At 39.7% G+C, this 144179-nt stretch overlaps 1 protein-coding gene across 6 annotated transcripts; it reads right to left on the bottom strand.

Moving 5' to 3' along the window:
* Positions 1–41722: 41722 nt before the first annotated feature.
* On the bottom strand, positions 41723–118873 carry HECTD2 (HECT domain E3 ubiquitin protein ligase 2). Of its 6 annotated transcripts, XM_036829141.1 has the most exons (21): positions 118687–118873; positions 105402–105531; positions 80954–81092; positions 79746–79848; positions 79237–79326; positions 76281–76345; positions 74223–74268; positions 72371–72480; positions 70802–70950; positions 70096–70219; positions 67613–67709; positions 64428–64535; positions 63479–63611; positions 62504–62592; positions 58939–59097; positions 55630–55704; positions 54837–54924; positions 54643–54749; positions 46222–46337; positions 45510–45653; positions 41723–44183 (listed from the first exon to the last, which is right to left on the bottom strand). In XM_036829141.1, exons 1-21 carry the CDS (start codon positions 118822–118824, stop codon positions 44063–44065), a joined length of 2331 nt encoding a protein of 776 aa, XP_036685036.1. In that variant the 5' UTR covers positions 118825–118873; the 3' UTR covers positions 41723–44062. The 6 variants fall into 6 exon arrangements, 3 of the variants coding, with proteins under 3 accessions (XP_036685036.1, XP_036685038.1, XP_036685039.1); XR_005016866.1 differs by lacking the exons at positions 41723–44183; positions 45510–45653; positions 46222–46337; ... (1 more) ...; positions 54837–54924; positions 62504–62592 and having other exon boundaries at positions 58939–59031; XR_005016865.1 differs by lacking the exons at positions 41723–44183; positions 45510–45653; positions 46222–46337; ... (1 more) ...; positions 54837–54924; positions 55630–55704 and having other exon boundaries at positions 58946–59031; positions 61331–62592.
* Between the last annotated feature and the right edge of the window lie 25306 nt (positions 118874–144179).

Here is a 144179-nt window from a genome sequence, read left to right on the forward strand (position 1 = left end):
AAATTGTATAAGATTTTTTTTTTAAAGTTAAGAGTAAATCCAAAGAGTTCTCATCAAAAGGAAAAAACTTTTTTTCTTCTTTTATTTTGTGTCTATATGAGATGATGGATATTCACTAAACTTATTGTGATAATCATTTCATGATGTACGTAAGTCAAATCACGATGCTGCACACCTTAAACTTACACAGTGCTGTATGTCAATTATCTCTCAATAAACCTGAAAGAAAAAAAAGCACACAGTATAACAATGTAATCCCACACATTGTGTTAGTTGTTAAGCCTAGTTGCACATATTCTGGCTCTCTTTCCAGGCCCGTGGTGAGCTTTTACTTCTCCATTTCTTTTCATAGGCATGGCCGTGTACCGTATTTTGGCCAAATAAATGTGAATGGAAGCGTTTAAAATCAGTGTATGACTCTCCTTATTCCCTTCTCTGTGGTGCAGTCTTCGTAGAAGTCCAGGCTGAGATGGAGCCTCTGTTCACCAGGGTCCTGGGGCTGCTATGAGTCGTATGCCTCTGTCAACCTACGGCCAAGGTGGTGTGAACAAGAAATAGATCTTTGTTTGTTTAAGCCATTAATATGTCGGAGTTTCGTTACCACAGCAAAACCTAGCCTATTGTAACTGATAGAGACACTTATCAAAAATAAACCAATAGGGCTTCCCTGGTGGTGCAGTGGTTGAGAATCTGCCTGCCAATGCACGGGACACGGGTTCGAGCCCTGGTCTGGGAAGATCCCACATGCCGCGTAGCAACTAGGCCCGTGAGCCACAATTACTGAGCCTGCGCGTCTGGAGCCTGTGCTCCGCCAACAAGAGAGGCCGCGATAATGAGAGGTCCGCGTACTGCGATGAAGAGTGGCCCCCACTTGCCGCAACTGGAGAAAGCCCTCGCACAGAAACGAAGACCCAACACAGCCATAAATAAATAAATAAATAAATCAAAAATAAACCAATAATCTGTTAAGTGAAACATTGCTGATTTCCTCATAACTTTGCTGTTAATCCAGCAGTTCATCTCCAACTTTGGAGGTCTAGTACCAAATAGCCATGTGATTGGAGAATTCATATTAGAATGATTTAGAACTGTACAAGAAAATTATACTAAACGGACAATGATTATAGATTAGCTGATGAAAGCTTATGAATCACCTTATGTTCATTAAAATAGATCATAAAGACAGCACAGCAAATGACAGAATCATGATATTTGATATTTAATGATATCAAATACCAAAATCAATGATATGTAATACATGTTAATTTAGCATCAGTGGGGTCTGAACCATTAATTTCCATTTATCATCCCTCATGCAAGAGGACCTTTTCAGGATCACTCTTCTTAACATGCTAAGAGATTTTTTCTTGAGTCTGGTCCTCTATTTCAGGCTCCATGCCTTTCTGATTTAATGATAAGAATTGGTTGACATCCATCTCCCTTAATCCTGCCATGGTACCAGAGAGCTAAAATAAATTGGATTTTTGTAACTGAAATTATTTTGTGCACCCGTATTTGATTTCCCTCTCAAGCTCTCTTGTTGGTATAAACTCTTAAGTTCTGCTCATGCTGGTGTTACACCAGCTTTTATGTGGCTTTCAAGTAACTTGGTGCCAATTTTGGTTTCAAGTTCACATAACTGTATGGCTCCAAATAACCAACTCATCCTTTAAGTCTTACTTCCTAATTCCTGAAAGAGAGAGTCTGACTGGAGCAACTGGAGTCAGGGGTTTACACTTGGTGCAGTTACTTGGAGTTGGGAGAGGATTATGTGGTACATGGGGTTGCATTTTCCTCTGTGAGGAAGATGGAATTCTAAAGAGAAGGGTGAAGAACATTAAGGGCTCTTTAGCACAGAGAAACTTGTATACTTAGCAGGAAATGCTTGTGGTTACCAAAAAAAATTTCAAATTACATATTAGAGAATTCCATGTGAGGGATTGGAAGAGGTTATTGTTTCATTTCTCACTTGTTTATTTTGTTGATTGCTAGCATTCACTAGTGGGAAGCAGCAATGGGTACCAAAAATATAAGAAACATTTACTGAAAAACTTAAATTTACGTACAGGTTTATCCACCAATTTGGTTTTTGTACAAATTAGGGAGAGCTTAAAAAAGTTTTTTTTTTTTTTATTTTAGTGGCCTGGCCTGACATTTTAGGTTGGCTTGTAGAATATCATAGAAGCACTGAGTTAGATAATAAAAGTCCCAAGTGGTCATGAGGGTAGGGATAAAGCGGGGGTTCTGATCCTTTTCTGTCCTTTAGAATCACTGGGGGAACTTAAAAGAATGTAATACCCTCACACACCCAGCAGGATGACCACACAGTAAAATTGATGATACCAAGTATGGGTGAAGAAGTGGAACAACTCATACAATTTAGGGAGGGGGTATATATTGATAAATCACTTTAGGCAACTGTCTCACAGTAACTAAGCTGGACATAGGCATATCCAATGATCCAGCAATTCCATTCTTAAGTATATACTCAAAAGAAATGTACATTCGTGTTCAGCAAAAGATATGTGCTAGAATGTACATTATTTATAATAGCCCCAAACTGGAAACTACCCAAATGTCCATCAGCAGTAGACTGGATCACCAACTGAAGTATATTCACAAAATGCAATACTATATTGCATGAGAATGAACAAACTACAACCATAGCAAGCAATGTGGATGAATCTTATAAGCATAATTCTGAGCAAAAGAAATCAGACACAAAAAAGAATATTCTGTATATTTCATTTACACAAAATACAAAAGCTGGCAAAAGTCATCTGTGTGCTGGAAATCAGGATAGCAATTATCTTTGGTTGGAGTTTTATGTGCTAGAGAGCTTCTGTTTCTTGGTCTGGGGGTCTGGGTTCATGGGTGTTTGTGAAAATTCATTAACACATACATTTATAATTGATTCACTTTTCTTTATATATGTTATACTTTGATAAAAATCTTTAAAAAATTAGTGATTCCTGGACCTCACTCCAGACAAATTAAATCTGATTCCCTGGGGGTGGAGCCTGAGTACAGCCCTTTACAAAGCCCTCCAGACGATCGTCATGCACAGTCGGTGGTGAGATCTACTGTTTAGTGGGATGAGCCCTGGCCTGGGAACTGGGAAAGCTGAATTTAGCTTCTGGTCTTTGGCAAATCATTCTCATGCTCTGGGCCTTGGTTACCAAGTAGGTTAGTAGGTGACTGTATGGTCCCTTTCAGCCTGTTAATCCTAAGGCATTAGCGTAGCTCTGTAGCAGATGAGTTGACATAACAGGTTCTGAGGGGGATACGATGAGAAAACAGATTTGGTGGGAGGCGTGAGCCAGGATTGTGCTCCAGCTGTTCACTGGCTTAGCACAATAGTGTCCAAGGGCAGTGACGTCAGAATGAGGCTGTGCTGAGGACATGGGAACCTACCTTCATCTCTCCCCCAATTTTATCTGGAGGTGGAACTACGAGGACACTGAATTTACTTTTTTCAGTTTGACCTCATCATCCCTTTGGAATAGGCAATGAATAATTCAGGAAATTAAGTTACAAAAAATATCAACACTTGATGGAATCCTTATAGATGGTCTGATTTGGTAGTTTGCAACCTTTTAAAAATAAGATCTACCCCACTTTTTTTTTTCAAATAAATGTATGCAGAATCCAAATGTACACCCAAATAACAAAAGTGAATGGATTCCTAAGGAGTTAAGATGTTCATTTTTTAGTGAAAAACATTTCTTCAGAAACTCGTAGCACACAGAGCAACTTACATGGTTTTATGATTGTCCATGTTATAATTGGGCAAGTAAGGTCCAATGAGGAGAAATGACTTGTCCTAAGTCACACATTCACTGGTGACACAGCCAGAGCAAATCCTAGTCTCCTGACTCAGGGTTTTTACTCATTCAACAAAGCAACTGCTGAGCATCTACATGTCCCAACTCCTGTGCCAGGCTCTGGAGAGTTGATGCTGAGCAAGCCACAGTGAGTATGGGGTTATGGGTCCTTCATCTGGGCCTTGTCATTTGGGGTCTGGGCTGGTGTCTGTCACCTTCATCTCTGGTTATTCCATGGGCAGAGCCTGGCTCTCCTGTCACCCTTGTGATGGCATCTATGGCACTTGGCACTGTGGGACTCTGAAGAGGCACTCCTCTCTGAGGATGCTTTGGAGGTGGTTCAAAATGAGCTTGGCTGAGGAGGTGTTAGCAGTGGGAGCCATGCCACTTAAGTTTGCCCATCACTGATGGGTGTTATGCAGCCTGGGAACCAATGCCAAGAAATGGCAGAGCCTTGGAACACTGGCATCAATGAACCCTTGTGGACGTGCTCATATGGACATTAGCAAGCGGCCTGAGAGGGGGCACACAGGAGACTTGTGACCCATTACTCTAGTTGGGCCAGTGATCTCAGCCAAGGACAGGGACCCCCTCTTCTATTCTAGGGGTGGCTGTGGTCCAGGAACCTGTGTTAAAAGCCAAGATTCACAAGAAAGAGGGGACTTAGCCTTAGGGTCTATTTCACCAGACCACATCTCCTATCCTAGCAGTTTCTAAACTGTATGTTACACAGTCCTAGATATTCCTAGGAGACCCCTCAGGACCAACATAGTGGGTGGGGGGGAAGCACAACGGAAGGTCTTGTATTCAAGGCTCAGTGGATCTTGCTGCTGGTTCCCTCCAACTGCTCATCTTTCTCTAGTCTAAATATTGAGGTTCTGTGTAAGCTTTTATTCTAATAAAGATTTCCGTGACTGAAAATGTTTGACAACCACTGCCCTACCCAGTACCTTTCCTGATGACCAGTGAGAATCAGTTCTTCTTCTTCTTATATCTTCATGGAATGCAATCTCACAACCTTTCCAGCTAATTTGTGTTAGGAGAGTCTGACTTATATAAAAATTACATTGCTTGTGTGGTAGTTTAGGTCTGCTCTAAGTATCTCTATAACCTTTGCAGTGGAAGATGGGGACAAGCTGAGGCCAGGGCGGGCCCCGGATGTAGACAGAGTGTGTCTTCCGTGGCCCCAGGCTGCTTCCATGCTCCTTCCTGCTGGCCTCACACTGCTTCCCCCCACCCCCGACACCGGGGTCCCACCTGACGCAGCCTGTGTTGGGTGACCGTTCCCTCAGGCTCCTCCCTCTTCTCCCACATTGCATCGTACCAGCCACCTGCCTCACTGCTGCCGGATGTTGCTGGGGGACATCTTTGCTCATTCCTGGAAAACAACTGTAATCACATCTCAACCTCTTTTTTTTCCAGTTAGTTGTTCTAGCTCGTCTGTTCTTAGTAGAAGAAAGTCTGATATCCTCCTTTGAAGCTTATCTCCTTCAAAATTAGCCCCAAATCACAGGTGACTATCACTACTGTTTCCAAATCAGGGCAGAGAGAGGCCTGGAGCGCTCTGTCATGCCGTTAGAATCACCGATTCGGCTGTGGATTCCGTCCTCGCTGTCTGATGGTGCCCACAGCTCTGATCGTAGCAGGACAGTGCTCTGGACTCAAGGCCACAGTACTCAGCTCTCTCATGTGCTCAGTGGATGCTTCCAAAGCATAATACGGGTCCGGAAGGCTGGGGCCCGAGGGAGCCTGTGTCCTGTGTCTTCATGTGCCACCCCAACTGCTTTAACTTTGTGTTAAACTCAGGACCCCAGCCCAGGGCCCCCTTTACCTTGTGGCAAGTTCCTTCTGGGGCCACCAGTGCCCTTCCCTGCTAGCTGGGCCATAGTCAGGACTATCTACTTCTACCCTTCCGCTCTGGCAACAGGGGTGTTGTTGTGGTCCCTTTCCTCCCAGAAGGGTTCATTTGGGAATGGCCTCGCATCCTTTCCTGGCCCCAGTGCACCAGGGCTCTACAGACAAAGGGGCGGGGAGGAGCAGCCTTGGCTAGAGCACAGGAAAAACTCCCTCTTCCTCCCTTTCTCTGGACAAGGGCTCACTCAAGTGATTTTCACAAAGTCCGCTCCGAGGTGACTTGCCGGCTCCACGTCTGGATGCAGAAGAGACAGGCATTGCACAAGCCCATCTAGCCAGGCACCGCCTTACAAATCTGCGTTCACTCCGGCAGTGGCTGGGCTAGCGTGACTCACGGGCCACTCCCTGTGGCGTTCCTGTCCTAGTCAGACAATTTGCTGTTTCTTAAACATACTCAGAACTTTCCTGTTTTCAGGGCTGTGCTCTACCTCCTTCATTTTTTCTCTTCCAGAAATGCCCTCTATTCAATTTCCACCCATACCTGCTGCCCATCCTTCAGAGGCCTGCTCAGAAATCCCGCTTGCACCCAGCCTTTCATGGATACCTAAACTGAAGGTCACAAAACAACCAATTCTCCCTCTTCTTTGAGTGTCCAACATCCTCTGCTTTTCCCTTTCTCACTGCACTTTGCTCTTTGGTCTGAATCCTGGCTCACCCTTCTTGCCTGTGTGGCCTTAGGAAATGTACTTAACCTTCCTGGCTCTGGTCTATAAAATGAGGATGGTAAATGATTCTTCCCTCATGGAGTGATTGTGAAGCTTAAGTGGGATCAACCTGGCACATAGAAAGTTAGCTATTCATTCAATAAATATTCTTGTGAGCCTACTATGTGTCAGACCCTGAGGATGCCATGGTGAACAGACCAAGTCCCTGCCTTCATGGAGCTCACATTGTGGGGAAGAAACACAAGAAACAAATAAAAACAATAATAGCTGTCATGTATTAAGCAGTTTCTATGTGCTCTAATATTTTCGTTAATTATTCCCTTTGGTCCTCACAAAAACCCTCTGTGCTATGTATAATTATTATCTGCTGACAGACAGGAAATGAAGGTCAAGGAGTTAGCGATTTGTCCCAAATTACACACCTAGAAGCCAGACAACAAGACTTCAAACCTGCACTTAAGTATTAGGAAGAAAATAAAGCCAGCAAAATAAAATAGAACGAGGAAGGGGACTGAGGGTGTGTGTGCGGAGGGGACAAAGGAGATCAGGGAAGGACTCTGAGAGAGTGACTTTGAGCTGGGGGAGGTCAGGATAGGCAGAGGGCAGGGCAAACACAGAGACTCTTGGGTGGAGCTGAGCTGGGCTTGTGCGGACCAGCAAGGCTGGTCTACTCAGACCTAGTGACTGAGGGGAGGAGGGTGCAAGGTGAGATTGAGGAGCTGCTAATATTGACTATTTTAACTGCTATTAGAATATTTTCAGCCATTATAATTACAGGTCTTGCGACTCCCATTAGCCTGTGAGGCAGGGACTGTGTGTCTTGTTCACATTTGCATGTGCCCACAGGCCCAGCTCTATGCCTTATTAAACAGTAGGCATTGAACATTGCTGTTGTTGAATTAGACTTTTAGTCTAATTGGGAAAAACATAGGCTCTACCAATAATAAGAGCCAGGTTTGCATTCTAACCTGGACACTTACTAGCATTCGTAGGCAGTTCACTCTCTTTCTCGCAATCTGTTCCTTCACTTAAATGCAGAGAGGTCACGTTTCCTTTACGGCATTTTTTCGGGATTAAGAGAGATACTGCATATAAAACAGCTGGTGCATAGTAGATATTTGATAATCGTTACTTCTTTTTTTTTTTTATAAATTTATTTATTTTATTTATTTATTTTTGGCTGCGTTGGGTCTTCATTGCTGCACACAGGCTTTCTCTAGTTGTGGCGAGCTGGGGCTACTCTTCGTTGTGGTGTGCAGGCTTCTCATTGCGGTGGTTTCTCTTGTTGCGGACCATGGGCTCTAGGTGCGCGGGCTTCAGTAGTTGTGGCACACGGGCTCAGTAGTTGTGGCACACAGGCTTAGTTGCTCCGCAGCATGTGGGATCTTCCCGGACCAGGGCTCAAACCCGTGTCCCCTGCATTGGCAGGCGGATTCCTAACCACTGTGCCACCAGGGAAGCCCCTAATCGTTACTTCTTAACCCTTCCCTTCTAATTCTCTGATCGTTTGCCCTTGAAGCCATTCACCAATCACCCCCAAGAAATTTTTCTTTTAATTCTTCAAATGCTTTGGAAAGCTGTCCTGCCCTATACCCCAGTAGATGGCCTCTTCCTATGGTCTGGGCTCCATGGAAGATTGAGGCATCACCCTGGAAAACATGTCCTGGCCAATCCTTGTTCCACATGTCCTCTGTGGGCATCACCTTGACAACGAGCTCATATTTCATGACTGTGCATTGCCTCGAAGCTCACTCAGGAAGTGGCCCACTCTCAGCTCACTGATGCTGGCCAATTGGGGATGGCAAGGGCATCTCTGAGACCCACCACTCAGGGGAGAGCTGGGCTGCAGCCGGGACCCTGCCCAAGTGTACAGTGTGATTGCCTTCTCCCTGCCAACTGGCCCTTTACGAGACTTCGTGGTCTCTCCAGTAGACAAACGATTCTTGTAGCTTGTGGTGAGTTCCTGGATGGTCACATTACCCAGGACACCATCAAACGGGAGGCTACCCCTTTCACTGTTGGTCACTCACAGCCCTTCAAGGAGCTGAGGCCTTTTGCTTGACTCACCTGTGACCTGAGGCCTAAGACTCGACTCCTTGGTCCCTCCTTCCCCTTTCAACTTCTCTCGTGGTGAATCATCTGAAGCATATGATCCACCCAGAGCTAAATTTGACTCCCCTGTGAGGAATTTCAGGATATATGTGCTATGTAGGAAGGCAATTTACAGCTATGCTCTAAAGTCAAGAGTCCAGGTGGGCCCAGCCGTGTGCAATCTACTCGCTGCCCTGTCTGCCCAGCATGTTTGCTCAGCCCAGCGCTTGATGAAGCCCCGTCCTTTCTGGCTGGACCTCCAGTCCAGCTCTTTTACAGACTTTAAGGGCTATTAGTTCTTTCTCCTGGATTCTACACTCACTTGGAAACCTGTAATATTTCTTCCACCTGGGCCCCCAAACCGGGGGAAAGTTCTATTAATATCCAGGATCTCAATCAAACAGCTATCTATCTTTTTTGTAGGCAGGTACCCACTCACTCCCAGGCCTTCCTTTTTCTTTTACTTCCCCTCCACTCAAAGAGGAATTTACATTTACAAAGCAACTCTATGCATATTAGGATTATTATTTGTCTCAACAAAAACAGGGAAGGTCCAAAATGTTTATTGAACCTGACTATTCATCAGGCCATACATTTGTGGAACTGAATTAGTTTTTTGAGGAGCTATATCCTTTTCAGAACTCCAACCCAATCCTTAGTGGGTACGCTCAGCTAAGATGCTTTCAGCCTTACCACGGCCATACTCGTGTAGGATGGTAGGAGATCCTGTTTCATGGTCCTTCCAAATGGAGTAGGTGTTGATGGGCTGGGTTAAGAAAGATGTTACAGTAACGATCACGGGAAGGCAGAAGCTGGGCTGCAATTTGATCGAAGCTGCAACCTTATCTGTCATCCACCAGATTAACTGTCGTAGAGCTAGCGGGCCTTCTGGCATTACAGCTATGGGCACAGGTCCTTGGCAACTGTCACACTGACAGTGTGACACAGTCGAGTATATTGATAAAATCCAATGGCTTGGTAGGTTCTGGAGGCAGAGGCTGTGGCCCATTTGATGTTGCATCCCTAGCGCCTGGGCCTGGTACATAGTTGGTGCTCAATATATGTTTGTTCAGTAAATGAATAAGTCAAGATATGGACTAAATATAAGCTCTATACGAATTTTAGAAGAGAGACATTATTTTAGACTTTCTCAGGACCTTGAAAGATGAGACATGATATGTCTGTGTAATAAGTTACTGGGTAGGAGCAATCTAAAAAACAGCTTGGAGTGGGAAGCTGCCAGCATGCCTCCAAGAAGATGGACACGGCTGGTCACCTTGGTTCATGGAGAGTCCTTCAAATGGCATCTCTCAGTTAAGCAAGTATAAGCAGACCCCTACTGGCCTGGGAGGAAGGTGAAATGCGGACTTGTTTTCTTTTGTGGCTTAATAGCAGCTGCTTCCCCCCTTGGTGTGCAGTGCTCTGAAGAAGGTTGGGTCAGTTGGCATCTGAGGGCCAGGAATCTTCTGGATGGGAATGGACCAGAGCACCACCTCCTTTTGCAGAGTTTGGAAGTGAGGGGAATCTGATGCGGGTGGCCTGGGGTGGCCAGGACCTTTGACTGACTGGCAGAAAATCACTCCAAGGTCTACAGTGCCTGGCTTTGTGATGTGGGCTCAACACAGGCGGCTGTGGAAAGCCACTGGTATCCAGCTCTGGGGACATGTCTCAGCAGAGAGGTGTGATTATAGGAGCTATAACCTGCGACCTGGGTTGGGACACACAAATGTTCTGAGATGGTTTAGGAGTGATCCTGCAACTGCATGAGGGGACAAGAAGCAAAGGCAGAAGTGAACAGATTAGATTTTCTAGTTGTTGTTTCATTTGTACTTAGAAAGCTCCTGGGGTTCTTAGACAAATTTTAGGAGAGTGTAAAGAGGGAACTACAGTTCTAATAGGAACATACAGGACCTCCAGGGGCTTCACTGAAAAAAGAAGTGACAGCTCCAGGCTAATGAGGTAGATTACACCAGTTACAGGTTGAGAAGCAAAGGAAGTTTGTCAGGTGGGAGGTACCGAATGAGCAAAGATGTGGAGATGGAAACAAGTCTGCTGCTGTGTGGTTTGTGGGGTGGTGAGAAGTCTTGTCCCAATAGTGGGAAGGGTTGGGTTGGCCAGTGGTCAGATATGAGCCTGTGTGGATAAATGAAATTAGATGTTGGTTGGGTTACCAGAGTGGCAGCCCAGGAATGTACACGTTATTCCCACGAGGCCATGACTTTTGGAGCACTTAGGCTCAAGAAGTCATTCTGATGGTGTCTTGAAGGATGGATGGGAGGGGCAGAAGCCGGGATGCAGGGAGGCCAGCGGAGGCTTTGGTCCAGAGGAAGGCTCTCTGATGCCTTGAGGGATTGTGTCTTCTGCATCATGGACTCCCAGCAGAGCATCTGGCACATAGGTATTCAATAAAGATTTGTTGAATTGAATACAGGAATGCTGTCACATGGAGGGAAGCCATCTCTAGGCGTCAGGCAGAGCTCCTGATTTCCGAAGTCAGGAGAGCCAGTTTCCAAGTTCTGGCACTTCATGTCAGTGGGATGTGGTGCAACTCACTTCACTTTGTTGAAATTTCAGTTCCTCAGGTCTGATGACCATTCAGCCACTCATTCACCAAGCATTTGCTGAGCATTAGTCACGTACCACTTGTGTCAAGTCTCAAAGAGGAAAGACAGGCACTGTTCCACACGCTTGCAGGCATTGGCTCATTTAATCCTGTGAGGTATCTACTTGTAGGATCCCCATTTTCTGGAAAGGGAACTGAGGCACAGAGGTTAAGTAACTTGCCCAAGTTTCCACTGTTTGTAAGCGGCAGAGCCAGGACCCAGTCTGATTGTGGGGTTGGAGGTTGAGGTTCATTGAAGGATTCATAGGGATGGGATGTTTGAACCATGCTTGAAAGCTGAGTAGGCACTTGAAAGATGGAAAGGGGCAACTAGCAGAGAGAATAGCACACGCAAAAGCACGGGAGTCTGAAAGACCATTTGGTTTGCTAGAGAGGAGACTGGTACAGAGACTAGAAAACAGTATGAACCCACACCATCATGGGCTTTGAATGCTATATGAGGGGATTTGAACTCTATCCAGGAAAGCTTTCCAGCATTTTCCAAAGTATACGAAGGAACCTAAGTTCTAAGGGACATATAGGAGTGTGTATTAGGATTCTCCAGAGAAAAAGAACCAGTAGTAAATGTGTGTGCATAAAGAGATTTATTATAAGGCATGGGAGGCTGAGAAGTCTCAAGATTTGCGGTCAGCAAGCTGGAGACACAAGAGACAGTATAATTTCCAGTCTGAGAGCCAGCAGGCTCGAGACTCAAGAAGAGATGATGTTTCAGTCTGAGTCCAAAGGAAGGAAAAGACTCATGTCTCAGCTCAGGAAGCCAGGGCTGGAGGAGCTCACTTTTTACTCTGCCTTTTCATTCTATTCAGGTCTTCAATTGACTGGATGAGCTCACCTACACTGAGGGGGTGGAGGGAGCATCTGCTTTACTCAGTCTACCAGCTCACCCAGAAACACCCTTCCAGACACACCCAGAGTAATGTTTGCCCAAATGTCTGGGCACCCTATGGCCCAGTCAAGTGACACAGAAAATGAACCATCACAGGTGTTGGGTGTAAAAGAGGGTCTGCACTTGGAGCAGATGCTGTGGGCGGTCCACCCCTTCTCCTCTGTCTCCTGACAGAGTTCCAGTTTTGTTCAGAGATGTCTTCTGGCTCCACGCAGCCACCTGCTTCAGGGAAGCTGACCCACCACCAGTCTGAGGGGCACTGATCAGATGGAAAGGCTGTTCCTTTTGCCAATGGTTGATTCAGGAGTGGACCTGTGACCTAATTCGGGCCAATGAGACCTGAATGGATGCCAGGGTCCTTGTGGGAAAGTTTCTTCTCATGAAGAAATGGTCGTTCTTCCTTCTCCGCCCTGTATCAGGCCTAAATGTGACGCCTGGGACAGCCATCTCATGATTGCCTGAGGAGGAAGCTGACACTGGGGATGCCAGGGTAGAAAAACCTGAGGAAAAGTCTCCAGAGCCCGTTCCACATCTCTAAACATCCGCTCTGGGAGGTATCAAGGTCCTTATTGTTTATCCCAGCTTTGAGTCAGCGTTTCTGTCACTTGCAGCTATGTCCTACCTGATACCATCACAAAATAAGACTAGGGATTTAAAGCGAAGGAGGTTTTCTTGATTCCAGGACTTCTCAGTGCAGCAGCATTCAGTATGCAGACGTGCATTGCAACTATCCCAGAGTAGCACTTCCCAAACATGTGTGACCAGGCAAAGCTTTGCAGGGAAGAATCCCACGAGGCTGATGTTCATGGAAACGCTGCTATAGGCAGTGGGGAGACTTGTGAGACGTGAAAGCCGGGAGATGATAACTCAGTAAACCCCACTCTTTCCTTCTCCAGCTATGTCTCTGGTGACCGTGAAATTTAAGGAAACTCAGAAGTAGCTCCCCAGAAAAAAGTTACCAGCCCTGACTTGCTCTACTGATTTCCTCATCTCCCTCCAGTTCTCAATCTCTGTGGGGCTTGTATAATTTGGTACATTCATCTCTGAGCATTGAACAAAGTTTCCCTTCTTTTTTTAGTCACTTGCCAACAACTGTGAATGAAGTTAAAGTTGGTTATATATATCTATCTATATCTATATCTATGTATGTATATATATATATATATATATATATGCACACATTGTACTCAACCAGTCTTTTTCTGGAGTGAATTATTTAAAGTAACCAACTGAATGAATTCCTGCTCCGCGGGTCTCTAAAATTCAGTTTCACTCAGGCTCTGACCACATTTTTCATTTCTCTGGTTTTCTACTTTTTTAGTTCAACAGCCCCAGGGAAATGGCTTGAGGCCACAAAGGACAGTGTTAGAATGTTTTCTCTGCAGTTAGTGACAGGGTAGACAAATGGCATAAAATCAAAGCATCTATTCCATCTCAGATGAGAAAAATTGCTTCTGTGGCTCTCCTTGATCTTTGTTAAATTCATCGTGGTTTTCAAACTGAAACCGATTTGGCCCCAAAAGGCAAAAGGAGAAAAGAATGAGGAACATCTCTGGCAGATGTCTGCACTAAATGACCGGACCCTGTAAGGATGTGGACTGTGGAACCCTGGGCAGGACAACTATCCTCAGTTTCCTTTTCCACACCATGGGGTGCTGGCCATGACCTCCCAGGGGATGGCACGACGTCCATGTGAACTAAGGGACGTAGCAAACAGCAGAGCCCCCGTGAGGATGAGGTGACGCCGTGTCCCTGCTGTTTTCTGGCCTCATGGGCTGTGATGAAGTCACTGCTGAGAACAGCCCGTCTCCAGGGTGCAAGCGGGTCTGTGGCAGGAGATGACTTATCATGAGCAGGGAGCCAGGGGAAGAAACACTTTCTCTGTCACATCTCTCCTTGTTAGAGGAAAGGCCCTGTCCCTATCCCAAAGCCCAAGACTCAAAGAGCTGCACTGGGAATCCTCTTTAATCCTTAGAGGACTGTACCCCACGTGGGGGGGGTCTCATGTTGATCCAGGGTTGCCCAACTCAGAAGAAGTCCCTTACTTCTCTGTTGATTAAGGTCAAATCAATATGGGAGCTGCTTTAAGAAGCCCAGCTAGGGCCAGGAAGGCCAGACAGGTGGACTTTTATTGTGGGGCAAGGATTGCGTGTTTCTTCTGATGAGGTAATTATCGGTTACAGGACAGGGAGGAAGTCTGATCACCAGTCAACACAGTGAAATTAAAAATTAACATGCTCCTGTTTGCTGAACTGTAATCTTTGAATTAGTCAATAGCCAGAGGCTGTGCCAGTTGCTTGATTTGAAGGTGGCCACAGATTCCGCTCACAGACCAGCCCAGGTAAACAGTTAAGGCTGAGACCAATTGAGCAAGACTGGGAGTAAATACTTCTGGGAGGGGGATCCTCACAAAGTGCTTAGGGATTTCTTGCAGGGAGCTGGCATTTGTGGTGCTGGGTATGGGGGGGCATGAGAGGACCCAGAGCCCCTGGCTTTTCTGATGGCATTTATTCCAGCTGTCCCTTTCCAAGGAAAGCCAAGGTTACAGGCAACACCTTTCCCTTTTTCTCTCCTCTTGTCTGCCCTTTTCTCACTTCCCAGCCCAATATGGCAGCCAGTCGGATGGAGGTGTGTGGGCAGGAGGCAGGGAGGGAGCTGGTCAGGGCTGGTGGGAGATTGAGGGGTAACTGTCCCCAACCTGGGGATGACTCGCTCCCACTCCCTTCTTCATTATGGGGGTGAAAATATCTGTGAAGAAGGGGGTGATGGTGGAGAATTTAGTTATAGTTTAGTATTTTAAACATATCTCGGAGCACAGTTCCTAGAACATAGTAAGTAATCAATAAATATTGGGTGAATGAAGGAAAGAATGAATGTGTGGACTAGGACCACAGAAGACTGGGAATCAGGCACAGGAAGTGTAATTTACACTCAACCATTTATATATAGTTGCCTATACCTATGTCTACCCGTCGCTATCCCTGCTCTCTTGCTCTCGCTTACTTGTTTCACTCTCTCTCTAGGTGTATAGAACAGTAGTTCTCAACTAGGGGTGATTTTTGCCTCCTTCCCCCCATATCTGGCAATGTCTGGCAATATTATTTGGTCGTCACAACTGAGGGGACGCTACTGGCATCTTCTGGGTAGAGGCCAGATACGCTGCTGATCATCCTGCAACAAAGAATTATTTGGCCCCAAATGCCAATAATGCAAGGTTGAAAAGCCCTAGTATAAAAGAATGTTTGGGGCTTCCCTGGTGGCGCAGTGGTTGAGAGTCTGCCTGCCAATGCAGGGGACACGGGTTCGAGCCCTGGTCTGGGAGGATCCCACATGCCGCGGAGCAACTGGGCCCGTGAGCCACAACTACTGAGCCTGGGCGTCTGGAGCCTGTGCTCCGCAACGAGAGACCGCGATAGTGAGAGGTCAGCGCACCACGATGAAGAGTGGCCCCCACTCGCCGCAACTAGAGAAAGCCCTCGCACAGAAACGAAGACCCAACACAGCCAAAAAAAAAAAAAAAGAATGTTTGCTGTCAAACTGTTAATAATGGTTACTGGTGGGGAAGGAGGATGGACTAGTGTTTGGGACAGCTTTCTACTTCTAAGTTTAATCATTTGTGTGTTGTTGGGACTTTGTAACAACATGAGTGCTATCACATTTGTCATCAGAATCAATTAGTAAGACATAGAAATATTTACTGTACACTTAGTATATCTCAGGAATTATCTAGACCCTGGGGATATAGAGATGAGTAAGTAGTAGCTGCTGCACTTAATGGGCCCACTGTTCAACAGGGACGATCAAACAGTACTCATTTAGCAAGGTAGGAAGTGCTCAGAGCTTGCTGAAAATGACGTCTTTTTTTTTTTGTTTTTTTTGAAAATTAAGAAGAAAAAGTACTTGCGGTTGCCAGGTGTAATTACTCTGCCGCATGGTTCTCCAAAGCATCTCGAGGGCACGTCCTGCCTGCGGAGGAGGTGGTGAGGCTTTGCCCAGGCCTGGAATCCCTCGTCTGGTTCTGGCCTCCAGCGCAGCCTCTCTGATTAGGTTCAGACTCTGCCCCGGTATCACCAAGTCCCTCCCAGTGCCTCTCAGCCCTGAGGGTGCAGGGAGCAGAGTCCCAGGGGAGTACTGATGTGAGAGGGAGCTCCCAGCACGGAGGGAGTAGCAAGATTCTCTGACCAAGCCCAGTGTTTGTGCTGGAAGGGCCTGAGGAACGTTAGTGCTAACAGCCCCTCTCCTAACCACCTCAGGGTGCCAGTGTGAGGGTTGCGCAGAGAGGGGGTGACTGTGTGTGCTCAAGCCTGCACGAGGAAGTCGCATGTCCCGGGCAGAGGACCCTGGTCTCTGCGTCTATTCCCTGTGCTTAATCCTGCAGCTGTGCCACTTCTGCCTTCACTCGGGCTTCTCCAATCTGTCCATTTTCTTAGTTCTGGCAGAATTCTCCTCCCTCGAGTCTCCAAACCCAGACCTCCGTTTCTGGGGCAGTGGGGGGTGGGAGGCCAGGGGGGGGCAGGTCTCCTGGTCATTCTCCTCGTCTCCAGTTTCCCCTGTGCACCTCAGCTGGACCCCGGCCACGCCACTGCCCAAGAGCCTGCATCAGCTGCCGATGGCTGGCGGCCCTCATCAGCCTCAAACTCTTTGCACTGTTCTGTTTTCAAGATCCCCGCCCCCTTCCCAGCCTCATCGTACTTAATGGCCGGGTTTCCTGCTTTTCTCCCACCAAAGCCGCTGGTCTCCCTGGTGAGCCCCGAAGAGATTGACTTCATCTCTGTGCTGTGCCTCGCTTTGCTGCAGTTCTTACGCCTCCTATGTTAGTCTAAAGCCCACTCTTCTCTCAAGACCTATTCACGTTCTGGAAGCCTCAGAGAGCCTCCCTGGTCACTTCAGCCCACAATGACCCCCCCATTCCCCAAATCCTACTGCACATACGGTTCAGAACACCCACAAGTCTGCTTCTCATTGTTCCTGTCTCCAGCGACATGCAGGCTCCTTTAGGGCATAAACCATGCCTTTTACTTTCTTCTCTCTCTGTCCCAACCCAAGACTGGGATCATTGATTGACTGAAATGAGAGAACGATGGCAAGAGATTAGAGGAGTCAGAGTACTTAGATAGCCCAGACTCTTCCACCAAGATCTTCTTTAGCCATGGCTGTGTTCACATGTCGGGGCATCCTAGGTGTCAAACACTGTGGCAAACAGTTGGGTGTTCAGTTGTTTGGAGCCATTTCTACTTTCTCCTCCTCACATGGACATAGCCCAGAGGGATATACAGAGACAGAAAACACCAGAGTGAAAACAGACGTGGGAGTTATTTCCCCTGCTCATTCTGTGATGAGAGAATCGACCCCTGATCTTGCTGCCGACCCAGGTTCTTTTTACCCCACGCGCAGCAAGCCAAAACCCTGAGACACAGAGGTTGGCAGCAAAAAGAGGGGTTATTCGCAAGGCAGCCAGAGGAGACGACAGGAGAAAAAAGTCTTAAATCTGCCTCCAGGAAGGCAAGGGGCTAGGGTACTTATAGGATAACGAACAAAGCAGCAGGGCTCTCTGAGGAGTGGGGAAAGCTGATTGGAAAAAGGTGTGGTAATCATTCTGCGTAGGCGTAACTAGGCTCCAGTCTTCGCGTTCAGAAGGTCACCTAGCGGACACTCGTGCATGCCCAGTTGGAGAGTCGGTGGTCCCATCCAGTCTTAACCAGCTCAGCTCCAACTAGACACAGCTGATTACAAGTTCCTGGAAAATAGCTCAGGCAAACATCTTATTGTTTAGGCTATGTGCAGCTTGGAGGACATGCAGGTCTTAAAACAACCTTGATTAGTGAAGGCAGGTAAAATGGATTTGACTAATCATTACTCGGGGTTTCAGACTGAACCAGTGCATCCAATTACAGTGACCAGGAGCTCCCTGGATCTTAAGACCATCCGTTGAATCTCCAATATTTCCGACCGTGGGGACATCCACCCTTATTCAGAGTGCAAAGCTGCCTGCGATGAGGCAATGTGCTGGTGGTCCTGTCCCTGGCATTTGGAATTTTCCCCTATACTTCCTCTCCATGATGTTGTGGCTCCTCTTTGACAGAATAAGAGGTCAAAGAGGAGGGTGGATTTGAATGAGATTATCAGTAAGGTTCCTTACAATTTAGATTTCTGTTCCAATTATGATACACATCTTTATTACCTTTGTAATGAGTCAGGAATCTCTGGTTGCAAGTGACAAAAACCCTACAGATGTTTTCTGGTGTCCATGGCATTCCATTAACTGTTGGAATGATTAATTGATGCTGTCAACGAAGTATCAATATGGCCGGTGGAGTTTTGACATTCCCCACAGCCATTCCACTCATCTTCTCCACTGACAAAGCCCCAGTGTGACCAGCCCCAGGGGATAAATCTAAGATTCTGGAAGGTATCTGTGTTGGGGGTCCCAAGACCACCCCCATTTCCCGTGATTTGCTAGGAGGACTCACAGGACTTAGTGCATAGTTGTACACACGACTAAAGTTTATTACAGGGAAAGGATACAAAGCCAAATCACAAAGGGAAAAGGTACATGGAGTAAAGTCCAGAGAAACCCAGGCACAAGCATCCAAGATCTTCTCCCAGTGGGGTCACATAGGACATGCTTAATTCATCCAGCAAGTTATGACAATACATGTGAAATGTTTTCTACCAGTGAAGCTCATTAGAGACTCAGTGCCCAGGTTTGTACAGGAGACTGGTCATATAGGCACTCTGCCTAGCAGGTACCAATATTCCAGACTCCCAGAAGGAAAGCAGGTGTTCAACATAAACCATATTATTTTCACACACAGTTTTGGCACAGTGAGGGGAGGTCTCCATGGGGAGGTCCTGAAGCAGAGAGAAAAGAAAGATTCCTCTTGTGCCACTAGGTCTTGGACAGACCGTAGCTGGTTATGGGCTTTCTCCAGAGACAAGGACTCTCAGGTGGGAATCAAGTGAAAGAAAGTAGTTACCTCTGTGTGGTCTCTGGCTTGTTACTAGGAAAGATGGTCAATTTAGTGAGGGATGCCTGGGATATGTTCTTCTAGTCAGAATTCATTTGATCCTACTGATATGGGGCCTTCTGAGGATACTGTGTGGCCCAAGATTATTGGCTAAGGTATGAGTGAGTCAGAGTAGCCACAAACCCAACTCAGATTAACTTAAGCAAAAAAGAGGACTTTATTAGCATATGTAACTGGAGGGTTGCAAGAGCTGCAAGTGGCTTCAGCTGGATCAAGGGGCTCATGAGGGTTTTCTTTCTCCATCTCCCTGTTCATCTAGTTTCTGTGATGCTTCATTCCTCCGACTGGTTCTCTCTACATGACTGTCAAGGAAGCTGCTGGTACTCCTGCCAAAAGTGGATCCAATCATGAGGAGATAATCAGACAAACCTAAATTCAGGAACATTCTACAAAGCAACTAGCCTATATTTTAAAAAAATCCAACATCATGAAAGACAAAGAAAGGCTAAGGAGCTCTTCAAAATAAATGAGACTAAGGAGTCTCACTTTCATTTATGAAAATTAAATGCAGTGCACCAACCTGGATCCTGGATTGGATCTTGGAAAAAATTGTTATAAAGAAATGTACTGTATATTAAGCAGTAGTATTGTTTCAATGTTAAATTTTTTGAATTTGATCTTTGTATTGTGATTATATAAAAGAATATCCTTGTTCTTAAGAGATAAATGCAAAGTATTTAGGGATAAAGGAGCACGACGTCTGCAACGTACTCTCAAATACAGTAATAATTACAACAATAACAACAATATAGTATCAGAATAGACTAGACTAGACTAGACTAGAATAGGATATGCAGGGAAGGGGAAGAGAGAAAGAGAATGATAAAGCAATTTTGGCAAAATGTTAATCTAGGTGAAGGACAAACTAAGTTCATTGTACTATTCTTGCTACTTTTCTGGAAGTTTGAATTTTTTGAAAATTTAAATTTAAAAATTAACAAAAAATGTTGTAATGGCAGACCTCTATCCCTCAAAGTCCATGTATCAATCTCATAGGAGAGTCTAATTGATTAGCCTGTGTCACATACTCATTTCATGAGGGTCAGACACTGTGACTGACAGCCACGCCAGGGACCTTATGAAATGGGAAGAATTCCTCAAAGAATCCAAAGGAAAGAGCGTGGGAAGGAATGCTGGATGCACAAAAATGAAAACCATCATATCCATCACAACTCTCTCTCAGTCTTCTCTCTTCTCACAGCTCCCAGCCTCCCAGATCCTCTTTTGCTGGTCTCCTGATGTCCACGTGTGCACATGGCTCCATCTTTCCAGACCATCCCTCCCGCCAAAATGGCAGATTCCTCTCAACAAAAAGGTCCACACTTAGGGCTTTTGGGGATTCCTCTCTCCTCTCATCACATCTATCTGGATCCCATTCCTCTTGGTGCTGCTTTCTCTTAGTTCGACGATAAAGGAATCTGTGTTCATGTAAACGTGTTACCAAGGATTAGCTGTGTGCTCTTACTCTCAGCTTACAGATTCACTTTAAAAAAAAAAAAAAAATTAATTAATTAATTAATTTTTATTTATGGCTGTGTTGGGTCTTCGTTTCTGTGCGAGGGCTTTCTCCAGTTGCGGCGAGCGGAGGCCACTCTTCATCGCGGTGCCTGGGCCTCTCACCATCGCGGCCTCTCTTGTTGCGGAGCACAGGCTCCAGACACGCAGGCTCAGTAGCTGTGGCTCACGGGCCCAGTTGCTCCGTGACATGTGGGATCTTCCCAGACCAGGGCTCGAGCCCGTGTCCCCTGCATTGGCAGGCAGATTCTCAACCACTGTGCCACCAGGGAAGCCCCCAGATTCACATTTTTGACTGGGCCTTACTTAATCCAGGCAAGAGGAGCTAATGGCAGGAGTTTCAAGCACAGAAGCAGTCCAGGGAGATAAGTAATTTGGGGCAGGTGGGCCTCTGGCTTCTTTTGCACCCCACTGCGTGGGTGGCTTTTTCCTTCATCTCAGGCTAGGATTTCTGACAGGGGACTGACTGCTGTCCCTTGCAGTTGGAGGAAGCCAGGGTAGCCAAAAGGAACCAGGCCAACATCACTTCATCTCCCAACAGGCAAGTTTGACAATTGATTTGTTCCCAAGCAGGAAAGCCGAATTAGCAAAGAGGTTGCTGGAACTCCATCAGTGCAGTCTTGGCATGGATATCTCTGCAATCAGCCTTCTTGAGAACAAGGTAGAATTTAGGGAACCCATCTGCTTAGGGTGAAACTAGTAAGAAGAAATGAAGAGAATTCATTCATTCATTTATCATGTATTTATTCACTCATTTATTCATTTATGAAAGGCTGAGTAGCATAGTGGTAAATGTAGCCCCACATGAACCTTCTTAAATGTTGTGCTATGTTCTGCACAACTCCAGGGGGCACTATTCACAAGGATCATATATGGCAACCCTAGGTTAGGGGCAGTTGCATTGGATTGCATCACCTGGTTTCAAAGCTGTCTATATCACCTCCAGCTGTGTGATCTTGGGTAGATTCTTCACATCTCTGTGACTTAGTGACCTCATGTAAACTAAGGATACCATCTACCTCAAGGGGTGTTGTGAGGATAAATGCGTGAATACATTTTTAGTACTCTGAACAGTTTAGACAGCCTCGTAATGATCTGTTCCTGAAGGGTTGGTAGAATTCTCTTGGAAAGTTGTCTGGATCTGGGGCTTTTCTGTGTGTGTGTTTGTTTTCCCAGACATTATGAAAGCAAATCCCAGACAGCATATTATTTCACCCATAAATATTGTATGTGCCTGTAACAGAAAAGGACTAAAGCAAAAAACAAACAACAATGACAACCCACCCGTATACAATGCCATTATCACATGAACATAGTTAATAATTCCTAAGATCCAGTTCACATTAAAATTGCTCTGATTGTCTCAATTACTTCTTTTTTCTTTTTGTATTATCCAAAATGTGTTTATTAGGATGGTTTCCCCCTCATCCTGGTGCTTTTAGGGCTGCTTCCGTCTGAGGGAACATCCTTCTGTAAGCCTTGCTTCACCTCCTGCAGGCTGGCAGGGACAGTGCGGTAGCCAACACACAGAAGTACCATCTGTGCTTGGCTACAGGCCATGGCGATTCGATAGCATCTGGGCATTTTGAATCCATGAAGTAAGGTTTGAGGCTCTGACCCAGGCACTTCTTGTGTTTCCTCCCCTCTTCTGGAGAGGGATGAAGAGGTGAAGGAGATCCTTTGAGAGGCGTGTTCTCATAGGAAGGTTTTTCCTGCAGGAAAGCTCGTACTTTTTGTAGATGGTTTTCAAATCAGAATCTGAACACAGTTCACAGATAGTATTCATTCGGTATTTTACCTGACCTGTGGTATCTGGCTACAAATGCCTCAAACCCCTTCCACACACCGTGTCCTGTGCCTTTCCCTGGACAGTACTGCTGGGCGCCTCTTGTTCCAATTTTCCGTTTTGTGAAGTCTCAGTAGACACTTTTCAAGGTTTCTTGCTTTTCTCCTTCCAGCACCCACGCAGACATGGATGGTGGCCCATTTCCCTTCATTTTCTCAAAACACTACTTGCATATAGCTCTCAGGGGATTCAGCGGGGGTGGGAGGATTGGAAACAGCAATGGTATGGGAGGAGAACTCATTCAATGATAGCAACACACAGCACAAAACCCACATCCTGGTTCTTAAATGTCCCTTTGCTACCACTGTCACCTGAGACTTCTCCCTGGTCTTTGCTTCTCTCTGGAATCCTGGCCTCTGCCCGTCTTGCTGGGTCCCCTCTCCATTGCGATTGCCGCAATGTCTCTCCATCCCTGTGCTTCCTTTGGGATTGCCCATAGTGACCTCAGCTTCTTCTCACATTATCAGGCCAGGCACCAAGTTCCCTCGGTCTAACTCCTCTGCCTCTGGACAAGCCCTAGGACTTTTTACTACAATGAAAAGGCCCATCAGAGTGTTGTGTTAAACAAAAGCCAGAGTTCTCAGCTTCCCAACTCCCGTCCCTACATCCTCTGAAGCCTCTGGCACTGTGCTAGTTCAGGCTAGTACAGTTGTTCACGTGGACCATCGCAATAGCCTTTTACGTGGCCTCTGTGACATCATTCTTGGCTCTCTCCGATGCGTACTTTATACTAAAGCTAGAGTCATCTTTCCAAGACACTAAGGTGCTCACATGGCTGCCGTGCTTAACATACGTCAGTGGTGTCTCATTGTGCTTCAGACAACATCCAAATCCTCCACGTGCTCGCAGTCTTTGCCTGAGTCCAGCCCTGCCCCCTCCCCACGCTCACCTCAGGCCACTCTTCCTCCCACTTTCTCCACCCGCTGGTTTTCCTTCAGTTCCTCAAACACCTGCAGTTGTCTCTAGTGGCCAGACCTTGGTCATGCTTTTTTCCTCTACCAGCTCTGCTCTACTCCCTTTTCATCTGGTACCTCCCACTCCTCCTTTGAGTATCTGCTTGGAGAGAACTTCCCTGGCCTTGAGTTGCACCTGCAACTTACTCTCCCTTTGTCATACTTATACCCTTAGAATTGTTTAACGCCTGCTGTCCCTCCTAGAGTGTGAATTATGTAAAGGCAGGAACTCTGACGGTCTTGCTCATTACTCCACCACCAACTCCTAACACAGTGTTAAGCACAGATACTCAACGAATAATTATAAATTCAATTGAACATCTAAGAGGATACCACTGGTGCCATGGACACTGGTGATAATGGAAAATCAACAAGGCTGCATTATGCTCATATGCAGGTGCCAAGATTCTGCCATTTCGAAAGGGAAAAAGAAAAAAAAGAAAGTGCATCCAAAGCTGCCTAGCTGGTGCTTACAGAAACATTGCTCTGCAAGTTTTCTTTCTTCACCCAGGGGAGAATACTTTTCAAGCCACGTTTCCAGAATTATACAGTTGCATGTGAAATGCCTCAGCTCCTGCTGATGAAGTGATTTCTGCAGAGAACTGGCTGACTTCCAAGAGGAAAGAAGGGCCCCTGAGATGTCTCTGAAAAAGATGAAAGAATATCCAAAATAGCAGCTTAATGTTGTGCCACATATGGGATTTTCAGAGTCACAGCTGGTTGGAAAACCATTTCCGGCTTCAAGCCATTGACTTACTGTCTCCATGACTTGAAGCTCCCAGAGCTTTTTTTATTTCCCGGTTGCCCAGAGGGTCTCTCTGCCTTTTTCTTGCCCTGGTCACTCCTTCTTGTTGAGTGTTTCCAGTTGTGTGATACTAGCATTTGTCTAAGTGTCCACATAGAATAGAAACTCCATGCAGATGGTACCATATTAGTGCTTTGTCTCTTTGATCCTGCATATAGCTATATCTTAACATGTATTGTTGAGTAAATGAGTCCTCCATCAAAAGGTTGAGTGCCAAACAAAAAAGCATGCAGAAGAGAATCACCTATCGATATAAAAGAGAACATCGATACCAATCTAAACCCTCAACTTAAACACGCTTACTCATGCCTGTGTTATGCACAGTCCAGTTCCTATTGCTGTATACCAAATTATCCCAAAACTTACTGGCTCAAAACAACAACCATTTTTACTATGCCCACAGGTTCTTTGGGTCAAGAATTTAGACAGAGCACAAAGGGGATGGCTTGTCACTACTCCACGACATCTGGGACCTCAGCTGGGAAGACTCAAAGCCTGGGGGTGACTCAACAGGGAGCTGTCGACTGAAAAAATGCACAACCTAAAAGCAGAGAATTATATTTTATTTGGTGGACATACTGAGGACTTAAGCCCAGAAGACAGCCTCTCAGATAACTATGAGGGACTGCTTTGAAGAGGTAAGGGAGGAGCCAGGATACATAGGAGTTTTTGCAACAAAACCCCAGGTAGTTGGAACATCGAAAGATTACTGTAAATTAAGGAAAAACAGATATTAATAAATTAATGAATTTATTAATTTAATAAATTTAAATCAAGTTAATAAATTTAGTGCTTTTCTATGTATGGGGAGATGCAATAGTCTGGGCTCATTGAAATCATTCCTTTGTTATGTACCTTAGCTATCTAGGGCCAGTATCCTGCTTTTCTCCATCCTGAATCCCCTGAGGGTGCATAGTCGGGGACGGCTATAGCGACTGATGACTCGACGGCCACAACATCCTTTGTTTACTGAAAGGCAGGTGACATTCTTCATTCACAGGGCTGGAATCATCTGCCGGTTCCTTCACTTACATGTCTGCTACTGGGCTGATTTGACTTCAAGACCAGGACTACTGACTGAAGCACCTACATGTGGCATCTCCATGGGGCTTGGGCTTCCTCACAGCAGGGCAGCCTCAGCGTAGTTGGACTTCTTACATGGCTATGAATTTCCAGTGAACAAGGCAGAAGCTGCATCACTTCTTATGACTCAGTCCCAGAAGTCACACAGCATTACTTTCCTGCCACTCAAGGGGAAGGGAAACTGATTCTGCCTCCTAATAGCATCTTAGCAAGCCTGCATTGTAGAAAAGAATGTGGGACAGGAGAGATTTTTGCAGCCATCTTTGAAAGATTCAATCTGGTACACTCCCCCAAGCTTTCCCTGCTGAGAGTTGGGGAACCAACTTCCAGGCATTGGGTATTGGCAGAAGGACCTGCAGCCAAGGTAATCTCATGTTCATACCAAATCTTTCTTGGGACTTTTCTTTTTTTCTTTTCAAGAAGAGGTCCCTATCTTTATCTTCTTAATCAGGATTGATTTTTGGCTTACGAAATGATTTTTTTTTTAGATGTAAATAAACAGGCGAGATGAGACCAACTGTTCTCAACTGTGTTCTTTACCACGACATTGACAAGTGTTTGTTGTGAAAAAAGGACTTAAAGTTTGGAAGAAGTTTAAAAATGATTTTACTCTTAGAAATTAATGCACATTAAAGACTGAGAAGCCCTGCCATAAAGAAACCTTTTAAATTTCAATTTGGGCACCTATTAGGTGGCCAACAAAATGTTAATTTCGGGAGACCAGAGTCTTATCCCAGGCTCTGCACTGACTGTCTCATGACCCTGGGGAAGTTGCTTCCCTTTTTTAGGCCTCAACTTATTCCATTTGTAGAATGGGAAAGTTAAATTACATGATAATGAAGGTCTGGTGGTCCCCAGGGGCAGCTATCCGTTCCCCAAGCCACCCCCAAATCAACCCACAACAGTGTGTTCCGTGCACACCAAATTGCAAGATAATCCCCTTTTCAGGTTGCTGACCCAAAGAAATGACAATTTAGAAAACCTAGAGCAGATGCCAAAGGTCCGTCTACGCTTAACCTGCTGGGGCAGACTTGCCCCATCAGCCTCGTGGAGTTGTTGTGAGATTTGAGTGATAGTGTGTAGCAAAGATGCTGCATATACTGGACAGATGTTATTCACCATTGTAAATAAGATTTATCATAACAGCTCAGGGGCGAGATCAAGGTCCGACCTGACTCGTCTTTAGAGTGACCAAACTGAGGATTGGGTGGATGATACATACCATTGATTACTTGAAGCTGAACCTGTAAACCATTCATCAGGAAGAAAGTTTCAGACAAACAGGTTAGAATTCATGGGATGGAGGTGGGGCGAACAGGCGGGGTGTCGAAACCAGTTGAGCAAACACAAGTTTCCACAAAGCCTTTGCGACTTTGGGCAGAAAGGACCCATTCTGGTGGAAGGACCCATCAGAAGCTTGTGGTTGTGGTTGCTCTCACTGTGGCCCCTGAGAGACCTTTGCTCTGTGTCATTACAGGCCATCTGGGATTTGGGTCGGGGAGTGACATGTACCAGTCAGCCTAGGCTGTATGAGCCCACAAGCTGTGACAGTAGCCAACATTTATTAAGTGCTTAATAAATGCCAGGGCCTGAGCTAATCGTCTTACGAGCTTGTTGCATTTAGTCCTCCCAACAACCCTCTGAGTTGGGTCCTGTTATCATTCCCATTTTATGGATGAGGAAACTGAAGTTTAGGAAGGCCACATCCTTTACCAGGATTCAAACGCAGGTCTTCTAATTCCACAGGCATGTCCAAATCCTGCTCTGGCCCTTGGCTTCAGAGAGTTTACACTATTTGCTCCTTGAAGGGGGAAAAAAATGCCTATTGAGCATCCACAAGGGGGGAAGCACCAAGTACACAATCTTCAATAAGTCTTCAATAGCCCTGTAAGGGGGGTGTTATCCCCACTTTATAGATGAGACTGTGCACAGAGATGTTAACATGGACAAAGAGATACAGCAAGAAGTGGAAGGTTTACACCTGATCTGCCCAACCCAGGAGTCCTTGCTCTTCATCCTTCCATGCTCCTGACCCTCCCTGAGCCATCCCGGATCTGCTCACAGAAATGATTGCTCCCTTCTTGGGATTCCACGGCTCTGTGATGATTCTCTCCCACAGCACACCCCGCCATGAGCTCTATGGGACCAGTGCATAGAGATCCCATCTCTACCAGGTGGAGAGCTCTGCCAGGGCGGGGCTGGGTCTTACTTCATCTCTGTTTTCTGTGCCCCGATGCCAAGGGAGCAGAGAAGGCGGTCCAGAGCAGGACTATATAGAAGCTTGGTTGTAGAGTCCTTGGGCAGAGTTTTGGGGGCTGAGACTAGCAGGAAGGATCCTGAGATCTTATAGGCAGGGAGTAGTAAGTTGGGACAAAGGTCCCATTAATGGAGGGCAGAGGGGTGGAGATCCTAAGTTCTTTGGGGATTAAACACCTGCACAAGGACTTAGGGAGGAGTGGGGATGTCAGCGAGGGGGTAAGAGATACAAGAGGCTCTGAGAGCTGATGCCAGCCAACAGGCCAGTCCCCAGGGCTTTATAGACACACGTTCCCCCCCTCCCCCGCATCCTTGTTGTTTGGACTGCACTTTAAAAGATGCCAGAGAGACCATTGTGTCGCCCCTGCTGTCACCCCTCTGTCCACACAGTGCTTCATCAGTGTCCTACAGTCGCTTGTTTAGAGACATCAGACACAGGGAGCAGAGACGGACTGGGGACAGGGAGACGGTGAGGGCGGCCTCCATCCCCGCCATGTGTCTCAGCTCTGGGCCAACCAGAACTGAGGAGCCAGGGTTACCAAAGCCTCTTGCATACTGTCTGGGGCAAGGAATGATGCAACCGCGGGCCTTGCTGCAAGTTGACGTGGCTGTCAGAGCTCCAAGAAATCTTGGAAAGAGGAAGAGTGGCTCAGTAAAGGCCGAGCCACCAGGGGACCAAGGGCAGAGCCCTGCCAGGGCTGTGAGGTGATGGGGCAGGTTTTCCCTCCTGCAGCTGCACCCTGAGGGGCTGGATCGGATGGGTGAGATTTTCTACTTTGGGTTTTGGAAGCCCTGAGGTTCTGCAAAGAGGCCTCGCGGGAGCTGCAAGACAGAGGCCAGGTGGCCGGAGGCCTGAGTCCCTCACCCCCACGTTACATGAAGCCGCTCCTCTCTTTGGTTTCCGTGCTTGGCTGCAAGCGTCTCTCCCTCCTCCAGCCTGTGCTGTCCAGAGCTCTGCCTTCCTCCCCCGCTTCTGCTGAAGAGCCCATGTGCACATATGCACGCACAAGGCATGAAGAAATTCCACTTGGTTCCTTACTGCACGTTCACAGTGACACATTCAAAATTCAGAATACAGAAGGGGGTGAGGAGGTAGCCTCCCCTGAGCGCTGCTCCATCCGTGCGGGGCTCTCTGCCTGCCCAAGGGAGCCGGCAGAGCAGGTTCCCCGGGCCCCCTCATCTCTGCTCAGCACCCTTCTCTCCTCCTACCCCGGACCCTGGCTCCTTCTAGGGGAGTGTAGCCCACTCCCCTAGACAGGGAAGTCTTGAAGCCTCGGGAAGGGAAGGCGATGCTGTGATGAGTCATTCGACTCCTGGGAGTGGAGGAGGGAGGGAAGACTGCCAAGGTGGTCGGGGGCCCAGCGGGGTGCGAGGGAAGCCACCTGCCCTTTCTTGCTTTCTGGCAGAGCCTGGAGAGTGAAACTGAAAATCTGATGTGCAAAGGTGGTTACTCTCCTGAGGTGATTCCCAGAGCTCTGGGGGCCTTATTTGCCGTAAGATCATCCATCTCCTTTGCGAACTTGTGTACAAAGTTCCCAATGCTGTGACTCTGTTCCCTCCTAGGTGGTCTCTGAGTTCTGACCCAGCCTAGGAGGTTTCTGGTCCTGTGGGCTCCGACCTCCCTTAAGGTCAGGCTGCCATACTGGCCACGGTAAGGAGGCAAGAAAGAGGCTTTCAACAAATCAACCCATAGTGATACAGAAAGGACTTCACCATGGTCCCCAGGCATTTGAACAGAGGAACTCAGAAGGAACAAAATGCCTCCATCGGGAGACAGAGCTCCCTGATGTCTGAGATCTGGTCTCACATCTGCCCTACACGCCCAAACCTGCTGTCCTGAGCAGGATTCTAGGTGGAAGACCTAGGGACGGGGTGCTCCCTGCTTATCGACACAGGCTTATAAGCTGTGTGTGTGTGTTGGGGGTGGCAGTGGGAGGGAGAATGGCTCCTTTTCCAGGGCCCTCTCTGTGCTCTTGGGTGGGATAGAAGGACCACCCCTCTGGCACAGAGTACAGCTGCTTGTCTTCCCCCACTGGTGAGTCCTTGAAAATCAGGATCAATGAGAAGGAAACTGTAGGCGGCTCTGGAGGAGACGCTTCAGTGGTAAAAGAATGCTGATTTGGGGTGGACGCTCCAGTTCTTATTCATCTCATCCCCACAGAACAAAGCACGTGTTTCCAGCTTTCAAGGGATGGAGCAGGGCAGTAGCTGGACCCATGTGGTGTGGGGCTGGGATCCAAGTTCCTTGGAGACAAAGCTTGGTGATTTCCTGGGGTCAGGCTTTGCTCACAGGTGGTGACACCCTGGGGGTGTCACACAGAAGCAGCTCTACCCTGCTCACCGACGTTATGTGTCCCCGGCATCCACCACTGCTTGCCCTGTCCTGGTTGGGGGAGGGGATGGTGGCCACATCACTACCAGCAAAGAGTCTGGGAAGAAAATGCCCGACAGCATTTCCAAGCTGGTTACCAGCTGGGCTACCTTTCTGTCTAGATTCCTGCCCACTTGTGAGCCCTGGGGCGATTGCCACCGTGTCCCGGGACCTCCTGTCCTGACCCTCTGGGTGGATTTCAGGCTTTTCTGTGTGTGAGTCTTCCAGCTCACTTGATGCTTGGTAGGTGATATAAACACACCCCCCCCCGACCCAGTGATTTTTGGAAGCTGCTCCCGCTTGTCTGCATTGATAGTCTCACTAGCCAGAACCATCCTGGGATCCATGAGTCATATCATATTTAGTTCAGTCGGGAAAGTGGCCTGGTTGTAAAACTCCACGTTTAAGGAGCCAAAAGCTACCCGAGAGATCGTCAAGACTGCAGTGTTAACCCAGGTGGTGCTGGATTGCAGCAGCAGCAGCCCAGCCATTTGTGACATGTGCATCTCTGGGCTGTTTGGGTGGCAAATGCTCCCAGTCACTCCCCATGGTCACCAGTGTCCCAGCCCAAGGTGAAGTGGGGCATGAGTGGAGCCATTACTGCACGTCTGGGCTCTGCCAGTCTCTGGAGCCCCACGTTGGAATCCCAGGGAGGACCATGTTCAGTGGTTGACCAGGGGCAGTCAAGTGGCAAGAACATGGCTTCAGGAGTCCCATGGACCTGGCTTGCATCCCAGCACTACCGCTTACTAGCTGGTGACCTAGCTGTGGGCCCCAGGGTACAATGGGGGGCCCTGGCTTCAGTGACCTCAGCGCCCCTCCCCTCGAGGAAGCTCTAGGATTCTGCCATCAGGAATGGGAACTGGCCTATTTTGCCCAAATGTACCGTTTTCCAAAGGAAATAAACCCTGGTTACTAATTGCCTGACCTACATGCCCTGTGATTGCAATGGCAGGGGGCAGAGCTAAGATTTCTAAGGAAGAATTGGAAAGGAGGGAATAGACAGCACTCAGAGGTGAGGCTGAGGCTCACATCAGTTGGGCAGAATCCTGAAATTCCGGTTGATGCTATTCTCCAGAAAAAGCTGTATTTTAGAAGTGCCCCTTAGTCTTTAAACACAAATAGGCACTGTTCTATTTTTTCATAGTTACAAAAAGTAAGATGAGTTTATTATATCTATCATATTATGTAATTATATTATTTATGATATGTTATGTGTATTATGTCATATTGTTATATTGATATAATATGCAGTAACTATATATTATATATGTAAACTTACGATTTTAAGTACAACACTATAATATATATAATACATATAACTATAATTAAACGTTACACACATGATGATTTAGAAAGTGAAAATCTCCTGGAGTTCTATAGCTGCCTCCTTCCTGCTGGCCCCAGCCCCCGGGGCGAACACACACAGTTAACAGTTTGGTTTATATTCTTTTTTTTTTTTTAATTATTTATTTATTTATTTATTTATTTATTTATTTATGGCTGTGTTGGGTCTTCGTTTCTGTGCGAGGGCTTTCTCTAGTTGCGGCAACTGGGGGCCACTCTTCATCGCGGTGCGCGGGCCTCTCATTATTGCGGCCTCTTGTTGCGGAGCACAGGCTCCAGACGCCCAGGCTCAGTAGTTGTGGCGCACGGGCTTAGTTGCTCCGCGGCATGTGGGATCTTCCCAGACCAGGGCTCGAACCCGTGTCCCCTGCATTGGCAGGCAGATTCTCAACCACTGCGCCACCAGGGAAGCCCTGGTTTATATTCTTCTGGGTATTTTCTATGTAAAAACAAAAATAAATCTATGACTTTTATGGAAATTGGATCACACTAAACATGCTGCTCTGGAGGCTGTTTTTCATACTTAACCACCTGTGTTGGATATCTGTCCATGTTAACACATGTTGATTTGTTTCATTCCTTTTAACAGGAAGAGGTCTTCTTAATGCATTAGGGAATCTAGAAAAAGGAGGTAACCATGAAGTATATAAAGCTTGTTTTTTGTTGTTGTTGTTGTTTTTCTTTCATTTTCAGTATTGTTTCTGCTGTATTTAGGAAATGGAGAATATCTGAAATTAGTTTTTAAATACTTCAGATATCGTTAAAAAAAAGATCACAGGAACGATAGGGATTGCTGTAGGAAATCAGTGAATAAATGGAAGACGCACTTCCCTATTCTAACCGTTCCTTATTATTTTGTTTTTGTCCATTTTGCCTTCAACTGGACTCTTTGGACAGTGGAAAACTTTCTGTGGTAGGCAGAATAGTGGCTTCCAAAGATGTCCATGTCTTAATCCCAGGAACCTGTGAATATGTTACCTCACATAACGTAGCAAGTAGGACTTTGCAGATATGATTAAATTAGGGATCTTGAGATGGGCAGATTATCCTGGATTATCTGGGTGGGCCTAATGTAATCACAGTGGCTCTCATAAGTGAAAGAGGAAGCAGGAGGGTCAGAGTGGTACACTGCTGGCTTTGAGGATGAAGAAGGAAGGGGCCATGAGCCAAGGAATGCGGGCAGTCTCTAGGAGCTTAACAAGGTAAGGAAACAAATTCTCCCCTAGAGCCTCCAGAAGGAATGCAGCCCTTTTGACACCTCCGCTTTAGCCTAGTAAGATCCATTTCACACGTCTGATCTCCAGAACTGTAAGATGATAAATATGTATTGTTTTGAGCCTCTAAGTTTGTGGAAATTTGTTACAGTAGCAATAGGAAATGAGGACACCTCCATTCATTAGTTTGTCTCTAGCATGCTGACATCTGGTCCTCCCTTGGATCCAAACACAAATGCTGTGTCTTACTTAAATCATGACGCATCTGTGGTTCCAGATGACCAGGAACTAACCAGTGTTGGCTTGTGGGAATCGTTTTAGGTTATCAAGATAAGAAAGAAAAATGACAGAGGAGAGCCCACTGGCCTCCAGAGAATGCACATGGACCTCCTGGTTTACAAGGCCACCAGAGAGGTAGGGGGACTTAGTATTCTGGCTCCATTTAATGGTTGGATCATGGAGGCTCTGTGAGGTCACTTGCCCAAGGTCACGGAGTGGGCTAGGGCCTGAGCAGGGCTGAGATGGTCTCTTCCACCTGGTTCTGTGATGGTTCCTGGGCTCCCTAAAGGGAATGCCAGCTTTGGGCACCACTGAGGGGTGGCAGGAGGAGGGGAGGGCCCACATTTGCCCATCCAACCAGGCCCAACCTCACCCATCTCAGCTGGTAGACAGCCAGGTTTCCTGCTTGGGGAGGTGCCGTGGTACCCAATCCTGGCTCCAGATGACCAGCAGCTAACCCGCAGCCTCCTCGGCTGGTCAGGACTTGTGTTGGGCTGGAATTTCCTAATGTTCTCATGTGAGGGGTCAAAGAGGAGTGCTTGCCATCTGTGACCTGCACAGAGAACTGCCCAACTTTTCCTCTGACCACAGGAACCTCAGAAGTGACAGTCAAAAGGGAAAAGTAGGTCACTTGATACAAAGTGGGGGATTTATTTCTAGGTCTCCAGATTTTTCTCTTGGACCTGAAAGTGATTGTAGGTCCTCAGTATCTCGGAGGTCAGGGCTGACAGGCTCACACATAAACAAGGGCAGTTGTGTAACCCAGAGGCCATTTTCATCTCCCCCTTTTACTTAATAAATCACTCCGAGCAGTGATGAGCGGGGCTCCAGTGGGGCTGGTCATGCTCTCGAAGATGCCCATCAGCCGTGAAAGCTGGAGACGGAAGCCGCGTTGATCGGGCACCTCCTGTCCAGGCACTTTACAGACATTATTGCTAGGGTTAGGTCCCGTGCCTGCCACCCCGCTCTCCTTAGTATCCTAGCAGGTGGGGTAAACCAGCGGCTAAATACTGCCTGTTATTATCAGGTAACTCCCAAGCACAGGCTCCTTTGGAAAGTCGGTTTGGAGAACGTGCTGAGATCTTATCTGGTTGCCAGATGCCACCACACTCGGCTCTCCCTCTTCTTAGGCAGCGGGACCACATTTCTCCGACTCGCTGGCAGTCAGGTGTGGCCATGAGAGGTAGACTGCAGGCCTCCAGAACCACGCCCCCAAGGAAGGCCTTGCTGCCCAGGGCCAGGAAGTACGGTCAGCAGAGAGTCCTGGCTGTCAGCTCCTTCGGGGTCGGCTTCAGCTGTGGAGAGCTGCCTCGCCCCATGCCAAACCCTTCCAAGGGGCTGCCTGATTGCCTGAGGCCTGACAGAAAGGCTGGCCATTTCGGCCCAAGAGAGGACAACTCTGACCAGCAGTACTGGCTCCATTGCTTTGTCAGGACTGTGTTACAGCTTGACCTCTCCCACTGCCCAATTCTGCGTCCTCTCCTTTTCCTTTCACAGGTATTGATTCCCAATAACCTTCGTGTGTCCCCAAACTTCATGTCAGCACCTGCGTCCGGAGAATCCAGCCTGCGACTGTGTGTGAGCGAGTGTTCTCCAGGGTGGCGTGAGCAGAGCGGAGGTCAGAGGAGAGGGTGGGTGAGAGACAGAGCAGACCTGGAGGGAGACCTTGAGTGGGACGAATGTCTGCTGGGCAGGATCGACGTGCTCCATGGCACACCCCTGCTTATTTGCAACTGCTGATTGTTTCTAATCTAGTGTGTGTTTCCTTTTTACCTGATTAATATTTGCTAGAAGTTTATGGATTTTATCAGCTTTTTCAAGCTCAAGTCTCCTTTTGAGTTTATGCCGCAATTATACTGTTTTTATGTTTTCTAATTGAATTATTTATTGATGCTTTTATCTTTTTCTCTTTGTTTTTCCTGGTTCCCTCTCCATTGCCCCCTTCCCTGAACGTTTATTTGTTGAATTTATTAATAAAAATATTTAGAGCTATAAATTTCCTCACGAATACCCTTTGCCTATATCCCAGGTGATCAAATATACAGTGTTGTCACTGCCATGGTTTTCTAAGTAGTCCTTATTATAGACTTAATTTCTTCCTTGACCCAGAGCAAATTGTAATTTGTACTACATTTAAAAATTCTAAGGATATCTATCACTTTTTTGGAAGACAAAAAGGGAAGCAAAAAACTCATCTAAGGTTATACAGCCATTAAGTGTCAGACTCAGGACTAGAGTTCACATTGACTGACTCCTGGTCCGAACAGGGAGAACGTGTTTTATCCATACCTAGCAGAATACTTCAAGCTTGGGAGTTTCTGGAAAGCCTCACTAGCTGAGGGAGCATATGAAATGGGAAATCGTGATGTTTAGAGTCAGAGAGACATGAGTTCAAATTCTGCCTTGGCTCCTTGACACCTGTGTGACCTTGGGCAAGCTTCTAGGTCTCTCTGAGTTTCAATTCCTTATCTATAGAATGGTGATGATAACATCAATTTTATGCTGTTGTAAAGATTAAATGAAACGTGAAATGGTGTACCTCATACACCACAGGTGATCAATAAACATCCATCTCTGCTACTTCAAGTAATATTCTATAGATGCTTGAGGTACTGGATAACTGGTTTAAAAAATTAAACAAAATGGTTTCTTTTCTTATTACAAAGTGTTCATTGCAGAGAAATTAAAAAAAAAACACATAACAAACAAAGCAAAAAGACAAAAATAAAATCATGTATAATCCCAGTGATAGCTACTATTAACAAAGTGTGATATGATCTTTCAGAACATACACACATTCATATATATTCACCCTCAGTCACACACACACCCTCAAAAGTTGGATGATACCTCAGAGTTATTCTGCAACCACCTTTTTCCCCTTACACAGTTAATGCACGATGGCACCACTGCTCACTGGTTTTGTTTCGTCTGGTGAACGAGCACCTGGTAACTGGAGGTGGGCAGGCTAAGGCTCTGTGTGTTGGGAGTGGAAAGGCTGGCCTAGACTGATGGGAACATGGTGGTAGATGGGGGTTCAGAAGGTGTTTCCCTGAGGCTGACACACTGAAGCCTGGACACCCAGGATGACAGCAGGTTTGTAAGAGTCAGGGCAAGAGGCTACAAATGAAAGATGAAACCCAGGCGGGTTTCTGGTTTGCTCCACTGATTTGATGAGAATTTCACCTGCCCAGTCAAGTCAACAAGTCAGGTAGGATTTTATCTGAGTTGACTGATCCCACTCTGTGCTAGGTGGGGACACAGGAAATGCCTCTGTTCTCAAGTTGCTGATATGCACACAATGAACCACAGCAAGTTTGAAAATACTAAGAGCCACCTGAGCAATGAAGATGGGTAGGAAGGGTGTGAAAAAGAGAGAGAGATGCCTTCCAGCTAGCTTTTTTGTTTGGGGGTTGGTGGTAGTTCAGGACAAGGTTTGGCAGGGGAGAGAAAATTCTATTCTGGGGAAGTTTGGAGTGCAGGAGACCTGAGCTGGACTGGGCTAGGGCTGAGGGAGGAGTTGGTTGGATGGCGAGGAGCAGGAAGAGCCCCTCAGAAGCCCGGGGCTGAAGAGCGACGTGACAGTGCAGGGTGTGCTCAGGTGACAGTAAAGGAGCGATCCTTTTGGAAGTCAGCACTGGGGAATATGCAGAATGAAAGTGGAGCACACGCTAGGCTTTGGAGTTGGGAGGTCAGATAAGCACTTGATACCAAGGTACGTGGTCAGAACAGAATTTTATAAAGATTAACAGTAGGGACCTTAGGATAAATGGGGAAGAGTAAGCCTATAGGCAGAGAGGCCAGTCAGCTATGAAGGATTGAGGGTCTAAACTAAGAAGGGGTCTGTAGGAACGTAGTAGAAAGAAGGGTCAAACCTGAGAAACAGCATAAAGATGAGCCTTGCAGACATGAGGTTAAAGAGAATGAAAAGTCAAAATGAGACCAATGTTTCCAAGCCAAGCGAATCAGGAGAATAAGATTGCCAGTGACAGAAATAGACACCTAAGGAAGGCATATTGAAGGCCTTATAAGCAGAGCTGGTCTATTTGCAGGTGGAAACACAGCACAAGATTATGCTCCTTGAGGAACCCTACTGAAATAATTCTATATTTTTTTTCTGTCACAATGCGTGTGTGTGTATGCATGTGTGTGCGTACATAGAAAATGTCAAGTTGGGTTGCCAAAAAAATCTAGCAGCTTAACTCAGTGGTGACTAATGCTTCTATGGTCTGTATATCAGAGTTGTAATATCTAAATGGCAGGAAAACATTGATTTGTATAATTGTCATGAAAGTCCTGGAGAAATTTTCTTGCTATGATACACATGCTTTACAAGGTAAGTATTCAGAACTACATTTGCTTCTTATGTTTGTAAAGAATAAGCAAATGATGTATGGAGCTGAAGATCAGCCTCCAGCTGAAATATAATAGGCACTAAATACACAAATGTCAAATTAACAAATAAATAAACATTGGTGCAAATAATCTACAGAGAACAATGTATTTAAAAGTTGTATGCATTGGATAGGGTAAAAAATAACCAAGGGGCAGGCCTGTATAGGCTGAGATGAAAGGGAAGAGGCCATTTACTAACATAAACTTTTATAAATTTTGGGCAACATATAGCTACAAAAATCTTAAAATATAAATGTCCAAGATTAAAGGGAAGGGAAGAAGGGAAGTCATGAGTTATAGGAAATGAGGAAGAAATGAAAAGTCAGAAGAAGTAAGCAGGATTAGGTGACTCACGGGGGTCATGAACTCTCTAATGGATTTTAATGCCCACATGAATTCAACAGACATGCCTTAAGCCTATTCAAGGTGAGGAGCCATAGCTGATCCCACTTCATAAAGCCTAGAATTTAAAAGGGTTACTATGACTATGAAAAGGGGATAGAAAAACTTTACTCATAAATCCCAACCTGTACCACTTAGGTGAGGGGGTCCAAATTTACACAAGTGGGGAAGGAACCCTAATCCAAGGAAAAAATATTGGTGTGGGAAACCCATAGGGCCTTGGTTGAGAACAACATGAAACTACTCTGTTAGGGGCACTTGCGCTATTCAGGGCACAAAAGGAAATAAAAAATGCAAAAATAGGGGGCTTCCCTGGTGGCGCAGTGGTTGAGGATCTGCCTGCCAATGCAGGGGACACGGGTTCGAGCCCTGGTCTGGGAAGATCCCACATGCTGCGGAGCACCTGGGCCTGTGAGCCACAACTACTGAGCCTGCGCACCTGGAGCCTGTGCTCTGCAACAAGAGAGGCCGCGATAGTGAGAGGCCCACGCACCGTGATGAAGAGTGGCCCCCGTTTGCCGCAGCTAGAGAAAGCCCTCACACAGAAACGAAGACCCAACACAGCCATAAATAAATAAATAAAAAAATTAAAAAATGCAAAAATAAAAAATTATAAATCACTCAAGGAACCAAATCACTATGAGAGCCAGTGGATGAACAAAATAAGAACTAGTACTTCGAGAACTGAGAAGAGTAAAACAATCTAAAAGAGAGTATCCAATAATTATGCTGAATATTATTTTTAAAAAACCATATGAAAGAAAGAACAGTATGTAGAAAGAGCAGGTGGACTTGGAAAGGAACCAAAAGAATTCCTAGAAATAAAAAATACAACCACTGAAATAAACATTGGCTAAACAACAGATTAGGCACCGAGAGGGATTTAATGGTTGAGTGAGATGGTCCAACATATGTTTAACAGGAGAGATTAGAGAGAAGAGGGAAGAGCAATATTCAAAGAGGAAATGGCTGAAGAATTTTCTAAAATGGAAAGATACAAATTCCTAGTTACAAGAACCATAACAAATCCTAAGAGGGATAAAAAAAAATACACAATATACACATTGTCTTTGATGTTTTGCAGTTTCAGGAGAAAAAAAATATCTTAAAGGTAGCCAGAGTAAAAGAGATTATCTACCAAGGAATGACAATTATACTGACAGCTAACTTCCTATCAACAATGAAACTCAAAGACAGTGGATTATACATTAAAAGTCCTAAGAGAACAATAAGTACCACAATAGAAATGCACGCTTGATGAATCTCTTTCATGAATAAAGGTGAAGTAAAGTCATTTTCAGACAAATGGAAAAAGAATCTACTACCAACAAACTGTCATTAAAACAGCTTCTAATAGATGTAATTTAGGAGGAAGAAAATTGATCCCAGAGGTGGCTGTGAAGAACAATAGAAGAGGGAATGGTGTGCAAAGAAACTATAAATACGTGGTTAAATCTAAACAAACTGTTAATACATAGAATAATATTTTATGGAGTGTATTAAAAATTCGTATTATAAAAGATAAAAGTCTGGCCACAACTAGATCTCTGCAATGCATGAGCTATAATAATAAGGTAATAGTAATAATACCAAATGCATAATGCTTATTACAGATTAGGCATGATATAAGCACTTATTTATTTATATACATTTATATGTTAAATACATCTTATATAAGTATATATATGTTTTATGTATAAGCATATATCTATATATCTAATTCATATATATGCACACATCACTTATATTTATATAAAAGATATATACATATATATACACACACATATATACTTCTGTTGTACTTAGGCTTATTTAACAATTCTGTGAGCTATGTATTATTATTTTCTTTATTTTATAGACAGGTAAACTGAGGTCAAGAGATGTTAAGTAATTTGTCCAAAATCACATAGTCATTGACAGATCTGGGATTCAAACTGAAGCAATGTAGCTCATAACCGTTAACAAAGGATCAACGTCCAGAATAAAGAAATAACGCCTGAAAATCAATGAGGAAAAGAATAGAAGTTAGGCAAAAAATATTGAACTGGCCATTCACAGAAGACATCTGAATGGCCTGTAAACATACAAAAAGGTGCAACATCATTATCAATTTTGGAAAGACAAATTAAAACACATTGGTCAGATTAGCCAAAAAAAAACATCTGCTAAAACCTGGTGTTGGGAGAACGTGGAGAATTACAACTCCTATAATGTGGAAGTTCATGCTGGAAGCACTGCTCTGGAGAGCAGCTGGACGATACCTGGTAGAGCTGAAGATACTCAGCCTGGGATCCAGCCACTCCACGCCTGGGCTGCAACCTTGGGGGACTGTGCATGCATACTTGGTATAGGCAAGGTGCTCACCACAGCCTGGGCCACACTGGAGAAAACATGGAAACGTTAGTTCTTAGGAGGACGGATCAACAAACTGTGGTATATTCATTTAACAGGATTCTATTCTGCATTAAAATGGCTGAATTAATGTATAATCAGGGATAAATCTAGAAAAGACAAGACTGAGTGTAAAAAGTTGTGTGAAGATAGGGAGAGTATGATATTTGGTATATGCAACTATAACAATACTACATAGTTGACCCTTGAATAACATGGGTTTGAACTGTGAGGGTCCACTTATACATGGATTTTTTCAGCAGTAAATACTACAGCACTACAGGACCTGCAGTTGGTTGAATCTGAGGATGGCAAATTGTGGATACAGAGGAACCACGTAAGTTATATGCAGATTTTGGATTTTTGACTGTGTGATGGTCGTGACCCCAACCCCTGCATTGTTCAAGGGTCAACTGTGTTTAGGGAAAGACACACGTATAGTACAAATGGCAGACAGTGTGGGAAGGATTCACACCAACTGCAGTTTAATGGGGAAAAGAGTGAGTATATTGGGTTTAGAGAGGAGCACAAAAAGGGGCTTCCACTCCATCTGTAATTTTTAATTTTTTAAAAACAATCTGGCAGAATGTTAACATTTGTTAGATCTGAGTGTGGGGATGTGGTGTTTTATTATGTTAATCTCTGACATTTTTCTCTATATTTGAAATGTTTCATTAAAAATAAACTGCTCGAAACTAACACAACATTGTAAAGCAATTATACTCAAAGATGCTAAAAAAAAATAAAATAAACTGCTCATTTATTTTTGAATTTTAAAATGACATCTTGTTACACATCTGAAAAACAGTATTAAAAGCCCTTGCCGACTGAGACATCTATAAGGATAAATCCTAAAGCATTGTTTCTAGAATAAGAATATTCTCCTAACACAATTTTAATGCCTCAGAAACACTTTGTGTTCTTTAATCTGTGGTCGCACCTGATGTCTGAGAGTCAAAAACCTCCAGAAGGCTTCAGAAGCAGTGGTTGTGAGATGTAATCCCATTGGCACCACGGTTCCTCTGGCGTCACATTATATGGTTTACTATATGGCAGGTACTGTGTAAGTGCTTTACACATCTTAATTCATTTATTCTTCCCTAGAACCCTATCAGCGAGACAGATAGGTTTATTATTTCCATTTTATAAATTATTTTCACTTGATAATTGAGGCATGGGCAGATTAAGTAACCTGCCCAAGGAAACACAACCATTGAACAGTAAACTCAAACCCAGGTAGTCTGGCTCCAAAGCACAGTTCTTAACCACTCACTGGACTCAAGGCTGTGTGTGGTCTGGGTGAATTGATCTCGTACCCTCCCCTGTGAAAACTCACCTTAGTCTTCCATCCAGCTACCTATCTTCTTCCATCCATCACCCATGACATTCTCTCCTACTTTCTCATAATCTCCTCTTTTCTTCCATTAACATAGAAAATGTGGGGGAAAAGGGCCAAATTAATGGTTTTGGAGGGGAATACTTCAGATCTGAAGTTGTCTATCGATGGCCAATGAAATGTCATACTTAGTTCATTTCTAGGTGGCCTTGATGGTGGTATAACGTTCATTTGGTGGAATATCTGTGTGATCATCCAGCCATTGGCTATACATTGTTTTGTACTGAAAAATAATGCTAGAAGTTAGTTATATTTGGTGTCAACAACACATATCTTTTGAAGGTGTATGTATTAGCAATTTTCCTAAGCACCAGTTTAAGAGACAGTGTAACAAAGAGAGTAGTTTACATTTATATTTAAACTTGTGGTTTTAATTCATTGCCTAATGTTCAAAAAATGAACTGAAGCCTGGCTGATTATATAACTTTAATATTTGAAAAAAATTTATCCAGAAATTAACAACGTAATACAATACACATTTGTACAAAAAAGAGGGACTGTTAAAACTTCTAATCATACAGACAAAAATATGATTAATTAAGGAAAGATTAAGAAAGGACAGGACATTTTGTAAATACTGATAAATACTGTGCAACGCTTTAATTTACTGGGGCAGATACAAAAATCAAGAATTCATTAACAGATTATATATAAAAAAAAGCAACTACATGAATTTTCTAGCTGTTTAAATTAACGAAATGTAACAGTAGTGGTTCTTTTAAAAAATGAGGTATTAATTACACTGTAAACCAAAACCAGAGCATAAATAAATAAAGGCAATGTGCAATTTAGTGATAAATGATTATAAATTTCAACAACAGACAACAAAAATTTTCCAGTTATTTATGGACTCTGTCATTTAAAAATTTGGCTTGCTTGTGTACTTCTTATTTAAAAATGACATAGCTATTGATATACAAGCACATCATTAAACATGCAGACCAAACCAACACAATTTTTCCGTCTCTACCAAATAAAAACTTTGTTTACATCTTATTTAAAACACTTAAATCTGGTTTCTTACACATGATTCTTTTGTGCTTATTAGTTAGTAGTAACCTATGTTAAACATCTTACTTTCTAGTTCAAGCAGTGTAAGGGAGAAGCAGTTTTATTTGCATATGGATTAAAAACAGAGCAAACAAAACAAAACCAACATGGCTTTAAATCTCTTAGGTGTTCCAAAAATTGTATGAAGAAAAATCCTTTAAATAGTATGTCCAAGTGGAAAAGCGGAGTCACTTCTGTCTCAAGAGAATAGTAAACTAACTAACTCCTTTTCCTCTAAGATTCACAAGTTGACTTCAGAAATGCAGAACAAGCTGATTAGTTCCTCCACCCTAAAAGAATTCTGCTGGTGGGGTGTAGGAAGCAGAGTAATAAGATAGTAGTGTAACTCAGAAAAAATTTTGGGAAAGTATTATTTGCATGTGAACCATGTGCTGGTACAAAGTGCTGGCTTCATTATTATTGCAAATATATATTCAGAGTTTTCTGAAGGAAAGCTATCAAAGTATAATAGAGAATTCTTGATTTGGAAATATCTATAATGTGCTAATAAAACTGCTTCATTTGCTGTAAATTAAAAAGAAAACCATTTACTGTCTGACTTAAAAAATGCAGTTTCTTTTTACATGCTACTTTATTAAGAAACTCCAAAAAGGGTATTTTTGAATTTGCTATATTCAGAATCCAGTGGAAAACAAACATTTCAGCCAAAATGTTGAACTTTATTTTTACACCAAGCTACGTCATTTTGACACAAATGTTATTATTGTATTCACTTTTGTCAAATATCTTACCCTACTTTTTCCCAAAAATTAGTGTTTCAGTACAACTGGTGATCAAAAAATATTAGAAATAAGTCTTGTACATCAATCAAAGTATATATAAAAACAGTTCTCTTTTTTTTGTGCTTGTAATTGACTTAATTTATCAGTGACTAGTCAGTTCTATTTCCTTTCTATATAATATTCTGACCCTTAAGAAGAAATGATTATACAAATATTACAGAGTACTCAAAGTAACTAGCTTACTGAGCATATGCATGCAGACTAACAATATGTAAAAGAATATAACCTTGAATCCAATTAGTCTGAAAATAGTTACACTCTTGTACAATCATCTTTATTGATTTGTAAAAGCTGTATACACATCTAAAACCCTGAATTTACTTTGTAAAAATAAATCTTTAGCAATAAATGGCACTATCAAAATCCCATTATTCTCAGGCTATTATGTAGTTATTTACATGCTTTTCAGCGACGGTTGAAAAGAATCTTAGAGGACCAAAGCCAATATATCAAAAAACCCTGTAAATTGCATTTGCAATTATACTGTTGTTTAACCGCTATATGAAAATATGGCTACATGCCTTACATTAATGATAATGTAGCTATCTGTGTTGCTACTGTGTGCTAGCAGCACACAAGCTGCCACTGGTCTCCACTCTGTCATCTGTGCATTCTTTACTGCACGATGCTTTCCCCGTGGAACACCTGTGACAAACTACTTATGGAGAATGATAAAGTGCTATAAAAAAGAGGGACTGGACCCACACCTGTCTCTGCCATCTGGTCTTTTTCTCACTCAAGCAGTGTTGGGTTTTTAGAAAACCATGCCTCTACTGAACATACTTCATATTTGATTTTAAAAAAATCGGTATTTTAAAGTTGGTGAGCTTTGTCAAGGTGTTTTGAGACAGAAACATGAAAAGGTTAAAGGCACGATAAGAGGGGAGTGAATGCTACATATAAAATATATTTCAAGTCTTCTAGGTTACTCAAGTCCAAAACCTTCTGAATTTGAAATTCCAATAATCAATTTCTGTTTCAGGTCCTTTTTGCTCTTGTAGGGGGGAAGGCAAAGCTGATTGAAGCAGGTGTGGGCCACAGGCAACCTAGAGAAAAAAATTTTTTTTAAAGATACCAAGTCCTAAAACAAACACAGAATGACTGGTAAGCAACTTCCAAAGTACCTGGATACACACATTCAAATCTATTCTACTACAATGCGATGACTCATCCACTCCTTTACTGAACAAATATTTTGGAGTACCTGCTATGTATTAGGCACCATTCTAGACACTGGGGCTGGGTTTACCAACAAGACAATGTCCCTGCTCTCACAAAACTTATATTCTAGAGGCATTATTTTTGGAGTCAGACAAATCTGAATTTGAATACCATCTCCTGCACTTTCTGGCTGTGAGACCTTGTTCAAGCGGCTTCATGTCTCCAAATCTCAGTTGCCTCAACACCATCATAAGGCAAACTATTTGAATGGGTGGGAAGATGAAAAGAGCTATCTACGTAAAACACCCAGCAGAATAGTAGATAATATAACTGTTACTACTTTTTTAGTCTTGACTGTCAAAAAATAAAAAAAAGAACATTTCTGGGACACTTGATACCCATGCTTCTCCTGTTGCTGCCCTCAAGGTACAAGCAACATTCATCCTCTGAATCTTTTTGTTCAGCTCTCCCAACCCTCTACCCGATGACACAGTTATCTTTATTCAAAATTCCTACAGATTTCTTAGACCCTTTCCCTCAGTCTTTAGGAACTCCATCAGCATCAGTGGTGGCAGTGAGAAAGGAAAGGACAGATTTCAGTTCTAATTTATCAAAGGAAGAACTGACAAAGCTCAGGGAATATATGGGGCAGGAGAAAAAAATGATTATAATCAAAGTAGTGTCTACTCAAATTAGCTTTAGAAATTACAAGGAGATTGGGAAAAGAAGTAAGTAGATTAGCATTAACCCATCAACACTATAGAAAATAATTTAAAGTCATCATCGGCATCACTTTCATATGCAAAGAGCACTAGGTAAAGAAAAAAAGACTAGCACTAGAGGTATTCCAGTACAAGAACTAATTATAATAGCCAAAAAACTCACCTTAGTACTTTAAATAAAAAACACCTTTAAGTAAAAATGAAGGTTAGACTATCTACTATGAAAAGCAAGCTAGATTCTGGAAGCAACTACAAAGCAGTTGGCTTAGCAAAGTAAAAAGCTGATGCACAGGAATTATTATCAGTTTGTATTGGTAGTTCTCAAAATTCATACAGAACCTTAAGCCATAGTCTCTCTTATTTCAAAGCCATGTTTACTCCCAAGATTTTTCTATGAAAACAACTTCAGAATCAAAGAATCCTCTAATTCCAAACATATTATTATTAGCAAAACCTACAGATTAAAAAAATTACAATTTGGAAATTTACCAGTTAGTAGAAGTTTCATTCTTTGAGATTTTAAAGTTCAAATCAGCCATTCCTCCTACAGGTACTCTGTCACTTCCTGTGGTAAAATGTAGCAACTTCTTTTGAAGATCAAGAGGAAATCCAAGCACGACATCCCAAAAGTATCTAGAGAACACCAAAGGATATTTATATAAAATGTCTTGACAAAAGTCCTGCAGATCAGAATAAAGTAATATAAAGTAAGCTCTAGAGAAACAACTTCCCTTAAAGGTACATAATACCCTTAATGTGAAATTGAGGAATGACAGGCTTCTAATATAAATTAGATTTTTGACTAACATCATTATAAAAATAGTCCAACAGTAGAGAGTACAAAAGCCATTTTTCTCCTATATAATTTTCCTTAGTTTTCAACACAGTGCTATTAAAAGGCTATTTATAAAGCGTGGCATCCCCGCAATTCTAGAACCAAAGTAATTTTTTAAAAAAATGTCACATCTCTATACTTTTGTAGAAACTTACTTATATTACTTTCTCCTAAGGGGACTGATAAGTGATTTCATATTTAATATTCTCACATTATTTTCAAGAGATAAAATAAAGCAGTGTGGGCTGTACAGTATTTCAGCTGACTTAACTTGATTCAAAGATTGTAAGTTATGCAAATAAACGAACCACATTCTCTTTCATTCCCTCTTCAGCACCCTCACTCTCAGAAGTAAAAAAAGCTCACCGTATAGTCAAGTCGGTTTTCGCATAGCCCTCATACTGAGTACTTCTCTGCAGGGCGTGCATATCCAGTTCAGGACTTCCACAGACCAGAATTTCAACCTCTTCTGGACGAAGCAGCTGCCAATAATTATTTATCAAAAATGATAAGAAAAAGTGATGATTAAAAAAAGTGAAATTGTAACTATTTTCACTGAATCAAATAACAAAAATCATGACGTTCTTATAGTAAATCAAACCATTTTTGTTAAAGAAAAATCTCCATTTATATTTTTCCTACTAAGGTAAGGTAGTTTTGCTTCTGAAAGTTTATAAATCTTGTCAAACTGTTAGGTTCCCCCTTTTGCAAATAATAGCAATTAGCAGTTTGCCAGAAAAACAAGCAGATGACTAAGCATAAATCCAAACTACAACTCTTCCCTGAAACCCAGCCTGAAACTCTTTCAGCTATCAATACTCCAGCATCTATTGACATGCCTGGTTCCAACATCCATAAAGCCTCCTGTGTACACTGTAGAGTTTCAGTAGTAGGTTAGTCTGTCTTGTGTTGTTCACTTGTTTTTTACACTTACATAGGTTGTCTCCCACCTAAAGAGATTACAATTTAAAAACAGAGACCTGCTATGCTATTTATTTATTTTCCCTCCCTCCACCCCCATAACTACAGGGCGTCACAGACAAAACTCAATTAGAAATCAACAGGTGCTCCATTTTCAAAGGTACTTTCAATAAACATGTGACAAAGATCACTCTAAAACAAGCTCTCTCCTGTGCAAAATAATTCACATTGAAGACCTTGCTCCCAACCCCCCTTATAAAACTGCATGGAGGTACAAATGGCTTGATGGAGTGTGCCCAGGGGAGCAGTGGTGAAGAGAAAACTACGCTTTTATCTTATGACATTTCCGACATAGTGTTCTCAACAGCAACTGACCCATACTCACACGGCTAAGAAAAAGTCAAACCAACTGGAGTCCACCATGACTCTGTTGACAAACTACATCCTGCAGGTAAAAGGCAACTCAAGAGTTGCTGGGGGGACCCCTGAAGAGGCAGGAAGCAGTTATAAACCTGTTCCTTAAACAGTAAGAAGTTGTGGCTTTTGCCCTGGAGCTTATTGTTGACTATTTTCTGTGCTTTGCCCCACAGTATTAAAGACCTGCAGCCCTTGGGCTCTCTTCATCCACTCTGCTTGGGGAAATTTTTTAAAGCCTTAAAAGACATAGTATAAGACATAGTGTAAGGTGGAGTGGGGTGGGGAGGGAATGGAGTTGACTGGTCTTTTTTCCCTTTAGAAAATTAAGGCTGAAATGAGAGAACTATTTTTATTTCTAGCTCTGCCTTTAAAAACTAGAAAACTGACTAGGAACCCTGCTGTGAAGTGCCTGGTGCGAGTCTTCCCCACGTGGCACCCTGTGAGCAAGTGAAACAAGACTAAGCACAAAGGAAAAGAAAAGAAGAAAAGAGTCTTCACAGGCTGGTAGCCAAAGAGGAAGCCAGAGAGTTTCCAAGTACATGTTGCTGCTGGCTTTGAAATGGAGGGGAGCATGTGAGAGAATCGGAGAGAGCTGGGAGTCACCCCATCCAAGTCTTCAAGGAAATGGGAACTTTAGTCCACAACCACAAGGGACTGAATTCTGCCATCAATCTACATGAGCTTGGAGGTTTGTATCCAGGCTGTGAGGGAAGAGGACAATACAAGTTGATGATCGATGATTTGTCTATAGACTTCAAGCCATATCTGTGGAACTCTTTTTAACCATGCGGCTGACAGGGTCTTGGTGCTCCGGCCGGGTTATCAGGCCTGAGTCTCTGAGGTGGGAGAGCCGAGTTCAGGACACTGGTCCACCAGAGACCTCCCAGCTCCACGTAATATCAAATGGCAAAAGCTCTCCCAGAGATCTCCATCTCAACGCTAAGACCCAGCTCCACTCAACGACCAGCAAGCTACAGTGCTGGACACCCTATGCCAAACAACTAGCAAGACAGGAACACAGCCCCATCCATTAGCAGAGAGGCTGCCTAAAATCATAATAAAGTCACAGACACCCCAAAACACACCACCGGACGTGGCCCTGCCCACCAGAAAGACAAGATCCAGCCTCACCCACCAGAACACAGGCACCAGTTCCCTCCACCAGGAAGCCTACACAACCCACTGAACCAACCTCAGCCACTGGGGGCAGACACCAAAAACAATGGGAACTATGAACGTGCAGCCTGTGAAAAGGAGATGCCAAACACAGGAAGTTAAGCAAAATGAGAAGACAGAGAAATACACAGCAGATGAAGGAGAAAGGTAAAAACCCACCAGAAGAGGGTTTAAATGAAGAGAAAAGAGGCAGTCTACCTGAAAAAGAATTCAGAGTAATGACAGTAAAGATGATCCAAAATCTTGGAAACAGAATGGAGAAAATACAAGAAATGTTTAACAAGGACCTAGAAGAACTAAAGAGCAAACAAACAACGATGAACAACACAATAAATGAAATTACAAATTCTCTAGAAGGAAGCAACAGGAGAATAACTGAGGCAGAAGAATGGATAAGTGACCTGGAAGATAAAATAGTGGAAATAACTACTGCAGAGCAGAATAAAGAAAAAAGAATGAAAAGAATTGAGGACAGTCTCAGAGACCTCTGGGACAACATTAAACGCACCAACATTTGAATTATAGGGGCCCCAGAAGAAGAAGGGAAAAAGAAAGGGTCTGAGAGACTATTTGAAGAGATTATAGCTGAAAACTTCCCTAACATGGGAAAGGAAATAGTCAATCAAATCCAGGAAGTGTAAAAAGTCCCATATAGGATAAATCCAAGGAGAAACATGCCAAGACACATATTAATCAAACTAACAAAAATTAAATACAAAGAAAAAATATTAAAAGCAGCAAGGGAAAAGCAACAAATAACATACAAGGGAATCCCCATAAGGTTAACAGCTGATCTTTCAGCAGAAACTCTGCAAGCCAGAAGGGAGTGGCAGGATATATTTAAAGTGATGAAAGGGAAAATCCTACAACCAAGATTACTCTATCCAGCAAGGATGTCATTCAGATTCGACAGAGAAATTAAAACCTTTACAGACAAGCAAAAGCTAAGAGAATTCAGCACCACCAAACCAGCTTTGCAACAAATGCTAAAGGAACTTCTCTAGGCAGGAAACACAAGAGAAGGAAAAGACCTACAATAACAAACCCAAGACAATTAAGAAAATGGGAATAGGAACATACATATCGATAATTACCTTAAATGTAAATGGATTAAATGCTCCAACCAAAAGACATAGACTGGCTGAATGGATACAAAAACAAGACCCGTATATATGCTGTCTACAAGAGACCTACTCCACACCTAGGGACACATACAGACTGAAAGTGAGGGGATGGAAAAAGATATTCCATGCAAATGGAAATCAAATGAAAGCTGGAGTAGAAATTCTCATATCAGACAAAATAGACATTAAAATAAAGACTATTACAAGAGACAAAGAAGGACACTACCTAATGATCAAGGGATGAATCCAAGAAGATATAACATTTGTAAATATTTATGCACCCAACATAGGAGCACCTCAATACATAAGGCAAATGTTAACAGCCATAAAAGGGGAAATCGACAGTAACACAATAATAGTAGGGAACTTTAACACCCCACTTTCACAATGGACAGATCATCCAAAATGAAAATAAATAAGGAAACACAAGCTTTAAATGATACATTAAATAAGATGGACTTAATTGATATTTATAGGACATTCCATCCAAAAACAACAGAATATACTTTCTTCTCAAGTGCTCATGGAACATTCTCCAGGATAGATCATATCTTGGGTCACAAATCAAGCTTTGGTAAATTTAAGAAAATTGAAATCGTATCAAGTATCTTTTCCGACCACAATGCTACCTGTGTCAATTACAGGAAAAAAACTGTAAAAAATACAAACACATGGAGGCTAAACAATACACTACTAAATAACCAAGAGATCACTGAAGAAATCAAAGAGGAAATCAAAAAATACCTAGAAACAAATGACAATGAAAACACGATGACCCAAAACATATGGGATGCAGCAAAAGCAGTTCTAAGAGGGAAGTTTATAGCAATACAATCCTACGTCAAGAAACAAGAAACATCTCAAATAAACAGCCTAACCTTACACCTAAAGCAATTAGAGAAAGAAGAACAAAAAAAAAACCCAAAGTTAGCAGAAGGAAAGAAATCATAAAGGTCAGATCAGAAATAAATGAAAAAGAAATGAAGGAAATGATAGCAAATATCAATAAAACTAAAAGCTGGTTCTTTGAGAAGATAAACAAAATTGATAAACCACTAGCCAGACTCATCAAGAAAAAAAGGGAGAAGACTCAAATCAATAGAATTAGAAATGAAAAAGGAGAAGTAACAACTGACACTGCAGAAATAAAAGGATCGTGAGAGATTACTACAAGCAACTATATGCCAATACAATGGACAACCTGGAAGAAATGGACAAATTCTGAGAAAAGCACAACCTTCTGAGACTGAACCAGGAAGAAATAGAAAATATAAACAGACCAATCACAAGCACTGAAATTGAAACTGTGATTAAAAATCTTCCAACAAACAAAAGCCCAGGACCAGATGGCTTCACAGGTGAATTCTATCAAACATTTAGAGAAGAGCTAACACCTATCCCTCTCAAACTCTTCCAAGATACGGCAGAGGAAGGAACACTCCCAAACTCATACTACAACGCCACCATCACCCTGATACCAAAACCAGACAAAGATGTCACAAAAAAAGAAAACTACAGGCCAGTATCACTGATGAACATAGATGCAAAAATCCTCAACAAAATACTAGCAAACAGAATCCAACAGCACATTGATAGGATCATACACCATGATCAAGTGGGGTTTATTCCAGGAATACAAGGATTCTTCAATATGTGCAAATCAATCAATGTGATAAACCGTATTAACAAATTGAAGGACAAAAACCATATGATCATCTCAATAGATGCGGAAAAAGCTTTCAACAAAATTCAACACCTCTGTTTTTTTTTTTTTTGCATTGCAAAATACTTCATGCATTGATTTATTTGAACAGCTTTATGGAGATATAATGCACATACTTTAGAAGGTATCCATTAAGTGTACATTTTAATGGTTTCAGTATATTTGCAGATACACACAACTATCACCACAATTTGTGACGATTTTTGTTACTTCAAAAAGAAACTCCTCTGCCCTTTAGCTATCACTGCTAATCTTCTTATCCTCCTCCTCCAGTCCCCCAGCCTAGAAAACCACTACCTCTACTTTCTATTTCCATATTCTGCTCTTTCATATTAAAAGAATTATACATGGCCTTTTGAAGGACTTCATTCACTCAGCATAATTTCTTCAAGAGACAACTATGCATGAATATTTCCTTTGTTTTATGTCAGAATAATATTCTACTGATTGGATAAAACATGTTGTTTATTTATTCACCTGCTAATGGACATTTGGATGTTTCTCCCTTTTGCTTACTATGAATCACATTACTATAAAATTCATATATAAGTTTTGATCAAACATGTGTTTTCATTTTCTTGAGCATGTACCTAGGTGGGATTGATGGGTCATATGATAATTCTAGGTCTAATATTTGAGGATCTCCCAGACCTTTATCCAGAGCAGCTTTGCCATTTTATCTTCATTCCACCCCATATGAGAGTTCAAATTTCTCCGTGTATCCTCGATAAAACATATTGCCTCACTTTTTGATTTTAGCCATCCTAATTGTTGTCAAGTGGAATCTCACTGTGGTTTTGATTTGCATCTCCTTGATGACTAATGATATCCAGAATCTTTTCATATGCCCTTGAACATTTGTGTATTTTACTTGGAAAAATGTGTATTCAGATCCTTTGTCATATTTAAATCGACATCTCTTTATGATAAAAACCCTCCAGAAAGTAGGCATAGAGGGAACTTACCTCAACATACTAAAGGCCATATATGACAAACCCAAGCCAACATCGTTCTCAATGGTGAAAAACTGAAACCATTTCCACTAAGATCAGGAACAAGACAAGGTTGCCCACTCTCACCACTATTATTCAACATAGTTTTGGAAGTTTTAGCCACAGCAATCAGGGAAGAAAAAGAAATAAAAGGAATCCAAATTGGAAAAGAAGATGTAAAACTGTCACTGTTTGCAGATGACATGATACTATACACAGAGAATCCTAAAGATGCTACCAGAAAACTACTAGAGCTAATCAATGAATTTGGTAAAGTAGCAGGATACAAAATTAATGCACAGAAGTCTCTTGCATTCCTATATACTAATGATGAAAAATCTGCAAGAGAAATTAAGGAAACACTCCCATTTACCATTGCAACAAAAAGAATAAAATACCTAGGAATAAACCTACCTAAGGAGACAAAGGACCTGTATGCAGAAAACTATAAGACACTGATGAAAGAAATTAAAGATGATACAAACAGATGGAGAGATATACCTTGTTCTTGGATTGGAAGAATCAACATTGTGAAAATGACTATACTACCCAAAGCAATCTACAGATTCAGTGCAAGCCCTATCAAACTACCAATGGCATTTTTTCACAGAATTAGAACAAAAAATTTCACAGTTTGTATGGAAACACAAAAGACCCCAAATAGCCAAAGTAATCTTGAGAAAGAAAAACGGAGCTGGAGGAATCAGGCTCCCTGACTTCAGACTATACTACAAAGCTACAGTAATCAAGACAGTATGGCACTGGCACAAAAACAGAAACATAGATCAATGGAACAGGATAGAAAGACCAGAGATACACCCACGCACATATGGTCACCTTATCTTTGATAAAGGAGGCAAGAATATACCATGGAGAAAAGACAGCCTCTTCAATAAGTGGTGCTGGGAAAACTGGACAGCTACTTGTAAAAGGATGAAATTAGAACACTCCCTAACACCATACACAAAAATAAACTCAAAATGGATTAAAGACCTAAATGTAAGGCCAGACACTATAAAACTCTTAGAGGAAAACAGACAGAACATTCTATGACATAAATCACAGCAAGATCCTTTTTGAGCCACCTCCTCCAGAAATGGAAATAAGAACACAAATAAACAAATGGGACCTAATGAAACTTAAAAGCTTTTGCACAGCAAAGGAAACCATAAACAAGATGAAAAGACAACCCTCAGAATGGGAGAAAATATTTGCAAATGAAGCAACTGACGAAGGATTAATCTCCAAAATATACAAGCAGGCCATGCAGCTCAATATCAAAAAAACAAACAACCCAGTCCAAAAATGGGCAGGAGACCTAAATAGACATTTCTCCCAAGAAGATATACAGATTGCCAACAAACACATGAAAGGATGCTCAACATCACTAATCATTAGAGAAATGCAAATCAAAACTACAGTGAAGTATCACCTCACACCAGTCAAAATGGCCAACATCAAAAAATCTACAAACAATAAATGCTGGAGAGGGTGTGGAGAAAATGGAACCCTCTTGCACTGTTGGTGGGAATGTAAATTGATATAGCCATTATGGAGAACAGTATGGAGGTTCCTTAAAAAACTAAAAATAGAACTACCATATGACCCAGCAATCCCACTACTGGGCATATACCCTGAGAAAACCATAATTCAAAAAGAGTCATTTACCACAACGTTCATTGCAGCGTTCTATTTACAATAGTCAGGACATGGAAGCAACCTAAGTGTCCATCAACAGATGAATGGATAAAGAAGATGTGGCACATATATACAATGGAATATTACTCAGTCATAAAACGAAACGAAATTGAGTTATTTGTAGTGAGGTGGATGGGCCTAGAGACTGTCATACAGAGTGAAGTAAGTCAGAAAGAGAAAAACAAATATCGTATGCTAACACATATATATGGATTCTAAAAAAAGAAAAAAAAATGGTTCTCAAGAACCTAGAGGCAGGGCAGGAATAAAGACGCAGACGTAGAGAATGGACTTGAGGACGTGGGGAGGGGGAAGGGTAAACTGGGACAAAGTGAGAGAGCGGCGTGGACATATATACACTACCAAACGTAAAACAGATAGCTAGTGGGAAGCAGCCGCATAGCACAGGGAGATCAGCTTGGTGCTTTGTGACCACCTAGAGGGGTGGGATAGGGAGGGTGGGAGGGAGACGCAAGAGGGAGGAGATATGGGGATATATGTATATGTGTAGCTGATTCACTTTGTTATAAAGCAAAAACTAACACACCTTTGTAAAGCAATTATACTCCAATAAAGATGTTAAAAAAAATCTTTATTATTTTCCTCAAGAAAAAAAAAAACTAGAAAGCTTTTTTTTTTAAATTTTAAAAGCCTGTCTACTAAAATATTTAAGGAATTATTTGTCAATATCATAGTATTACAAAACCTAACTGAAAGCATGAAGTTTTAAACTCACCATTAGGGCATTTGAAGCACACACACTATGAAATCCATAATAAAATGCAGCAAACTGCTTATAGATGGATTTGTTGAGAAGAAAGTCAATATAAAGCTGTACATATTCTGGAAAACAATTTTATATCTGTTAAATAGTAAAAGTAAATGGCAAACACTAATGCGCTTTAATTAAGAAATCGTGTTTTAACTTACCTTTCCTATTTTGATTGGTAACTGGAATTTTATCACCACCTGGCTTTAAATTATAGGACTTAATTATGCCGAATTCTTCTTGAAACACCTGATGGGAGATTCCAACACAGCATATTTATTGGTATGGCTGATATGTTAACAGACTTCAGTGAACAGGTTTGTAAAATTTAAAAAGAAAACATTTTCCCCCCTCTTCTAAATATACAAACTACAGAATGGCTAGGCTTTTGTGATATTTGTATTAAGAATAGACTCGTGAAAGCATTTCAGGGTAAAAGAGTAGGGCCTTAACCCTCTTGAATACACTTAAATACTTTACTGATGTTAACAAAATTTGCACGGCCATTTAGGGAAGCACTCAGGTCTTTGGAGTCATGTGGATTACTATAACTTCCACCTCCTGATTATTGTCAGGGGAGTGGAAATGAGAGAGTTTTGGTCTGATCGATTAGCTTCTGCTTCTAACTTCTTGCATTGAAGCGACAGAAGAGGCTTGTTTTTAGAAGCTGAAAAGCTCTGAGAAAGTAACTGAGTCAAGGGCATAGGCCAGGTGCGTGGCAGAGTACGCTCGCTCACCCTTGCTGACGTTCTTTAAGCACTTTCCTTGACTGCTCACCTATATGTGTCTGCTTCTCTATCTCTACTTTATCAGGTTAAGATCCTTTAAGATAGGGGGTGGTATGTACTGATCAGTCCTTGTTCATCTTTTCTAATGATGGGTGTATGGTAACAAAGGGTATTTTTCACATATGAAATACCTGGTTAACAGAAAGCTATTTGCCCTTAAGGATACCTGAAATGTTGAATAGAAATCTTCTTCAACATTGCCTTCATATGACAGGAGTTCACTTAATCCATGGGCCAACTCCTATAATGAGAAATCTGTTATCTGTGTTTTAAAATCAAATAGTACTACCCAAAATAGTTAAGCAGATCTACTACAGTTCAGTTACATGTGAGACAGAGTAGATAAACTCAGACTTTGAAATAATGATATCTGATATATTTTTTTCCAGGGCACAAAATGCTGGTTAATGATTTCTACCATGTAAAAGGCTTGGAAAAATTTATTGGAAAAGGTCACATAAAGGAAAATACCCAGTTATACCCACAGAGGCATAATTCTGGGGTCTATTCTTATTCAGTGAGCTAAGAGTACAGTTTCCATCATAATTCACTGCTATCTGTAACATCACTGTTTATGAATTTGCAGTATTTCTCACTTTCAGTTTATATTCTTAAAAAACTCTGTTAATGTTTTAGGATTCAGCTTTTAAACATAAAAATACACAGTTCATACATGTTAAGTGGTTTTTACATTTCAGTTACGGTGCCTTCCTCTCCCAAGAACAACTTGAGAACACTGGAGGAAATATTTTCCTACATTGTAACTCATGATTTCCCTGAACAGAGATTGAAAAATAGAAAAACTAAGCCAGTATTTTTTAAAATTTCAGGTTTTAGGAAAAAAAGGTTTTTAATTTATTTTAAATATTAGTAGAAAAGATAAGGAACAGCATGGTTAGAATGATCTTACACACTTTACATATTAAAATTTCCATTCCATTAAAATAAGAAATTTTAAAACAAATCTAGGCTGGCATAGGTTCCGATATGATTTTCATCATTTGTTTCAATTATTAATAAAATTATGGATGCTGAAAATTATAATTGGGAGATTTGCAGTTTTTTAAACAATTCAAAGGACTAGTAGATGAATCTAATGGAAAGTATTTACCATCTTTCAAAGATTAAATTTTTAATGATAAAATACAAAGTCAATTAGGTAGTAAAGTTATATACTCAGATCTGCTTTATTCAGGACTGTAGTGCCTTTTATTCCCAGCCTTTGTATTTTCAAAACCCAATTTCTGTTGATTTGTTGTTGTTTATCTGTACTTAGACTCTTAACTGTAATATGTTATCTCTAAAATATTAATTACCCATATAGTTCAACATCTTTATAATTTTGTAAATGTAAAATTAAGAGTGTGTGAAGATACAGACTACTGGTTTTACACACTGTTTGAATACCCTGGTATTATTTAATAGAGCATATTTGAGAGTGACTTAAGCAAAAAGAAAAGAGCTATTGCAGTTCCTGATTCAAGGTTACACTTAGCCTCTCCTCCATTCTCAACTAAAATCCTCAAGGGTAATTTTCACAAGGCTGTGTGGGGAAGATTTGTTGCTGCTGCTGGACAGTTCTGATGCTTTGAGTCATGGATCCATCTCTATAGAGCCAATGGAGTTTTCATTAACATGGTCATCGAAAAGCACTGGCCTATTAACACTATATTTATTGAAGGCTCCATCATTGAATATTTTGCTTACTTTCTGTATTTTTTGTCCTTATTCACAGATACTGTGTTTAAATTAAGAAATGTATCACTATAGGTTTCCCTTTGCTTTCCTGTTTACTCTTCTTAAAACACATAGTGTACAAATACAAATGGTAAACAAAGTACTGAATAAAAAAGCACTTAAAACTTTTTTATAGACATATTTTACCGTATATGAAATGGGAATTAGGTGTTAATTTTTAATAGATGCCATTAATAAATCAATAATCCATTTTTAAATTTTTAAAAAAATTCCCCACATTCCACTATCCTAACACGGCAGTTTTCTTGCTTCCTTTCAATCTTTATTCATGCCTGCATAGAGACTCAGTTTTTTCTACAGTTGATCTCATAGTATATGCACAATCTTGATTCACTATTAAAGAGGCAATATAAGAATATGAAATTAACTCAGCATCACCTTCAGCTCCATAATATAAAACAACGTATTGGTATAGTCATTCATAAAATATCCATTATTATTAATTTAAAAAACCTGGATCTAAATGAGTCAAATTCAAATAGCTTTAATTATAAAATCAGAAAATTTATTGGTAAAAACCAATAATAAAATTAGGAAATTTATTGGTAAAAGATCTGACAAAAACTGCATATATGGGACTAAAAAATCACAGAAATCTAAATGAGAAGGTAGCTCAGCCATTAGTATATATATATTATATCCTAACTAGTACATATATCAGTTTATAGATATAACAGTAACTCCCATTGTTACACAAATAAGGAAATTAATTGAATCGTCCAGGGCTCATAGGTAGTGTGTGGCCAAAATACAAGACTATAAAGGGTAAATCTTTCAGTTTCTTAAGTAGAGTCTGCTCTATACATTTCATAATATTTTCCAACTACTGAGTCTTATAAAAATATAGATTTAGGCTCTTAATCTGAAAGAATCCAAACCAACTTCCAAAAATGTGTCTGATATCACATGAAGAATGGTTTTCTAATTAGTCACAAGTTCTGGAGAGGTTTCTCAACTTTGATAGGAAGGTTCCAACCCTACACCAAACTCATTTGACCATTCAAACACAGAGATATTTAAACAGGTCCTTAATCCACATCCAGGTACTTACTAAGAATATTATGGGGAATTCTCTGCTGACCAATGGCTATCAAAACCCAGCTGTAAAAAGCATTATTACTGTAGGGGATTTTCAGGATGATGTGTATACTATCCATTCTTCGACTAAATTTTAACACTGGATTAAACTTGATGATTGGAAATCTAATTTCTGAATTGAGGAATGTTATCAGAGACAGGCCTGTGAAATTCATTAATTTCATTCAGGGATGGTGTTGCAGATGTTGTTAACGATATTGCATAGTGACACGTTAATAAGAATCCACAGGAGCAATCAAGTACTAAGTACTTTATTATCTCACGTAATCTTCCCAGTATGGAAGTTTTACTATCCCATTGTTCACATAAGGAAACTAGAGCTCATAAACATAAACAACTTATCCAAATTCACAGAGCTAATACGTGGCAGAGGCTGGATTCAAATCTCTGCCCCTGACTCAAAGCCTGTTCTACTATGTTAGAGGAACTTAGAAGTGCTGCAAAGTGGGTTATGTGTCTCTATAAGGAAGGAGAAAATTAGACAAAAAAGGAGATGGGTTACAAAGGTAGAGGGAAACCATATTTAAACATTAAGAATAGCGTTAGGAGGAGAGAGACTACAGTAGAAGAGAGATGATCTAGAATTAAGGGATAAGATGCTAAACGACTTTACACTTACAGGCATAATTTGACACAGGTCATCGGTGGTAACACTGCAGATGCCTACTGGCATACTTTGGTCATTAGGAACGATGGGAGGGCTCAATAATTTCTTGTAGCAGCAGGGGGGGAAACGAATATCCAAAGTAATGCTGTTATAAACAGCTAGTCCCATAAGCTATGCATACTAAATGTTAAGCATTAACATAAAATCCATGACAACAAATGAGTTTTGAATTATGCATCAGTCTATTTCTTGCATACTTCTTTCAGATCTAACACTGACTTTCTAATTAATCCCACATACTTCCTCTTTCCTTTCATTTATTTTCCCTTTATTCTACATAATATGTTGATAATTACCAAAAATCATGTAAAAAGGAGAGGTTCGGGTGAGAGTATTTAATGATTTCCCTAGAAAAGTTTATCTAAGATCACAATAGATAGCAATTTCATACATTTCTATGAAGTATTTAACATATAAGAAAACTTTCTAAATTAAACAAAGATGTAGGTAATTTCATAAGCAGCAGCAATTTATTCAGAACTCACTGCAGAACAACACCATGGATTTTGGTGATCATTTTGGCTATTTTAAAACTAAACACAGGCTATGTAGAGAGAGCTGTATTGAGTAGGCCTATGGATACACACACACACAGACGTCTACATACACATGCACTACTGATAAGCTAACAGGACAATTAATCTGCCACAGTAATACTTGAAAGACTTATTACTTGGAGTTTACTCAAAGTGTTAAAGTTAAAAAGCTACAGATGTTATATTTATAAACTTTGCCCAATTGTATTTTGTTTATCAGTTATACAGCAGAATGTAATTTATCCATTTGCTATAAAAGGTGTTTTAGATCAAATTTCATAATATTTCAACTGTCAAATAAACATAATATCAAGTTCTTAAGGAAGTCAAATTTTATTGACTTAAAAGGAAATCTAAATATATGGGCTGGATAAATTATTGAAAACAATTTAAAAGATTAGAAGACAGCCAATATTTTAATTTGCTAAGGCAGAATGAAGGCTAATAATAAGTTAAGGAATAGATATGTGATTTTACAGATAACCATATCAACAGAGACTGAGCAATGTGTTCTAGGGTAAAGATACTGAAATGAAGTTCTAATATATGCCTGTAATTGTGATAATAGCAATAACAGTAATAAGCATGATACTACTGTAGTTACCATTTATGATCATCTACTATAGTGACAAGTTCTAAGCATTTTTCATTAAAAATTACAAAAAAAATTATAACCCTGAAGGAAGGTTTTTAACTGATGAGGAAGTAGGTTCATAGGATCTGCTTCAGGGCACTTCCATACGCAGAAGAATCATGCTGCATTTCGCACTAAATCAAGTTGCTCTGGTTGAAGCAGGGGTGGGGATGTGGGAATTCTGCTGGAGCCACTGAAGTGTCATGTGGTGCAAACAGAGCAGACTTTGAAAACCCTGCACTATATTATGTCACCCCTACCCTTAGTTCCAGTGTCCCTTTGGTAATTCTACTCCTAAAAAACTGTTAGATTATGGCTCTTCATGCAATCTTCAAAACATTTTATAATTATTTCTATAGGTTTTACTATAACACTTCTTGTAAACTCCAAGGCCTTAATATTTTAAAATAATTATATTAGAAATACAATACTGTGAGAGCTACTAGAACAATAAATCTTTGGTCCTGAAATTTAGAAACTGGAACTATGTATGGAACCAACTATATTTTCTAAATCATCATACCTGTTACTTCTCAATTTTTTGTTCTCCTCACCTTTGACAGATCTCTCAACCACTTACGTGATCACAATCCACTGTCATCCCACATTTTTTGTATATGTTATCATGCTGTTTAGGGCATCAATCTTACCTTCTATAGTTTTTTTGTGTGTGTGAGATAAATACACATAATAATGAGATAACAGTGGCTATAATTTAATTTTAGATTAATTGTTTAACTTGTAATATACAACATGTAAACACACTTAATATGCTCTTTTGGGTAATGATTGAATAGAAACTAATGCCTACTGCAAAAAAAAAAAAACACAAAAAGCAAATTCACAATATTACATATACCACTCTAAAAATGTGGTATAAGAGCTAATACTTTATTACAAATATTAGAAAGTCAAAATATCAGCCAAATCTAAGCCATGATAAGAACGTAAAGTAATGACAAACATATTTATCAGGAAATTCAAATAGCTCCTAGTGTGGTGAGAAGCATCAATGACTCAGGCCTTCAATGAAGTTGAAATATTCAACAAGTGACTACTGTAGATAAGAGAGTAAAAGCAGGAGTCTAATAATTGTTAAACGTTCCTTACTGTGGGCTTAGCACTTTGGACCTTTAGATACCACAACACATACAAAATTTCAGATTAAGTTTACCATCACAATGTGTGGTTTTCCTCACCACCTTTTCTTCCATCCAGCCTCTCGATTTTCATATACATTCTTCAGGATTTACTCCAACAAATGCAAGAAAGACAGACATTCAAAGCCCTCCATCAGATGGCTCTTAATTCTTCTTTTGCCAGCACCTTCCATAACTCTCGGAGCGCCCTCTGTTCCCATCAAGTGGACCTCCACATTGCTCTGTAACAGGGCCAGCACAACGCTGACTTGTTCCCAGCCTTTCTCCCAGTCTATGTCCTACTCTCTCCAGCCCTGTGTTAATCAAATATATCGGTTCCATTTTAAAATTTGGGAGGAATACACTGAATCGTTTCCTTCTCAGAACTCTTCAGCACTTAATGCCAAATGGTCATTTGACTCTGAGAACAGACTACCCTGCATTGGTGGTCATCTGTCTGTCTAGATGGTAAGCTTCTTAAAGGTAGATTTTTTTTTTTCCTTCTTTTAACCTATGTATCCCCAGTGTTTGCTTATTTATTTATTCTTCCCTCCTTTCTTCCACAATTATATTTTTTAGAATTTAAAAATGAATGCAGAAGGCATCCTGTCCAATCTCCCACCCAATGCAGGAGTGCCCTCTCCAACACACCTGATAGGGATCAGACGATGGCATAGAAATTTATATAATTTTAAAAAACACTATAAAATAATGCTGGATGCTTTGAATGTTCCCATTCCATTCAACTTTTAATTTTTTATGAATGTCCCAGGATTTGAGGCCACGTTAAGAGTTAGACTTAATTTCCATGATTTCAATTTAGAAAACTGGGTGAAATAAGCACAAAGTGAAAGAACTAACAGAAAAATAGTTCATTATGAATAGGAAAGATACTATGACTTTTAAAAAATGTCTTAAATTTCTGACAATTTAGGTTATATATGAAATAGGAAATAATATTTATTTTGAGATAAGGTTTTCAGAGAAAAGTGTGAATAATTCAGTCACTCCTTCCAATTAACTAAATCTGATGATATTACATAGCTGTGATATTACAAAATAATAAAGATTACGGAAAAATCTACTAGTAATTTGACAAGACTGTTTAATCTGAATAAAATGCTTATTAATAGTTTTCCAAAATTCAGATAAAATTCTTAAAAATCTCTAGTCTACTAGCACCTCCTAGTGGAAAGTTTAAAGGATACAATTCCAACCAATCGGAATTCAGAATAGTTATCACATTTAAAGCTGCTAAACCAATGGCAGTATGAATCCTTATGATACATAAACATGCCTGGAAAATAGAAGCATAATTTCATCAATATGATTGATTAAAAAAAATCAGAGCGGTAAACATGTACATGGCATCTCATCTATTAGAAGCCAAAACATTTCAGCAATAGTTCTGTTACAAACTACCTTTCATGTTAAAATGTATCAAATACATGTCCAAAGAATTTGCAAGAGCACTTTATTGTTCACTGGTATCTTGAACCAAGGGTAGAAACAGGGTAAAAAGACAGAAACTAATCAGTTGATTTATAAAAACTATAGTTTTATACTTTATAAGTTATGATCAAAATTAATTTTGAGGATTATCTGGAGATTTCAATTTATCTCTGTCATCTCTATTTCCCATTACCAGAGAGATGCTGTATATACATATATACCAAATTAAGAAAAATAAAGAATAAGAAAAACACTTAAAACTCTCTTTCGAAGAAAAACATTTAACGATACTAAGGATTATATAGGTGTTTTCTCTAAATAAAATCTAATTAAATTTCAAAGGTTTATTTAATGATTCTTACTTATTAAAATGGCTCATTTTTTAATGAAAGAGACTTCGAATATTAGTGAAGAGCAAACTATAGTTCTGTTTTTAAATTTCGAATGTTCTTTTTATTTCAGTGACAAATTTTCATGCATTTGGCTTAGTCAGAAAACATGTGGATGCTTCCTTGCAAATACATTTTGTGTAGGATTCCCAGTAAGATAATGAATATTATGTTCATAAATTTGGTCAATTTAAAAAATGTAACTAACAGTCTTTAAAAAATCATTCAACATTTATGGTTGACAAAAAAATCTGTAAAATCATAGGGCAGATTAAAAATAAGAGTGACTACTTGAATCTAACAATTAGGGAGAAAACACTTTCATAAAAATTAACTACTCACCATAATCTGGATGAAAAATTTGGCGAATTAGAAGAAGGAACCATTCCTTAGTCAAGCCACCCATATCCAAACCAGCTTCCCCTACAAACGTAACTTTCAACTTCTTTTTCAAGTCTGCTCTTTTCCGGGTTAACTATTTGAAGAAATTATAAAGTAGAGAAGAACAAAAGGCAGTAAAAAGGAAATTAACTTTTTAAATTTTGGAATATGTATTATCTTATTTACAATGTCACAAAACTCCATCCATCCATCCATTCATCTCCCAACACTGGTGTGGTAATGTTTGTTGTAGAGATCAAGGAACAGAATTAGAGAGGTCAGGTAGCTTGCCCAAGGTTACTGTCTCCCAGCACCATATTGTCTCCAAGATTTTAATTTAGCAGAATACAGTACAAAGTAGTTCATTTCCTTTTAACTTGCCTTCAACGCTAAACTTTAAAAAAATCACATAACTAAATCAAATATTATCTTATAATAGCCACATGAAGATCTGGCTAAAGAACTGTACATGCATGAAGCTCTACAATACATATACATACAATCAAAGTATGTTTGACCCTAAATAGACCCAAGATATCCTTGTAGATCAGACTTCTAGATGAGTAATCTGAGGTCTGGAGAAGTTAAAATGACTTGTTACACACCCAACCAGTTAACAAAGGTGGTCTAGAATCTAAGTTATATATTCAGAAACATACATTTAAGTGTTCTATATGAAATTCTTTTCTGAAAATTTAACAACAAGCCACTAATAAACATATAAAAATGAACATAAGGTTTAATTGTGAATACAGAACTGTTTTTAACTATGGTATCAAAATATAAGCAAGCACACTACTGGCATACAGAAACAAAAGATAGCTTACTAAGATTTTAGTAATAAGCCATATTATCAAATTTATTTAAAGCTGTAATCAAATAATACTATTCTGGAATAAATGATCGATACCTCATCAAGAGAATCGCTGACCAGATGTGTCCGCCTTACTTTCATATTTAGAAATAACATATTCATATCAGGTCTCTGTCTTCGAGACACTTTATCCACCAGACTTTGCTAATTAAAAAAGAAAGCAAACATTTTCATTTATACTTAAACTATAATCTCATTTAAAACATTTAAACACTTCAGTAAAAATCACTTATATTCTTCTCTTTGCCATCTCTCATAAACAATTTCATAAACTCGATTATACAAATTTTGATTTATGAAAATGCCCTACAATTATTTCATTTGGGGACAATGATAACCGAAGGGGATCCAAAATGGAGGACCTAAAATAATTCATCTTCTTTAGTAAAATAATGTTACATTACTGTTTCCGTATGTCTCATCTCTTAAATAGCAAAGTTTTCTGTTTAGTAAATACAAACAAAGCGGGAACATTGGAAACAAGGTATATACTTCTGATGATAAACTTGGCTTAAGCTTTTTTAGATGCTGGATTTACTCTAAAAGCACAATTAGTCTACTTTTAGAAAGTAATTTTCAACATATTTCAGAAACCATTAACAATGTTCATATCCTTTGTCCCAGTAATTCCACTTCTGGGAATTCTAAACACAGAAAACATTTTATACAGTGAGATGTTCATCACAGCATTATCCATAAGAGCAAAACTTTAGAAATATCTTAAGTATGTATCTCTCTAATGGAATATAATACAGCTATCAAAAAATGATGGTCATAAAAACTATGTAAATAACATGGAAAATGTTTAGGGAATATACAACTGAAAAAAAAAGCAGGGAAACAAAATTGTATACACAATATTGTTTCAACTCTGCTGCCTTTTAAAGATAATATAGGTAAAAGCTATCAAAAGAAAATTTCCTGAAATGTTAACAATAGTTATGCTTGAGTGATGGAAATATGGATGATTTAAAAAAGGAATATATAAATATCATGCTTGTATATTTAATTTATCTAAATCTTTTTCAGACTACCTCATCCTCTTTGGTAGCAAAAAAAATGAATTATTGTACAGATTAAAGATGAACATTTCAGACATTTTAAATACATGCAGCAATTTGCTTACTAGGTAAAATTTTAATACCACAAATCTATATAAGGCTACTTTCATGATTTTGTAGATTACTATAATAATACACTAATTCAGAGCCCTTCCTCATCTCTCCAATATTCAATTCTAAAGGCTTTTAGTAGTGTTTATTCCTTCTCTGTGTCCTCTCTTTTGTGTTCAAAGAGATCTATATTTCCGGGATAGTATGCTGTGTCATGGACCTGTTTTCCAACCCTTTACTATCTTCTGTTCCCAGTCTAGCTCCTGGGTAGCTGTCACACTGGAAATATCCAACACACAAATTTAAGTTAGGATGCTAATGGAAGACAAGGCTTAGCGGCTACTCCTCCCATCAGGAATTCATATTGAATAGAAAGTGTTTCAAATGAAAGAAATAACCAACAATGGTAGAATTTTAGACATAGTCTGATGAGGAAGTTATTTTTAGGCTGGGGAATCTCTTTTGCAACTTTAAAGTATACTATATAAGCTCTTGCTTGCATTAACTACTTATAAGGCTGTCCTTGTGTCAAACTAGTTACCAGTCATTAATTCCAAGTGGTATGGCAGTTTACAAGTTAAAATGCTGGGAAACACCCATAACCGATAATGCCACTTGACTCTTCAATCGCTACTCATTTGTGCCCATGCCCTGTGAAAGATAGCCTGGGACACAGTCTACAGCTGCCACTCTCCTTTTAATTGGAAGAAAAGTTAAAAGAAGATTACTTAATATTTTAAGTGTGAGTGACACAGCAGAAGACTGCTCAGAGGAACTTAGATAAACTTCTAGCTCTTTGGAATTTTTCCTTATAAATATAAAAAAATCATAGCCCAAGGTTAAAAAAAAAAAGCACTAAAAAGGCACATGAAATTGCATAAATGCAACTAACCGAAAACGTCAAAATGACTAGCTATGTAGACTAATCTTTGAGCCAATATCTACCCAAGATTAAGTAATAATTCTGGTGCTAAATATACCTGTTGAAATCTACTTTTCAGCAGGGTAATGTGGCTATGTTACTCCTTTGGTACACATAGGCAATAACATTTCTTGTAATATTCCAATACTTAGTGTAAACTGACTCTGGGATGTCACTAGTCACTCGAATCTTTTGTCCCGCTCTGTGACAGGAAAAAATACTCACCTTCTGGTGAATTACTGAAGAATAAACAATTCTTATTTTTATGGTATTTTGAAGTATTACAATTTATGCATTAGGATTCTTTTTATATTCTTGGACAAGACACAGAAATCATTTCCTTTTACTCTATGGGTCTGTCTTGGGTCTCTTTATTTTAAGAAGACTACAGCCAAACCTTCCCTCTAAGTTTTAAAGTTGCAAGTCATCATGTCACAAAAGCAGATACTCAAAATATATGAGCATTTAAATGTATAGTCTAGAGCTCTAACCTAAAAAAAAAAAGCTCAATCAATCTGATATATATTAGATAAAGTACTTAACTTTACTGTGCTGTGCTGAAACCATGGTAGGCTGTGGACAGGACAGGCCCAGAGATGAACTTCATCCTGCTCCATTAATTTGTCTAAAGCTACCCTGACTGCTACCCCAGTTTCAATGGGCCTCCATGCATTTTGGTTCCCTAAGGATCATTAAACATCTCTCACCTTCTTTGGACACATTTTCTCAGTTTTTCAAGACTATACTTTTTGTCACATTTTCTAATTTTTCAGTTGTTTCTATTTGACTTTCATAAAATCTAGAAAATGTGTCAGTGGTTTGAGCGGTTTGCTCTTAAGGACACTCCTTTCCTTGTCCTCACTGTAGTTCTTTCTCACCAGTGCTCTGCTAGTGACCCTGGAGGATGTTATCTACAAAATGATGTCCAACAAGTTCCTAGTACTTTGGATCTGTGAGAGGCATTTAATCTCCATGCTATATTTATAATATAATGAGAAGCTGATGAGGGGTATCTTTTCCCCATATCATGAACAGGTTTAAGTACTTTTTGAGGGAGTATGATATGAATTTTACTTTTAACATTTCCTGATTATGCTAGAACAATTCACAAGACATTTGACTTATTTGTTAAATTATTTACTATATATTGATTATAGTCAGCATAAATGTTTTCATAGCTGGCTTACCCTTGCGATGCTTATCATCTGTTGTTCTGAGTCTCTCTGAATAATGATTTTTTTTGCAGCTATAGAAATAACGAATGGGTACTGACAGAAGGAAAACCTGCTCAACAAGTGAAAACAGAAAAAGCAAAATGGTGTATTTTTAGCAAAATTATACTAAGGGAATCTAAGCTACCCCTTCTAACAATATTAAACATTACTTTTGTATTGTGTTTTACCATTCACAAAATGATTTTATGTGCATCATTTCTTTGAATCCCCACAGCCCTGTGAAGTATGCTCCATTATTAGATGTGCAGCGAGTGCCTTTATTCTCTAGAGGAAGCTACACCTAATGTTCTGAAATATGTGCTAACCGCTTATATTGTTTGTACAAATAATTTCAGTTTAGATAGTCACTTGTATATCATTACCTGGGAAAAATATGGGCAACAGCAGAACCAGGAGGCAGAAGTGTTGATGACGGATTTAGGACAGAAAATTCATGTGCAGAAATTAATGTAAGAATCCATTACTATATGGATATTTCTGATGCGTGAGCTTCAGAAATGAGGAAATCTAGCAATAACTATGGTAGGAAAAGTAGTAAATTTAACAGCAATAAAATAAAAGTTAGAAAAAGGTGTGTTGCTTTAGCACTATATTTAATGATGTAGTAATATGAAATGGTATGTATTTGTAAAAACACAACATAGGATCAAAAGTTATGAAAATAACTTCTTTCCTGGGTCAGAGCTCATTCTATGTTATATAAAAGAGCCACAAACCACACAGAGAAATGCACTTAGAGAGAACTAGTGTCGTAGCAATGACACTTCAGGAGTTAGACTCCCACCAGAAGTGGCTGTAATGAATCCATCAGTTACAGTTGGAATGCGCTGAGGACGGTCAAGCAGTGCATCTGTGACCACTGGTGCAATACAGGGATTATGAGGAAAAAGGAAATAGCCCTAGTGTGAACTGAAAATGAAATGGCTTTCCCCTTGGAATGAAACTGTTAAAAAGCAGTAAGAAAACTGTTCAGTATTAATGTGCAATAATTTTGAATCACTAAGTGCTAACTAGAAATTTGGAAATAAAAAGAAGTGCAATGAACTTAGTAGGATAATGTTGGTCTTATGTACTTTAAAACAGTGCGTCTCAGCCTTTCCCTAGTCACGGCACGTAGACAAACCATACTATGTGTATGACACACTGAGATAAACAGATGAGGCTGCCCATGGCCAGACATGTGACTTTCCCTGGGGCTCTGGTCCCCCTCTAGGTCCAGGCTGGCTTCCCAAGGGCTGAAGGGATCATAGAGTCAAACCTCTGTTAACTCATTTTTGGTACAACAACACTATGGCACAGTGTTTAGAGGAGTTCTGCATTGAAAGATGTCACTGAAATATGCACAATAACTCTCGGAATTGTATTGTGGTTTTGTCTACAACATTACAATTACATTAAAGTGTAAAATAAACTTTGTCAAGAAAACATCCATCAGACTGACCAAGGTCCCCAGAAACGGTATTCTTAGTTCAGGTGTGGACTGAGATACGTCCAGAAAGCTAGTCTATGTTTTAGGCCAATTCTGGTAGAAAGGGTCCCTGGGAGCTTGAACCAATTTATGAAGTAACCTGGGGTTTTAGATTACTTATATCCACATCCTATTTCTTAGTCAGTCTCCTTTAGAATAATGCATTCTGCAGGATATCTTGTGGTCTGGGAATAAAATAAGTCTGGGATAGTCTTGCTGGTTTAATCCAAAATGTAACTGTGAATATAAGGTGCAGGGCAATAAAGAATTCGGCCAAGTGTTTCCAAAATCTATTATACTACTGTAATAAATCATTTCTGGTAAAGCCATTTCTCTGTAACATCCATTCTTTTAATACTGTGTATAAAGCACAAACACTTCATCCACAGAAAAAGGGAGAAAAAGAGTGAATGTATGTGTGTACGTGCACACATGTGTGATCACTGTGATAGATCAGGCACCGGCACACTATGGCCCATACAGCCTACAACCTAGGCTTGTGAATAAAGCTTTTGGGACACAGACACACCCCTTCAATTACATATTTTCTAAGGCTGTTTTTCGTGCTATAATGGTAGACCAGAGACTGTATAGCCCAAAGAGCCAGAAATATTTATAATCCTGTACTTTGCAGAAAAAGTTTGTTGACCTCTGTTCTAGGTGACGGCACATAGAATAAGAAGATATAAGAAACGGCATACTAAGACAGAACTTTTCCCTTCTTAAAAAGATGCTACTAATCAAGCCAAAACCATATTAACATAACTATAAATTCAAGATGTAATAGAAAAAGAAAATGCTTTAAGAAATATAATGATATTTCAAGGGTGGATATCTAAACTACATTTACAAGTTTATATGCAAAGGTATGTGTATACTTAAATTTATTTACACAAACTTAAAAGCCAGTCATTATTTTGAATAGTATTTTATTTAGGTGAGTAATCAGATGAGCTTTTGATCATACCTGTGAGAATTTCCAAAGCTCTGCCAGGTGTGGTATTCTTCCATGAGATCAATATGATCCAATGTAGAATTATAGAAATCAGTGTAAGGAATAAGGGGAGGATGAACCAAATTGTTTGCAGTATCTGTAAAGATAAATTCTAACATAATGATCTTTCCTAACATGTACATGATTCATTCTAATAATAGGAAGAACATTTTAATGCCCACCAGAAAGCCTTTATCTAGAAATTCCTATTTTAAGCAATTGCAGTGCCAAACGAAAAGGTAGTTTTAAAATTGTGGTCAAAATGCAGCCAATAATTTCTTGCTTTAAAAAAAAAAACTTGAATGGTGGGCATTATAATAGTATAATAAAGGGAGTACGCAGATGGCCAGCTACGCATCCTATTTCCCCATCAGGGTGTTCTAGGGGTCGGCAGGAATGAATGGAAGTTCTTGTATTCTTAGGAATCACTACTTAGCAGGTCGTATGCAGTTGATAGCCATAAAACAGAATATTGCCCAATAAAATGCATAAAGCTTTTTCATGCTTATATATTAATTGTGAAATCCATTAGCAAAATAGAAAATAAATCACTACAACTCTTCTCCTCAAAGGAACGGTTTAAGATGTAAGAATGCCTCTACAGTATTTTGAGATCCTTATGGAAATGTCCTTATATTTAACAAAAGAAAAGTAAAGATGATTGAATAATAAAACCTACTAAGTAAAGCCAACACTTTAGATGCTGATGGGATCCACCAGGAACACTTTGATATAGGTGGAAATTCTTCAGGCTTTGCAGGAAACAGGCGTAAAGAAATAAACTGCAGCAATCTCTCTACCAATTGTTTGAACCTCTTCTGGGATAATCTGGTAAAGATTTTGAAATAATTCCAATCAAAATTCACATTTTCTACTTTGGCAATATATTTGTTAGAGATCAAAGTTCATCCTTTATACATAAAATTTTAGACTATTCCTCCAAATTCTATTTCTTAAATTGCCAAAAATTTGAAAAGATGCAAAATCTTACCTCGAATATCATTTCTTAAATAAGAAACAAACACCAAAATTACTATAAAGTTAGCATTAAACATTTCACTATTAAGGCTTTTAGTATTCAGTCAATCCTCATTCGCAGACTTTGTATTTGCAAATTCACCCATTCCCTACAATTTAATTCTAATCCCCAAATCAATAACTGTGGCGCTTTCATGGTCATTTCATGGCTGTGCAAAGAGTGGCAAAAAATGGGAGTTGCTTATGCTGAGGCTCAACAAGGCCACGTTCTGCCTTCTTGTTTTAGCTCTCATACTGCAAACAAGTGTCCTTTATGCAGTCTACTTGGGGTCATGTTTTTCAAATTCTTGTGCTTTTTGTTAGCGATTCTGCTGTTTTAAAACGGCCCCTAACTGTAGTGCTAAAGTTCTGTCTAGTGTTCCTAAGTAAAGAAGGATGTGATGTGCCTTATGGAGAAGGTACTTATGTCAGATAAAATTTGCTCAGACATGAGTTATGGTGCTGTTGGCCGTGAGTTCAATGTTAATAAAACAAAAATTTATATCAAATTGGTGTCTTTAAATAGCAATACAGATGAAGCAAGGTTATGTACTGATTGGTTGATAAAAATGTTGTGACCAAAGGCTCGCAGGAAGCTAACCCTGTATTTCACTGTTCACCAATTCAGTGTTCCCAGTAGCTTTATAGAACATAACTATTGTTAATAATAAGAATTGACCGTATTTAAAATTCATTTTGGGAACATTTAGTTTCTTTAACTTTTATTAGTCATGGGGAAAAGTAATTGTTAATGTAAGTATTGTTCTGTGGAAAAAAAGTACTGTACTTTTATAAATTGATATTGATGGCTAGTATGTTTTACAATGATTTTTTAGGTAAGGAAAATGCATTGTGTAAATAACGGTAAAATTTATTGATAGGCAATAAAAAGACACAAATTAAAATAGTAATGTATGAGCAAATCCAGTCACCATCTTTGAGATATATGAAAAATCAATGATAGGAATGTGCTGTATAAAATGCAAAAGCAGTGGACAGAAATTCAACAACAGCTGCCACAAGCAAAACGGTTACTTACATACAAAACAGATCTTTAATGTATCCTCTATGTAGTACTAAAGAATATGCTTATAATTGGCTTCTGAAGCACTGTGAATTATAAGTATCATTTCTCAAGACGTGAAAACATTTAATATATTTTCTTATAAAGTTACTAACAAACTTAAAACTTTAAGATTATAAAAGTTCTTAATATCATAGAATAATTTACTTTTTAAACCAGTGAACTAGGAAATGATGGTCAGCTTCCACTAAGGTAGCTATCTGTCGTAGCAAGTGAGCATAGATGACATATGTAGATGTGTTATTAAATTGAGGATTCTGAAAAAGATATTAAAGATAATTGCGTTAAAATTTTGTTAACATGTAAAAGGAAAGACACTATGCTTAATGAGCTAAGTGGCGAATTCAGAAAACTAAATTTGAGATTATGAAATACTAGGTGAAATCCTTGAAAACAAGAAGCTATTTGTTTAATTATTTAATTAACAGAGACTTGGATTTCCACTATGGTCCAGTGGTTTTGGAATTAAGACAGATCTGGGTCTGAGGGCTAATTCTACCACTTACTACTATATGCCCTTAGGAATGTTCCTTAAACTTTGATTCTCAACTTCCTCATCTGAAAAATGGGAATGATAATATCTATCTTGGAGGTTGTTTTGAGTATGAAAAAAAACTGTATGTAAAGCACGTAGCTCACTGCCTGGTATAAATGGTGGCAATCACTACTATCCAATTAAACAAAAACCTGGTTCTTCCTTGATTAAAAAAAAAAGAGGAGAGAGAATGCTAGAAAAATAAAAGCTGGTAATGAAACTTTTGCCATTGTGAAATGAGTTATTTGCATATTTCACAAAGAACAAGGGGAGAACCACATAATAGCTTCGGAGAACTTTTAAGCGTTAGAGTAGAGCTTGTAAACCAAGCAAAACCGCTAGTTATATGTCCAAAATCTAAAACTCCATCACAGTGTACATTTCAGAGCTCCATGGGAAAAATGAGTATTATTGAACAATAAACCAAAATTGTAAAAAAATAAAAGAGCACCATGTGTTTTTCAAAATTGACTTATGGTCAGGATGGTTCAAAATGAGGGAGTGACCCCAGATGATAAACTCATCAAGTGATAGCTCATAAGAACAAGATGTCATGAGCAGAGCTTACTGCTGACCAATACACTCACTTAAAAATTTGAGCTTCATGTTGTCACTTTCTAGCTTTTACTATTCTCCACGTATATTTCCTCTTTTTTCTAGTTTTGTCTTTCTCCTCTTACCTCTTTACTTCCCTTCCTCTCCTGACATCCCTCAACTACCTCTTATCTATTTCCCCTTTTTTTGTTTCCTCTCTCTTCCTTCTTCTACCCCTATCTTCCATATTTCCTTTTATTGGACATAATATTGAACTAAACATCCTATCTTGTTTAATATAATTTTTTCTTATCTTTAAATGGGATAATAATTTATATGAATACCTTTGGTAAATTGTAAAGAATAATACAAACATAGTATGCTAGCTATGGGAATAACGTACTTCTCAAAAAATTATAAAAACTAAAATTGCTTTTCATTTGTTTGGACCTTATTTTTTTTTTTGTACCAATGAATCTGTATCTCTCAAGAAGAAAAAGTTCATCATCTTTGCTTTAGCAAATATAAACAACCACTTTGATTTTTCCATTAGAATTCTAGTTTAAACATTTATTGAAAATACACAGAAAAGTTAGAAACCCACTAATTGGGAAATAAAAGAAAGTTTTGGAGTCCCTTAAAAAACTAGTTACAAGAAAGGAAGTTGACTGGAGGAGGAAAAGTGCTTCCATTCTGTTTGTTCCAGAATCCCACAGCAGGAAGGCAAGTTAAAATATTAATCCTGGAGATAATTTAGCCTTCCACTGTTTATTTGTTATAGCTTTAATTCTGTGGTTACAAGTAATTATAATCTAAAAAAGTATCAAAAATGTTGCTCAAAATAATACTTAGTATTTGATATCATTTCACTTACACATGCATAGATTGAGATATGAATTACACACTTCAACTATGTTTTTGCTTTCTTACCTGTAAAAGTATAAAATATGCTCTAAGATCATCTTTTGTTCGTGGACTGAAACAGAAATAATTGTAATCGATTAGAGATGAATGCTTAATCTTATAGTATCTAATAAAAAATTATCAATGTTTCTGTGAGAATTGACTTGATAAAAGCCAAAAACTAGACTTAAACCTGAAAACATAAATCATTGCCCAAAGTGTACTAGATGATCTTTACAAGATATAAAGCCATATCATCTGAAATATAAATATATAACATATGTATTACATTTTGAAATTGATATATATACACATGTATATATATAATTTTTAAATTAGTAGTAATATTTCTCTGTGGAAGAATTATCTTGACTGAATAATGATTTAAATTATTTAGGTTTAAATAAAATCTAAACTATTTCTTTCTATACTATTCTACATAATTGTCAGATTATTTTCTCAATAGGACTACTATTTTGTTTTAGAAATTATATTTGAAAACATTTTAAAAAGCTCAAAGCAATTTATAAATATTAAAATTCCTGGTGATAGGAGAGTCCGTTTTTTTTTTTTTCTTCCCATTTTATAGCTGTACCATGAAAATTTCCATTTTCCTGTTCTATGTACTAGTATTTTAGTACAGTATACAGTTCTGGGTACAGAAATTGTAGTTAAGATCACAGGCTCTTTTGCCAGACAGCCTGGGTTCTAATTCTGACTCAGGCACTTACTGTGTTAACTTGGGCAATTTACTTCTCTGTAAATTAGTTTCCTCAAGTGTGAAATGAAACTAATCATATTACCTATTTCACAGGATTGTAGTGAAGATTCAATGAGAAATACATGCAAAATCGTTTGAAAGGTGCCTAGCCCATAGTAAATAGTCAATAAACTGTAGATCTTGTTGTCGTTACTATAAATCCAAAATAAAACAAGATTTTGGGGGTAAAGACCACATGATCCTTTGATAAGTAAGCTGCATCAAATTCTTTTAATCTGTCTCCGGCACATATCTGAGGAGCAGGGGTTAGAAAGCCGTGTGAGCATGCTTGGAGGGAATTGAGGTCCCAGCAGTTTCGGACCACTGGACTTCCCCACTCTCCTAAGTGTTCATTTTACATTCCAAATTTTCCTCTTCATTTTCAATGAAGCATTATGTATTCAACCAGAAACATAAAATTCAAGGAAAATGTAAAAGTATTACTAGAATGATAAACTAGGAAAATACTGTTAAGTTAAAAATCACATGAAAAATACAGTATGTTTTCAATTGTTTTAAAAAGACGACTAGAAAAAAACTGCAAAATGTTACATTTTTACTTTTTTATACTACCTTGACTTTTCTCAATTTTTTATAAAAACCACAAGTTTCTTTGAAAATTGGAACAATGTTATTAAAATATACAGGGTACATTTAACATTATATTTAAGAACTCTAGTTTGGTATTTCCAAATTGGGCTTAATATAAACATTTAAATTATAATTTAATGGTATTATTTGGCTTTAATAGAAGCTATCATTTAAATTATAATGTTAAGTAACACCAATTTAAATCATATGTACTTTTAAAAGTGTATTTTTGTGTTCTGCATATTCACAGTTCAAAACATTATCAATTACACTGTCCATCATTCCTCACATAACAATTCAATATTTAGTTCCAGGAAAAAAATATTTCAGTAGCTAAATTTACGTTTCCTTATACTAGAAATAAGAAAAATTTTGCTCTGCTACCAGAAAGCCCAAGGCTAAATTTAACGCCTATATTATTTCATTCTAGGTGACTCATTTAACTACCCATCCTATTTTTGTAAAGCACATATATCTGTACATGACAGATCTTATATACAACTTTAAAGAATTCACAGATTCTCTGAAGCTCACCTGTGGACTGTCCTGAGAAGTCATAAGTCTCAAGTTAAAAAGCTCTGTTATAAATGGTTTATAATTTCATTCTGATCTATGTTTTTATTGTAGCAACTAAAATCTTTTCTGAGAGTAAAACACATACGTATATATTAAAGACGAATGAGCTGTGTATATTAACCATCTATACTGATTAGCCAAATATTAGTTGTACTTACCCTTTCCATTCTCGTAACAGGCTGTTAATGATTCCCTTTAATACTGTCTTCTGAATGTCTTGAGGCTGTAGGCAAAAGAAAATCATGAAATAATTAGGATTAGCTATTTAGGTGACTTTTATATGTTAATTATATTTACAGATCTGTTTCAATAGTTAAAACCAGACTTGATGACCAAGGACTACCATGTAACGGTAGTCTCAGTTTCACATCTGAGAGATTATAATGAGAATGCTCCCTGGCGCACTGTACAACCTGCACAAACATACATGGTGGCTGTTTGATGACTACCATCAGTTTTATATAACAGTGAAAACAGAAAAAGAAAAACAATTTCACTTTCTCTGGATTGACAGGATAAAATCATGAACATAAGTCTAAGAATAGCATGTTTAACAATATAAAATGACTGCATACGTTTTGGACATATTTAGTCCTACCAATACCATGTTATAATTAGCAGTTAAGCCCACAATTCATTATTAAGTACAACCAAATTATGTTCAATAAAAAAATAACACGATAAAGATTTTTTGTTATAGGATCTGAAAAAGGTACTAAATAACATTTTTTTATAGTTTAATAATTCAAATACTAAAAAAACTTAATTACTACCAAACATGTCCCATAATAATGAATGAAAACACATCTAGATGGTTCTTTTAGCTTATAAGAAGTAATGACTAAAACCTTCATTAACTAGAAGCTCCAAACAGTCATTAAAATTTCTCTGTCATATTGTTATATGAAAGGGGCAAATGTCAAGAAAACAAGCATGTATCATGGATTTATTTTTAAAAAAAACACAATCATCACTTCTAAGACATGTCTGTCAGCACTCATTCAGCCTAGTACCTTTCTTAATATACTTATTTAATACATCATTCCTTTCTCCTCCTCTGCTTGCAGTGACCCTTCACACCCAGAAGGCAAACAGCACCCCAGAGCAATGGAAGGCTGCAGGAGAAAAATCACACAAATGTGCTGACTAGACACACTGAGTTTATGTCACAAATCTCAAAAGGACACTCAACACCACTGACAGTCCTTCAACATTTCCCTAGTTCACCTACTTCCCTGCTCTCCATGACAACTATTTCAAACCTTTTTCTCATTCCTCAAACTTCCACCACCTCCTTCCCATCATCACTCTCAGCTCTGATCTTGCCACACACTTTAGAGAGAAAACAGATGCACCCAAATGAGGACAGATTCATCTTGCCACTATTATTCTAATCATTTACCTGCACTACAACTGACCAAGCCCAACCCCCTCACTTGAGTCCTATGCTCCATCCTCTCTCATCTTGTCAAGGACCTGGTTATTCAGTTTCCTTCTATCTCCCCCATATCATCCATTTCTTCCACACTACTAGGTCGTTCCCATCAGTAGAACACTACATCCTAATACCATCTGCACGGATGTGTCTCTACATTTTCATGCTTCTCCACCCTGATCTATGCCCTAAGAGGCTGACTACTAAGGACTACATCAACCAGACTCCTTTGCCTTTTTTTGCCTTCTGGTTGGATTCAGCCATAGGGAACACTGACAGAAGAGGGAAGAGAGGAAAGTTGGGGTATTTATTCCCTCAACGCCCTCCCTGCAAGGTCACCATGGGCTGGCTATGCCCCTCATCTCCTGTAAGACAGCCCTCTCTCTGACAGCTCACCTCCAGATTCACTCTACTGTGCTACTCCCGAGGGCCTCCCTTGTTCTGCTAACACTTTTGTAAACAGTCCTCTCCAGGTTGCCAGTTAGAGTGTGTCATCTGTTTCCTGCCAGGACCCTGCCTAATATATTGCTCATGTTAAAAACCTTTCATGTGGACCCATGTACTCTTTCAGCTAACCCTTCATTTCTCTGCTTCCCTTCACAGCAAAACTCTCCAAGAGCTGTCTGTATTCACTATCTCTACTTCCTCTCCTCTCATGGTCCCTTCAACCCATTCCAAGTAGGCTTTGTTTCCACGACTCCACGGAAACGGCTCTTATTAAAGTCAGTCATCAATTATTCACCTTATCAAAGACAGTGCTCAATTCTCTGTCCAAATCTTACTGAATCTCTCAGCAGCATTTGACAAGATTAATTATTACCTCCTTGAAACACCTTTTTTCTCTCTGCTGATGGCTGAGCCCTATCCATCTAATAAAATGGCAATACCATCCACGCAGTTTCCTTCTTCCCTCAAGTCCCACATCCAATCTACAGAAGTATGTTTACCTCTGTTCCATAATATACTCAGAGTCTGAATATATCTCACTAGTTCCACTGCCAAAACCCTAGGCCAAACACTGACCCTCGTTTAGGTTTCGGCAATGCCTTCCTAACTCCTTTCTCTTGCCCCACTATAGACCATCCTCCACATAACATCCAGAGAGATCTTTCTAAACTATAAATCATGTCCGTCATCCCTCTGTTCCCAGCTTAAAATCTTTCAATGACTTTTGATTATAATTACAATGAAATTCAAACTCACATGGCCATAGAGAGCCCCCGGATCAGGAGAATCAACATATCCTGGAGCTTGTTAGAAACACAAATTTTGGGGCTCTATCCTAGACCTACTGAATACTGAGAAGGCTTTTCTGTGATTCTGATACATGCTAAAATTTGAGAACCACTGATCTACAGATTCAATGTAATTCCAATACAACCAAATAATTTACCTCCTTTTGCTGAGTCAGTAAAGCATGATTTTTATCTTAGCAAGCCTTTCTAAATAAGGACTGAACGTAAAAGTATTTTCTACTGAATTTTCATTTAATTAGAAAAATATAAGAATAAAATAATCTAACGCTCTGAGAATTTCAACTACATTTACCAAAAATTATATCAGAGTTTCTCATGTAATTATGTTACAAGGTGAGTTTTACAATATTTGTGTGGCTGCTTTTAAAATACAGAAGAGTCAAACAATCATGCTATTTGCATGTGTTCATAAATAATACTTACAGTATTAAGTAAGGCATCATATACAGCATTCACAAATTTAGCATTAATCCCAGAGTCTTCGATAGTATTAAACGAGGCAGAGGCATCTTTCTGCAAATTCAATTAAAGAACCAAGTGTATATAACATTTTAAGAACTAATCTAAGTAATATCTGAACCATAACTATTCCTTCATAATTTCTAATATTCTTAGTATGATGATAAAAAAGGACTGTTCAGGCAAAATTGCTAAAAATAAAAATAAATATATAAGGGTTATTTTAATAACTTTCTTTTTTAAAACTGAAAGAATGGAGTCAAACATTAACATTAGTACAAATAAAAACAATCTTTAAGATATCACTTAAGTAATATTTATTTGTGATACATACAACTTCAGAATTAATACCTATTTATGTTTGCTTAAACAGCTGCTTAAGCCAATACTGGGTAGAAAAAGAGGTTAATTTATAGTATCTTTTTTTGGAAAATTTAAACTAAAAGTGAAAAATGTGCTTTATGTATTATTACCTTAAATGCAGCATTTAATTCTGGGAAAGAATCAAACATTGTGAGATAAAAATCATGTACTGTTTTCCAATCTCCTGATGACTTAGCTTTTTCTACATCTTCCCTAAAATAAAAACATTTATTAGCCATAACAGATAAAAATGTTATTCAGATAAAATAGCATTAATTCTTTATAGATAAATGTCACCTAACATGCAACTTGAAATAATGAAGCTGAATACAGAAATATGTTCCAGTTAATGTAAAGGTAGCTTATGAATTTATAATTCTTAATTGGATTAAGATATTAATCCAGCTTCAACTTCCCCATTTATTTGCTTTTTAAAAAGTTCATTTTTGACATGCTCCTTAAAATTATCACTCTTCCTTTCCTTCACTTCATAGCCAAATTTCTTGACAGATTTTGTTTACATTCTGTCCCTACTTTCTCATTCCCACTTAGTCCTTCAAGTGTCCATTTGGGTTTTTTTAGTAGTTTTTACTACTAACATGGTTTTTATGATTTATATGTCACATAGTAGATGAAATCTCATTTTTTAAAAAGGACACGTTCTATTGTTTTATTACCACCTTTACCACATCTTGCCTGCTTTTTTTTTTTTTAATTAATTAATTTATTTATTTTTGGCTGTGTTGGGTCTTTGTTGCTGCACGTGGGCCTTCTCTAGTTGCGGTTAGCAGGGGCTACTCTCTAGTTGTGGCAAGCGGGGGCCACTCTTCATCGCGGTGCGTGGGCCTCTCACTATCGCGGCCTCTCTTGTTGCGGGGCACAGGCTCCAGACGCACAGGCTCAGTAGTTGTGGCTCACGGGCCTAGCTGCTCCGTGGCGTGTGGGATCTTCCCAGACCAGGGCTCGAACCCGTGTCCCCTGCATTGGCAGGCAGATTCTCAACCACTGCGCCACCAGGGAAGCCCCTGGCAGGCAGATTCTTAACCACTGCGCCACCAGGGAAGTCTCTCTTGCCTGTTTTGACTCATTTTCTCTTATTTAGTGTCTTTTGCTGCAACATTATCTATCCCTTACTGGTTAATTATGTTTGTTTTCACCTTCAACTTGAGACGTCTAGTCTTTTGTGTCTTCACTCTTGGCTAATACCTTATAATGAGCCACAAGTTCAATTAATTTCTCACACAAAAATATTAAATTAGGTAAAGTGCTGACATGCAGATGACTATGTGCCTACATGTAACAGTGAGCCAAAACTTACAGAAAGTCTTTCATAGTTTTGGGCTGAACGGGAAGGATGGGTTCTGGAAGAACTGGTGTCTTCATTTCAGATGATAAAGCATCTATAGAGATGCGCTGTTTCTGTCTAACATCAAGGCAAATTGGTGGTAGGTCTCTCACTGTGAAGGATAAAAAAGCTTTTAATGTAAGTAATCATAAAATTTTTCCAAATTATAAAATGCCAGGCTAACTCAACATGAACAGAAAACAACAGATTATTTTGTATTGCATTCCCTTGGGATCATATAACAGAAAAACCCAGCACACTGAAGGGCACTTACTGGAGGGTCTGTTGCCACCTACCCAACTTCACCCACAGCAGATAAATTAGGCTGTATCTGACATTAAGTTATCTATAGATACAATACAGAGTTTTTCTTTCATCTCCTCCCTTCCCATAAATTTTCTTTCAGGGATTATTTCAGTGAGACTAGATGTTTTTAGTGTTTCTTAGCTTTTGAATACACGTGCCCCTTGAATGATGTGGAGTTTGGGCACCGATCCCCCACGTAACTTTACAGTTGGCCCTCCACATCTGTGGTTCAGCATCTGCGGATTCAACCAAACACAGATTCTGTAGTACTATACTATGTATTTATTGAAATTTATTGAAAAAATCAGCACGTAAGTGGACCCACCCAATTCAAAGCCATGTTGTTCAAGGGTCAATTGTGTATGTAAATCATTTATTTACATTCTCTGCAATTCTTTATTGGAGTTTTAGCATTTTATCATCAATTTGCATGAACATTTTAGGTATTTTTCTTTTTTTCCAAATATCCGCCAGTTCATCGCTTGCCTTTTTGTTGCATTTTATAACCTTATAATTGTAAAATAAAACAAACACAGAAAAATCTCACAAAACAAATGTATGGCTTAATGAATTACTATAAGGCAAACACCTCTGAAACCACTAACCAGTCAAGGAATAGTGCTACCAGCCCCTTCTTGTTCTGCCTATTCGAATTTTAATTTCTCTCAGTTTCTTTTTATCTCTTTCTTCATTTCTTTTTAAAATTTTAAATATTTCCTTCTTCTCATCTTCTAGTTCTCTTAAGGCATTATCTGTTACGTTTGTTTGCTTTTGTGTTCCTTCTAGTTTATTTCTAAAATTAAAAAAAAAATCTAATTATTTCCTTTATTGTCACCTCATTTTTCATTTTTGGCAATTCTGATTTATGGCATTCTTTCAAGTGTCATATCATTTTAATGAACTTTAGCTCATTTTGAAATAGTATTTTATCTATTTTTGTGGGCATGTGTTTCTGATGTGCTCCCATTGTTCAAGTGGCTGTTATTCTGCTTCTTATTCTTTTTTATTACAATATAATTTTGTAATTAAAAATTACAGAATTTGACCTTGTTTCTTTTCTGTAGCCACTTTTATTTGAAATTAATCTTCCCAAACTTTCAGAAGGAGGTGTAGCTCCCCCTTTTTTTGTTTTTATGTAGAACTCAAATACATGGTAGCTTCTTTCTGGGATTTCCAGGTCCTGTTTCCCTCCTCCACTTTTATTCAGGTGATCTCTGTCCTTAATCTTTATTCCAAGTGCTGCTCAAATCTGATTCTAATCTCAGAATGCGCCCCCCCGCCCCCTGGCCTGGAAGGGATCCCTAGTTTGGAGAATTCACAGGGGTTACCTGCTTCCTTCAGATCTCAGCATGGGCCCTCTGCATTCACCTGCTCTTGGCAAAACCCCTCCCAGTTTCAGCTTTTGTTCTCAAACTGGGCTCCTGAGCTTTCCAATGAATACCTGTTGCTTATTCTTAAGCTCTCTTGTTCTCGGGTCCATCAAACAGCCCAGATGCTTTCTTCTGCTTACACCATGGAGATCTTCTGATTTTGGTGATCTGTCCTGCTTTCTTTTGGGGCTTATGGGAACATTTTATGAGCTAATTCTGTGGTAAATGATGACCATGGTGTTTAATTCTGCTAAACAGGTGGTGTGCATGTTTCACTGGGGATTCAGGGAGATTAAAAGACAGTGCTGCTTCTGCTGCTACCTTCACAAAATCTTTTTGCCTTTTAATTTTATTTCTGAAAACAGAAAAGTATTTAAATAATACTTGTATTAGTTAATTTTATCAACCTATTCCTTTAGTATTTTTTATGATTAGTAAGCCAAGCCTTCCCTCTCTAGAGATCAGATAACCATGTATCTATTTTAATTTGTTTTCTTCATTATAGTACTTGTGAAGGATACACTTACCACATTGTCTGGCAAACAGTAAATGCTCAATAAATGTTCTCTATCATTTCTAGAATTTATTTTATTATATAAGAGGTCATACAATATAAAATATAAGTATTTTTTCCTAAATGGCCCATTTCAGAATATCGTTTATGAAAGTTATGTCATTGCACAATATTTTTTGATACTCTTATCATATATTAAGTTCTTTTATATACTGGGGTCTATTATTGGGCTATGCATATGATTCCACTGACCTGTTTATTATTGTACCAAACAATTTCAATTACTATAGTTTAATAATATCTATCAATACCTGGTAAGGCAGTAGGCTTGGTGAGAGATGGTTGGTGGCTGGGGCCAGAGTGGTGGTAGTAGAACTGATGAGAAATGGTTGGATTTGTGACATATTCTGCTTATAGAATTAATAGGATATGCTGTTGGAAGGTATACTGGCAGAAAGGTAGAAATGCCAGAATCTGTTAAAAGAAAGACGAGCCAAAGATGACTGATAATTTAGCCTGACCAACTGAGTGAACGGTGAGACCATTTACTGAAATGGAGAACACTAGAACACTAGAGAAAGTTTTTTTTTTGGCAGGGGGCAGTGGGGTTGGGGGAGGAGTCAAAAGTTTTCTTTTGGCCCCATTAAAGGTAAGATGCTCATGAGACATCCAAATGCAGATGTTGAGTAGATATGAATCTTGAGTTCAGGGGAGTTGTGAAGGTTTATAGCTCACAGTTAAAATGCTCGATTAATGAGATTCCTAAGGAGAGTGTAAATAGAGAAGAAGCCTGAGAACTGAGTTCTGGGGACTGAGCCCTGGAGCAATCCAACACTGGAAGCTAATTAATTCTCCCTCTTTTATTTCAGAGTGAAAATATTAAAGGCTTGACTTTTATTTTGAATACAGCTCTAGTCTTATCTCATAATTCATCATGCAGTATTCTCATAGCTGCTATTTTCTAAACCTGTAAGTTCAGTTTTAATTTTTTTAATGTAGAAATTAAAGAATCTATTTAAAAATTTTTTTCAGCCAGTATGCTTAAATTTCTATTATTAATTCTAGTTTTGTGCCATTGCGGTCAAGGAATATAAACTTAACAATTCTTCATATGAATAATTTATTGAAAACAACTCTGTCCATATATTATGAAATTTTGTTTTTTTTAAAAATTTATATTCTATTTGAAGGGGACAAAGTTGAGTTAACTACAGCAAACATCATAATTAATGGAGAAATATTACAAACATTCTCTTTTAAATAAGGACTGGAATAACATGGGAATAAAGGTACTATCAGCACATTTATTCAACACTGTGCTGGAGGTCCTACTGTGTATAAAGACAGAAAAGAGATTTTAAAGACTCAGGATTAGAAAGGAAGATAAAACACTGTCGTTTTCAAATGATTTGATTTTAAACACAGACAAATCCAAAAGAATCTACAATTAGAAACAATAGAGGAGTTTAGCAAGGTGGATGGATTAAAAAAAAATCAATATATAACAGTCAACTGCATTTGTAAACACCAGCAACAAACAACTAGAAAATACAATTTTTAAAAATTTGTAGAATTATTAAAAATTAAGTACTAATAAATAAATTGTAAATCTCTGTGGAGAAAATACTAAAACTTTGTTGAGAGATTGAAAAAGAGATCTAAACAAATAGAAAGCAATACCATGTTTATGGCTAGAAATGCTGACGATCATAAAGAAGACAATTTTTCTTAATTGTTCTTCAGATTCAATGCAATTCAATAAAAATCCCAGCAATATTTTGGAACTTGCTGATTTTAAAAGTCATAGAACTGATTCTAAAAGTCATATGGAAGACCAAGTGCACAAGAATAGCTAAAGCATTTCTAAAGAAACACGAGTAAGAAGTGGGGACCTTGCTCTACCAGATATCAAAAATTCTGAGCTTATAGTAACTAAGGCAGTGTTTTACTGATACAGGATTAGATAAGTTGACCAGTGGACTAGAGAACCCAGAATCATATCCATCCACACATGAAAGTTCAATATATGAAATATATGGCGGATCACTGGAAGAAAGAAAGGATTTGAAAATATGGTTAACCACATGGGGAAAAATGAAGTTGGATTCCTATCTCATACCTTAAAAACTAGGAATAGGAAAATTCTTCTGATTTGGGGACAGAGAAAAGTTTCTTTAAGAGAAACTAAAAAGTGCACCTATAAAAAAACAGACACTTTTGACTATGCTAAAATTAAAAACTTCTGAGCATCAAAGATATCTTGAATTAAAAATATAAGTTACAAGTTGGAGGGAAAATCTGAAACACATACAACAAAGGATGAGCACCAAGAATAGAGAGATATTTCCTAAAAATCATTGAGAAAAAGAGAAATAATCCAATAGAATAATGTGTAGAAGAATCAAACAGGCATTCTAGAGAAAGAAACACATATACCATACACACATCAAAAGACGTTCAGTCTCATTAGTGATTAAGAAAATGCAAATAAAGAACATGAGACACAATCTTATATCCACTCAACTGGCAAGCATTAAAAAGTATGGTAATGTTAGAGAGGATGTAGATTAATTTGATATTTCACGTATTGCTGGTAGGAGTATTAACTTCCACAAACACTTTAAAAAACTGAAAAGCAGTTTGGCATTATCTTATAAAGATAATCATTTCCAGCAATTCACTCCTAAACAAATGTCCAAGAGAAATTTTGCATAAGTACATCAGAAGACATATACAAGAATATTCACAAAAGTATTGTTTCAGGAGAAAGAAATCTGAAAATAATCCAATTATCCATTACTCAGAGAATTGAATACATTGTGGTATATTTAGACAACACAGTATTTACACAGCATTCAGTGGAAATAAACTATGACACTGTAATATGTTATATTATACTATATTATACTATTTCATATCCCTATTATTAAAATAAAGCAACCAATAGAGCTCTGCATGGACCAAGGTCAGTGTCATGAACCAGAATTGTGATTAATCAAATTCTGTACATCTGAGGATCAAAAAACTGTTTTCCCCTAAACTTCTAGAGTTACCATACTTAATTTTATAATTAAACTTTTTAATTTTGAGATAACTGTAGAATCCCATGTAGTTGTAAGAAATAATACAGAGATATCCCATGTACCCCTGACACAGACAGTCAGATATAGAACATTTCATCACCGTGTTGCCCTCATGGTGCCCTTTACAGCCACATCTACTTCCCCCTGCCTCCACCTTGCTTAATCCCTGGCAACCACTAATCTGTTCTTTCATTTCTATAATGTTGTCATTTCAAAAGTGCTATAAAAACAGAATCATATTTTGGGATTGGCTTTCTTTTACTCAGCATAATTCTCCAGAGATTCATCCAGGTTGTTGCATGTATGAACAGTTTATTCCTTTTCATTGCTGAGCAGTAATCCATGGCATGGGTGTACTACAGCTTATTTAACCATTCACCCATTGAAGGACATCTGTTTGGAGTTACTATGAATAAAGCTGCTATAAACATTCATGTATAGGTTCTTGGGTGAACTTTCATTTCTCTGAGATAAACGCCCAGGAGGGCAATTGCTGGGTTAAATGGTCATTGCATGTTTAGTTTTTTAAGAAGAGCGGGAGGAATCATGTTCCCTGACTTCAGATTATACTACAAAGTTACAGTAATAACAGTATGGTACTGGCACAAAAACAGACACATAGATCAATGGAACAGGATAGAGAGCCCAGAAATAAACCCACACACTTATGGTCAATTAATCTACAACAAAGGAGGTAAGAATATACAATGGAGAAAAGACAGTCTCTTCACTAAGTGGTGCTGGGAAAACTGGGAAAGCTAAATGTAGAAGAACGAAATTGGAACATTCTCTAACACCATATACAAAAATAAACTCAAAATGGATTAAAGACCTAAGTATAAGACTGGATACTGTAAAACTCCTAGAGGAGAACATAGGCAGAACACTCTCTGACATAAATCACAGCAATATTTCTTTGGGTCTGTCTCCTAGAGTAATGGAAATAAAAACAAAAATAAACAAATGGGACCTAAAAGCTTAAACACTTTTGCACATCAAAGGAAACCATAATATGAAAAGACAACCTATGAAATGGGAGAAAATATTTGCAAGCAATGCGACTGACAAGGGATTAATTTCCAAAATATACAAACAGCTCACACAGTTTAATATCAAAAAAACAAACAACCCAATCAAAAAATGGGCAGAAGACCTAAATAGACATTTCTCCAAAGAAGCCACACAGATGGGCAACAGACACATGAAAAGATGCTCAGTATCACTAATTACTAGAGAAATGCAAATTAAAACCACAATGAGGTATCACCTCACACCACTCAGAATGGCCATCACCAAAAAGTCAGATTTTACAATTTTTTTCCTTTTATGAATTGTGCTTTTGGTGTCAAGACTAAGAACTCTTTTCTAGCCCTAGATCCTGAAGATTGTCTCCTATTGTTTTGGTTTTTTTCCCTAAGTGTTTTATAGTTTTACATTTAAGTCAGTTATCCATTTTCAGTTAATATTTGTATAAGGTGTGAGATCTGGGTCGATATTTATACATGTCCAATTACTCCAGTACCAATTGTTGAAAAGGTTATCTTTCTTCTATTGAATTGTTTTTGCTCCTTTGTCAAATTGTAACTGGGCATATTTACATGGGTCTATTTCTGGGCTCTCTATTCTATTCCACTGATCCCTGTATTTGTCCCTCCACTAATACCTCACAGTCTTGATTACTTGTAGCTATATAGGAAATCTTGAAATCAGGTAGACTGATTTCTCCCACTTTATTCTTTTTCAAAATTGTTTTTGTTTTTCTAGTTCCTCTGCCCTTCCACATAAATTTGAGAATAATCTTGTCTATAGCTGCTAAAAAAAAAAAAAAAGAAAAGAAAAGGTTTACGGGATTTTGATACAAATTATGTTAAATTTGTATATCAATTTGGGAAGAATTGGCATCTTTACTACATCGAGTTTTCCCATCCCTGAACACAGTATGTCTCTCCACTTACTTAAGTCTTTTAAAATTTCTTTCATTAGCAATGTGTAATTCTTAGCATATAAGTCTTGTAATGCTTGCTAGATTTATACTTATTTTATTTTTTAATGTGATTATAAATGATATATATTTTAAATTTCACTGTACATGTATTTATTGTTAACATAAACACAATTGGTTTTTGTATGTTATATCCTTCAACTTACTAAACTCATCTATTAGTCCTAGGAGTTTTGTTGTTGATTTCTTGGGATTTTTTTTATGTAGATAATCATGTCATCTGCAAATAGGGACAGTTTTATTTCTTACTTTCTGATCTGGATGTCTCTTCTTTTTCTTGCCTTATTTCGCTGACTAGAACTTCCAATGCTATGTTGAATAAGGGTGGTGAGAACAGACATTTTTTTGCATTGTTCCCAATCTTAAAAGGAGAAAGCATTTAGTCTTTCACCATTAAGTAAAATGTTAGCTGTACATTTTTTATAGATGCTCTTTACCAAGTTAAGGAAGATCTCCTCTATTCCTATTTTTTGAGACTTTCTTGGTTTTTTTTTTTTTTTTTTTTTTTTTTTTTTTTTTTTTTACCATGAATAGGTGTTGAATTTTGTCAAATGCTTTTGATATAATCACGTGATTTGTATTATTAGACTGTTAATATAGTAAATTACATTGATTGATTTTCAAATATGGAAACAGTTTGCATTTCTGGAATAAACTCCACTTGATCATGGTGTATAATTGTTCTTATATATTGCTGAATTCTATTTGCAAATATTTTGTTAAAGATTGGTCTATAATTTTTTTTTTTTACTATGTTTGTTTGGTTTTGGTGTTGGAGTAACATTAGTTTCATAAAATGAAATGGGAAGTGTTCTCTCCTTATCTACTTTGGGAAGAGATTGGATAAAATTGGTGTTAATTCTTTTCTGAACATTTGGTAGATTCTCCAGTAAAACTGTCTGGACCTGGATTTCTTTTTTAAGAGTTTTAAAATTATGAATTCAATTTCTTTAAGATTTATAGGGCTATTCAAACTATATACTTCATACTGGATGAGTTGTGGTAGTTTGTATTTTTTTGAGGAATTGGTCAATTTCATGTAGGTTGTCAAATTTATGCAGAGTTGTTTGTGGCATCCCCCGCCCACCCATTTTACTGCCTGTAGGGTCTGTTGTGATATCCCATTTCATTTGTGATATTGATGAGCTATGTCTTCTTTTTGTCAATTTTATGACAGAGGTTTGTCAATTTTATTCATTTGTTAAAAAAAACCCCAGCTCTTTGTTTCACTGATTTTTCTCTTTTGTCTTTGCTACTGATTTTTTGTTCTTATCTTTATATTTCCTCCCTTCTATTTGCTTTGGGTTTATTTTGATCTTCTTTTTCTAGGTTCTTAAAGTGGGAGCTTAGATGTTGGTTTTGAAACTTTCCCTTTTACCTAATGCATGCATTGATTGCTATACATTTCCCCTTTCCAAACTGCTTTAGAAGTATTTTGATATGCTGTATTTTAATCTTCATTCAGTTCCATTCATTTTTTTAAATTTCCCTAGAGACTTCCTCTTTAACCCATGGGTTATTTAGAAGTATGTTGTTTGGTTTCCAGGTGTTTGGAGATTTTCCTTTTATTTTCTGTTATTGATTTCTAATTTGATGCAACTGTGGTCAGAGAACATATCCTGCATTATTTCAATTTTTAAAAATTATTGCGATTTGTTTTATGGTCCAGGATGTGGTGTTGGTACATGTTCTGTGGGCACTTGAAAGGCATGTGTATTCTACTGTTGTTGGGTGGAACATAAATGTCTATTAGATTTTGTTGGTTGATGATGCTGTTGAGTTCTTCTATATTCTATATCTTTGCTGATTTTTCTGTCTAGGTCTATCAAATCCACAGTTACAGTTAGAAACTTCAACACCCAATTGTGAATTTTTCTGTTTCTCCTTTCATTTCTACCAGTTTTTGCTCTACATATTTTATAACTCTATTGTTTGGTATGTACACATTTATGATTGCTATATCTTCTTGATGATCATCCTTTTTATCATTACATAATATCCCTCTCTGCCTCCAGTAATTTTCTTTGTTCTAAGTCTACTTTATCTGATATTAATATAGCCATTACTGTATACCTTTTTACATCCTTTCACTTTCAACCTGACTATATTGCTATATTTGAATTGTTTCTTGTAGACAGCATATAGTTGGGGCATGTCTTTAACCTACTCTGCCAATCTCTGTCTTTTAATTGATGTATTTAGACCATTTGCATTTAATATAATTATTGATATGTTAGGGCTTAAGTTCTACCATTTAATATTTTTGTTTTCTACTTGGTCGTTCTTATTTTTCCTGCCTCCCTGTGAGTTACTTGAACATTTTTTAGAATTCCATTTTGATTTATCTGTAGCGTTACCGAAAGGTTGCTCTAGATGTTACATTATATACACATAACTTATTTTAGTCTACGGTGTCATCATTTTACCAGTTGGAGTAAAGTGTAGAAACTGTACCTGCTTTTACACCTCTTTACACTTCTCTGTTTATAATTATCTTAAGTATTTACTTACATACATTTAGAACCATACCAGTGTTATATAATGTTTGTTTCCATTGTCAACCATAATTTAGAAAATACAAAAGGAAAAGGAAAGTCTATTGTATTACCTAGTTTTTGCTTATCATGTTATTTCTTTTTCTTGATGTTCAAGGTTCCTTCTTTTATTGTTTCTTTTCTGTTTAGGGAACCTCTTAATGCACTCTTTTAGACCATCTACTGGCAACAAATTCTGTTTGTTTTCTTCCATCTGAGAATGTCTTGATATCCTCTCCATTCCTTAAAAACACTTTCACCAGGTGTAGGATTCTGGGCTGGCAGTTCTCCCAGCCACTTCCTTCTGGCCTCCAGGGTTACTGATAAGAAATCTGCTGTTATTTGAAAGGTTTTCCCCTAGCAGTAAAGGTATCCTGTTTCTCTGGCTGCTTTTAAACATTTTGTTGCTGTTGTCTTTAGTTTTCAGAGGTCTAATTATGATATGACTTGATGAGGATTTCTTTGGGTTTAGCCTGTATGGGATTTGCTCAGCTTCTTGAACCTACAGGTTCATGTCTCTTGCCAAGTATGGGAAGCTTTCAATTATTTTTTGAGTACTTTTTCAGTCTACCGTCTTCTTCCTCTCCTTCTAAGACTCCAATGACAAGAATGTAATGTCTTTTATATATACTACCAAATGTAAAATAGATAGCTAGTGGGAAGCAGCTGCATAGCACAGGGAGATCAGCTTGGTGCTTTGTGACCACCTAGAGGGGTGGGATAGGGAGGGTGGGAGGGAGATACAAGAGGGAGGAGATATGGGGATATATGTATATGTATAGCTGATTCACTTTGTTATAAAGCAGAAACTAACACACCATTGTAAAGCAATTATACTCCAATAAAGATGTTAAAAAAAAAAAAAGAATGTAATGTCTTTTGTTATAGTCCCACAGGTCTCTGAGACGATTCTTTTTTTCTTTCCAGTCTATTTTCTCTTTATTGTTCAGACTGGGTAATTGTTCTATATTCCAGCTCTTTTATTCCTGTTTCTTCCATTCTGCTGCTGAGCCTATCCACTAAGCATTTTACTTTGGTTACTGTATTTTGTCAAGTATTAATACTTCCAAACCAATAGAATAGATTAATATTCTATAGATTCTAAATTCTACAATAATGAAACGTAATTCCATTAATTCCATTCTAATGTAATCAGAATATATTTTCTACTAAGAAAACAGAATCATCAATCATCACAGCAGTAACACAGCTATAAGGTCCTCCTTCCTTCCTTATCCACTCTCCCAATCAAGCAGCTAACTTTGGATCTATCACTGACTTCAAATTTTATTAGTGTTAAGAGTATCTTTTTTTTTAATTGAATTTTATTTTTGGCTGCATTGGGTCTTCGTTGCTGTGCGCGGGCTTTCTCTAGTTGCGGCGAGCGGGGGCTACACTTTTGTTGCGGTGCGCAGGCCTCTCATTACGGTGGCTTCTCTTGTTGCGGAGCATGGGCTCTAGGTGTGCGGGCTTCAATAGTTGTGGCATGCAGGCTCAGTAGTTGTGGCTTGTGGGCTCTAGAGCGCAGGCTCAGTAGTTGTGGCGCATGGGCTTAGTTCCTCCGTGGCATGTGGGATCTTTCCGGACCAGGGATCAAACCCGTGTCCCCTACATTGGCAGGCGGAGTCTTAACCACTGTGCCACCAGGGAAGTCCCAAGAGTATCTTTAAAATAACCTTTCACATTAGAAGATAGTACAGAGATGCCAATTTCTTATACTCAACAGCAACGGTTTTCAAATTTTACTGTTTGTCAGAATCACCTGAAGACCTTGTTGAACTAAAACAAAGACTACTAGGCCCTCTCAAAGTTTGTGATTCAGTAGGTCTGGGGTGGGGCCCAAGAATCTGCATTTCTAACATGCAAGTCTGAGGATCACACTGAGAAATGTTGTTCAGTGGTTTAAGGAGAGAACAATGATGCTGACAACATAAAACAGAAGATTAAATTTCTTTAATTTAGTTCTGTAACTGAGTTTTAAACCCTTTATTAAATATGGAAATAACTAATTTCTAGCAATTTGTACTTTAAGCACAAATTGGACAGAAGTTCAATTTATTAGTGAGTAAAATTTGGTATCTCTGAAAATTATTTGTTATGGGTTATGTTTGGCAATCATTATTAAAGGGAAAGAATGTTGCAGAAAAGAACCTCTCTCCAACACCAGTCTTTTATTATTATATTTTGAGGCTCCTCTACAGTTTCTCTTCCTCTTCACCAGGCTTACCCTTTCCTATCCCTTCCTGCACACCTCTCTCAACCTGGCTATAAACACCCACTATTAGAAACAAACAAACTCATTCATATATAAATTAACTTATTCACTCATAGAGCATATATACACATTTTTATACCCACTCATTTTTATTAATACCATACTGAGGTGGAAGAGTGAAATTTTATTTAGTAAGAGAACTGGATTTTGGCAAAGACTGAGAGTGGGGAGATTCTTACATAAGAGAAATCGCAATGCCAAAGCCGAGAGGATTATAGGGTGAGGTTAGAATTAGAGGCCTAGATGGAATTTATTTTTAGTTTGGAAGGTAACTTGGACTGAAGAGTAATGCAGAATGCTAACGTACTACGTTAATAGGACTTGAGTCAGAAAGAAAGGCAGAATCCTTTGCTCACATTAGTGAATGAAAGCCAATCTACAGGATGTGACATTCAGCTATTAAGAAAGGAAGAATAACAGCTCACAGCTGCTCTCACGTCCCCGAACATCAAGGCATTGTTTCCAGAGACAGGCTTTCAGCCTGTTCTCGCAGATGGTTATTAAAATCTAATTCAAAAGAGAAAATCAATAACCGTGGTGATGAAGGATTAATTAAATCTCAAACCGATATTATAAATAGAACAGGCAAATCTTTGTTCTATCATATGCAGCTTTCTCTGCAATACAGAATATCGTAATACGCTGAAAAAAGTCAAAATATATTTACCAGTGAACCTGTCATTTAGGTTTCATTCAGCCAATACTTGGGACTACTCTGTGCTAAACTGATAAACGGTAATCATTCTCCCTTTCTTTTAATGGAGTGTTGCCAATTTTAGTTGGTTGCTTAGAAACATTAAGTAAAACACTTAATGCCATGCAAGAAAAATAAGGGTTATGGTGGGGGCTGGTAGTGTATTTTTAAAAATGTGAAGATCATAATATAATGATATATATGGGTGTGAGATTATTAGCCAAATTTTACCAGCTCACTGTTTTCAAGAAGCTAGTGCAGGTTGACTCTGGTTGGAGACGAGTAATATGTAGCTTTCCACAGCTGCACCACCAGGATGAAGACTGACACTGTAAACTGGTCACATGATTAGGAGACTGAAGACAGTTCCTGGTCGGCCATCACAGGTAGCTAGAGCAGCATCAAAGGTAACAAGAGTCTCTATGTAGGTTAGGTGTTCAATAGGAGGAACCTGGGTCTCTCTTCCTTAACCCCCTACTGCTGGAGAGGAAACACTGATATAAAGGTTTGCTGCTGGTGACACACTGTTGCAAAATGCTATACCCTAAGTGTCATCCCAAATAATTTGTAATTAAATAAGTAATAAGTAATGGAGAAAGCACCAGCCTTGGAAGTAAGGCCCTAGGTCCTGTTGCTGGCTAGGTTACTAACTTTCATAACCGTGGACAAGTCAATGAAACTCCTTGGGCCTCAGCTGTGACATTATAAAATGAAACAGATGGCCTAAGTCTGTTGTTCCCAAGGCTCCTAAGAAGAACTTCAAGGGCCACCTCAGGGGAATGGTGCTGTGTCGATGTGTCTACTCAGGGAAGCTCAGCTTTTCTCTGCTTAATATACTGATGGTCTGAGAAAAATTGTTTTTCAAAATGTGTTTTGCTCCGAAAATAAAAGTAACAAAAATAGGTTTGAAAACCACTGGTTCAATAATTTCTAACTTCCATCTCTAAAACTTTTAAGAACAAAATGGACAGGACTTATAAACCGACCAAAAAAGGTAAAAATTCTCTATTATTCAATGTAATATAATGACCTATAATAGAAAAATGGAAGGAGCCTGGAAACTTAACATGAATATGTCATTTAAACACCTGATTTTAGTTACAACCTCCTGCCCTACAACAGGGTAAAGGAAAAAGTTCTGAAATAAGTCTCAAAAGACCTGGCTTCTCTTTCTGGATCTGCATCTTACAATTCACATAACGTGGTAGTTTTAAAATATGTCCATAAATTCTTTGATATTCCTCCCATCAAAAGATGGAGTCTAATTCTTTTCCCATTGAACCTGGGCCAGCTTCAGTGGTTCTCTGCGGATGAAAAATGTGGCAGAATGCTGTATGACTAGATTACAGAATAAAGCTGAACTTTCTATCATGTATAAAAACAAGTAGCAAAACTGAATCCTAAATTTACATGGAAGTAGGTGCTAGTAAACTATGAAATGTCAAACAAAACTCAACAAGGATCAAACAAAATCAGTATGTTGGCAAATTAACCCTTTAAATCAAAAAACTCAGGTGTAGAAGATATTTTACAACTCATAATTCCCCATTTTCTCAGTCTATAGGTGAGTAAACGAAGGGTCTCGAGGGCTAGGTTTAACGTCTAAGGTCCTAATGACAGCTACTAGTAGTAGTAAACTCAAAGACGCAGTTCTTAGTTAGTATCATAATTGACAACCTGCGAGTGCTGGGCAGGTAATAAGCGAGCTACAATTTGAAGGATCCCTCTAGCAGTTCAGTACTCTGTACTGCTTCTGACTACTTCAGTAGTGGCAAGCCGTGGAAACAGGGAGAGACCAGAGTGGATTACTCATAACAGGTGGTGTTTACATCCTTGTCTATAGGATGACTTTTCTGAACATTTGGCAAAAAATAAAATTGAAGGTGGGAGAGAGAAAGGAAGAAAGAAGGGGAAAAAAACCCCACTCTGACTCACAGGACTTTAGCCATCAGAGTCAAATAAAGTGACACATTCATTAGTGTTTGGAGATGTACTTTTTACTAAGTTCAATGGTGTGTGTGTTTGTAAAACTACAATGAAAGCATACATAAAGTGTTCTTTTATGGGTCTAGTTATAAAAATATTCAAAAGTCCTTTTTATACAAGGTTATCTCTAATAGAATAGATGCCCTATACTGGACGTATCTTAGAGAATTTATTGTAGCCTTGAGATAGGTTACAGGGTGAACTGGCCAGAAACCCAGAAAAAGTACCTCCCATATATTTCCTCATTCAGTAAATTATTTACTGAGTAAAGACTCTGTGTACCATGGACACTGGATCCTGGAGATACACAGAAATTGCATATGCACTTACTGTTGGACTCAACAATTCCACTTCTAAGAAACCCTACAGATAAACTTGCAGAGGAACAAAATGACATATGTACAGAGCCATTCATTGGGGCATTGTTTACAATAGCAAAAGACAAAAAAAACAACTAATTTATTTTAATAGGATCTTAGTAAGCCCAATACAATGGAATATAATTATAAAAAAAGAGTAAGGAAGCTCTTTATGTACTGACATAGAAAGATATCCAGGGTACATTAAGAAAAAACACAAGGTGCTGGATAATGTGTAGGTAGTTACTTTATTTTAAGATAAAGTGGAACATCAAAATGAATATTTATATTTGCTTTCATTTACATAAAGAAACACAGGAAAGAATACAGAAGACAGCAGGGAAGAGTGTGAAAGTGAGACATCTGAAACATACCTAATTTTATAGTTTTGATTTTTGAAACACAGAAGTGTGCTATCCATTCAAAAAATTAACTTTCATATAAAAAAAAATTAGACTAGGCTTTTCCCTCTCCAAAAAGAAGCTTAAGGAGTTTATAGACTAGTAAAGAGACAGATGAATCAACAAATCAATGCAGCAAGGTACTCTAAGCTCTTGACAGATATATCGCTCCCATAGGCATGGTTAAGAAAAGCTAAGTCCAAGATTACTGACTCTGACCTACAAAAGGATCTTGGAGATTTAGTCCAAAATCAATTCATTCTCCCAGGAATCCTGGAAATGGGGTCATTTGAGGCCTTGGAGATACTTTTTCTAAGATGGAAATCCTACAGCAGTTATTGTGAGTACTTTTCTCTCCCCAGATGGCAAGTCCTGTGCTGGGTTTCTTCTCACAGTTTGTTTCCCTGTCTGCCTCTAAAGCTGCTTTTGGAGAAACTGTGAAAACTCTGTGGTACTTCACCTGCGAATAGATCACAGCATCCCACCACACACAGATCCAGCACCATCTGAGCTGAAGACCACTCTGTTCTCTTGGCTCTTTCAGAGCAGCAAAGAGCATGGAACGCATTTCTCCAGAGTGTGTAAAAACTGCACAGTTCATTACGTCACCTCAGGGCTCTTCTAGAGTAAACTCATAAAACAGACTGAGCTGGGAGAGGAACAGTGCCCCGGAGCACTGTCAGAGTTAACGTCAACTCCTTCTGAATTACCAAGAGCGCAAAGATATTTTAAAAGGTTTGGAGAGGAATTATTTCCTTTCCTTTAAAGATGGTCTGTGCTGTTTAAAGATGTTTTAAATAATCTGACAGGAGCGTAACCACTGTAGAAAGGAAGGTACAAAAGAGTAAGAGAGGATGTAGTGCTTACCACCCCGCACCATTACTTACCATTTACATTGTTTTTCTGAAGATGTATCATCCCCAGCAGCTGTTATAGTAGGTAAAACTCCCACATTTCTCTGATCTTTCAAAGGACAGCCAACTCGAGAGGCATACCTAGTCATGTGATCTACAGGGAGGAAAGGCATCCCTCAGCTGTTAGGTAAACCCACGCTGGGCTTTTGCAGCTTCTCTAATACCACTTGAAGATCAGACGGGGAGACAAGCTGTTAGAGAATACCCAGCACAGGTCCCGCTAGAGGGAGGGAAATTGTAAGAAATGCCAAGAATGAGGCATCTTTGAGGAAACAATCTTATTGGCAAGAGAGGCTTCGCAAAAGATCAAGGAATTATAAACACGCTTACATTTGGAAGACTTTGTCTAACTTCCCACTCAATAAAAGACTTCTTTTGCAGCAGCCTTGACATTATGAACTCCATGCCGAATTCAAGCAGCATCCAGACAGGACAGCTAGGAGAAGTCAGCACTAGGAGTTCCAACATGGTAAAGGAAGTCTGCTAAAAGGCCTATTCCTATAGAGTGACATATATACAAATACTCCAAGTTTAGGGTCGGGCTGAGTGCAGATTCCACGATAATGGAACAGATGAGAGGGAAGCAGACAAGTGGCGGGAGCCCAAGTAGGTGGACCACATTCTGAGTCAATACGTGCACCCAGGGAGGAGACAGGCAGGGGTGGGCAACACGCTGGTGAGCTGGGCTCAGAGATCAAGACAGCAGCAGTGTAGAAAGAATGGAGTATAGCGTCAGTGGGAATCAAAAGCTAAGGAATTTGAACAAACAGCCCAAACGAAGAAGGTTGTGGCGATGCATCCTTTCCTTTTGACTCCCCGTCATTCTCCTTAGCAGACAATTCAGTGTTCATAAGGTTTCTAACCCTCTGCTGTAGGCTGAACTGTGTCAGCCAGAAAGATATGTTGAAGTCCTAAACCCCCAGGACCTGTTAATGTGACTTTATTTGGAAATAAGGTCTTTGTAGTTGTAACTGAATTAAGATGAGGTCATACTGGATTGGGATGGGCCCTAATCCAGGGACTGGCGTCCTTACAAGAAGAGAGAAATTTGGGCACAGAAAGACATACAGGAGAGAAGGCCATGTAAAGATAGAGGCAGAGATTGCAGTGAGGCATCTACAAGCCAAGGGACACCAAGGATTGCTGGCAACCAGCAGAAGCTAGGAGAGAGGCATGGAACAGATTCTCCCTCAGAAGCTTCGAAAGGAACCAACCCGGCCAACACCTGGATTTTAGACTTATAGCCTCCAGAACCAGGAGAGAACAAATTTCTATTGTTTTAAGCCACCAAGTTTGTGGTGCTTTGTTGCCGAAGCCCTAGGAAACTAACACATTCTCCAAGGAGATGACTAAACTCATGGCAAGAAAAACTTCCATTTCCTTCTCCTACTTGCTCTCTTCCCTCAAGTCCATAGTCTGAGCAAGAAGTGCCCTTCTTTCCTTGCTGGAGCCAACACCTCAACCCCTATGCTTGTCTTCATCCTGGATCCTATTCTTATACCACTTCTCTATTCTCTCTGTTCATTTTATTATTTTATGTTCCTACTGCAACTTTAACCTCTCCCTGTGTCAGATCTTTTCGCTTGACCGCGCTACGCTGCAAGATTCCACTGATCTAGTTTCTGCTTTATAACACACCATTGTAAAGCAATTATACTCCAATAAAGATGTTAAAAAAAAATTTTATCTGACTTGGCTTTAAAAAAAAAAAAAAGATTCCACTGTTCTTTCTTCCTTCCAGTTCAAGCTACTCTAAAGGCTGTCTACACTGCCCCTAGATTCTTACCAGATTAGTGGTAACACCATTTATCAGCTCACAGCTCTTTAAGTCAGAGGTCTTGGTGGGTGTGGCTGGGTTTTCTACTTGGGGGTCTCTCAAGGTGGAAGCTGGGCTGGACTCTGGGGAAGAATCCTCCTCCGAGGTCCTCAGGTTGCTGGCGGAACTCACTGTTTGCAGTTGAGACTGAGGTCCCATCTCCTCGCTGACTGTCAGCCAGGGCTGCTCTCAGCTTCCAGGGACCCTCACAGGTTGCCACGGGCTGCCCCCAGGCCCTTTGGCGGTATCCCAGCCTACTGTTTTGGGGCTGGCAGCAGGATCCCTTGTGTCCAATCCCCTTAGTGCTTCCAATGACTATGCCTTTGCCTTCTGCAACCAGTGGGAGAAAGCTCTCTGCTTGTAAAGGCCTCACGTTACAAGGTTTTGCCTACCTGGATAATCTCCCTATTTTAAGGTCAACCAATTAGTAGCCTTAATTAGATCTACCCCTTAACTTTTTACAATTGGAATTCTCCTCATCCCATCCTACTGAAACTGTTCTCAAAGTCACCAATAAACACATTAACCAACAAATCCTTGGCTCTGCCTCAGGGCTTACTCATCTTGTCCTCTCTTATCAATGGCATTATTGACTAAATCCTCTTCTTTAAACTTTCTTTTCCCTTGAATTTCCAAGTCATAGCACAACCTGGGTCTCTTAGCTCCTTCAGGGCTCATTTCCTTTTCTTTTTACCAACTCTCCTTCTTTTAAACTACCTTTGACACTCTTTTCCTTTTTCTGTCTCTGCCATTCATTAGCTACATAAATTCATGCAGGGCAAGCACTTAACAACTCTCTGTGGCTTAAGTTTCCTTACCCTTGGACTAGGAAAATAATTCCGATCTCAGGCTGCTATAGGGACTACTGGAGTCTATATGTGTACAGTGCTTGGAACTGTGCCCGACACGCAGTGGGCACTATAGGAAGTCGCTGGTGTGGCTGTTATTGTTACTGCTCTGGTGCGCCCACTCGCACAGCTCTTTCCAGTCCCGAGTTCCCTCTTGTTTCACCCTATGCGATAAATACTTGCTAAGATCCCCTGATGAACAAGGGGACTGCCCTAGGCTCTGCAGGGGTTACAAAGGTATTTATTCCCTCTTGAAACATACAGTCTAGGAGATTAAAGTACACAAATGATACTACACAAGGTTGAGAGACTAAAAGAGGTGAGAAAAAAAACCCTAAATTGTAAGAAGGGAAGAATTACATCTGGTTAGGGAGAATCAGTAAAGGTTTAGTAAAAAGGTAGCTTTGAAGAACAGACAGGATCTGACAGGTAGAGAAGAGGGGAGAGAGTGTTCCAGGCAGTGGGAAAACACTGCAAAAACTCTGTGGTAAAAAGGTGTGAGGCATCCCGGAGAACAGCTGAAATGTAAGTATGTAGGAGAAAGACGGGAGATAAAGTTGAAAAGCTGTCATATTACGAATATCCTTGCGTGTCAAGGTGAAAAATTTTTATTTAATTTTGGAAGCTAGGGAGTATGGAGATGATGTAATTAGAGTTGTGTGATTAATGTGATATGATTAATCAGGCGAGAGAAACAAGTCAATCAGGAGTTCCCTCTGTCTCTCAGAACAAGAGTTCTGTTGTCAGAAAATGTGGGATTGAATTGTGCTTCTGTCACTTAGCAGCATGACTGTGGCCAAGTCACTTACCCCGTCTGAGCCCCAATTTTCTTATGGGTGTGAGAAGCAGAATTTTAAGATGGCTGATCGATTCTCAGCCTCCTGGTGTTCCATCCCGATCACCTTGCATAACATGGCAAAAGGGGTTGTGCAGATCTAATTAAGGCTACTAACTGGTTGACCTTAAAATAGGGAGATTATCCAGGTAGGCAAAACCTTGTAACGTGAGGCCTTTACAAGCAGAGAGCTTTCTCCCACTGGTTGCAGAAGGCAAAGGCAGAGGCATTGGAAGCACTAAGGGGATTGGACACAAGGGATCCTGCTGCCAGCCCCGAAACAGTAGGCTGGGATACCGCCAAAGGGCCTGGGGGCAGCCCGTGGCAACCTGTGAGGGTCCCTGGAAGCTGAGAGCAGCCCTGGCTGACAGTCAGCGAGGAGATGGGACCTCAGTCTCAACTGCAAACAGTGAGTTCCGCCAGCAACTGAGGACCTCGGAGGAGGATTCTTCCCCAGAGTCCAGCCCAGCTTCCACCTTGAGAGACCCCCAAGTAGAAAACCCAGCCACACCCACCAAGACCTCTGACTTAAAGAGCTGTGAGCTAATAAATGGTGTTGTTTTTAAGACATTAGGTTTGTGATAATTCGTTAAGCAGCAACAGAAAACTAAACGGCAACGATTCTAATACCTATTCTATTTTATGTGATTGCTCAAAGAAAATTACATGAAAGGCTTCCCTAAATTGTAAATATTATACAAATAAAGGTTACAGTTAGTATCTAGTTAATGTCTAAAATAGAAATCATCTCTCTCAACTCCTCTCCCCCATCAAATAGGCTCATTTTATTTATTTATGGTATAATGGTATCACAATTATAAGTTTGTTTTGTTGTGGGTTGCAGGACTGTGACATACGGGCACTGGTGCCTCCTTAGAGTAAGACTGAGGTAATGAAATATGCTTGTATGTGTGTATGTAAATAAAAGAAGAAAGACCCCGAATAGCCAAAGCAATCTTGAGGGAAAAAACGGACCTGGAGGAATCAGACTCCCTGACTTCAGACTATACTACAAAGCTACAGTAATCAAGACAATATGGTACTGGCACAAAAACAGAAATGTAGATCAATGGAACAGGATAGAAAGCCCACAGATAAACCTACACACCTATGGTCGACTAATCTATGACAAAGGAGGCAAGGATATACAATGGAGAAAAGACAGTCTCTTCAATAAGTGGTGCTGGAAAACTGGACAGCTACATGTAAAAGAATGAAATTAGGATGCTCCCTAACACCGTACACAAAAATAAACTCAAAATGGATTAAAGACCTAAATGCAAGGCCAGACACTATAAAACTCTTAGAGGAAAACATAGGCAGAACATTCCATGACATAAATCACAGCAAGATCATTTTTGACCCACCTCCTAGAGTAATGGAAATGAAAACAAAAATAAACAAATGGGATCTAAAGAAACTTCAAAGCTTTTGCACAGCAAAGGAAACTATAAACAAGATGAAAAGACAACCCTCAGAATGGGAGAAAATATTTGCAAACGAATCAATGGACAAAGTATTAATCTCCAAAATATACAAACAGCTCATGCAGCTCAGTATTAAAAAAACCAACAACCCAGTCAAAAAATGGGCAGAAGACCTAAATAGACATTTCTCCAAAGAAGACATACCGATGGCCAAGAGGTACATGAAAAGATGCTCAACATCACTAATTATTAGAGAAATGCAAATCAAAACTACAATGAGGTATCACCTCACACAGGTTAGAATGGGCATCATCAGAAAATCTATGAACAACAAATGCTGGAGAGGGTGTGGAGACAAGGGAACCCTCTTGCACTGTTGGTGGGAATGTAAATTGATACAGCCATTATGGAGAACAGTATGGAGGTTCCTTAAAAACGAAAAATAGAATTACCATATGACCCAGCAATCCCACTACTGGGCATATACCCAGAGAAAACCATAATTCAAAAAGACACATGCACTCCAATGTTCACTGCAGCACTATTTACAACAGCCAGGTCATGGAAGCAACCTAAATGACCATTGACAGACGAATGGATAAAGAAGATGTGGTACATATATACAATGGAATATTACTCAGCCATTAAAAGAAATGAAACTGGGTCATTTGTAGAGACGTGGATGGACCTAGAGACTGTCATACAGAGTGAAGTAAGTCTGAAAGAGAAAAACAAATATCGTACATTAATACATAAATGTGGAATCTAGAAAAATGGTACAGATGAACTGGTTTGCAAGGCAGAAATAGAGACACAGATGTAGAGAACAAACGTATGGACACCAAGGGGGGAAAGTGGGGCAGGGGTGGGGGTGGTGGTGGTGGTGGGATGACTTGGGAGATTGGGGTTGACATATATACACTAATATGTATAAAACAGATAACTAATAAGAACCTGCTGTATAAAAAAATAAAATAAAATCTAAAAAAAAGAAAAATAAATAAAAGAAGAAAGAAATTACCAAAGGCAAAGGTTGATAAATGAGACAATATAAATACTAACTTGCAAGAGTGTAGAATAGGTCTAGCAATCCTTTGGAGTGTCAACAGAAAATACGTGCAAGAATAATTTATGCCACGTGCAGCTTATGGACACAGCAATTTACCAGGAACAAGGTCCTTAAACATTCTGAGGTTTGTTTTTTTTTTGTCCAGGTGTGAGGGACATTTAAACCTTTGCAGATTTGTTTTGTTTCATTACAGGGCAAGGGGCACTTAAAATTATGCAAGTAGTATATGTTCCCTGTGATAAAACAATATAGAGTTGTATAAAGAAATAGAGCATATTAATAATATCCAACCAATCCTACTTTCCTGAGGAAACCATTAACAGGCTGGTGGGCATCCTTCCATACTTCTTTATTCTGCTGAAAGAAGTATAAAAGGTTTCCCCACACTTAAAAAAATTGGAGTCATATGCTGCCTATTACTGTGTAACTTGCATTTTTCATTTTACAATGTATTATAAGTATTTCTCCTAGAAAATGTATATACTTGTCACATTTCTCTTAATAAAAGCATGGTATTTACAATATGGTTTACCATAATTTAGTCAACCAATTCATTTAGATTGCTTCAAATACCACTATTATAAACAATGTACATTCTTTCCATAGGTCTTTCAACATACGTTATTTCCTTAGAATAAATTCCTAGAAAGGTAACACTGGGTCAGCGAGTATATGAACATTTAAAAAATTGAATGTATGTCAAATAATTTGCTCTCCAGAAAAGTTGTATCAATTTCCAAGCCCTCTACTCATAAAAGTGCCGATTTTCACACCCCCTAGACAACCCCACAGATACACATGCCTTCATTCTCTGCCACTGAGTAGGGAAATGTTAACTCCTTGTTTTAATCTGTACTTCCTTTAATACTAGTGAGACTGAGCATCCTTTCACGTGTATTAATTATTCATATTTCCTTTTTTGATCGGTCTGTTCATACCCTTTGTCTTTTTTTCCTAATGAAATGTTCATTTTACTGATTTATTAATGATCTCTGATTCAGGGATTTGTTTTCACTGACTATGACATCTTACTTTAACTTTGTTTATGACCTTCTAAAATTCCTATAGAAGTTTTAAATTTTCTTATGTCTTCAAACTTTTCAATTTTTTTGTTTTATGGCTGTTCACATTGTTATCATTCCACGAATTTTATTATAAAAACAATTTCCTGTGTTTTCTTCTGGTACTTTTGTAGTTTTTAAAAATCTAAAGTTACCATTTTCAAAAAGTTGGCTAGTTGGCCTAATTCCATCTCTTGAATAATTTAATATAATTTATATACAATATGTTTTACTGATCCATCTCCATGTATTTGGCTATCTTGGTGGTAGTCCTATCATTGGTACAGCTTTATAATATATAGTAATATGAAGGAATGGGTTCCCTCATTACTTTTTCTTGCATTCTCTCATTTATTCTTATAAATCAAACAGAGCATCATTTTCTTAAGTTTCCCCCCAAAAAACTGTTGAAAAATTCATTAAATGTTAGAGAGTAAATTGGGTGTATCTGACATCTCTATGATATTTAAGTTTTTCTATTCAAACCACCTTTTAGTCTTTTGATAAAGTTTCATAGTTTTTCTTCGTATAGGTTTTGCTCACTTTCTCCTTGGTTTATTTCTAAATATTTCATATATTTTCCATCAACTCTTCTGATTGATTACTGCTCAAATAAAGGAAATCTACTGAATTTTTGTATGTTTATATTGTGTCAGGCTCCCTAACCAAACTTTCTTATTCATGAGCTTTGTATGTCATTCTCTTACTCTAGGTAACAATTACCTAAAAATAATGATTTTGCTCCTTTCTGTAAATATTTATAGCTTATTTTTTATTGTATTAACTAACTAGACCTAGTAGAACAACACTGAATAATTAAAATCTACTTTTTAATAGTTCAATAATATACTTGTGCCAAGATACACATACTACATATACTTTTAATAATTGTAACTACATTAATTTTTAAAATTAAAAATTTTTTACCATTCTTGATGTTAGGGAAAACAAGATGTGTAGGTGAACTTCTGTTTTCAGCGGCTTCTTTCTTCTGGTTAACAGTTGAAATAAAACTGCTGAAAGTAGAAATCTGGCCTTTGGATCCCCTGTCCAAACCCTAAAAACAGAAAAGTTAACATTGCAGCATAATTCCTAGTCACTCTATTTAAATTATTTTACTGCAAAAATCATAAACATTTAAAATAGAGATTTTAATCTGATGATAGATGCACGATAGATAGATAGATAAAACCTGTATATATTATTGACTTACCTTTTCCAGGACCAACTTGTTTTAAGTATAAAAGGAAAAGAGTCATGCCATCTAACTGCTTACAGGTTGATAAAGTTTGGAAATGGGGATAATAACAGTACCTTCCTCACAGGGTTACTGTGAGGTTTAACTGAGATAATGCGTGTAAAACAATGAGCAGAGTTCCTTGTCCACAGTACACATTCCATTCATGTTAACTGCTATTTTAACTTGGTATTTAGGTAACACTGTTTTTGTGACCTCCACAAATATTTTTTCAGTAAACATGCATATGATACTTCGCAGGTTGATTCATTAAAGGTTTTCTTGTCTTGATGCAACTTCAAAAGCTCAGGTCAAAAGATAAACCTTTTAGAGTTCATTTATTTCTCTAAACACGAGATTGGAGTTTGGGTGTAAGGGGACTTAAGAAAAATATGGCTAGGCACTTAAGTGCAGATAACAGAGCAATCTTCCTAGAGCACAGAATCTATCCATTAACACACTTTCCACAAAATAATAATTATAAAATTCATAATATATAATTAATCTGCACTTTATAATTATAAATAAAATCACATTAATACTCAGCTATAAAGCTACCTCAGGGCTTATTCTCAGCTCTCGGCCCTTTCCAACTTACACTATATTCCAGCTTCCAGACGCTTAATTGAATATAGTAGTTAACTTCTTCCCTAACATTCACTTCTTTACACTAAAGGTACGTAATTTCTTTGCTTTCAGAGTAGAGTTTTTCATTTCCTCCTTCCTCATTTACCAGACTGATTTCCACTTAGCTTTTTAGAATCAACTCAGATGCCATGTTGCAAAAACATTTACACTCACCAAATATTCACTCTCCCACATCGCCCACCCTCTTACAGCTAAATGGAGCCATCTGATTAATTCTAATAGGCCAGAAGCGGAAGTGATGTCTGCCATTTGTGGACCAGAAAGTACTAATGCATTTAAGGCTGGTGAGCCAATCTCCAGTTCCTCTCTCTTTTCTTCCACTGTAATAATCCCAGAGGCTACAAGCTGAGATGCTAGAGCATTCGTTGGCTTGGGTCCCCGAATCACTATGTGGAGCAGAGCCACTGCTGACCAACATTAGATTATACCATCAGCAATAAATGCACCTTTACAATTTTCAAACACTGAAACTTGGGACTACCTTGTAAATGCAGCCTAACCCATTCTATCATAACTTCTCTGCAAAGCTTTTTCTGGTGGTCACCATTTCCACAAAAATCAATCACTGTTATTTATACTTGTGATTTACTTAAATTATTCCACTGAAATTATAATTGGTCTCACACTGGTCCTTCATGCTGGACTAGAAATTCCTTATTCATCACAGAGCTTGACGTCCAGGGAATCCTATGCATAGATCCTACACTTCAGAGTAAATTTATTGTTTTTCTTTTTAAGAGATTAGTATAGAAAAATAACCCAGAAAAAAAATTCAGATACTATACACATAGAATTTAAAAGTTTCTGGACTTAAGAGACTTTTAGAAATTAGTTATTTAACTCCTTTATTTCATAGATGAGGAAAATGGAATTGAGACTCACCTAAAGTCATTCAGCTAACAAAGCAGCAGAGATGTGAGGGGCACTAAATGAGAACTTGAGGAATGCTTCCATAAGGAAAGTACATATGCGATTTTGTGTGTGTGACATCTTTGGCTGCTCAAAGAATTTGGGTTTTTTTGTTTGTTTGTTTGTTTGCTTTATTTGTTTTTGCTTGCTTCTTGGCTAGATTTAGGCTCAGCAAAGTCTGAATCAATATTTCTGTGTTAGGATTAGGCTACATGATCCAGCCTAAAAAAAGTTAAACATATTGCCCAACTGAAATAAAGTCATCTTCTAACAGATGTAGGATATGAATCTGAAGTTTCAGAATCACAGACAACGTCATCTAGGGTCTTGTACAGAACATATGACACGCTGAGTGTCCCACAAATGGTTACTCCTATGATAATAACACACTAAAACAAGTCATGTATTGAGTACTAGGTATATGCCTACTATTATATTAGGTGCTTTAATACAACATTCCTATGAGTTGCATATTTACACTTCATTTTACAAAATGAGGAAACTGAAGTACCATGCCAAAGTTCACAGAGCTGGGAAGTGGGAATTCAAACTCTAGTCTGAATAACCTTAATATCTGTATTCTTAAACCACTATAGCTCAGAGTTTCTCACTACAGTAGCTATCACTTATTAAGGATTTATCATGCGATAGGAAGTATGTTACATATATCAGCCTGTTTTCACAACTCTTGTGGTTGATGTTATCTTCTCTACTTTTATAGATATATGCTGAATGAAATATAATAGCTTTAGGAGCAACTCACCTAACCAGAGGAAGTTAACATAAGCAGAAAAACTAACTGTACTTTAGGAAAATCTTTGATATTCTAGCAATCTGGGAAAGACTCAATATTTTATTTTATTTTTCTCCCCCTTCCTCTACCCCTTCTTAACAAAAGGAGATCTCAAAGAACATTGCTTTGTTCACTTGTGGACTCTTCAAATAATTTTTTAAAAACCCCACAAGTAACTGATTCAATCAATAAAGCCATTTAACAACTATCAGTTCTAATCCCTAACAGATTTATAATGTAGATTCCCAAGGAGGACAGAAAATTGGAGAAAGAGATTAATAAAATAGTGATATGCAATACTTTTCTATAAAAGTCTTTGTAAATTACATAATTTGCATAATCTTGGTAAATTAAAACAATATGCTCAAGTTCACAGAACTAGCTAATTAGAAAAATAAAATTAAAATAACCTATACATTTGAAAAAGTATATCATTCCTTGGTATAACTGCCCCCTGCCGTGGAAGCCGTGGAGTCCTAACCAACGCATGCCAGGGAAGTCCCTAAACCAATCTTTGATAAAAGAATAATTGCTGGCTCTGTTCCATCATGAAACACTTTTTCAAGTCATAATATCTCACTATATTAGAGTCTCTGAAGTAAAATTTTTTTAACTGTTTACAAAATTCATTATTTTGTAATGTTTACAAAATTCATTATTCACAACATATTTTAAACTACTAGCTTTGCAAACAGCTGGAAATGCTAGCATTTTAAATCATATCAAGTAAAAATTAATGTTGCATTCTAGCTATTAGATAAGTGAGACTGGCAGAAGTTTTATTTACTATAGAGACAACACACACAAATGCATAGGTAGATGGATTCTACATAGAGCTCTTTGGTTTAGTCGGCTGTACAAAGTTGTCATAGGGGATCCAGTCACCAGGATATGTTAAATTATGTTCAGTATCTTCTATTTGAGAAGAGATGTACATAATGTTATTTCAGAAAATGTTCCATACAATAAATGACTGGGTATTCTAAAATGTCCAACAACGCTTGGCTAGTTGGAAAATTCACTTATGTAGAATATCTGTCATCAGTAATACCAAATAAAAAACATTAATGGTAATAATACAAAGGAAATTCTACACACAATAGCATAGTGGTTCTCAAACTTTCTAGTTTCAGGACCTCTCTGCATTTTAAAAAATTATTGTTATGTATGTACAATTCCTTTTAAAATAGCAATAAACCCATTTATGGACAACTATTTTCCCAAACAAAAATCAGTGAGAAGAGTGGCATGGTTTACATTTTGCAAATCTATTTTTATGTCTGTTTCTGCATTCAATCTGTTGCAATATCATGTGTCACACAGAAAACTACACCGTACACTCGAGAGAATGAGAGAGAACAAGACAACACAAATAACATCCCAGTATCCTTACAAAGGTAGTTTTGACCTCATGGACATCTAAAAGGATGTTGAGGACCACATGTTGAGGACTGCTGCAGTAGGAATAAACAGTAATTAGAACGAAGAATGAATCTAAGAAATCTTGGGAGAACAAGAAGACAACATTTAAATCTGCACTAATATAACCATTTGCTACTGAGCACTTGAAATGTGCTAGTAAGTGTAAAATACACAGTGTTCAAAGACTTAGTACGAAGAAGAGATAAAATATCTCATTAAGCGTCTATATTGATTAAATGTTGAAATGGTAAGTTTCTTGATATACTGTATTAAATAAAGTACATTATTAAAATTTATTTTACGTCTTTATTTTTATTCTTTTTAATGTGGCTATTAGAAAACTTTAAATTACGTATGTGGTTCACATTCTATTTCTACTGGACAGAGCTGATATAGATGAAAGCATACTTTCCTAAACTGGATCCAATCCAACATACAATCTTAGTAATTAGGACAGAATTATTATTCTGATTCATCATTTCCCTGCATCATTCTGGAAGAAAAGATTTGCTGGACAGGTAGCAAATTTAAATACGGTATAAAATATAGATGAAGAATCAAAGATATCTGAAGTAATAAAAACTGAGTTTCTTGCTTTGGTCATTTCAGATATGTATACAGGGACAATGGCAATCTGTACACTTTGGTCACCCCTCAATGAAATTTATTTTTCAAACCCAAAGATGAATAGTTCGGCAATACATTAAGTGCTCTTAATATAAAGCAGGGATCCTTCAGTCTCAATGAGTCCAGGGAATACCTATGATGCATAGGAAAACTACAAAAGACTTGAGTGGCTTCCTGAGATACTGAGCAAGTGTTACTATGTCAAAAGATTGGTGAACAAATGTACATTTATATATTTTAAGTTAAAATAAAAAGCACTGAATATACTTTGCTTTACCAACTTTTAAAATAAACTGACCTAAACTACCAGTTAGGGCCACACCAGATGAGAGGCCTTAACTGTATTTAGAGTCTACAAAGGAGACTATTTTAGGCTCTGTTCCTGGGTAAAGATATTTTGTTCTTCTTTTTTGTATGTTTTTTCACAGTTCCTTATTAGGATACTAGGTTATAAAATCAGCGCTCTATATCCTTCTACTAAGATGTGAAAAGTTGGCTACTTTCAAGGTGTGAAGAATCTCCCTACCCAACTAAATAGCACCAGCCCAAGTGAAATTGCTTTCTTTAAGTGATATAAACCACATCTTTCAAAGGAGACTAGGAAGGATGTGGATTCTGAAACAAAATTTTAACACTCAAAAAAAAATCACAATGCGATTGACCTTATAGATAACTGAAAACTAACTCTACTTAATACAAAAGAAATGTTAGTCCTGATGCTCAGAAATTTCAGTGTTTGCTTATCAGAAAGGCAAAGTGGCTTGGGAGATTTTATTCACTTAGTTGACAAGATGGGAAAAAAAGAAATTGCATCAGCAGATTACCATTATAGGATAAAATACTACTTTTAAAATGTGTGATTTGAGGTAGTCACAATTCTCAACCAATTTACTGTTCTTTAATAAAAACGTCTGGATCAAAACCAAGTTAAGGGCTTTCCTGGTGGCGCAGTGGTTGAGAATCTGCCTGCCAATGCAGGGGACAAGGGTTCGAGCCCTGATCTGGGAAGATCCCACAGGCCGCGGAGCAACTAGGCCCGTGAGCCAGAATTACTGAGTCTGCGCGTCTGGAGCCTGTGCTCCGCAACAAGAGAGGCCGCGATAGTGAGAGGCCCACGCACCGCGATGAAGAGTGGCCCCCACTTGCCGCAACTAGAGAAAGCCCTTGCACAGAAACTAAGACCCAACACAGCCATAAATAAAAAAAAACAAAAACAAAAACAAAAACCAAGATAATTCGAAACACAGCTTTCTTTAATGACTAGGTTCAAACTTCACAATGACTTTTCAATTAAGCTGAATTAGTAAAATTTTAATAATTTCTATTTTTAAAAGGCACAGACATTTATTACAATTATTCCCTGCAAAATGTTTTTTGACTGCTTACTAAACTGTCACCAAGTTATAAATATCAACTTAAGAACAACTAGTTATTCATATAAGGCTTAGCAGTCTAACATTTTTAGAGTGCAAGAAGGGATCCTTATCACAGGAGAAAAAGTAGAAAAATCCAAACTTTCCAGAGCTTTCTCAGCTCCACCTACTTCTTCATTCATCTTCTATTGATCTTTCGCTACTCTCTCTTCCTCAATTCAAGTAAATATAAGCAAGTTAATTTCCAAACACTATGCCAAAATAAGCTGCTACACTGGAACAGTGAGCAGTACCCCTTTCTGAAGCCATTACTTTTCCCTTTCAGAAAAATTCATATGTACCATACCCCAGCCCCGAAGAGTTCAGAGAGCGCGTGACATCCCTTAATTCAGAGAGTGCTCGTGTGTGTGTGGGGCGGGGGGGAGGGGGGTGGTACAGGAAGAGGAGGGAGTCAGGTTGATAAAGGTAGTATCTGTAGAGCTTGAGGCTTGATATAGAAGGTTGTAAAGCAGTTCCCTAGTGGCCTAGTGGTTAGGATTCGGGGCTTTCACTGCTGTGCCCGGGTCCGACCCCTAGTCAGGGAACCAAGATCCCGCAAGATGCGTGCAAGTCGCAGCCAAAAAAAAAAAAAAAGAAAGCTTGTAAAGGAAAGTATTGAAGCCATAGGACAGGATGGGAAAGGGCTGGCTGGCTTACGTGAATGCTTACTTTGTCAAGGCTCTTTTTTAAATACTTTATGTGTATTAACTAATTTAGTCTTCTTATCTACCCTGTGAGGTAAGTTCTATTACTGTTTTCCCCATTTTATAGAAAGGGAGCTACAAATAGCAAGGCAGTATCATACTGGACACTTCTAGAGGTTCTCTGGTTCATAACTTATGTTTTTTTTTAAATAAATAAATAAATAAATTTATTTATTTTTGGCTGTGTTGGGTCTTCGTTGTTGTGTGCGGGCTTCTCATTGCGGTGGCTTCTCTTGTTGAGGAGCACGGGCTCTAGTGACGCGGGCTTCAGTAGCTGTGGCATGCGGGCTCAGTAGTTGTGGCTTGCGGGCTCTAGAGCGCAGGCTCAGTAGTTGTGGCGCACAGCCTTAGTGGCTCCGCGGCATGTGGGATCTTCCCAGACCAGGGCTCGAACCCGTGTCCCCTGCAGTGGCAGGTGGATTCTTTTTTTTTTTTTATTAATTAATTAATTAATTTATTTATTTATTTTTGGCTGTGTTGGGTCTTCGTTTCTGTGCGAGGGCTTTCTCTAGTTGCGGCGAGCGGGGGCCACTCTTCATCGCGGTGCGCGGGCCTCTCACTGTTGCGGCCTCTCTTGTTGCGGAGCACAAGCTCCAGACGCGCAGGCTCAGTAGCTGTGGCTCACGGGCCTAGTTGCTCCGCGGACTGTGGGATCTTCCCAGACCAGGGCTCGAACCCGTGTCCCCTGCATTGGCAGGCAGATTCTCAACCACTGCGCCACCTGGGAAGCCCCTGGTTTGTAACTTAAAATGACCATTTTTCTTCAACTGTAAATATAGTCAAATTATTCATGTCCTAACATCCTGAGTTAATTTTGAATGGGAGGATAAGTAGGCAACTACAATATGGCTTTGCAATTAAAAAAAAAGTTGGCAGACGACTTTACAACCCACTCAAAATTAGACACACCTTGGTTATGTATTTATGCAGCGACAGCCCTCCCTTTTTGTGTCTTATGACTCTCTGATCACTCTTCTTTAATGAGATTGCTTTATTTTACATAGAATTTAATGATACGTTCATACCATAATTAAAACTGATATTATCAGATATTCTAGAATACATATTTCTCTCCCGTAACAGTTCTATCTCTAGTAACAAAGTTTTGAACAAATTTGTCAGTGGGCCACATCCTTTTTTCTAAACTAGGAAATACTGCTATAGGTACGGGTTCTTTGAACCACATGGTCCCTGACCACAGATACAGAGTACATGGAATAAGGCAAAGAGCATGGCATTTTTTTGAGCAAGAAAAGTCTCAACTGAAACCGAGCTCTGCCCCTTAATAGCCATTTTACCCTCTGGCAAGGTATACTACACAAAACCTGACTCTCAGATTCCTGTCTGTTAAGTGGGAACAATATCTTCCTCATGGTCACAGCAGTTAGGTGATTGGCTTTGGTTGCACTAACTGACTAGATGAAAGATACATGGAAAATGCCTGGCACAGAGTAGGTACTGAAGTAAATAGTGGCAATTACTTGTATTATTTATATGTATTACACATATGCATAAATGATGCATTTTTGTAATATCTGTGGTTTATTAAATTGCTTAAGACACTTTTACCACCATAGCCTTCATTCTTTCCCATCTCATCTCGTTTAAAAAGGGTACAAAATTTTCCAAAAATAAGTTTGTTCCAAACACCTAGATGGGCAAGTTTTATCGAAGTTCACACATACACGTTTATTTGGAATGCTGTTGGCTGGATTGCCTTTTTACGTAAATGTTTTTCTCTGAGAGAACTTATCTGCAAACTTTAGAATCCTTTTTCTTTATTAACCTTCCTTCTCTTTCATCCCTGTTATCTAGGTTCCACTAGATTCCACTTCGTGTGGATTCTTCCATCCCTTATACCTTATCGCATGGCCACAACTCTAGCGGATGCCCCATCATCTCCAGTATGAACTGCAGAGCTCCTTCCTTGCCCTCTTTCTCCTTCCTCCTCCAGTCTAACTACCTCTAATTACTACCACTAATTTCATTATGTTGTTCCTCTATTTAAGAAACTCCAATGGTTTCCTGCTAAGAACAGGAAAAAAAAAGTCCCAACTTCCCCACCTGCTGATTTGGTCCAGCCCCCATGCAATCTCACTTACCTCCCACAAGTTGCCAGCATGTTCCCATTGGGCTTACTTTATTACTCCCTAATTCTTCCCTTTAAGCCTCGTTCACATTGTTTTCCCCACTGGATTACTTTTCCCACTTGCTTTTGCCCATCCAAATCCTATCATCCTTCAATGGCCAGCCAACCTAAATAATTACCTTTACTTTAAGGCCTTTCTTCGCAGTTCTGCACACACTGATTTCCTTTCTCTGATCTCCTATAGAGCAAACTGTTTCTACGGCACATGGTGGCTTTTACACATTGCTTTGCTTTGCTGTGTTTTCATGTGTCAGCCCTGCCTACCCTGAGGCAGGAATCTTTTTATTTTTTTTTAAACTTTGTGTTTTCTGTAGCATTTAGTCCAAAGCTCAACATAATAGATGTTCAATATCTGGTAGTTACATTTTGGCCCAGAGGTTCCAGCAAGCCCATTTACACACTCCTGACACAACATGTACAAACTTCTCACTCTTGTTATCGACTTCTTACCAAATCCTCTCCACATACCTTAAGCCTTGCTCTCACTCTCCCCCTGCTTGACAAGTCTCCTGATCTTCATTGTGGGCAAACTTCCCTTTACCATCCTAAAATGATGTCCTCCGTTTCCTTTCACCTCTCTGACCTAAGTAAAGTCTAGCTCTTTCTTGAACCCTATGCCATGGAGAAGCTCCCTTTCTCTTCTCACCTGATTTAAATGATGAAGTAGACAAACTCATCCTCACTTATCACTATTATCTGCTCCTCCTTTGACCCTTTTCTTCTTCCCCATTCACCAATTTTTTCTAACTTCTGTATTACAGCAGCAACTAATTAATAATATTCTTCTCCACTCTAATCTGTCAACTTCAGTAAATATTCACATCGTTAGCCCTTCATATTCCTTATTCCCCTTAGCTCTGTAAGCCTATATCACCTCTCCACAGCAGCAAGGCCAAACCCCGAACGCTGACAGGCCTCTGAGGGCTCTATCTTGCACCTGTGAGCATCTCTAACTAGAAGCACCTTTACTGCCATTTCTTTCAATTCCCCACTACATCTGATTTCTGCTGTGCCTCATTCACTTAATCCATACCTTTCACTACTCCATTTCAAATGCTGCTCTATTAACTAAGCAGACTTGGGGCAGTGTACTTAAAATACAGACTCCAAGGAGCTTTTTTTTTTTTAACCTTTTATTTATTTATTTATGGCTGTGTTGGGTCTTCGTTTCTGTGCGAGGGCTTTCTAGAGTTCTGGCAAGTCGGGGCCACTCTTCATCACAGTGCGCGGGCCTCTCACTATCGCGGCCTCTCTTGTTGCGGAGCACAGGCTCCAGACGCGCAGGCAGTAATTGTGGCTCACGGGCCTAGTTGCTCCGCAGCATGTGGGATCTTCCCAGACCAGGGCTCGAACCCGTGACCTCTGCATTGGCAGGCAGACTCCCAACCACTGCGCCACCAGGGAAGCCCCCCCAAGGAGCTTTTAATTCACTACACAGAGCGTCAATTTTCAATCTTAGCTACAACTGAGAATTAAAAAAAATAAAAGATGCCTGAGCCCCACTCCCAGAAATTGATTTAACTGGCCTGCATTTGGGCCTGGGCAATGATGGCCAGGTTTGAGACCACCGTGTTAGGCACTTACTGGCTAGAATGGACTTCCTGCACACTTAGGCGGTCTTAGGATCGATTAATCATGTTAGGCCTGTTCTCTCCTGCACCCTCAATCCCACCCCTGCACCTTTTAAAAAATTTTTGGGATACAATCCCAACTCTTTAAGCTTAATTAGGGTCATCATAACCTGACCTTCTACTTATTTCAGGGAACCGTCACTCTATTTCCAAACTCTCACAGAAATGTGATACAATGATTTTTGGAAAAAGCTAGTACCGTAGGGGTACAGTAATTGAGTCATAAACTCAATCTACATAGGCAGAGCTGTTAACCTGGGGCAAAAAGGAAAAATCACTAAAATGGTTCAAAGAGATAAGTTATTGATGGCAATCAGGTTCCTAAGCAAACCTCCAGAAGCTCTATTTGATCCACATGGAGGCTGGAAAACAACCAAGCAGGCCACAAGCTGTCTTTCCCTGCCCCCCACACCAAGGCATTCCCCACCTACAGATGAATTCGGACATTGTGCCAGCTCCCTGGTTTTCTCGCCCTCTGGAGGACCAAGCACAGATTTTCTTGACTAAGGCTTTACATTGCTATAGCTCAGAATTCCAGCTCTAGAAATCTCTCTTTGACAAACACACACCACATATCATCATCGATAAGTTGCTCATCTTTCCCTTGCTCTCCTAACTCTTGCTGCAAAACCTAAGTCCTTTTCTCTCCTGATGTGACTCAGAACATCAGTGCTAATGATAAACCTCTGTCATTTCTAAGAGGCTTAAATTTTGAATGTCACTTAAAAAAACAAAACAACAATGCTACCAACCCTGCTTGTAAGGCACCAGAAACTGCCTTCAGAAATCTCAGGTGTTTCTATTCATTCGTGTCCTCTTCTGATTTAACCTATGTCTTTTCAAGGTTTTATTCAAGATCTTAAAAAGCTTCTTGAACTCTATTCTTCTGTTTGTCTAGTAGTACAAGTCCATATTCCTTTATTACACTTCCAAAATCCTCTAAGCTCTTAAAACTGAAAGAGCTTATTTGGTAATAAAACATGTACCTGATCTGAACTCTCTGACAATCCAACCTGAGCTGAACTGACAGGAAGCTACTGATAGACCTTACCTCATTTGGTGTGAACAACGCATACATTTCACTGCAGAGCTGTTAATATGCTTGATTATGGGGAACTGGCCAGGACCCCACTGTGGATGTTATACATGATATATGTACTGAATTACCTTTCTAAAATCCGAAGAACTCTGAATTTCAAAGCCCCAAGGTTTCAGATAACAGTCTGTAGACTTGTATCCATCCACACTGTATCAATTTCTCCAAGTTTTTATTTCAAGCCTTCAATTTTTCAATTACACAGAAATAAATAAGTTTGGGGGAGCGTGCTTACTTGAGGACCTAAACCCATTCACATAACTGTTCCTATAAGCATGTATGCATTCACTGTTTTAAACTGACTTAGAAATGAACTGTAGAAACACTGCCTATTTGCCAGTTAAGAACTTCCCAGATAGGCTCTGAAAGCCCAGGAAACCAACAGCAAGAACTGGGTCTACAAGCAGTTGGGTGACAAATTCCTTCAAAGCATTTCCCAAGGTAATTTCTACCTGCAACTCCAACTTATCAATCAACTGTAGTAATTTTTTAAAGTGTCATTTTATCACTGTCTACACTCTGCTGTGCTCATTTAACGTAAAGAGCTTGTTCTAACAATTTCCAGTTCACAGTCCTTAGACATTTTCGAAAAACCTACCAAATCAAAACATTATTCCTATAATACTTTAGAGTGAGCTATTTTAGTAAGTTCTTAGTCATTTAAGAGGGAGGTTTTAAGAAATGAATTGCAAGCAGGAATAAACAAAATGTACCATGGTCTCTAAACTTTTACTATTTTGTCACGCACGGCTGCATGACAAGTCATGCGCTTTAAATGTACTAAAGTTTCAAGAAGTATTTAAATATGATGTCAAATAAAAATCTCAAAAATCAGAGGTTAATTTTGTGTGTGTGCTCCAAAGTAAACAGTCAAAACCACCAGTAGAAACAGGGAAGGGAGGCTGTCCCATTACATCATCTGGCAATATGTAGTTTGAAGCCTGAGAGCGCTCTCCAAATAATCCTTAAAAAAATCCATCTGGGAAATCATCCCCGTGAAGCTTAGATCACTTGAGTTTAAATAAAAGGTTAAAAAATCTTCCCCACCTTACGTCACACGCCTGTATCATATGAAAAATAAAACCACCATCGAGGCTGACAGCAACGGAAAGGTCACAATTAGGTGGAAACTCGCCGCAGAGCCTGTTCAATCTGAAGGGGGAACGGAAAGAAAACCGAGGAAAAGGGGGAAATATTCGCTCTCCCAAGAGAGGCAGATAGCTCAGCGGAAAACCCACTCCCGCCTGCCTGACACCTTATCCTTATCCAATAGATGATGCCGACTCCAAGATGCTGGTCATTTCCGCAGAGAAAGTGGGAACCCCCCAAGCCAGAAAATAACTGAAAACAGCCAGCGAATCCGGCCACCCCGACATTTCCCGAGGGTGGAAGGTGCAGATAGCGCAGTGATCACGGCTGCCCACGAGGCACAACTCTTTGATTTCGGCCCGAGAAAGGGGAGCCTGAGCGCTTCTCCCCGGGCGGGTCCGGGGCTCCCCGGAGGATACGCGGGTCTCCGGGCGCCCCTCTCCCCCCGTCCCGACCTGCCGTCGGGGCGCCCCGCGGTCCCCGCCCGGCACCTACCGCAGTCGCACCGGCGCCAGCCGACACGATGGGCGGCAGCTTCTCGCGCTCCGGTTCCTTCCCTTTCTTCTCCTCGGGCGCAGTCGCCGCCACCGCCGGCGGCGCGGCGGGCGAGGGCACCCGATCCACCTCACTCATGTCAGGCTGAGCAGCGGGAGCGCTAGGCGGCGGCGGCGGCGGCGGCGGCGGCGGCGGCGGCGGCGGCGGCGGCGGCGGCGGCGGCGGCGGCGGCGGCGGCGGCGGCGGCGGCGGCGGCCGGGCTGCTGCTGGGGCTGGCGCTGCTGCCGCCGCGGCCGCGAGAGGGCTCTGCGCCGCCGCGTCCAACCTCAGCCGCCGCTCCGCCCCCGCCCGCGCCCGCGCCCGCGCCCGCGCCCGCGCCCGTGCCGCTGACCCGCTCCGCGCGCGCGCGCGCCCGGATGCCCCGCCCCCGCCCCCGCTCGCTCCACCCGCCAGCCGCTCCCGACAGCTGCTCGCCTCAATCGCCCCCGCCCTGCCTCCTGCTGGGCTCTCGGGTCGCGCGTCCGGGACGCTGGCCGCGGCCGCCCTCGCTAACCCCTGGGGCCAGGAGAGGAGGCGCCGCCGCCGCCGCTGCGCCGCCATGTTGTTTGCGGACTGTCGCCCGAGATGGCAAGGAGGGGTTTCGGACTAGAGGCTCGGGACTTGGGGGGACAAGGCGAGGCCTGCAAAGGGTCGCGCAGGGATAGAGCGTGCCCGAGTGGCGCCTGTGGGGCGGGGCGAGCGCGGCAGCCTCCTCTGCACGGACGGCCCTGACTTGGGGCGCGTAGACCCGCGGGATCTAGGCTGGTGGCCTTTTCCTCCCCAGCGCCCGCAAAGCCGTCGCCTCGGGGCCGCTGCTTGTCCCTGCCACCCCTGGCCGCCCACCCGCCCGCTTGCCCCAGGAGAGAGGTCTCGAGCCTGCGCATCCTTTTTTAGTCGACCGACCCTTTCTAGATGCCCAGAGATTCCCCACCTACAAAGGAAAAGCCTAGGGTGGGGGGAAGGGAAGTGAGACGTCGTGGGCTCCACCTTCCGCACCGCTGGGTGGGACGGCCAGGCCACACTTTCCATTCCTGTTCCTCTCGTCCCCACTTGGACTGCCAAATCCGCCTCTCCCTTCCCGTCCCCACGCGCCTACATCTCGCTCTCTCCCTGCATCCCTTTGCTGCCTCCGATCCCTTCCTTTTATAAGTTACAGATGGACAGACCCAAGCTCTGCCGCATAGTCCTTAATGTCATCATTAATATGGGAACGAACTTTAAAACCGAGGAGGAAAGCTTTTAATCATGATACTAAACCACCCCCAGCCCCGCCTCCATCCCCACCCCCACGATGAAGCCACATAGACATTTCCTTTCCTTTCCGCCCCTCCTTTTGCTTGTCTCAGTCTGCTGGAGCTGCGGAGACACCTGCTGATCTAAGGGAAGGGAGAGAGCAAGAATGCGCTGCATCGCCTATTAAAAATAGGGAATTTCTTGACATTCACATCTTCAGATTTTTCGGTTGCGGCTTTGTTATATTACTTGAGATTGAGTGAATTTTCAGATCAAGGATACCCAGATCCAAATAACCAAAAATATCTCTGAAACATGTTTGGGACGATGTTTGGGTTATCTATTATTTTACATAATTCAGAGTTATTAGCATAACTAAGTACTAGTTACAGTGCATCGTGAAATGAGGTTGCATGTTTTTCAAGCCCAGACTTTGTAACAAGCAGATCTGAAGCAAACCATGTAATGAATATAATAATTAGTATTCCAGATTACCTTCTAAATTGTAAATTCTGACGTTCATTTGTAGAAAGGCTTTCTAGTTTTACTATAGTTGCTGTCATCACCTATTTAAACGTTCATTAGGAAAAGGTTTGAGGTGCCATATAGTCGGCAAAAAGTATTTCATTGCTAATTAGCCTTGGAGGGAAATGATGTGGACACATTACTTTGAAGCATTCTCCTTTCTATTTTTCTTGAATTCTTTTTCAGGATTTTCTTTCCTTCTTAGACCTCTGAAATACTCATTCTATAGGGAGGAACATACAGTTATTTCCTACTTTTAGCAGGTCAGTGTGCTGATCTTTTGATACAGCAACAACTGAAATGTTATTTTATAAACGGAAGACTTTACAGTTCAAGAGAGTCTATACTGTGAAGCTAGGTTAATAGAACAAATAGTAGGGAAAATAGCACAATCAGCCCTCCACACCCACAGGCTCTGCCTCCACCGATCGAAAATATTAGAAAAAAAAATTCCAGAAGTTCCATAAAGCAAAACTTGAATTTGCCACCAACTATTTGTATAGCATTTACATTGTATTAGGAATTATAAGTAATCTAGAGATGATTTAAAGTATGTGGGGGGCTTCCCTGGTGGCACAGTGGTTAAGAATCCGCCTGCCAATGCAGGGGTCACGGGTTCGAGCCCTGGTCCGGGAAGATCCCACATGCCGCGGAGCAGCTAACCCCGGGCGCCACAACTACTGAGCCTGCGTTCTAGAGCCTGCGAGCCACAACTGCTGAGACTGCACCAAAACTACTGAAGCCCACGCACCACAACTACTGAAGCCCGCGCACCTAGAGCCTGTGCTCCACAACAAGAGAAGCCACCGCAATGAGAAGCCCATGCACTGCAACGAAGAGTAGCCCCCGCTCGCCACAACTAGAGGAAAGCCCACATGCAGCAATGAAGACCCAATGCCGCCAAAAATAAATAAATTTATTAAAAAATAAATGAGTAAAGTATGTGGGACCATATGTGTAGGTTATATGCAAAGACTATAACATTTTTTAAGGGACTTGAGCATCCTTGGATTTTGGTATCCACAGGGGCCCTGGAAACAATCCCCCTTGGTTGGAGGGACAACTGTATCCTTTTTCCTATTGTTTTCAACTAGATTTAGTAATCTGTGATTAAAATGATTGGATGAGAAACCACGTGAATTACATGCCTTATGCTTTCCCTTTTCATGTGTGAGACTAAATAAAAGTTTGTACATGTCACATTCAATAGAACAAAATGCTTTAATACTGGCAAAACAAGGCAAGTCAGAAATTTTAATTTCTGCTACTGCACCAGAATAGATAATCCACTTCTACACAAGTCCACTGATTAATTCACCTGTGAGTTACATACAAAAAAATGATAATTCGTTGATGTTCTCTTTTACTTCCTGTTAAATACCTTGCTCTCAGTGCACCACCGCATCCCTTCTTCATCCTGATGGGCTCCAGGATGGAGGCTGGAGAGTGGGAAAGGGGCTGCTGGAAAGCTGCAGAGTGATGGCTCCAGTGGGCTTGAGAAACATACTCCTACCTGCCACCAACATGCTTCTGAAGGCCCAGGTAGGAGTGAGAGGGTTGTGGTGCAGGACATACAGAGAGCTCTGGTCATTCTGTACAGAGGTGTGCAGAAGATGCCTTTCAGCTCTACCAAGTGTCAGCAAAATGTGCAACAGTGATGGCATTTAAGTACAAACCCGTTAGCCCAGGAAAACCTGGGAGTGAGGCAGGAGAAACATTTCACCTTCCTAAGTCCAGGAGGAGAATGTGAGCTCATTCATATGCCTATAGGGTATAGGAGTTTGGGGGCAGGGTGGGGAAGCTAGAGATCTGGTTGTTTCCGTGAAAGAAAAGCAAAGACCAAATTACAAGGTAATGAAGGGTATAAATTATAGATAACATTCTACTGAATTATATACAGTGATACTACAGTGAACGGTAGCAAAGTAAGTTCTGACAGGTTGGTTAAAAGTGGTTTATAAATAACACCCTAATTATATACGGTAAAGCTATGAATTAGTGAACATTTTTTTTTTATACAGCAGGTTCTTATTAGTCATCCATTTTATACACATCAGTGTATACATGTCAATCCCAATCGCCCAATTCATCACACCACCCCCCACCCACCCACCCCCCAACAGCTTTCCCCCCTTGGTGTCCATACGTTTGTTCTCTACATCTATGTCTCATTTTCTACCCTGCAAACCGGTTCATCAGTACCATTTTTCTAGGTTTCACATATATGCGTTAATATACAATACTTGTTTTTCTCTTTCTGACTTACTTCACTCTGTATGACAGTCTCTTGATCCATCCACGTCTCAACAAATGACCCAATTTAATTCCTTTTTATGGCTGAGTAATATTCCATTGTATATATGTACCACATCCTCTTTATCCATTTGTCTGTCGTTGGGCATTTAGGTTGCTTCCATGACCTGCTTATTATAAATACTGCTGCAATGAACATTGGAGTGCATGTGTCTTTTTGAATTATGGGTTTCTCTAGGTATATGCCCAGTAGTGGGATTGCTAGGTCGTATGGTAATTCTATTTTTAGTTTTTTAAGGAACCTCCATACTGTTCTCCATAGTGGCTGTATCAATTTACATTCCCACCAACAGTGCAAGAGGTTTCCCTTTTCTCCACACTCTCTCCACCATTTGTTGTTTGTAGATCTTCTGATGATGCCCATTCTAACTGGTGTGAGGTGATGCCTAATTGTACTTTTGATTTGCATTTCTCTAATAATTAGTGATGTTGAGCAGCTTTTCCTGTGCTTCTTGGCCATCTGTATGTCTTCTTTGGAGAAATGTCTATTTAGGTCTTCTGCCCATTTTTAGATTGGGTTGTTTGTTTTTTTAATATTGAGCTGTATGAGCTGTTTATATATTTTGGAGATTAATCCTTTGTCCATTGATTCGTTTGCAAATATTTTCTCCCATTCTGAGGGTTGTCTTTTCATCTTGTTTATAGTTTCCTTTGCTGTGCAAAAGCTTTGAAGTTTCATTAGGTCCCATTTGTTTATTTTTGTTTTTATTTCCATTACTCCAGGAGGTGGATCAAAAAAGATATTGCTGTGATTTATGTCAAAGAGTGTTCTTCCTATGTTTTCCTCTAAGAGTTTTATAGTGTCTGGTCTTACATTTAGGTCTCTAATCCATTTTGAGTTTATTTTTGTGTATGGTGTTAGGGAGTATTCTAATTTCATTCTTTTACATGTAGCTGTCCAGTTTTCCCAGCACCACTTATTGAAGAGACTGTCTTTTCTCCATTGTATATCCTTGCCTCCTTTGTCATAGATTAGTTGACCATAAGTGCGTGGGTTTATCTCTGGGATTTCTATCTTCAATTTCCATTGATCTATATTTCTGCTTTTGTGCCAGTACCATGTTGTCTTGATTACTGTAGCTTTGTAGTATAGTCTGAAGTCAGGGAGTCTGATTCCTCCAGCTCCTCTTTTTCCACTCAGGACTGCTTTGGCTATTCGGGGTCTTTTGTGTCTCCATATAAATTTTAAGATTTTTTGTTCGAGTTCTGTAAAAAAAATGCCATTGGTAATTTGATAGGGATTGCATTGAATCTGTAGATTGCTTTGGGTAGTATAGTCATTTTCACAATATTGATTCTTCCAATCCAAGAACATGGTATATCTCTCCATCTGTTTGTATCATCTTTAATTTCTTTCATCAGTGTCTTATAGTTTTCTGCATATAGGTCTTCTGTCTCCCTAGGTAGGTTTATTCTTAGGTATTTTATTCTTTCTGTTGCAATGGTAAATGGGAGTATTTCCTTCATTTCTCTTTCAGATTTTTCATCATTAGTATATAGGAATGCAAGAGATTTCTGTGCGTTAATTTTGTATCCAGCAACTTTACCAAATTCATTGATTAGCTCTAGTAGTTTTCTGCTGGCATCTTTAAGATTCTCTATGTATAGTATCATGTCATCTGCCAACAGTGGCAGTTTTACTTCCTCTTTTCCAATTTGTATTCCTTTTATTTCTTTTTCTTCTCTGATTACCGTGGCTAGGACTTCCAAAACTATGTTGAATAATAGTAGTGAGAGTGGACATCCTTGTCTTTTTCCTGATCTTAGAGGAAATGCTTTCAGTTTTTCACCATTGAGAATGGTGTTTCTGTGGGTTTGTCATATATGGCCTTTATTATGTTGAGGTTGGTTCCTTCTATGCCCACTTTCTGGAGAGTTTTTATCATAAATGGGGGTTGAATTTTGTTGAAAGTCTTTTCTGCATCTATTGAGATGATCATATGGTTTTTATTCTTCAGTTTGTTAATATGGTGTATCACATTGATTGATTTGCATATATTGAAGAATCCTTGCATCCCTGGGATAAATCCCACTTGATCATGGTGTATGATCCTTTTAATGCGTTGTTGGATTCTGTTTGCTAGTATTTTGTTGAGGATTTTTGCATCTATATTCATCAGTGATATTGGTCTGTAATTTTTTTTTTGTAGTATCTTTGTCTGGTTTTGGTATCAGGGTGATGGTGGCCTCATAGAACGACTTTGGGAGTGTTCCTTCCTCCGCAATTTTTTGGAAGAATTTGAGAAGGAGGGTGTTAGCTCTTCTCTAAATGTTTGATAAAATTCACCTCTGAAGCCATCTGGTCCCGGGCTTTTGTTTGTTGGAAGATTTTTAAACAGTTTCAATTTCATTACTTGTGGTTGGTCTGTTCATATTTTCTATTTCTTCCTGGTTCAGTCTTGAAAGGTTATACCTTTTTAAGAATTTGTCCATTTCTTCCAGGTTGTCCATTTTATTGGCATAGAGTTGCTTGTAGTAGTCTCTTAGGATGCTTTGTATTTCTGCAGTGTCTATTGTAACTTCTCCTTTTTCATTTCTAATTTTATTGATATGAGTCCTCTCCCTCTTTTATCTTGATGAGTCTGGCTAATACTTTATCAATTTTGTTTATCTTCTCAAAGAACAAGCTTTTAGTTTTATTGATCTTTGCTATTGTTTTGTTTCTATTTCATTTATTTCTGCTCTGATCTTTATGTTTGCTTTCCTTCTGCTAACTTTGGGTTTTGTTTGTTCTTCTTTCTAGAGTTCCTTTAGCTGTAAGGTTAGATTGTTTATTTGAGATTTTTCTTGTTTCTTGAGGTAGGCTTGTATAGCTATAAACTTCCCTCTTAGAACTGCTTTTGCTGCATCCCATAGGTTTTGGATCATCGTGTTTTCATTGTCATTTGTCTCTAGGTATTTTTGATTTCCTCTTTGATTTCTTCAGTGATCTCTTGGTTATTTAGTAATGTATTGTTTAGCCTCCATGTGTTTGTGTTTTTTACGTTTTTTTTCCCTGTAATTCATTTCTAATCTCATAGCGTTGTTGTCATAAAAGGTGCTTGATATGATTTCAATTTTCTTAAATTTACTGAGGCTTGATTTGTGACCCAAGATGTGATCTATCCTGGAGAATGTTCCGTGCGCACTTGAGAAGAAAGTGTAATCTGCTGTTTTTGGATGGAATGTCCTATAAATATCAATTAAATCTATCTGGTCTACTGTGTCATTTAAAGCTTCTGTTTCCTTATTTATTTTCTTTTTGGATGATCTGTCCATTGGTGTAAGTGAGATGTTAAAGTCCCCCACTATTATTGTGTTACTGTCGATTTCCTCTTTTAGAGCTGTTAGCAGTTGCCTTATGTATTGAGGTGCTCCTATGTTGGGTGCATATATATTTATAATTGTTATATCTTCTTCTTGGATTGATCCCTCCTTGATCATTATATAGTGTCCTTCCTTGTCTCTTGTAACATTCTTTATTTTAAAGTCTATTTTATCTGATATGAGTATTGCTACTCCAGCTTTCTTTTGATTTCCATTTGCATAGAATATCTTTTTCCATCCCCTCACTTTCAGTCTGTATGTGTCCCTAGGTCTGAAATGGGTCTCTTGTAGACAGCATATATGTGGGTCTTGTTTTTGTATCCATTCAGCAAGCCTGTGTCTTTTGGTTGGAGCATTTAATCCATTCACGTTTAAGGTAATTATCGATATGTATTTTCCTATGACCATTTTCTTAATTGTTTAGGGTTTGTTTTTGTAGGTCCTTTTCTTCTCTTGTGTTTCCCACTTAGAGAAGTTCCTTTAGCATTTGTTGTAAAGCTGGTTTGGTGGTGCTGAATTCTCTTAGCTTTTGCTTGTCTGTAAAGCTTTTGATTTCTCCATCGAATCTGAATGAGATCCTTGCTGGGTAAAGTAATCTTGGTTGTAGTTTCTTCCCTTTCATCACTTTAAGTATATCATGCCACTCCCTTCTGGCTTGTAGAGTTTCTGCTGAGAAATCAGCTGTTAACCTTATGGGAGTTCCCTTGTATGTTATTTGTCGTTTTGCCCTTGCTGCTTTCAATAATTTTTCTTTGTCTTTAATTTTTGCCAATTTGATTACTATGTGTCTCGGCATGTTTCTCCTTGGGTTTATCCTGTATGGGACTTGCTGTGCTTCCTGGACTTGGGTGGCTATTTCCTTTCCCATGTTAGGGAAATTTTCGACTATAGTCTCTTTAAATATTTTCTTGGGTCCTTTCTCTCTCTCTTCTCCTTCTGGGACCCCTGTAATGCGAATGTTGTTGCATTTAATGTTGTCCCAGAAGTCTCTTAGGCTGTCTTCATTTCTTTTCTTTCTTTTTTCTTTATTCTGTTCTGCAGCAATGAATTCCACCATTCTGTCTTCCAGGTCACTTATCCATTCTTCTGCCTCAGTTATTCGCTATTGATTCCTTCTAGTGTAGTTTTCATTTCAGTTATTGTATTGTTCATCTCTGTTTGTTAGTTCTTTAATTCTTCTAGGTCTTTGTTAAACATTTCTTGCATCTTCTTGATCTTTGCCTCCATTGTTTTTCCGAGGTCCTGGATCATCTTCACTATCATTATTCTGAATTCTTTTTCTGGAAGGTTGCCTATCTCCACTTCATTTAGTTGTTTATCTGGGGTTTTATCTTGTTCCTTCATCTGGTACATAGCCCTCTGCCTTTTCATCTTGTCTGTCTTTCTGTGAATGTGGTTTTTGTTCCACAGGCTGCAGGATTGTAGTTCTTCTTGCTTCTGCTGTCTGCCCTCTGGTGGATGAGGCTATCTAAGGGGCTTGTGCAAGTTTTCTGATGGGAGGGACTGGTGGTGCGTAGAGCTGGGTGTTGCTCTGGTGGGCAGAGCTCAGTAAAACTTTAATCCGCTTGACTGCTGATGGGTGGTGCTGGGTTCCCTCCCTGTTGGTAGTTTGGCCTGAGGCAACCCAACACTGGAGGCTGCCCGGGCTCTTTGGTGGGGCTAATGGTGGACTCTGGGAGGGCTCACACCAAGGAGCACTTCCCAGAACTTCTGCTGCCAGTGTCCTTGTCCTCACAGTGAGCTACCGCTGCCCCCCACCTCTGCAGGAGACCCTCCAACACTAGCAGGTAGCTCTCTTTCAGTCTCCCCTGGGGTCACTGCTCCTTCACCTGGGTCCCAATGTGCACACTACTTTGTCTGTGCCCTCCAAGAGTGGAGTCTCTTTTCCCCCCAGTCCTGTCAGGGTCCTGCAATCAAATCCCACTAGGCTTCAAAGTCTGATTCTCTAGGAATTCCTCCTCCCATTCCTGGACCCCCAGGTTGGGAAGCCTGACGTGGGGCTCAAAACCTTCAGTCCAGTGGGTAGACTTCTGTGGTATAAGTGTTCCCCAGTTTGTGAGTCACCCACCCAGCAGTTTTGGGATTTGATTTTATTGTGATTGCACCCCTCCTACTGTCTCATTGTGGCTTCTCCTTTGTCTTTGGATGTGGGGTATCTTTTTTGGTGAGTTCCAGTGTCTTCCTGTCAATGACTGTTCAGCAGTTAGTTGTGATTCTGGTGTTCTCGCAAGAGGGCGTGAGAGCACGTCCTTCTACTCCGCCATCTTGGTTCAGGGCTGTGAACTTTTTTTTTTTAGAGAAAACATCTTTTTCACATTTCAACTGAGTGTTGTTCTAAAGTAGTAAACTTGGAGAAATGAACTTTAGCCATGTTGACATTGTTGAAAAACATTGTTAGAACTCTTCCTTAGATTTAATTGCTGTGGCTTTTAAAAACTACTATTAAAAAAGATAGCTTGTCTTTATTACATGAACAATACATTGTCATTACAGAAAAAGTTATAAAATACAGATTAGCAAAATGAGGAAAATAAACTCTGGATCCTTCCCAACTTCAGGTAATCACTAAGACCTTGGTCTGTATCTTTACAAAATGTCCCATCTGTCTGTCTGTCTATTTATCTATCTAAACACACACATAGTGTTTCTTGCTTTGTTTTTATAAAAACAGAACATCCTGAAATACTGTTTTGTATCTGTGCAACTCATTCTTGAGAATACCCCCAGTGGTGCAGTAGATCTATCTTTAGAGGATGAATTTTTAAAAATTAATGTTATGGAGGGCCAAGACTGAGGAATAGAGTGGATGATGATCAAACTTTATATTTTGAATCAGACCTCTCTTGAATCTGTTCTTTCTCTGTGGATTCCCATGGCCATTAACCTAGTCAATCCCTTAACATCTCTAACCCAAATTATTTCCATAGCTTTCCAACAGGTCTTGCCTTCAGTGTTTTACCTGCTCCTATTGCTACCAGAATGACCTTTTCAAAATACATAACTTCTTGTCAGACCTTTCTTTAACAATACTTCAATGATGTCTCAAAGCAAAACTCTGAAACCCCTAGTGTAACATTCACCTGAATTCTTTATAAAGAGCTCCTTTTCTTAATGTCCTAACTAGAATCAATTGTTTCTTTCTTTCTGCTCCCAGAGTGTTGTACACACATATTTATGCACCTATTATACTACATTATAGTTATTTGTTCCCCCAGTAGGTCATAGCAGAGAGGGGAAAGGCCATGTCTAATTGCACCTTGAATCCCCACATGTAGCACACTATCTGGAGTGTGCTGTTGAGAAGGCACTCAGTAAACTCAGAGTAAAGGAAAATAAGATGTTTTCTTAATGTGGCTTTTAAGGGGCTCTGAAAACAGTTTCCAAAGAGGAATGACAAAAATGCTTCAAGTGATGAGATGCACTTATTTCTTTTTTTTCTTTTTTTTTTAAATTGAAGTTGATTTACAATGTTTCAGGTGTACAGCAAAATGATTCAGTTTTATATATATATATTCTTTTTCAGATTCTTTTCCATTAGAAAAGAATAGGTTTTTACAAGATATTGAATATAGTTCCCTGTGATGTACAGGAGGTCCTTCCTGTTTATCTATTTTATATATGATAGTGTGTGTCTGTTAATCCCAAATTCCTAATTTATCCCTCCCATCCCCTTTCCCCTTTGGGAACCATAAGTTTGTTTTCTATGTCTATGAGTCTATTTCTGTTTTATAGATAAGTTTATTTGTATCATATTTTTTAGATTCCACATATAAATGATATCATATGATATTTGTCTTTCTCTTTCTGACTTACTTCACTTAGTATGATAATCTCTAGGTCCATCCTTGTTGCTGCAAATGACATTATTTCATTCTTATTTAAGGCTGAGTAATATTTCATTATATATATATATATATATACATACATACCTCTCTATATATATCACATCTTCTTTATTGAGCTGCACTGATTTAGATGATTTGTTCTGGTATTGCCTCTTAAAAAAGTCTTGATCTTCTAGCACAGGGCTGTCCAATAGAACTTTCTGCAACGGTGGAAATGTTCTCTATCTGTACTGTCCTATATGTAGCCACTAGCCACATGTGGCTACTGAGTACTTGAAATGTGACTATCGTGACTGAGGAACTGAATTTTAAATTGTAGTTAATTTTAGTTAACTTGTATTTGAGTAGCTGGATGTGACTAGTGGCCAGCATATTGGACAGCACAGCTCTAGAGTGTGAACTTGAAAAGAATAGCCCCAAATTAGTGGCACCCTTATTAATAAACTTTAATGTATCTTAACTTCATGCTTCAGAATATATGCAAGCAAACATTTCCCAAATGATGAGGGCAGGTCTAAACGAGCTCTAAATGGCTAAGCCTAAAAGACTAAATAGCTTATTTCTTTTTTGGGGGGAGAGGGTTCTTTTCTTTACTATTTTCACAGAAATTTGCATTTTCAGAAGTGGATGAGATTAACTACATCTTGTCTTAGCCCAGTGCTATGTAGAAATGACCTTAATCTGGTGCTACGGAGAAGAAAGTGTTAATGGCAGTAAAGTTGAAATGTCTGTATATGTTTTCAAGTTGGTTTTGGATGCCCTCTTTAGACATTTCCAAAGAAATAACAATATCCAAAGAGATAAATATATCTACATATATTTATAACTCATCTAAATCTTAATCCCAATTTTACATTTGCTTTCTACACATGAGACAAAAATAAATAAAACAATAAATGTCAATAAAAGCATGCATTTATTTATCATTTTAATTAATTAATTAATTAATTTATAATTCCATGCATGATGCACCTATTTCAAATTCTCATGAGTCTAAGTTAACAGCAACTCTGTATGTCCTAAGGTTGCTGAAGACGGCAAAACAAGTCAGAATGGCAGACACCGTTATTCATTCTTTCTTTTTGTGTTGCTAGCAAAATGCTGATTTAATTTGGCATGGCAATATGCCCAGTTAAGAGTGGTTTCTTTTCTGGAATTCCTTGCAGCTAGAGGTGGGCACGTGACATAATTCTGACCAATGAGGTGTGAGCTGAATGGTTTAGGGGAAGTTTTTGCTACCTTTGTCCTGCCTGAAATGAGGATATGATGTGTGTATATGGTGCTACAGTCTTATAACCATGAGGCTGCAAGCATGAGGATGAATGTCAAAGGACTCAGGACAGTGTAGTGGGAAGACAGAAGGATTCTGGAACATTCATGAAATTGGGGAACTGATATACCAGCTTGGATTGTCTATATTTGGTTTTTCTGTCATTTGTAGCTAAACACATTTCTTTTACACTCAGCTTGCACACATACGAACCCACAATTTTTTTTCTTAGTTGATCCCAAAACTAGTTAATTGGTTGAATTTCTACTGGTTTAACCTGTTGTTTCAGTTATAAAGACACAACCCTAATCAAGTAAAATGTCTCATCTTAATTCTAAGATTTTTGGAAATTGTAGTAACCTTTATAAAAGCATGAACTTTATTGTTCAGAGTTAGAAAAGATGCCTCTATATTTCAACTCAAGGTACTGGAAAGAGTTAAATTAGGAGTTATGAAAACTGGCTTTTAGTTTTGGTTCTTCCAGTTTTTAACTAATTAAACTAACTAACTTTTAGTTTCCTGATCCTTACATGGATGTTGTGAAGCAAAATGAGAAAACAAACAAAAGTGCCTTTTGAATTACAGTGCATTTTAATAAATCTAACTTAATGAGCTCTTACTAGGTAATAGAGAATCTGCTAAGCACTTTCCAAGGATAGGTTCATGTATTCTCCTTAGGAATCTACTTTTAATATTGCCATAGAATAGGAACTCATCCCCATTTTATAGATGCGGAAATTAAGGAATCACCTAGTAGACTGTGCAGATTCATCTCTTTACTTCCCACAAAGCACAGCATAGTTGCTCAAAAAAAAAAAAAAAAAAAACTTCTGGCAGGAACAGATGTGCATTTTATTCCTTTTGAGGTCCTGTAATTGTATACCATTTAGGATGTTGTAAACTCATAGATTTGGCCATGATAAAGGATGGCTACTAAAGGCTTACCCAGCACCTCCCTCTTGCCTGACTTCCTAATGGAACATTTTCTACTACAGATACTGAAATAATCATCCTTTATTAAGGTGGCAATCCAAGTTAAGCATCTCTGGCTAACAATTTCTCTTGCCTCTAGATGTTTTTGAGGACAGATACAGAGGATCTCCAGCCTTTTGCAACCTCCTGGCCCACAGGCTCAACAAACATTTTTGAATGGATGAATGTTAAATGTTTCACCAAGACGCTGCTTTTGGAGGCTCTGCAAATGTTACTATGTTACAGTCATGTTTTGATCAGGAGAGCAATAGAGGATATTCTGGAAAGATCTGAGTAAATCTTACATTATTTAAATATATTAGGTATTAGAGTTTATTTCTGAAGGACAGGCTAATATGAAATTGGGATTCCCAGTATCGCTGTTTAGGTGGAGGCATTAGCACTTGGGGGATACACTCACATGGTAAATTTCCTCCAAAAACAAAAGAGATGCAGTAAAGCTTCCTGGGATGACTCTATTTCTATCACATTTTTCTTCATAGGAAGCTGAAGCCCTGAGTCACTTCATCAGTGGCGGGATAAAGGTACCCTGTGATGTGAGGATTGCCAACATGAGGACACCTTCCAGAATGTCAAGGAGTTCCTGGCTTAAGGGTCTGTGCTAATGCATTCTGATGATCATGGACCATTGTTTCTTATCTCTGAGACTTCTTTTCACCATGCAGGAGCTTTGCTTTGTGACAGAATGCTATATGGCACTAAAACATCTACTTGAAAAAAAAGTGCTGTCGACGTAGAAGTATTAATACATGGTAAAAAACTCATGGTGAAAATCAAGAAGTTCCATGACTACCTTGATACTCAAATGCTTTTATAATTATATTGATTACAAACCTCTTTTGGAAACCCATTTCTAACGACAAATTTGTACTCTTTGTGATGGCCCTGTCATAGCGTTAGTTTCTTTTGTCCATCGCTGCAGATGGGACACTAGTCTATAAGCCCAGAAAAGCCAGGATGAATGTCAATGCCCTCGGCTATCTCCCACTGTAGATAATGTGCCACTGAAAGTTTTAATTTTAGAAGGCCTTCCTGACTGTTGCCAAAATTTGGCCTCTGTACCCCGGTGCTGCATTAAATCTTGGAGACAGTTTTGGGTGAGGTAGAAAAGAATAGCTTTATTTCAGGGTGCTAAGCAAGGAGTCCAGGGCAACTAGTGCCAAGACCCGAACTTCCTGAAGGCTTTCAGGGAAAGGTTTATAAGACAGGGTGAGGAAAGGGGTTTGTGGGGTGTGTGATCAGCTCGTGGGCATTCTTTTATTTTATTTTATTTATTTATTTATTGGCTGTGTTGTGTCTTTGTTGCTGCGTGTGGGCTTTCTCTAGTTGCGGCGAGCGGGCTCTACTCTTCCTTGCGGTGCAAGGGCTTCTCATTGTGGTGGCTTCTGTTGTTGCGGAGCACGGGCTCTAGGTGTGCAGGCTTCAGTAGTTGTGGCACATGGGCTCAGTAGTTGTGGCTCGCAGGCTCTAGAGCGCAGGCTCAGTAGTTGTGGTGCACGGGTTTAGTTGCTCTGTGGCACGTGGGATCTTCCCGGACCAAGGCTCAAACCCACATCCCCTGCATTGGCAGGCAGATTCTTAACCACGGCGCCACCAGAGAAGCCCCGTGAGCATTCTTCTGATTGGTTGGTGGTGAGGTAATTGGGAATCAGCATCATCAACCTTCTGGTTCTAACTGGTCTGGGGTCTACGTGCTTGTGGGTAGCATACAGTTAACTTCTTCCACCTGGTGGGGGGTTTCAGTATCTGCAAAACAGCTCAAAGGACACAGCTCAGAATGGTATCTGTAGTCCTTGAGGAAGAACTAAAGGTCCTTGACTTTGTTTAATGGCTAAAGTATTATTATTTTGTCTTGCTTTACTGTCTTCCTTTCTTTCTGCATTTTCTCACTTCTCTGATTATATTCTTTTACTAAAGTTTTTCTACAGACAAAAGGCAGCCAGACGACATGCATGGGGCCTTATTCTGGGAAGGTCTCATAGGGTCCTGCTTGGTTACATGACCACCTTTATCTGGTTGATAAAATTGATAATTCAATCACCAATTAGCCAACATTACTGATCACTCACTATACAGCAGGCAACATATTGGACTGGGCGCTTAGGATACAAGATTATGAAACTATCCCCAGAAGTTTACAGTGTACTGCCATGGTCCCCAAACTTTTGTGTAGCAGACTCTCTTGGTAGCTTTTTAAAATGCAGACTTTCAGACTTCACCCAGAGATTAAGACTGTCAAATTCCAAAATCCTCAGGTGGGAATGGGGGAAGGGTAGGCCTTCATGTTGTAGTCAACAGAATGGTAATCTCTAGAATGTGAATGTACCACCTTTGTACCTGTAGAGTCTTGGAAGTAGAGTGGGTGTTGTAGAGTCTTCCTAATAACCATTTCCCCATCTTTTGGTAAATATGCATTCCTCATATACGCATTCCCCATCCCCACCCAGTGTGCTTCAGGAGACCGCGTCACCATGTCTGGTTGTATGGGCCGGCACGTTGCTCCGAGTTCATCAGCACGATCCCATCTCTCCATCACAGTATTTGGCTTGGGAATGGGCACCTGACCCAATAAGAGGTGAAGAAGTGTTTTATGGGAACTTTTAGGGGAGGATGTGTTCTTACATAGACAACTTACAGGAACAACCATCTCTCTTCCAAGATGTGGTAGAATAAGCGAGTTCCCAGGGAGTTAGGGATACCGCTCTTCAGAATAAAGCTGACCCCATGGAGGGCAGAGAAGGAAAAAAAGGGACCAAATAGTTAATGACATTGACGAGCCACTCAATTTCTTTGGCTCATTAACTCCTGTTTCTTTTGAGAAACAGTGTATGTGTGTGTATGTATGTGTGTTTGTGGTGTTTTTTGTTTGTTTGTTGTTCAGTTGTTGTCATTACTTGCAGTGAAATAAGTCCTAGCTGTTGCGGTAACTGTGAGGTTGCCCCAGGAATCCTCATTGTAAACAAGCTACTCCAGGTGATTTTAAAGTAGGTGGCCATGAGCCTAGTCTAATACGTTTGGGTAGGTATATTTTCAGAGAGTAGAGGTGTCTGCCTCATAAGCTTACTTTTGAAAACTAAGGAAAATATGTAGGTTAATAAAAAATGTTTAACTAAATCATATTTAGTGAGTTGTGTTTTGAAGCTTTGACTCATTTGTCCATAATGCATCCATCAAGGATAAATGATTTTTGAAACTTAAAATCATACATTTTCTGCTCTGCTAACATAAGAAATGATTTCACTGCAACCACAATGACTACAATTGTTATGTCTCATGTGGTAAATTGGAGAAAATGAGTTTTAAGTAATCATTACTTAGGGAAAATTGAACTGTCACTTTAAATAGTCAACAGATCAGAAAATTTAAACAAAGCTAAGAGTTCCTTTACTCTTCAACTCCATTAAAGTAAAAAATGCTGCATAAAATTGCTATGCACCATTATTGCCATGTTGCCCTTTCAGATATTGTTACCAGTCCAAGCTCAAACTGCTCACCACATGACAGGCCAATAAATCGAGAGACGAGTTGCTGGGGCAAGGAGTAGCAACTTTATTCGGAAAGCCAGCAGACTGAGAAGATGGTGGATTCGTGTCCCAAAGAAACATCTTGCCTGAGTTAGAATTCAGGCTTCTTTTATACTAAAAGTGGAGGGAGTGAAGTCAAACATTTCTAGGTTCTGGTCAGCCTCCGGAGGGGATGTGTTAATTTCTTCCTCCCTGCAGGCCTTCACAGGTGGGCCTGGTCAGGATGTTTCCTATAAGCTAAGCAAAGGTATTTTAGCTTAACGTCCATTACCTGGGAGGCAGGGTTCCCAGAGATGGGCCCTTATGTATAATTTAAGCTTATAGGCAACATCCCTTTAGTGATTAACTTGTAATAGAATACAAAGTTTCTTCCCTATTACAATACATCTCACTGTTGATGAGATAGTGAAATACTAAAATTTAATGAATCATAGATCAAAATGGACAAAAGAAAATTGTATTGATTATTAACTCATACCTTGGAGGATTAGGTATAAAAAGATTTCCATAAATGACAACTCATTAACATTAATATCCTTTTTACTTGAAGGTACTCATTGTATCTGTGATTAACCCGTTACTTTCCCAAAAAGATATTTTCTAAGGAAAGGACCTGAAGGAAAAGGGACCAAAACAATCTTAAAAAGTTTTCTATAAAATTCCAACATGCACTATTAAAAGACCTCTATTTGATTAAATAAAATAATCTTATATGATTCTAAAAACCTTATCTGTGGCACAGGTCTGAAATCTTTCTGTCTGGCAACTGAGGTCTCTGAAAGGCTGATTACTTGAGGCAGAAGTTCCATTGGTCAGTATGGTAGGCAGAATTTCTGAAATGCTCCCCCAAAATGTCCCACCCTAATCCCAGCCCCTGTGAATGTGAAGCTATCTCCCTCCTGTGATTGTGTTATGTGACACAGCTGACCCTAAGATAGGGCGATTCTCCAGGTGGACCTCATCGAATCATACGCGTCTTGAAAAGCGGAGTGCTTTCCCTGGCTGGCAGCAGAAGTTGGAGAGATTCAAAGTGTGAGTACGATGTCGTGTGCCATTGCTGGCTTTGACTATGGAGGAGACCATGAGAAGGAATGTGTAGCCTTAAGGAGCTAAGAGAGGGGCCCCAGTGACTGCCAGCCAGGAAACAGTGACCTCAGCCCTACAACTGCAAGGAACTGAATTCTGCCAACAGCTTGAATTAGTTTAAGAGTGAGATCGTCCCAGAGCCTCCACAGAAGAGCCTCCACGCAAGGCTGACACCCCGACCTCAGCCTTGTGAGACCCTAAGAAGAGAACCCAGCCAAGCCCACCTGGACTTCTGACCTAAAGAACCGTGAGTTCATAAATGGGTGTTGTCTTACACCCCTATATTTGTTCTATTTTTTTACATTGCAATAGAAAACTGATATAGTCAGGAAAAATGCGACCAGAATATTTAAGGTAGAAGGAACCTCAGAATGCATCTAGTGCCCTAGTTCCCTGGACAAAGGAGGTCTCTAGACACAGGAAACAGTGTAAAACCACAGGCTATTTCAAATATTTAGAAGTCTACATTGTCATACATTTATTATCAAATACTGCTGTACAGATTTACTTGATCTTGATAACCATCGTTTCTCTGTTTCTAGCCCCACTAGAATACAAGTACCACTTGGGCAGGGATGCTTTCTCTTTTGTTCACCATTATCCCTAAGAACAGAACCTGATACCCAATGGGCACTTAATAAACATTTTTCGAAAAAACAAATAAATGACTTGGGCCGGGATTATATCAAGTCAGTATTATAACAACAATTATTCAACTGTTGCCAATTACTTGTTTTGAACTCATTAGAGAGGTAATAGTAAACTTATTTGTATTGTAAATGAAGTTAGATTGGCCAGATGATTCAAATCATAGGCGTCGTGGGCAGGGGAAAGTAGTAAAAAAAAAAAAAAAAAAAAAGACATCAGTTATTAATCTGTTTTCAAGAAAACATGTTGTTTGTCCACACCCCACCTCTAACCATACAGATGAGGGGAATTAGTTAGATTAAATGAGTCTGTAACTGTTAGCTAAATCGTGGTACTGGCTCTAAATATTTATACTAAGAAGTTTTTTAATCAAACAAAAATCTTTCCAAATTTAAAACTGATAAGTGCTACTGCTAAATCAGCTGTGTGAAGGGAAAGTGGAAACAGACTAAAAAAAGCAGCTTCAGATTCACAGTTATTGGAACACGAACTCAATTCCATTCAATTTAATTAAATGAAATTTACTGAACACCGACTATATGTAAGATATTAATAGACACTTTGGATCATGAGGATGAGCAAACATGCTTTGATCCCGGAGGAATTGCGGTGTAGGAGGGGAGCTAAGGCTTGTACCCACATACAAACAACACGAGGTAGAATGTGAGGGGAGCTATCAGGGAGTCACAAAGACCTGTGGGAGGGAAGTGGGTGGAGGGCTCACTTGAAGCTGGAAGGGGCAAAAATGTTTCATGGAGGAAGCTTCATCTGGTACCATAACAACGACCACTGAGTGGAGTTTCCTCCAAAGTTTATTTACATCTTCCAGAAGAGATGTCTCATTAGAAACTTGCCCCTTGAGTTCTTGCCTTATCTATGGCCTGATATGTAAACAGAAGGAAAACCAGCTGTAGAGTTGCTATGCCTCAGAAATAAATAGGCGGGAACTTTCTAGACTGAAAGTTGCATTTGATTTGTATTTTCTCAGCACTCACTTATTCCCTTGTCCCTCAGTTTTCTCTTACATGCAGTGATGCTTAACTTTACCCTGGGATTAATGTGGAGGATCAAGCATTTTAAAATGTGAAAAGATACAGCACTAATATCAAATAGCTGCTTCATATCTGAGAGGAAGTAAGAGCATCTCCAGTCACGCTTGTAGCTGGTAGTTTCTTCTCCCCGGGTCAGGGAACTAATCCCTAGACGCCGCACTCTGGCACTTAGCCCGTTTCAAGGGTTCTTTTTACATTTGTGGAATGCTTCCTCAAACTTAAATACAGAATTGATGAAAAGACATGGCAAAAAATTACAAAGAACATCTGAGAAATAATATACACTTTTTAAAAGCTACTTTCCTTATTCATCTTGGAACTGCGTCAGTGGTGTTTAGTACTCTTGATTACATTGCCCTCTAGTGGTATCATGAGGGTATAAGTGCAATAAACATTTCCTTTTAGTCTTATTCAACATTTATTGAGCATCTATTGTATACTTAGCACTGAGGTAGGCTCTGAGAATCCTGAGATGTTAAGACACAGTTTCTACTCTTGTTGAGCTCTTGGTCTAGCAATAGAGGTATTTAACCATAGCATAGTGTGAAAAGGAACTACAAGAGAAGTACGTACAATGAGTATGAGTGCGCAGAGAAGGTAACCAATTCCCCTTAAGTGTGTCTGGACGGGCTTTTCAAACAAATTACTTAAGAAGCACCTTGAAAAATGCATAGGAGTTTTCCAGACCTGTGCGTGTGTGTGTGTGTGTGTGTGTTGCTTCATGATTGAAGGAGCAGCCTGAATAAAGGAAGCTGGTCCTTTATTAACTATTAAAATGCATAATGTGCTCAGGTGACAGCTAGCTGCCTTTCAAGTGAGATTCAAATGTGCTTCATCCTGTTGTTATAATGCTGCATACCCACATATACTCACAAAACACTTCACAAATTTCCTGCAGGTTGTATATTAGAGAGGTTGGGATAAACTAAATCAAATAGGCATCTATATTAAAGTCAAGATTTTGCTCTACCATGATTATACCTATCATGATTCTAACAATAATATATCACATATATAATACAATTTTATAAATTATAAGTGATGTGTTCTTAATAATGTAGATCACTGTTCTAATACACACTATAGTTCCCATCCTCCCCTTCCTGGATGTATAATACTTTCTTTTACCATCCCTTTTAAAATTCCTATGTCCTCAATTTGTGGGGAAAAAAATCAGAGCTTGAAAAAATACGACTACTTAACTATCAGACTCCAGTGTTTTGTGGATTTGCTGACTGACTTTGTGGGTATATCTTTTGCTGTGCAGAAAATGCAGCACCTTTCTGCCTTCTGGACATCTAGTCAACACTTGCGCAGATTCTTGGGCTGTCCCCAGCTCTGCCACCGTTGAGATGCATGCCTTAGACAGCTTCTTCTGGTGCCCATTTCCCCCCTCCCCCTGCCCCTGCTCCTCAGGTCTGTGGAATGGGGGAGGGAGGGAGGTGTGATTATCTATAATCTATGACCCAAGATTCTTTCCTTTGCAAAAGCAGCATCCTGTAGGGGGCAAACTTGGGTTCTGAAGGCAGACAGATTGGGACCAAATCCTGGCTCTGCCATTTACTAGCTGTGTGATACTGGCAAGTACCTTGGTCTTTCTGAGCTCCAGTTTCCTCATCTGTAAAACTGAGATATTAACGTCTACCTCCAGGATTACTGGAGGGATTAATAAGAATACATGAAAAGTGCCTGGCACAGAGAAAGTGATCAGTAGAGATTCATTCCCTTCCCAACGCCCTTCATTCACTTTAATAAGCATAAGCTGTTCCAAACTTCTGCTTAAACATGAGCACCGTAGAACAACTTTTACATGTATTCCGTTTTGCCAAAACTACCTAACATCCTGACAGGGCCTTACCATTTGAAACTCAATCTCAAATGCCTCATCTCATTGAATCCTCAGCCAACCCTGTGAGGGAGGGCATCTCAACATCTCTCAACCACGATTGATTGAGAATCTACTCTGTGCCAAATAAAATGCTGTGAGTAAAGCACTAAATCCCTGCCCTCCAGAAGCCCCCTCAGTCAGGTGGGAAGAGGCAGATGAGAAAAGCAGCTGCAATTCAGTTTAATAGGTGCTGTGATACAGGTGCAAGGTGCTAAAGAAGCACAGAAGGGCACTTAATTTAAGTTGATCCTTGGGGTGAGGTGGGCAGGTAAAGTGAATCAGGAAGAATACATAAGAGTTTCTCTTGTGAATAATGAGAGAAAATATGCATGGGGGTTGGGGGGAAGGGAAAGTGCAAAGGTGAGGGAGAGGGTGGTGGAGGTGGGTGCTGGAGGGGGACTTTTCCAGGAAGAGAAAACACAAATTATTGAGGCTAGAAGCTGAAGTCCACATTTGTGGTCAAAATAAATCTTCTAGGTTGTCATATTTTGGTCATTTACTTATGTGTACGTTGGACGCAGTACTGTGAGATGAATGGGCTGTGTAGCCCGGGTAATTGAAGTTTCTTAGAAAAACCATTACCTCTCTCTGAAATCACTTAGCCATGTTCCAATTAAAGATGAAACAAAACTATTTAAGTCACCAGTCTCTCTAACCCTAATCAGAGTAGGGATAATTGTCCATGGAGTCATGGTACCATTACTATTTTATATACACAGATATTCCTGTGATGAATTTTTCCTTAAAGAAACCCATGCATCTTCTAGATAACAAAAACTACCTTAAAAAGTGGCAAAAGTTGCTTAGATAACAATATGGCTTATTTATTCTCTCTGCCTTTGCCCATCCCATCCATGTAACCCAGCTCTTCAGCAGATGTGGACATCTTAGATTCACTTCTCCTTTTGCTTAGCTGAAAAGGGAGCGCTCAAAAATTAGAGTGCCAGTTGTGAGGTAAATGAGCACCACAGCAGTATGATGAACAGGCTTCCAAGCCACGACGGTGATGGAGTTGTGCTGTAAGAGACATAGCAGATTTTTTCCCTCCCTAACTTGGGCAGGGATGAATTCACTTCTTCTCCAGCCTTGATTCCTGGCATGAACAACCAAACACTTGCATTTTTAGAGTCCTTTTTGGGGGTGAACGTTTGGTGTGTAGAACTTTTCCTCCAAGGATAATTTTAGCATTAAATTATTTCAAATCCTGACAAATTTCAAAACACGAGTGGGTGACTTAGGAAGGATATAGTCTCAAGAAATAACAATGGTGTCAGTACAATCCAAGAGACTTGGAAAAGGGTTTACATACACACATGTACATACACTCCTTCACTTCCCAGAAACTGAAATTGATTTAACACATTGAGATTAAGTTACTTGGGTGTTTCTTTTAAATGCCAAAGAATAAATTTACTTTGGCATTAAGGACAAACATTTCTAACCCACAGAAAGAGGGCAGAGAGTTTGGGCTTAACAAGTATTTTAGGAGAATTACTGTTGCTAATGCAACCCCCATCCCCAATACACCACTCCCCTCTCTCTCCTGGGGTTTTCCTTCGTGGAACACCAAAATCAATATGGCAATTAAGGTAGAGATTCAGGGTATATACCAATCATCCTGTGTGGTTCCAGAATATACATTTGCAAGGGCAAAATGAAATGCCCCCAAAGAATAAGTAACTACACATTCACACATATAATTACCCGTATTTTCTTGCATTCCGCATTCCTTTTAATTTCTCCTCCTACCTCCCAAGTTTTGAGAAAGAAAAGTTGCATTTTTCTATGTACAATATCCTGCCAGTTGGGTTGTCATTGTCCTTGGTAGCAGGTAAATAACAGACTTGAAGTGCCTGCTCTATTTCTGTGTATTTCGTGGAGTCCAAAACAATGTAAGAGCTCATTTTAGTATTTCTGTGCACTTATATGAGGGCAGTTAGTCTACTGACATATACCAGTTTAACCTGGGGGATTTTTGTTTCCAAGAGACAGGAGAAAGTAGATTATCTTTGAAAATTTGAGAATTCATATCTTTGGCCTCGATGCCTGACATAGATGTAATAATAAGAATTACCCATAATCCCATAGCATAGAGATGATGATTGCTAACACACACGCACATCACATGGATGTCATTTATTTGTGTCTAACAACATGGCTGGGTGGGTGTGTCTGTATAAATAAATTATATGCCAAGTTACATACATCAGGAGGGCCACGATGAGGTGGTCACCAGGCCTGGGCTGCAAGTTTGCCAAGGGACAGCATTTCTGGGCACTTAGAGGTGGAGTGCCAGTAATGCTCTACACTCCACAGCCTCTACAGCTTTGTATTATGACAAATACAAAAAAAAAAAAAAAAAAAGGCACAAGGAAACACTAGAACTAGAAAGGGAAGCCTCTTCCTCCTACAAAGTCCCTCCAGTGTCCTATGCTGATAAAGCTTAACACTGTCCTTTTGGCAAAGGAAAGACACTCAGGGTCCATTTGCATTATCACAGATCAGGTAATGAAGAGTGTATTTGGAACTGAGAGGCAATAAATTGATAACGGACACCGCCCCTTCCCCCAAGAAAAGGGAAGCATTTTTCCAAGTTGTTCTCAGAGGGCCACTCATGGCAGGTGACCTGGCCATCTATTTATCAAGATTTCAGGCTACATGATTTGAACTCCTTAGATTTCTCTTCCCTCGGCCTCAAATGTCTTTGTTGTGTTTTGTTTTCTCTTTACATCTTTGAGGAAATAACTTCTTGCATTGCCTGGCATAGCCCTGCTGAGCAGACAGTGGATAGGCTCTTGCCCTCTGGCCATAGTTGGTTACAGTCTGACTCAAAGCCAGACCTTTCATAGGCCAGGACTGGCCAATCTGGATCTCCCTTTGAAAAATTAAAAAGCACAAAGATTGCAACTCACACCTATATGCAGACTTGAACCACAAACTGCATGCGGAGGAAGCAGAGAGTGGAAGGAGGCGGTCAGGCAGGTGAGCAGAGAGCTGTGACCCCAAAGTGAGCGAGAGGGAGAGAACGTCTTCCAAATCACTTTCCAGTTCCTATGAAGCTATACCTCCAAACTTAGGTTCCGGGAAATTCCCTTGAATCCCATCAATAACCCCTGAGTTTTACCTGTGCTGCTTTTAATGGATGTCCGTTTCATGCTAACATTTGGCCTCTTTCTAGGCCCAGGTTTCCCATCCTTGGCGCTATGGACATTTGGGGTGAGAGAATTCTTTGCCGTTGGAGGGAAGGTGGGTGGGCTGTCCTGTGCATTGTAGGATGCTTAGCAGCTTGTCTGGACTCTGCTTACTAGATGCCAATAGTTCCCCCCGTCATGACAATCAAAAATATCTCTAGACAGTGTCGACTGTCCCCTGAGGGGCAAAATCACCCCCAGCTGAGAATATCTGTTCTAGACCAATCTCTGCTTAGGCTGTCAATGCTGGTCCCCTTGCCGCCTCTGAGACAGGCCACATCAGTTCTTTGCCTTTGACCTACCAACTTGCTCCAAGCCCTTATCCTCCCTTGGCCCAATTTTTCTTGGCAGGCACTCTTCTCTTTCTCTCCTTCCTTTAAGTTTGAAGTAGACTTGCTGCCCTTGGCTTACAATCCTCAGCCTCAACTAGTCTGATTTCCTCTGTAGGAATCTCTAAGACTTAAACTATTCTTCAGAAGTCACTAATGACCTAACTCTATATTAAATCCAAAATATTCACAGGGCCTCACCTTTTTTCCTGCAACCTGTGCTCTATCATTCCTTTCTATTCACCTTTGCT

Source organism: Balaenoptera musculus, chromosome 16, assembly GCF_009873245.2.
Source record: "Balaenoptera musculus isolate JJ_BM4_2016_0621 chromosome 16, mBalMus1.pri.v3, whole genome shotgun sequence".
Lineage (NCBI taxonomy): Eukaryota > Metazoa > Chordata > Mammalia > Artiodactyla > Balaenopteridae > Balaenoptera > Balaenoptera musculus.

Bases quoted from the DNA above. Each gene is read 5' to 3' on its own strand.
- HECTD2 (XM_036829141.1), bottom strand. From the start codon at position 118,824: ATGAGTGAGGTGGATCGGGTGCCCTCGCCCGCCGCGCCGCCGGCGGTG. The intron at 67,710-70,095 runs GTATGATCAAAA...CTTGTTGAGCAG, and splicing joins AGCTTTGGAAATTCTCACAG to GTTTTCCTTCTGTCAGTACC. The intron at 44,184-45,509 runs GTAAATTTCCAA...TTTTTTCTCTAG, and splicing joins AATGAAACTTCTACTAACTG to GTTGCCTGTGGCCCACACCT.